The sequence below is a fragment of the Xenopus laevis genome, chromosome 2L, assembly GCF_017654675.1.
Source record: "Xenopus laevis strain J_2021 chromosome 2L, Xenopus_laevis_v10.1, whole genome shotgun sequence".
Lineage (NCBI taxonomy): Eukaryota > Metazoa > Chordata > Amphibia > Anura > Pipidae > Xenopus > Xenopus laevis.
The window spans coordinates 154,854,013-154,975,908 of record NC_054373.1 but is presented as its reverse complement, the minus strand read 5'-3'; the positions used below and the strand labels follow the sequence as shown (position 1 = coordinate 154,975,908).

The 121,896-nt window shown below is 41.0% G+C and overlaps 4 protein-coding genes across 9 annotated transcripts; 1 reads left to right on the top strand and 3 right to left on the bottom strand.

Annotated features, from left to right (window-relative positions):
• Nucleotides 1-260: 260 nt before the first annotated feature.
• map3k12.L (mitogen-activated protein kinase kinase kinase 12 L homeolog) lies at nt 261-61,100 on the bottom strand. 4 transcript variants are annotated; one of them, NM_001172187.2, is given in 15 exon segments: nt 261-401; nt 1,779-1,900; nt 2,218-2,491; nt 5,134-5,204; nt 6,225-6,657; nt 7,885-8,010; nt 8,447-8,563; nt 9,421-9,530; nt 10,769-10,877; nt 13,244-13,402; nt 23,383-23,541; nt 26,129-26,320; nt 27,322-27,505; nt 27,870-28,352; nt 60,663-60,911. In NM_001172187.2, coding segments are annotated over 13 exon segments (2,427 nt in total). In that variant the 5' UTR covers nt 28,288-28,352; nt 60,663-60,911; the 3' UTR covers nt 261-401; nt 1,779-1,825.
• A 6,401-nt stretch (nt 61,101-67,501) lies between these two features.
• On the bottom strand, nt 67,502-80,730 carry XB5957062.L (provisional ortholog of pleckstrin homology domain containing A3 L homeolog). Its single transcript, XM_018247564.2, has 8 exons — nt 80,593-80,730; nt 78,654-78,770; nt 76,426-76,581; nt 74,092-74,228; nt 71,795-71,956; nt 71,419-71,462; nt 69,007-69,130; nt 67,502-68,574 (listed from the first exon to the last, which is right to left on the bottom strand). The coding sequence occupies exons 1-7, from the start codon at nt 80,630-80,632 to the stop codon at nt 69,007-69,009; spliced, it is 780 nt and encodes a 259-aa protein (XP_018103053.1). The 5' UTR covers nt 80,633-80,730; the 3' UTR covers nt 67,502-68,574.
• A 114-nt stretch (nt 80,731-80,844) lies between these two features.
• Nucleotides 80,845-90,929, top strand: tarbp2.L (TARBP2 subunit of RISC loading complex L homeolog). Of its 3 annotated transcripts, none has more exons than XR_005965218.1 (9): nt 80,845-81,169; nt 81,776-81,975; nt 84,509-84,611; nt 85,547-85,618; nt 86,281-86,353; nt 86,934-87,067; nt 87,708-87,835; nt 88,296-88,479; nt 88,819-88,961. XR_005965218.1 is itself a non-coding variant. In XM_018245034.2 (9 exons), exons 1-9 carry the CDS (start codon nt 81,120-81,122, stop codon nt 88,974-88,976), a joined length of 1,086 nt encoding a protein of 361 aa, XP_018100523.1. In that variant the 5' UTR covers nt 80,851-81,119; the 3' UTR covers nt 88,977-89,598.
• Nucleotides 90,930-95,083: 4,154 nt separating this feature from the next.
• On the bottom strand, nt 95,084-101,511 carry LOC108708644 (pro-FMRFamide-related neuropeptide FF). The gene is made up of 4 exons (XM_018247563.2): nt 101,472-101,511; nt 99,416-99,543; nt 97,562-97,683; nt 95,084-95,552 (listed from the first exon to the last, which is right to left on the bottom strand). Exons 1-4 carry the CDS (start codon nt 101,509-101,511, stop codon nt 95,429-95,431), a joined length of 414 nt encoding a protein of 137 aa, XP_018103052.2. The 3' UTR covers nt 95,084-95,428.
• Between the last annotated feature and the right edge of the window lie 20,385 nt (nt 101,512-121,896).

Here is a 121,896-nt window from a genome sequence, read left to right as displayed (position 1 = left end):
ATTGAAAACGCATCGCCGTGTGTGCATTAACGCAGGCAACTTTTCATTGGTTCCTATGGGGAAAAACGCTGAGGCAGTTCAGGGAGATAGTTGCTCAAAAGACGAGGCGATTAGTAGCCAGGCGACAAAATCTCCCTGAATCTCCTCGTGTGTCCTTACCCTAAGTGCTCTACCCAAGAATTGCCTGCAGCATGCCCTCAGCAGCACAGCATATTTAGATTGTCAGCTCATCTCACAAAAAAACAGCTAAGACATATAGTGCCATTCAAAAACAAGACATTTGTGGCAGAGTTTCCTTTATTTTGGTCCTTGGGCTCTGTAGCCGACTTGGGCAACTGGAGGTGTTCAGATATTGTTCAACTACAAGACTAAGGTCATCGACGCCGACTTTATAGCAAAATATAACAAAGGAACATGGCCGTCCACACTAATACCCATTCAAGTTTAACATTGGATCGTACTGTATAAGTGTATGGATCTATACAGAACCTGCTTTGGAATATTCAATAGAAATATGAGCTATTTTCGAATATATATATATATATCTTTCCATGCCATCCCTCTTCTGCTTAACCCCTGGCCATCACAAATGACTACAGCACGTTGCCATACAGTGCTACAGATAGAGTCAAAGGGGTGTATTTATCAAAGTTAGAGGTCACCACAGCCCTCTAGAGTGAAATTCCGCCACTCTCCATTCATTTCTATGGGATTTATCAATGGGTGAAAGTGAAAGTTAATGCTTTAATAAATACACCTTTCAAAATCCCATAGAAATGAATGGAGAGTAGTGGAATATCACTCTAGCAGATTGTGGCGATCTTTAACTTCACTCTTTGATAAATATGACCCCAAGAGTTCAGAACCAGATGAGAATTTCATTCACTCACTGCTATTGAATGTGCCCTACAGATCCATTACTCTAAGGAATATAAAGGCAGAGCCACAGGGCATAGCACCATGAAGAACTTCTCGTCAAGACTGCAAAAGGCCATCTTGCAGAGCGCTGCTTTTCCAACCCTGTGAAGTACTGCTCCATGAAGTGCACAACCCGGACGCATCGCCTCGGACTCCATTGACCGATAGTCAGCCGGAGAAGCTGCGATTCATCGTTTTGCAGAAGTTGCTTTGTAATGTGTTGCAGGACTCCGGCAGACAAGGAGACTGCAGAACATTAACAGTTTCATGACGCAACTAAAGCAACTGTCAGCCCGGGTACTCTGGAAATGACTGTCATCTTTCATTTCTAGTAGACAATGCTGCACATTGCTTGTCATGCACTGGATGCCCACCAGGCATTTAAAAGGGGGGTACTCTGTCCATGCATAGTGAGATCATAAATACCATGCAATGAGGTTCTACATAGAAAGGGGAGAACATTTCACTTTGTGCTCATGAACTCCTTGGCTGCCAGTGTACAGAAGGTTTCAGTGGCAGCCATGGGGCTACTTTTATGTGTTAAATCCTTCGTCTTTGGGGTGCAGGCTTATTTTTTGCTATGCTTCCAGTGCTTCCAGATTTCATCCCCAGCTAGATGTGATGGGAGGGCATGTGTAGGTTGCATGGGTGGTGATGGGTGAGGAAGAATATAGAGCAGAGATCCACAACTTGAGGCTTACTGGCTGTTACTGAACTACAATACCCAGCACTCTACCACATTTAAGAGTCGTAGTTCTGCAGCAGCTGGAAAGCTGCGCGTTGCAGATCCCTGACATAGGGAAATAGGTGTGGCTCAGTCTATTCACATATTATGTATTATATTTATAGATAATATTTATATAAATATTTCCTCTATATACAGTGGGGAGGTATATCTGCAGTGGCATCATGAGGTCGTTGCAGAGAGCGAGTGGTCAAGTTCAGCGCTGTCACAGTCAGAGTCATCGTACAGGCCGACATTCTGTGGGAAAGAAGAGATAGACCAACGTTATTTATTGGGCAGCTGCCCTATCTGTGCTATAAAGCTGGTGGCTTTAGCCTAAAGGGTGTTCCATGATGAAATTGAAAATTTTAGGAGTTAAACTTGGTTTTCTTTCTGGATTCCCTCTGTTTGTCATACAAATGAGGAGAGGGTCCCAGAATGCTGTCCATGTGGATTATACATGGCTCTTGTACCAGACTAGGAAAGAGCTGCCATACTGGACAATGATTCTCTAAAGGAACCAATGATAACTGCACTTGTGTTGTACAGTGATCACAACAACCCAGGTATCTTACCTCTCCTGCAGTCTGCTCATTGCTCAGCTGTGTTTTCACTTTCTGGATAACTGCCTCTTTCTCTGAGAGTCCATCAGACTGGGTGAGAAGATCCAGTGGGGGTTCTGAGCTTTGGGACACCAGATCCTCAGATCGCTCATCCGGACGTTCATCTGTGTTAGTGCTCAGCACATCAGGGGTGACACTGTGAGAGAGGTCGGTAGTGTTCCCTTCCTCCCCGTCCGACAGATTCTCCGAACTGGGTGACTGATTCTGGGACATCCCTGTCGGCCACCTACAAGTCACACAAGCGCTGAGTGAGCAGGCGGCTAGCATGAGACGGCTCATCTGAAACTTTTCATTGCAAAAGGAATAAGAGCCTGTTTATTCCTATTTGGATGTTGCTTTTTAAATTGTATGCACAAGTGTCTGTACTAAGACAAATGCACAAACAAATGTAATTTATTAAATAGGAAATATGATTGACGAGGGATTGGTGATAACGATTATAACCAGCAGGGGGCAGCGTAACACCTCTTAAATCAAAAGCCAGCTAATTAGAACTGAATGGACTGCCCACATTTGTATTAAATTAATTATATATGAAATAGTGAATCTCAAGATACATTATGATGTTGATACGTTGATATGGTTTGCAGAAACTTTAAAGGAGAAGCAAACCCTAAAGTAAAAAAAAAACCACTACCCCCTACCCTACATAGACCCCCCACCCCCTCCAGCCTAGTTGCTACCCCGGGCAAATGCCCCTAAGTCTTTACTTACCCCCAGTGCAGATTCTGTCCAGCAGAGTTCACGGGCGCCATCTTCAGCCACTTTGGTAATCTTAGGGTCTTCTCCCAGGGCTTCAAAAGTTTCTTAAGTTTTGGCGAATGCGCAGTTGTTGCGAAACAGAAAATTGCTCCAACTGCGCATGTGCCGATACCGCACTTACTTCCTGAAGATTACCGAAGAGAAGAAGAAGGCTGCCGTGAACTCCGCCGGACAGAATCTGCACAGAGGGGTAAGTAAAGGGGCATATACCAGGGGTAGCAGCTAGGCTGGGGGGGGGAGGGGGGATCTATGTAGGGTAGATGGGTAGGGTTGTTTTTAACTTTAGTGTTTGCTGTTCCTTAACTGCTGATTTATCCCTTCAGTAAGTAACAGCACATCCACTTGTGTGATTGGCTACAGATGGAGGAGCAAAGTTTTAGACTATGGAGGGAGGAAAATGGCTCCAGCAAGGGCCACAGTTTGGACTGTTTTTTGGGGGCCACTTGATAAGGTCTTGCTGGGTGACAGGCCCCAGGGGCTCTGGAGCTGGGTGGGCATTATACCTTTCCTTGTTCCACATCATTTCATGACATAGTCAGGCCATCAAGCATTTCATGACAGACGCAGTGATAGCCCTTTTCCCTGCGGCGTAACTAGAGTGCGATGTTCCCCCCCTGCAATGAAATCTTCAGAGGGGCCAAGCGCACTCCAATCCCCATCCTCCCACCCACTTCCTGCCTCCGCCCACTTCCTGCCCAGATGCCGCTCACTCCCCACCCAGACTCTGCCCACTCCCTGCCTGGACACCGCCCACTATGCGCCCCACGCTGATGCGCTCTGCTTCCCCACCGCAGGTAATAGAGTGGCCGGGGAAGGGGGGGGGTTCTTGTTGGCTATAGAGGAAGCAGGTTATATAGTTATGCCACCCCCTTACCCCTACACAGACTTTAACAACAGTTATCCCCAGGCCTCTTGTCTCCAGGAGGCTGCAGGTGTAATTTGTATCATGTGGAGACTGATATCAGGGTTTGGTCCTGTCAGAAAGTGACAAACATTCCAGAGGAGGGGTGTGAGGTCCAGTTGGGCCCTATAGGTTTAATTAGCCTGTGGTCAGCCCAGGCTCCTCCTTCTAGGGTATAATTAATCCATATTGGAAGCAAAACCATTCTGTTGGGCTTATTTAATGTTTAAACTATTTTATAGTAGACTTAAGGTATGACGATCTGAATTATGAAAAACCTCAGGGTATCAGGCCGGCCTGCACATCACTATCCTGCACCTAAAAAGGCTCTGAGACATCAGTGCAATGTACAGGTATGGGACCTGTTATTCAGAATGCTTGGGACCTGAGGTTTGCCAAAATTCAGATCTTCATACCTTAAGTCTACAAGAAAATCATGTAAACATCACATATCCCAGCAGGATTGTTTTGTTTCCAATAAGGATTAATTATATCTTAGTTTGGATCAAGTACAAATTACTGTTTTATTATTACAGAGAAAAAGGAAATTATTTTTAAAAATCTGGATTATTTGAATAAAATGGAGTCTATGGGAATTGGCCTTCACATAATTCAGACTTGGGGCAGCTGGGAAATTGACAATATGTCTAGCCTCATGTCAGATTTAAAAATTGAATATAAAAAATCTGTTTGCTCTTTTGAGAAATGGATTTCAGTGCAGAATTCTGCTAGAGCAGCACTATTAACTGATTCATTTTGAAAAAAACATTTTTTTCCCATGACAGTATCCCTTTAAGTTTGTTTTGGCCCAGGCCTGCCATTACTTAGCTGGTCACTGACACATTTGGCGCATCCCTGTGTCTGGTCAAATGCCCCTTGTGCTGCTCTTTTGCTTCCACACTTCTTCCTGTTACAGTTAGAGCTGCAGTATTTCTGGTCAGGTGATCTCTGAGGCAACACACAGACCATTTCGAAATGGTGGTTTAATGGAAAAGTTGTAAAAGGACAATATTTACTTAAATATATATTCCAGTGTGGTAAGATTCTTTAATATGTCACTTAATATGATGTAAAGAATCTGTTGCTTAAGTATTCATTTTGGATGTAGTTTTCCTTTAAACTCCATTGTTCCTTCTGTTCTGTTTCTGTATGCTTCCCATAGCCTCTGCTCATGTGCAACAGTAGTGTAGTATAGGTTCACTCACCTCTGTCTTCTCTCCACCTCCAACTCACTGTCAACTTCTCCCTCTTCCTCCTCCGAGGACAGCCCTCGTTTCTAAAAGACAGATGTAGAACATGTAACCTATCCGCTTGGCTGTTGTTCTACTGCCAGTTTTTCCCTATGCTTAAAGGATGTCTTTGGAAATTCTCCTTCATCCAGGCCATTATATACAGTATCTAGTAGAGTTAAGTCTAAAACTACTGGACTTTCTGAATTTTCTTGAAAATGTTTCACTACTCATCTGAGAGGCTTCTTAAGTTCAAAAGGACAACAAAATATCAAAATAGGGCTGCTGTACGTCCATATACAATGTACAGTCACAAATATCTCAGTGAGAATATATTATCACTTTACAAACTGTCAGTATTTCCCAACTTCAGTTTGATTTAACGGATGATAGATATTGTTCGTAAGAAATTAGAACAGAATTTAGTGACCTTAGTCTGTCCAATGAAGCCTTAATTCCATAAAAATAGCTGTGGGTAAGAACTTGGTCAAACGCAGCACATTGCTGCAAAAGTTGTGCTGTTATTGATCCACTACATGTTTCCAGCAAGGAGCTCTTTTTCAAGTGTTAAAACTGTTGAAAAAGAGCTCCTTGCTCAAAACATGTAGTGGATCAATAACAGCACAACTTTTGCAGCAATGTGCTGCGTTTGACCAAGTTCTTACCCACAGATATTTTTATGGACGATCGATATTATACTGCAAATCTTTGAGAACAAAATAAAAATTGCCATTTTGGAAAAGTGCTTCAAGATGCAACATCCACACACGTAGTATTGACACAACCTCAACTCAAATCTGCCCATTGGACATCCAGTCAGATGTTTCTCATGGGGCCTCCATTTATCAGCCAACAAAAGCTCAAGAATGAGATACCCCTGCTAGAAGAATGGGGAAGCGATGGAGTGCAGTCGAGTAAGTGGTGGCGCTAGAGGTGATCTGACTGGCGACACTAAATAGTGTCAGGTGACACACAGGTGATTTCTCTCCCAAGTCACCCATGGGCCCATAACTAGACTTATGATGGTTGACTAACACAAACAAGCACCAACGGACTGCAGCAAATACCTGACTCCTTGTGACAGCTGCTCTGTACAGCCTGGCTGATGGGGTGAGGTGCTGCCCTCCTCTGGCTGCTCTGCTCCCTGCTGCCCGTCCTGAGGGGGAGTCAGGGCTTGGGGGTCCAGGCAAAGACCGGACAGGGGAACACTCTGCACTCTGACTTCCCCTACGGGCCTCGGCCTCCAGAGGGGTACATAAGAGATCAGGGCTTGAGGAAGACAGAGGATGCGGCTCACGAGCGGGAGGCTGGCTTTGAGGGGTGGGCTCAGGAGTAACTGCAGCTTTGAAGTTGAGCGCGTCCTTTGCTTTGCGGTACCGTGGTTTTCCCCGACGGCCCCTTCCAGGGGATGGAGGGAGTTTCTGGCAACCAGTGGGGGTAGATGGTGACAAGACAGAGTCTACCTTTGGCAGCAGAACTTCATATTTCAAAATGTCTGGCCTGTAATAGAGATTAGAAATATGGAGATGAATTTAGGAAACCTTTCATAATTTAGAGGGGCTGTTTTCCTTAAAATTAGATTTCTTTCATTACATTTTTCTTAGGATGTAGACATTAAGGGGGTTATTTACTAAAATCCAAATTTATGTAATATTTTATTAAAAAAAAACCCACAACCAAAATCGCATGCACGATTTTATCTTATATATTAATTAAAGAAAAACCTCAATTTAATAGGATCGTGGAAAAAACTCGCTCTAATTTTCGGGACTGTTTCCCAGATTGCTAAAATTTTTCACGAAAAATGTTTCAGTTTTTTTCACGAAAACCCCAAAAAAGACGGATTTTCGGGCTAAACCCAGCACAGAAACTTCAAAATGATATAGGTGCCTCTTCCATTGACTTATACAGGACCTCGACAGGTCTGAGATGGAAGATTTTCGGATTCTGGCTTTTTTTTTTTAATAAATCTCAAAAAAATTCAACTTTGTTTTCTATAAAAAATTTCTAGTGAATTTTTCGAGATTGCACAACTCGGCCATTAATAAATAACACCCTGACTTTAGGATGCAATTAGCCTTATTTTAATGTTTTGGAGGAAATGTGTTTCCCTTTCAATTCTACCTTTTTACACAGACCCCAGATTCTTTATAAACCAATATTTTTAATGATATAATTTTTAATCACTTGTCTGTCTACTCTGTTTCATTTTCTAGTCTGATTGAAGGACGGGTTTCCCCCTCTGAAACGTTGATACTGTTGGTAGCAAAATAAAAGGGGTAAGCTTCCCGACTGCAAGCAATTGTGTGCATGCGGATCGGTTGAAAATCGCTTGCTGTTGATAAGTGACCCAGCCGGGTCAACGGAGGGCCAGCACCACCAGTGCAGTGGAAGTGTATTATAGATGTGCGGTTGATCTATCATTAATCATTTTCCAGTCTGCCATTCAAACCACTGCATAGTTTCTAAGGTACTTAGGACCCTAGCAACCAGATAACTGGACTTCAATGCTGTCACAGTAGTGTTTTATGGTTTCTGCTGCTGCTTTTTGTGATTCTACAACATGGGAACTTGTAAGGAAGAGGAAATATAAAACATCAGTGACTTTGAAAAAATGTCACTCTTTCCAGTTATAAAGGTTATTATTTTCCAATAATGCCCTCAAGTAAAGCTAAATGAGAGAAGCAGAGGAGTGTTATAATGATAGAGAAAGAACAATGGCACCACCTTTTCCCATGTGGGGATAATTTCTGAGGTACATTCCTCTTCTTGATAAGTTTTTCCATTGTACTAGAGGGACGAGGTTGCTGGCGCAGTATTGTGGGATATTTCTTTTCCACTGTTTGCTCTCTCCTGAAAGAAAAAGGGAGAATGCAATTTATTCTGCCTTTGCCGGATCCAACAGGAATTTAGTTTTGGCCAACAAAAGGACTCGGCTAATGAACACAGACCTTGCACCTAGGACAGCTGGAGGGCCGAAAGCTGGATAGCCCTGATTTATGTCTTTATTTTATGCTTTATCTTTCCTGCATTGCTGCTGCCTCATTTGCAGTTTCTCTCAAATAGATAACTTTAACTTTAGTAGATACCCCCCCCCCCCCAAAAAAAAGCTGATATGAGTGACTGGTCTGCACAGGACTCTCTCTCTCTATGTTAGCAAATCCAGATCTGCATTTCTCCACTTGTTGCCAAACTACAACTCCCATCAAACTCAGGTATCTTTCATTGCAAGCAATGAAACATTCTCATACATCTTACAGAGCCTAAATATTACACCCCATATACCCACCTGAGCAGCTCCTTCTCCTTTAGCTCCAGCTGCAGCATGAGTGAATTTAGCTCCACGTACAGCGTGTTTGCTCTCTGCAACTTGCGCTCATAGTGCTCTCGAATATCCAGGGCATGCCTGAAAGAATGCAGCACATAAGTTACACACCATCCAGGGTCAGACTAAGCCTGTGGGACACTAGGAAAAAACCTGATGGGCCAGAGCCCTTGTGGGCCCCACCAGCCCAGACCCGCTCCCCGTGGGCCCATTAGATGTTTGCCTAGGCGGGGGGTTGTGGAGGGGGGCCCGGGGGTGTAGGCCTCAATGCTGCAACCCCAGTGGGCCCAGTCTGAAGCTGACACCATCCAATACATAAATATTCTATGACAGGGTCAGGCAATATGAATGAATAGGAATTTGTTAGCGAAAATATAAATACCAGGCCCTCCAGCTAGTATGTCCTACTAGGGGTACAGTTGGAGGGCCTCAGGAGTTACTTGCATCCAGTGTCGGGCTTGTACACCAGGGGCCCACCCAAAAACCTTTGACCAGGGGCCCACCAATTAATCTTAGACCAGGGGCCCACTCTCAATACTATTTTTCTTCCTCTCCTCACTCAACCTTTATTCTCCTTGTCTCTTTTCTTTACATACTATACTCTATTTTTTCATCTATTTAGTCTCTTTCTTCTCACAGAAATAGGGAATGGCCATGAAATAGGTCAAATGTTTAGCAGCATGAGGGCCCACTGACACCTGGGCCCACCGGGACTTTTACTGGTATCCCTGTGGGCCAGTCCGACACTGCTTGCATCAAGAGTCTTAGAAGAGCCTGGGACAAAGGACAGCACTCAAACTGTTACAGGACTTCAGAGAGAGGGGTTAGTTCTGAACAGATGGATTGCCCATAATCTCAAAAGATCCAGTGCTGGAACCCAAGAAAGTGAAAGGCCTGTACTCTCAGAACTAAGCATGTACAGTCTGTTAGGGCTTCACCTTAGCTCCTCACGGCGCCGTGTTATCAGCTCCTCTTCCAAGCGCTGCAAACACGTTCCTTCTGACTTGATCTTCTCAAAATGTAACCGAACCTCATCTCTCCACTCCACCTAGGGCAAAGCACACACAGACATGGTGGGGCATCAACTAGCGGCAGCACAAACTAAGATTTCTTTGTAATAAGATATTCTCTTTAATTTATATGGTACCAATGTATCATGCATCGCTGTACAGGTATGGGATCTGTTATCTAGAAACCCATTATCCAGAAAGCTCAGAATTACAGAAAGGACGTCTCCACAGATTCCATTTTATCCAAATAATCCAATAATCCAAACAATTTGAAAAAATATAATACAACAGTAGCTTGTACTTGATCCCAACTAATTAATCCTTATTGGAAGCAAAACCAGCCAATTGGGTTTATTTAACGTTTACAGGATTTGCCAGTAGACTTAGGGGCACATTTACTAAGGGTCGAATATCGAGGGTTAATTAACCCTCGATATTCGACCAGGAACTAAAATCGTTCGACTTCGAATATCGAAGTCGAACGATTTAGCGCTAATACTTCGATCGAACGATCGAACGATTATTCGTTCGATCGAACGATTAAATCCTTCGAATCGAACGATTCGAAGGATTTTAATTCATCGATCGAACGAATATCCTTCGATCAAAAGAACATAGGCAAGCCTATGGGGACCTTCCCCATAGGCTAACATTGAGTTCGGTAGCTTTTAGCTGCCGAACTAGGGGGTCGAAGTTTTTCTTAAAGAGACAGTACTTCGATTATCGAACGATCGAATAGTCGAACGATTTTTAGTTCGAATCGTTCGATTCGAAGTCGAAGTCGTAGTCGAAGGTCGAACTAGCCCATTCGATGGTCGAAGTAGCCAAAAAAACACTTTGAAATTCGAATTTTTTTTTATTCGAATCCTTCACTCGAGCTTTGTAAATGTGCCCCTTAATGTAAGAAGATCCAAATTACGGAAAGATCCGTTATCTGAAAACCTCAGGTCTCAAGCATTCTGTATAACAGGTCTCATACCTGTACTGCACTTTCACACCAATCTTTGATAAGTATTTTGTGAACATGTATTATGCTCCCCACCATACTAACTAACCCCATTCTAACTGCCTATACTGATTACTGTCATTTATAATAACACATAGCAACACATGTTATATTTAACCAAAGTACTGAGATAAAACCAGAAAACAAAGAGGCAATAGCATCCATTTAATGGGGTATCCAGCCCCCAGCAACTAAAATTCCTGTTACATATAGCTAGCCCATGTTGGCTATGAATTATGGGAGATGCAGTGCACAGAAGCTCACTCTCACCTGGGATTTGAAGTAGGTCTCCTGGGGGGTGGACAGGACATCGGCCGAAGCAATATCTAAGTGCAGCAGAATTTGCCGAAAAGAGGGGCGATTTCTAGGCTTGCTGTCCCTACATTGATTTGGAACAAATGTAGAAATTAAATTAAAGGAATCACATCCCCCGCTCAAGTTCTAGAGACTTAGAGGCATATTTATAAAGCTGTGAAAAATATTTAACACCAGAATAAGTTGTAAAATACATGGCATATTTATTAAGCCCAACTAGATCAGGGCATGCTCAGGACATTCTGGGGGTTATTAAAAGTAAACAAAGCATTTATTTTTCTATATAGGGACCAGAGGGTCAATCCCTAAACTGCCCTCCTAAGCATGTGCCTTTAGGACTCTATAAAGAAAAACGGGCCCTGAGAAAGGGGTGTTCACATGTAAGGAATGTGAGATACAGTGTTCACATGTGAGAAAGCAGAGGTGCCATAGTTTGCAAATATAACAAAGAGGTGAGTAAGGTTAGCATTTATATATACACAATAGAACTCATTTAATGCAAGTGCAATGTACAAAGTGAAAAAAACCCCAATGCAAATGTAGGGATGTGAAAATTTAGACACCCTCACATATTATTGACAGGCACATCCCTAGAAATATGGACGCCTAAATGGGTCCTAATGGGGACCTTGTGCTTATGTAACCCCTGTAGTTCTCACAGTGTACACCAGATGGCACTGTGTCAGAGTATAAAGGTCTTGGGAACCATGCGGTCTGGGTTCATTACTTTAGCCCAACCAAGCAGGCTGGAAGGGAATGGGTAGTGAATCCTAGGAGCAGTGGCCTTAGTAAATAGATAGCATACTCTTTTATAGATCACTCTAGGGGGCAAATTCACTAAGATGCGAAGCGCCGAACGCTAGCGTTAATTCACTAGCGTTTGGCATTTTCGCTACTGCGCAAATTCACTAACGAACGCTGGCGTAGTTTCACTAGTGTTACTTCGCAACCTTACGCCAGGCGAAGTTTCGCTAGCGACGAAACGACACAAATTCACTAACTTGCGCAGTGTACTGAACGCTACCTTTTACGCTAGACTTCCTTCGCCACCTCAGACCTGGCGAAGCGCAATAGAGTAGATAGGGATTGTTTAAAAAAAAGTCAATTTTTTTTCTAAGCGCAATAGAGTAGATAGGGATTGTTTAAAAAAAAGTCAATTTTTTTTCTAAGTCCCAAAAAAACGCTGGCGTGTTTTCTACATGATGGCTGATAGGCTGAAAAAGATCGAAAATTTTTTGGGGCTCCCCTTCCTCCCCCCTACATTTCCTGACTCATGGCAACTTACCTAGACAGTGGGCACATGTGTAGGGCAAAATAAAATTTTAATTTGCAGATTTGAAGGTTTTCTAGGCATTTGTAGTGCAGATACATGTTCCTCCATTGAAATTTGAATTTCGCGCCGTATGCAAATGAGCCTTCGCTAGCGTAACTTCGCTTTATATAGCGAATCAACGCTAGCGCAACTTCGCAACCTTACGCTACCCCTGTGCGCAACTTCGGATTTTAGTGAATTTGCGGAGCCCTGGCGAAACTACGCCTGGCGAAGTGCGGCGAAGTGAATTTGCCCCTAGGAGTGAAAGAGAGGTTATTTAGTTGAGCAGCTCAAGGCTCAGACGAGGATATTAGAGCGATTAAGACCCCAGGGTATTACGGACCCAGAGTAGGGACAAAGTGTTGAAACTAGGGATGATAGGAATTCCCCTATCTGCCACTTAAAGAGATCCTGAAAACTGGGCAATACCTCCTCACAAGCTGCATAACCCTCTGCCGATGTGTCCCTGGCCTGCAGGGATTTAGCCTACACTGGTACTGTGAGTATATGCTACCTTTATGCTATCTGTGTTCTAAGCTCCATTGTGGATCTGTGCAATGTTTAATAAATACTGTTCTTGGTTAAGCATAAAAGAACCTCTGGAGCCCAATTCTTGTGCATTGGCACACAGTTACAGCTACACTACACCCTGCCTCCACCCCGCTGCAAGGGCTTACCCCTGAGTAAAGTGGGTCTCATTTGTGGTTTCAAACCATATGAAAGTAGATAGAATTGACCACAGTGGTGTCTATTTACTATAGCGCTACACAAATCTCCATTTATTTTACTACCATAATTGCAGACAAAAGCAGAGTTGTATGTACTACAGCTAATTTGCATCCACACCGGTATATCATGTACCGGTTTCAACAAGTATCTACGGAAGTGTAAACTGTGTCATTTCCAATAGCAGACACAATGTTTGTGTGCGAATCCTTATGTATCAGTCAGATGTTTGTGTGGGTGATACATGCCTGCAAGAAGACATGTTAGTTCCAGGGCTCCCATGCATATATATATATATATATATATATATATATATATATATATATATATATATATATATGCATTTTGTTGGACACAGTTTTAGCCTTGAAACACTAGGGTCCTGTACTTACCAGCACTGCCTTAGCAGCAGTTTAAATCCGTCTGGACAACTGGATGGTACTGGGAGGTGCAGGCTGTTGCTGCCCACCCCCCAAATTATGGCGGAGGAATCCACATCCTTATAAGGGATCTCTCCTGTCAACAGCTCCCATAGAACCACACCAAAGGACCTGAAAGACACAGAACATAGAGATGTAACTAAATGAAGAGGATACAATTATTCTTGGACACAAAGCAAGAGGTGGGACCAATATAATTATGCATGGCCCCTCTGATCAGGATCACAGAGCTGTGTGTCAATAGTATGAATGAGGGGGGGGGGGGTTAGTAGGACAGGTCCCATTGGGCAAAGATGTAATGCAGCAGCTGCCTCAAACCTTAAAAACCAAATGTTGTCAGTGTGTGTCTCTGGAAGGGAGGAATAATAAACAGTGGGAATGTAGAGGATTCATTTAAGGGAAGAGATGAGGGAAATGGAAAACCTGAGTTGTTTAAGAAAATGGAAATAATGGAAATAAACATGGGAGGAGCAACATCACCGGGGGGGGGGGGGGGACTGGAAACATCGAATTGATGAAATTCCAAACAAAAACATGTCACAGTGCACAGCCATCACAGCAGCAGGGGCCTTTTATATTTGCAGAAAGACCCATTTAAAGGTGGCCGTAAAAATCTGCCCTTCTGAGTCTGCCAATTGGGCATCTACAGTAGCTATTGAGCAGGTAACAAAACGCTATTAGGTGAGAACTGCTTTACAGCGTTCATGCAATCCTCTCGGACAGGTCTCCCTTGTCCTGTTTTATCATCCATTAGTGGAGATCAAATCATCCCAGTTTGGCCTCACTTGTTTGGTGACCTGATCTTAAAGTGTATGCCCAATTTAAACAAAAAATATATTAGGCAATTTAGAGATGTTCAGACTGTGACCCTCCAACAACTGCAACCTGTTGGTGGGATGATAAGTTATAGTTGAACTATAGCTGCAGTTTCTCTGATACCGAGGGCTGTGAACAAATGCTCTCCAAGCCTCACAAGGCACCTCATATGTCCAACCCTGATCATGGCCCAGCCTGACACTTCATTCTATGGCAATGCTCCTGTCGAGAGACACGTGAGTACATGTGGGAATCAGCAGCCTCATTAGCCAGTCACACGTCATTGCAATAACAGCCAGTCTCCTGGTATGGAGAGAAACCAGAGAAGTGCTTACGTAAATATAGGGAAAAGGGAGGGTGATACACTGTGTGATATTAGCCATCCTGCCATTGTTTGCAGCCATCCCTTCCCTGGTACAATGCTGCTTTACTCACAGTCAGGGGCTGAGGAATTCTTAAGCTGCACCATTATTGGTTTCTTATTATCATCATCTCTGTCTTTGTGTCATTATTGAAGCAAACAATATTTCTAAAAATAAACCTTAACCCCTTCCTACCACCCCATACTGTACGTATGAATGCCCCGAGCTGGCTAGTGTTTATTTTCTTTAGTATACACACAGGTACTGAATAATAGCACGTCAGAGATGTGTAAATAGGACAAACTGGTATTCAGTAGGGACCAGAGAGAATGAAGGGAAAGTGATTCAAGATAGATGAAGAAAAACAGTCATGGGGACATACTAATGTGGCTGCTAGAATTGGTCTTTTCATTTAATATGATATAGAATGGCTAATTCTAAGCAACTTTTGAGTTGGTCTTCATTATTTAATTTTTACAGTTTTTTAATTATTTGTCTTTTTATGACTCTTTCCAGTTTTCAAATGGGGGTTACTGTTCACCTAAAAAACAAATTCTCTGTAAGGCTACAAATGTATTGGTATTGCCACTTTTTATTACTCATCTTTCTATTCAGGCCTCTCCTATTCATATTTCAGTCTCTCATTCAAATGAATGCATGGTTGCTATGGTAATTTATACCTTAGCAACCAGTCTGCTGAAACTGCAAGCTGGTGCGCTGCTGAATTAAAAGCTAAATAACTCAAAAAAACACAATTAATAAAAAATGAATACCACTCTCTACATCATATTAAAAGTTGACTCAAAGGTGAACAATCTCTTTAGCATTTATTTTTAACAGAGGAGAATGAGCATTAAAAGACTAGTTTACATTAATATTAACATTTTGTATGAAGTAGATAATGGTACTGTCACCCTCTACAATTGGTCTTTATGATTTATATCAATTGTTTTTTTTTTTGGAATTTCACATTAATTTTTTGTTATTTGATATTTTTCATCACTTATATTTCTGTTCAAGCCCACTCCTAAGCAAACTTCAGTCCTCAGCCACTACCTGGTTTCTAGGGTAAGTGGGGCCATAGCAACTGGATACTTGTTTAAATTCCAAACTGGAGAGGGAAGGAACAAAACATAAATAATTCAGAAAAGACAGGGATTATAGTTCAGGAACAACAATCCCGTTCTAGTAAATAATTCCAATGTATAAGTCTTTAGCTGTTTCCCCTCTCCTAAGATATTGAGATTTAAGATATTTTAAATAACGCGTGAGGCCTTTTCCTTTGTATCTCTCATACTATGCCATGCTTCTCTAAGATTTTTCACTGGCCATATTCAGTTTATATGCATACTGATCTATTACATAGGCTCTCTACTGCTCTGGGGGCTAATATTTCCCCATATAGGTCTTACACATTCCATCATCTGTTCACACTCACATTTCAATTGCATCTCATCCTGACACCTGTCTCAGTCAACAAGGCAATGCATGTGCTATTCAGTTACACACTGGGGCTCACTGACTAAAAATGGGTGAATTTGCCCCTTGCCATTAAAGGGTTCGTTCGCCTTTAAATTATAGTTTAGCGTGAAGTAGAGAGCAATTTTCTGAGACAATCTGCAATTGGTTTTCATTATTTATTGTTTGTGGTTTTTGAGTTATTTAGATTTTTATTCAGCAGCTCTCCAGAAGAAAAAGGAAAATAATTTAAAAACTATAAGGGCCCTTTACTCACGAGCGTTTGAAGCTGCGCTCCACTGTGTTCCGGTTTTATGCGTTCAGCTGCAGGGGAGCACAGGAGTAAACGCGCTGAATTCTTTTCCATGCGGCTTTACTCACACAGACGCGTGTAAGCGCCTAATGCAAGTTGGGACGCAGCATGTTGCATTTTTCCTGTGTTCGGCGCTTACATGGGTCTGTGCGAGTACAGCCACATTGAAAAGAATTCAGCGGTGCTACTCCTGCGCTCCCTGCGGCTGAACGCATAAAACCGAAACGCAGGGGAGCGCAGCTTCAAACGCCCGTGAGTAAGGGCCCTAAAAAATAAAGGCCAATTGAAAAGTTGCTCATAATTAACCATTCTATAAAAAACTAAAAGTTAAAGTATAACCTTTAACCCATAGAAACCAGTTTCGTTCAGCCAGACACAGGAAGAATCCTGAAAAGCTCGAATAGATTTGTTGCCGTGGGTTACTGCTCTCGTGCAAATTTACCAACTGTTAGTCCCATTGTATAGTTACAGGAGTTGAGGGATGCTAGCTCCATGATGTATCACAAGAACAATGACTTTATAAACTGAAATGAGTATTTAGAGCAGTGGCGTAACTATAGAGGAAACAGACCCTGTGGCTGCAGGAGTATAGGGCCCCCCAGGCCCTAATTCATATACAATATGAATAAATATTGGTAAGACGGGTCAACCTCGACATTTTGGGGCCTGAAAACTTTTTTGCTGTGAGGCCCAGTAATATCTAGTTACGCCACTGATTTAGAGTATTTAACCCTTTAAACCTGGGCAAGCCATGTGGCAAGTCATAGGAATATGATGGTGATGAGAAAAGAATGAATATGATGCTATGTGTGCAAAAACACCAGGGGCTTGTTTCGAATTAACACCCCACTGTGTGTCATCATGTCCTGGTGAAATTACGGTAAAATACATGTTCTCTGCCGAAATCCCAAATCAAAGCCATTAAGCATTAATTTCAGTGGGTTTATTTACAGCTCCTAATAAAAATGACTCATCTCTTTCATGATTAGACAGAGCCAGCAAAAACGTTAGTGGGTGCTTGTGAGCATGTGTGTGTCATCAGTGTGCAATATAATGTGATGGTGCCCTCTGAAGGGAGAGGTCACACTCTGACAGATGGGCAGTAATCCCCCACCATCATATGTCTTGTCTCCATAGAAACACTGCCCCCCCCCGTACCAGGGATAATGCCCCCACTTCACAGATTAAAGTGAGTCAGTGATTGAAGTGATCACACAAAAGGGATAATAAGAATAGTTTGGGAAGAAAGAAAACAAATAACAAGGAAAGAGGTGGCAGATTGAGGAAAGACCAAAGCTTGTTTCCTCTCTTATCTTTTAACAGCAATAACAGAACTGACCAATGGCCTCTATCCTGCAGAATCATTTAACAACCCCTTTCATTCCCCTTCCATTCTAAGCCTCCAGCATTCCATTCTTGTGTCATTTATCCTTCACAACAGATACTCTTGGTTCCCTTGGTATTTGTTTTCATATTTTACCTATAATTTGTCAAACGAATCATTTGCTTTCTTGTGCTGGGGACAATGATATAAACTTTGTTTTGCTTGCCTCTTTAACCTAGCAACGGTTTAATCAGGTTCAATAAATCAATCACTAAACTTAAACTAAAGAGCTAGTGGCCCCTGACGGTAGGACGGGCCCCTGGTCTTGACACTTAGTACTCCGCCTTGTGATAATGTTCATGAGCAGAACTAATATTATTTTGCATTTTATATTACAATGACCAATTGTAAGTCAGTAAACAATGTAGAATTTGTATGGCATTTCCCAGTAAACGAGGGCACTTATTATCACAGGTATGAGACCCGTTATTCAGAATGCGCAGGACCTGAGGTTTTCTACATAAGGGATCTTTCCATAATCTCTATACCTTGAGTCTACTAAAAAAAATATTCATATGTTAATTAAACCCAATAGAATTGTTTAGATTAATTCTATCCTAGTTAATTCCCAATTGATTAATGGTATCCTAGTTGGGATTAAGTACAAGGTACTGTTTTGTTATTACAGAGAAAAAAATATTGAAAATTTTGATTATCTGATTAAAACGTAGTCTATGGCAGGTGGCCTTCCCATAATTCTGAGCTTTCTGGATAATGGGTTTCAGATTATGGATTCTATACCTGTTTTTTGATTGCCACTATATGGAACTTTTTCACTTTTCATATATGATTAACATGGTCAGGAACCTAACTGCTCCTCAGGCCCGGATTTGTGGAAAGGTCACCTAGGCCCGGGCCTAGGGCGGCAGGATTTTAGGGGGGGCGGCATGCTGCCCAACCACACTCACATTGGTTCAAAAACACTGGGGATGTGCTGGAGATACAATCATTTTTTAAATTTCCCGTGCCCCAATCCCCATTGCTCTGGTCCCCCTGGAGGGGACAGGGGGTGACGAACGTTAGTGGGCCTAGGGACGCTCACTATGTAAATCCGGCCCTGCCCACACACTCAGCTGTGATTAGGGCAATCCAAACACTGGGTACTATACTGTTTAGCAGTGGGATAATAGTCTCTGGGAAGGGAGTGTGACTGTGGGATAGCAGGTATAGTAGGGAGAGATGGTGTCTATAGTAACAGTGGGATAATAGTCTCTGGGAAGTGACTGTGGCTGTGGTATAGCAGGTATAGTAGGGAGAGATGGTGCCTATAGTAACAGTGGGATAATAGTCTCTGGGAAGGGAGTGTGACTGTGGGATAGCAGGTATAGTAGGGAGAGATGGTGCCTATAGTAACAGTGGGATAATAGTCTCTGGGAAGGGAGTGTGACTGTGGGATAGCAGGTATAGTAGGGAGAGATGGTGTCTATAGTAACAGTGGATAATAGTCTCTGGGAAGGGAGTGTGACTGTGGGATAGCAGGTATAGTAGGGAGAGATGATGTCTATAGTAACAGTGGATAATAGTCTGTGGGAAGGGAGTGTGACTGTGGGATAGCAGGTATAGTAGGGAGAGATGGTGCCTATAGTTACAGTGGGATAATAGTTTCTGTGGAAAGGTCATCTAGGCTCGGGCCTAGGGCGGCATGCTGGAGATACAATCATTTTATTAAATTTCCCATGCACCAATCCCCATTGCTCCTGGGGCCTAGGGGCGGCCACTATGTAAATCCAGCCCTGCTGCTCCTGTAAACTCTTGTTCCTTGTTAAGCTGGCCATAGACGCAAAGATCTGATCGTACGAATCGAGGATTCGTACGATATTCGGACCGTGTGTGGAGAGTCCCGAACATCGGTCGTTTGGTCGATCGGACAGGTTAGAAAATTTCTGTCGGCTGCCGATAATATCTCTCCGTGTATTGCCGATCGTACGATTTTCAGTGATCTGAATGGTTAGTGGCGGGTCGGGAGATGGGAAAGTCCGATCGTACGATGATTCGTACGATCGGATCTTTGCATCTATGGCCAGCTTTACAAACGAAGAATAACCTGGAGGTGGGGGAACGGGCTTCAACAAACAACCTTGAAGCTCAACCACTTGCAAAAGCTCTTCTGTGTCTGCCCTTATGCTTAATTCAATAATGATGTTATAGGAAACAAACACAATGTCAGAAGTCTAAGAATGAAACAGGAGATCTTTTATCTGGAAACCCTTTCTAAACCCATTTATATAAAGGAATGCTGTTTCCCAAATAACTCTATTTAATGGGCAATATAATCCATGTTTGAAGACAATTACTATTGTACTGTAAAATATATAATTCCTGCACCATTACTACAGGTATGGGACCTATTATCCAGAATGCTCGGGACCTGGGGTTTTCCGGATAACGGATCTTTCCATAATTTGTCTACTACAAATTCATCTAAACATTAAATAAACCCAATAGGCTGGTTTTGCTTCCAATAAGGATTAATTATATCTTAGTTGGGATCAAGTACAAGCTACTGTTTTATTATTACAGAGAAAAAGGAAATCATTTTAAAAAATTTGTATTATTTGGATAAAATGGGGTCTATGGTAGACAGCCATTCCGTAATTCGGAGCTTTCTGGATATCGAGTTTCCGGATAAGGGATCCTATACCTGTATTGATATTGTATCTTTTAATGTATTAATACTGCAGCATGATTATTACTAATGTATTAATACTGCAGCATGATTATTACTAATGTGTTCTAAAATTGTCACAAAATAGGGTCAATAAGATCAGTCACAGAAGCCTGGGTTCATTTAACAAGTTAGCAAGTGCTGAAAGGTATGAAATTAGGTTAGCACCTGTTTCCATACACAAAATGCTATGGCAGTAACACAAATTTAATTGAGTTGCATTTACAATTTAAAAGTCATTTAGGATATAAGGCAGCCAATGAAAATGAAAGTTAAGTGTGATGAATTCCTAGGGCAAGCCTGTCCAACTAGAGGCTCATAGGAAAGATGTGACTCTGTTTGATTTCTTAGTATAATATGCTCTGTGCAACTGACACCGGGTGCAAAGTACAATAGTTGTACCTGGGGCAATGCATACACAAACAAAATGTATTGATCACATCCCACAATCATTTGCCACATCAATATACAGAGCATATAGAGCTACAAACAGAATACGAATATGTGCATTACACCAGAATACAATGTAGATATGAAAATGCTACAGTCATCCAAAATATATCAAACCTCCATCAACATCAGCTAAAAAGTAAAAACTGACATTATTACCAGCTAAACATAATCCCATTAAATACCTGTTAGTCTGTGCATTGTATTCATTTTTCAGGGGAAATCCAGGCTATAATGCAATATTATGCAACTATTTAAGATATTTTCAATAATTCACTTCATCCCTTTACCCTTCACCCTGGCATTCTGCTTCTGCGCACTTATTGGAAAAAATGACTCATTTAATGAGGTGGAAATAGCAGGTCGTGGGCTCTCTGGACCCTCTGACTAGACAATCTGCCAGATGCCAGCACGTCATTTCCCCCAAGAAGCAGTTTCCTAAGAGCTCCATCGATGGAGGAACCAGCAGCTTAATGTTCAGCAGAATGTCCAACACATGAGATTTACAGGATAGGATGTCACTTATACAGAATGCAAGGCAATCCCTCCATGCCACATCACTATGATTATTTGATGGGTCCATAAAGGAATTGCTAAACTATTCAATATAAGGTTTAATTTAATCAGAGAGAACACTCTCACTGTTGTTAGTCTGGATTCCTGTCAGTCAACTGACCCTTAAGCAAAGTACTCTACATGGGAAGGGAGTCGTAGTGCAACAACACCTAGGTTACAAGTGAAGAGGAAATAATATTCTTTACTTCCAAGACACCGTTACCTGGCTTCACTGGTAATCAGTGTGTGAACTTTTTATTTCCTAGATAGTGTGACTGAATCCCCTCTTTGAACAAATATTTTATTGGGGTCCCCTTACATCATACAAAAAATACAGATATATAAGAATATTGTTGTATACATCATAAATCTACAGTTCCAAGAGTATCTAGGCCACCAATTATGGGTTCACCCTAAAAGTCACTCTAACTGGCTTTCAGGTTGGCCTCACACAAATAACTGGAACAGCCAATAAGCATTCACCACTGATTACACATTATCTTTCAGGAAGGAATCTGATGATCTGGGCTTTCCTAGGGGATCAAGTCTGTTGTTGTCATGCACATACTAGATACAAAAAACACTGTCAGTACTGAGAGCCAGATTCCTGGCTGAAGATTTAGCAGGGAAGCAACTTATTGTGGTTATTTAAGGGGAATGCTTTATGGTTCCCCTAAACTTTGCTTCTCACCATAAGGTGCTAAACACTTATAAAAGACAGAATAACATTCAAACGTTTGATCATTTAATAGGGTCAATCTGCCTGCGATGTTGTTGGTCTGTATGTTAGACATGGAAGAGGAATCTGGTGCCAGTGAGTATCCATTGATACTATGCAGATATCCAATTAGGGGGACGATGTGTTCATTTGCCCAGCTTGCTTCATTAAAAGTTATATATATGTCTAGACACAATGCTGTTTGTTATCTGCAATCCGTGGACCATGAAATCCTTGGAGAGCTGATGCATAATAAATGAAACACAATTAAAGCATGGTTTATTTACTAACAGTTACATTGGGAAAACTGTATACAGGCATTGGGGAAAATGTTGCCATAAATAAGTGCCATATCTAAGACCTAAAATTGCCAGATTATGTGAAAAACTAGGGACATGTCTAGAAAGTCCAGCTTTAAAGGAACGGTAACACCAAAAAATTTAAGTGTTTTAAAGTAATGAAAATATCATGTAGTGTTGCCCTGCACTGGTAAAACTGATCTGTTTGCTTCAGAAACACTACTATAGTTCATATAAACAAGCTGCTGTGGAGCAATGGCGGAAATTGAAAAACGGCTATATGACACAGGTTAAATAATGGATAACAGATATCACCATTAGACAGACAGAGCTTATTTGCTAACTGCTGCGTAACCCGAGCCTTTTCTCCTTTGAATGGCTGCCCCCATTGCTACACAGCAGCTTATTTATATAAACAATAGTAGTGTTTCTTAAGCAAACACAGCAGTTTTACCAGTGCAGGGCAACACTGCATTATATTTTCATTACTTTAAAACACTTTTATTTTTTGACATTACTGTTCCTTTAAGGGCTGTGCTGATCTGCCTGAAAGGCACTACATCTACTGACATGGCATCAGGTAATGGTACAGAGATGGGACCAGCCATTTCCACTTGAAGAGACTCATCAGGTCCAGATATTAGCTGGATGGGACAATACAAGGATGCTTGTGAATTTTTGGGGATATAGAAACTAGGGATGCACCGAATCAAATTAGGGGTGGGAAGGGGAAAACATTTTTTACTTCCTTGTTTTCTGACAAAAAGTCATGCAATTTCCCTCCCGCCCCTAATTTGCATATGCAAATTAGGATTCGGTTCGGCTGGGCAGAAGGATTCGGCCGAATCCTGCTGAAAAAGGCCGAATCCCGAACCGAATCCTGGATTCGGTGCATCCCTAATAGAAACTGGTCTAGGATTCATGTGTCTCATGGGAATCTTGTCGAACATCCCCATAATGTTCCCATGTTTCAGCAGCACTGACAATGTTCTGATGCCTGGAAACCTCTGTCAGGACAAATGTGGTCAAACTCCCTGTCTAGGTTAAGCCTTACATTCACTGGGCACTCACCAAATATCCACCTTCTCGGAAACAGGCTCATTTCGTATCACTTCTGGTGCCATCCAAGCAACTGTACCCGCAAAGGACATCTTGGTGCTCTTGTCATTCAATTCCTTGGAGGTACCGAAGTCAGAAATTTTCACCAAGTCATCATAGGTGATGAGCATGCTGTAGGTGACAAAGGATTGAATGTGATTTAGACACACTCCTTATAGTACATGGGCCATAATCTGTGTATCTCTGGCGTTACCAGCCTTATCTGCAGATAAAATGGGGATTAGCAGCTGTTGAAGATACAGGCAGATAGCTGAACTAATTGACAGAGATAAATAAATGACACAGTTGTACACAGGCTGGCAGCAACAATTGCATTAACTTAATAGTTATACATACTGATCGCAAGCAGAGATAGCACAGGATTTCTTAAATGCCCATAATTAACTGGAATTGCCAAAGTAACATGCTGAATTTGCAATCTTGAGTATTGTGCAGTCACCTTGCTTCTGAGGGGAATAAGGGGGGTTCCTAATTGGTGCCTTAAATGTGAGCAGAAAACCATCATACAGCTCAGTTCTCTGTTTCAATCGGTTGTGTCCTGACATTGCACTCCCAAGCATATCAATAGATGGTCACTTGATTCTAACCAGACCCATAAAGTAAGGGGCTTCGATTAGGAGTGTCATACCATAAGATGCCTAGGACTGCTGTGTGTAGGAGATTGTGCAGCAGGCATATTTAATATAGTAAGGAAGATTTGGTATTTCAGTTGCTCCCACAAAAATAGTCATATATGAAATTGTAGTTAGTAATTAAAGTAGATATACTGAGGTTTGTGAGCTCCTCGATGTAAATCAAACAGTAGTTATACAAATAAAACTCTAGTTTATTAGTTAGGACATAGCAAACAGCCTAAAGTGTTTCGTGCCTAACGGGGCACTTACTCTATGAGTAAGTGGCCAATTAGGCACATACCCCCATATGTAATATAAGGCCCTAAGTTTGCCCAGGAGCAGTAACCCATAGCAACTAATAAGATGTTAGCATTTGAAAAGGTGACCAAGAAATACTACCTGCTGATTGGTTGCTATGTGTTACACAGGGGTCTGTTTACTAAGGCGCGGTAAAAATATGCGCACAAAATATAGACAAATTTGTCGCCAAATATGTTTCCGCCAGTTGACTAACCTGCGGTAAATGTAAATTTGCAAATTTTCTTGCACAAAAATATGTTTTCGCCAGTTATCGCATTCGATGAAAATAACAATACGTACACATTAGCGCCTGGTTTATTAAACAGCGAAATGTGCAAAAGACAAAATTTACGCAAGAATATTCGCAAAATTTTACCGCCACCTATGTAGTGGTGTAAATGTATTTTTTCGCCAGAAAATTTTCAAGGGGCAGGAAATATCCCTTTTTTTTTACCCATCATACTTTGCTGACAGGAGAGAGATCTGTAGCTATTGCTGACATGATGCTTGGGCTTCTGCTTCTATCTGTTGCAACAGCAGCATGTTCAGCTCAGAGGTGTATTATTGGCAGCGGGCATCACAGTCTAAGGATTCGTCAGCTTTTTTGGTTTCATTGTGATTGGCTACATTAAACTGTGCATTTCTATGAAGCAAAGAGATTGACTGGTATGATTTCTTGTTCATATGATTCTATTGGCAGAAGGGTTTATATGATACATACATGTTTGGTGTTACACTGGTAATGTTGTTGGATGGTATAATCATCAGTCAATAAAGTTTATGAGTTTTGAAGATGCATTTCTGGTCATAAATGTCAAAGTAAAAATTGCCATAATAACCGCCTAAAATAAGACTATTTTATAGCATAAATATTCGGAAAAACTTAATTTGTCGTCAGAAAATCCGCTAAAATTACCGCTAACGTAAGATGGTTCGTTAACGTTTGTTACCGCAAGTGATCGCAATGACTTCTGAGCTCATCGCTGTTTAGTAAATTTAGTCGCTGCAATTATTCTTGCGGAAAAATATTCTCAGCGATAACATGCGGAAACTTAAAGTCAGATTAGTAAACAGACCCCTTAGTGCCTTTTATTACATAATGCCATAACTGTTCAATTTACTTTGAGGAGCTCACACAACTTTTTGATTTTTTTATGCTGCAGGGGTATAAAGCTAATGTTTTAGTTATCCTAATATTTAGTGCTAATGCGTAAGGTGAAGTACAGGTATGGGACCTGTTATCCAGAATGCTCAGGACCTGGGGTTTTCTGGATAACAGATCTAATCTATTAGAAAATAATTTAAACATTAAATAAATCCTATAAGACTGTTTTGCCTCCCATAAGGATTAATTATATCTTAGTTTGGATCCATTACAAGGTATTGTTTTATTATTACAAAGAAAAAGGCAATCATGTTTAATAATTACGATTATTTTGATAAACTGTAGTCTATGGGAGACGGACTTTCTGTAATTCAGAGCTTTCTGGATAACAGGTTTCTGGATAACGGATTCCATGCCTGTATAAATATGGTAGACAGACCCTTGGCCCTTGAGGCCGAAGACTGGCCATGTTTGGTGAGAGCTGAAGTGCTGAAGATTGTTTAGCTTCCTAAAGTGGAAAAGTAGTCACTTGCTGCACTCACCACATCAACCTGTAAAATACTTGGAATTTTGGGTGCAATAAACCACCACAGTCTGCCAAAACCATATGCCCACAAAACATTAGGGGGGGCCATTCCAATTGACACCCTTAAAGCTGAGGCATAAAATAGACACTTACTTAGGTGATTTGAGGTCACGGTGGATTATTTTATGGAGATGTAAGTAGTTCATTCCACCAGCGATGCTCATGGACCAGTCTACTAATATGGAGGGGGTAACCTTTCTCCCAGCACGCAAGACTTCATACAGTTGCCCCTGGGCACAGAATTCCATAAGGATGCAGTAACAGGGAGCTTGTGTGCACACACCCCTGCAAGAAAAGCCACAAACGCATTAGTAAGAACATAACTTGGAAGGAAGTTTGGAGATAATTTTATCTTTATAATACACAAGAGCCATGAATATCCTGTAAATTCTTATAAACGGTGCTTATGATGTCATTGGTTATAATCAGAGCTTAGTGATGTCATTTCTGCCACACGACTCACTGAAACTTGTGTATTATAATAAATAATGTACCTCCATTGCAAAATATGTGGATTTTCGGCCTCATGTTTTCTTTTTTTTTTTATAATCTCTTTTATTTTTCAAAAATAGATACATTGACAGAGGATTCGGCCTCATGTTTTCTATGGTCATGGAACTCCTCGGTAACTTATAATATCCTTATACTTTACAATAGGTACTTTATTCACTATATTATCTATCTATCTATCTATCTATCTATCTATCTATCTATCTATCTATCAATCATCTATATTGCAGTTCACCCCCCTTCAGCAAGCCATTTATATACAGATTTTGCTTTGTGCATGGGGGCATTAATGTGCTGAAACAGGAATGGGCTTTCCCCATATTGTTGCCACAAAGCAGGATTGTCAAGATTATTGCTGCACAGTACAGTTCTCTGTAGTGTTAAAGTTTGCTTTTACTAGGAGCAGGGGCTCTAGCCCAAACCTTGTAATAGATTATTATTTTGCCTTCAGGTGTGTCGCGTTCTCCTGGCATCTGCCAAACCCAGACTTGTCCACTAAGACTCCCTGTGTTGGGCAATATATATACACAAAGGTGCGGGAATCGGATAAGCTTTATACAGCAAAACATAAAATATATTGCACTTTTAAAACATTCCATCTCTGCATATGGCCTCTGCAGGAAATAGTATATGGCCATTTTATTACATCTAAGTATTATTAAGATGGTTGACCAGAATGGCAGCTCTTGCTTAAATATATTTTTTACAGTACAGGGAATATCTGTTCACAGTACTTTATTATATTATAAAAGCACAGAGACCTCATCTGTACTCACTTGAAGGTGATGATGTTAGGATGTTTTAGCTTGCGGAGATGTTTGATGTCTGTTTCTTTAATATCTCGCACTTTCTTTACAGCCACTTCTTCACCATGGAATTTCCCAAGGAAGACGGCTCCTTGGGCTCCACTGCCCACCCACTGCAGGTCTTGGATTTCTTCAAATGGAACCTCCCATGGATCTTGGAAAGGGAAAATAAAGTGAATGCCAAGTATTTCTGAATGCATAACGGTAGCCAACTTTGGGTGCACTAAGCGTGGTGGGAAATCAGAATATTATAGTAATATTATATATATTATATAAGTAACTGCTCCTCAAAAGCTGCTACTGGAATTTCAGCTAATGACTTCAGCTTGGGATTTAGGGAAGGGTCTTGGTCTTAATGGCTAATAATGTTTTTAATTTGCCTTTTATTTTCTGATTCTAAAGTCTTTCTGGTTCAGGGCTCCATCAGTTGGCTTCCCAAAAACTTCACCCTATTTTCTCTTTTTCTTCCCTACCCCTCTGTATATTCAGCATCTCCTGTTTTTGCCCCCTGCACTCACCTTCTCCCTGCTTGTGTTCTGTTGAATAGGTTTTTCCAATCATTGCCCAGACGGGTCTCAGACATCCAAAAAGCCCTCCGAGAAAGCCAACCCCTGCTTGACACTGCATACGGCCTTCGCCCAATGCCCGACATGGTCTGTCTTCTAAAGGACAATCTGCTGCACCCCCTCCACCCCTGTCTTCAGCCTTTTGTGGGTCCGAGGACACACTGTGCGTGAGGGGGGTTGTACAGTCATCATTGTGAGGAGAGCCCCCCTCAGATCGCACCATACCACGAAGGACACATTGTGTGGGTGTCAGTTCTTGCTCAGGGGTACAGCCAGGAGGGGTATCAATATCCAGGCGGCGAATGGGTCCATCTGATAGCAAACCAGCAAAGGAAGGTGAGGGAGTGCGTGTTTCATGTAGACAAGCCATTGCATATGGTGCAGCAAATAAACTGCCAAAATCACACAGTGGTGTCTAGTTTCCCAATGTCAGTTCTGCAATGAAAATGCAATTGACAGTTATGTAATGTCGTAGTGCCACGTGCAAGGATTTTAAAGTTGTATACATCACTACAAAACCTACCAAGAGTATTACCAGGTACTCATCAAGAAATAAAGTAAGCTTAACAAATACATGTATATTGCTTTAAAAAAAGAATATATAAGTGGTGTGTTTTAAAACACATGTGTATATATACATATATATCCTCCATATTTTAGCCCTGTTTACTTCAACGTCAAAAGAAACACCCTTTGCACACATTCTTTATATGACCCTGGGACTCCTTTGTGACCTCTAATATCTTCATGAGACATATTGTAACCTATAGACACATGGACAGCTAGATAGCACATATACACAGATAGATGCACAACCCTGTCTAGTTACTGCAGCCCCTGCACTGAGATATCAGATTTTGTCAGTGATCTGACACAGACCTGATTTTTCCTTACATATCAGGTCAATGCCAGAAAGCTGAGCAAGCAAGTAGGCAGCCAGCGGTTATACAAAGGGAGCTAGACTGGGGGAAAGCTAGCTCAGAATACACAGGGTGGATTTTGAGGGGATATAACTATAGGTGTCTAACACTACTGATGACTGTGAAAGCCCATCTTGTGTTGACTGGAAAATATATTAAGTGGGCATTCCAGCTAGCTTTCATTGGGTAAAGAACTGTTTTGCTGAATAGGAAACATAAGTGTTAGAGAAATATGGTGTATATATTTCCCCACTGCTAGCATTCTGCTTTAGCTCAGCACCTCATTATAAGTGCAGGACTACGGATCATACAGGAAATAATCTGCATTTATACAACACTCTATCCCTCCTGCATAAACAGTAACATGCAACTGGGCTTATTTTGTAAATCAAGGCAAATATCTAAAGAACGGTATGACATACGGTGTAAATAGGAAGAAAGGTATTCAACATTCTGTGTAACATCCTCATTGACTGATCTTAGTGTAACTAGGGCCATAGGCAGCGCACACAGGAAATTCACGGCATCAGAATGAGGGGGTAAGAACTATTTGCTCAAACAGCAACTATCAAGGCAGACGAGCGCAGCTATAGGATGAGAAGAGCGCAGTTATAGGATTAGAGCGCAGCTATAAGATGAGAAAAGTGCAGCTATAGGATGTTAAGAGTGCATCTATAGGATAAGAGCGCTGCTATAAGATGAGAAGAGCGCAGCTATAGGATAAGAGCGCTGCTATAAGATAAGAAGAGCGCAGCTATAGGATAAGAGCACAGTTATAAGATGAGAGTGATATAACTAGTCATCCCTACAAAAACATCCCAATTCCCTAGCAGTCAATCCAGAGTACATTTATCTACTATATGGATTAAAAACACATTAGAGCACTGTCAGCACCCACACAAGCCCTAGTATTGGAATCCACTCTGTGTGGCATAAACACAACTTGCAGGACCCAGACAGCCCAGACTATACTGAGCCACACATGGAGAAGAACCCAAGGATTGTAACAACCTTACAGCTCAGACTATACGGATCCAATATTTGGAATATGAACCCAGGGTTCCCAGCAGCAGTAGTCAGACATCGGTGTATGGAGCAAAAACACAGCTTCCGACACTGTCACCCACACAGCACAGTATTCTATCAACACACAATATGGAAACTAAACACACACAACAAACAGAGCCTCGAGTATTTTACTACATGAAGAATAAACACCGGTTCCAGCAACAGAAACACATCGCTGAGCCTGAGCATGTTCCTGTAAGGAGCTCAAACATAATACAGTTCCCATGTTGCCCGTGCTGGGATCCATTATATGGAGCATAAACACAGTGCTGGGCAGAAGCCACACATTAACCCAACATTGCCTTTACCCACAATCTGAACCTGCCAATCAGCACTAACAGCGATTATACTGATCTATTATACTGACCTATTATACTATACTGACCTATTATACTGAGTTATTATACTTAAGTATGATACTGAGCTATTATACTATACTGAGCAGAGATGTGCACAGCGCTAAGCATACTATCACACCTGTACACCATTACACATATTACACATATTACACATCCCATTAGCCACAAGCTCTACACACAGTCCCACACACGTGCTCTTGCACAAGAGCTCACCTGAGTGCTGCCATACATAATTACATCTCCATTAATGAGCCGATGTACACGGACAGTCATCTCTCCACCAGTCACACAGCGCCGCGCTATATAATAACAACAACACGGCACAATGTGCGATCAGTCGCTCCCTGCAGCCGATTCATGTGCATTACTGGCAGGAGTCAGGACTCCATCCATCTCTCCATATACAGACGGACTAATATTCCCCACACACAGCGCCAGCTGCCCATACACTCAGTCAGCGCCCGATTCCCAGACAGAGCCGAGTCCCTACCTGTCCAGCAGCCCATGGATTTGTCGCACACAGGGAACCTCCCCGCCGGCTGCTCAGCTGATCTTCACCCCCCCCCCCATACGCTGACCGGCGGCTGCGCCCCCTCCTCCCTCCCACGCTGTCCCCTAATCTCCGCTTTCCAACTGTTCCGCCGCCTGATCCCTCTGCAGCTCTAGCCGCGCTCTATACTATGTACTTAGTGCCCCGTGTACTAGAGAGAGTAGCCCCTGCTACTAGTGTATCCACTCACTGTGCTCTCTCCTCTATACAGTCTTTCTATATACCGCCCCTCCTACAGTATCTGCTGCCCCTCTACCTCACATGTACCTGCTTGTCCTGCCACAATATTTGTATTGGCCTCTCTCTGTTCTTAAACCCAAAACCTTTACCCCTCTCTGTGCTCTCTGATATCTGTGCATTATTATTAGTCCCTTCCTACAACTTGTCCTGACTTTCTCCGACCTATTGCCCCAGCCCTCGATCTCCTCCACTATCCCATTTCTTAATTGTTCTCTAGTATATATATTATCCCCTCTATTCAACCTGCCCTATATGTCTCTCTGCTCTCACACATACACCAGTCTAAGCAGTCTACCACTTATATCCCTCTTTGCTCTTTAAGATTGGTGCCTCCTGTGCTGTCCTGCCAGTATGTCTCTCTGCTTTCTAGTATGTCTGCCCTTGTGCACTGCCTTACCTATATCTGTGCTCTGTATTTCCCCTATGGCCTCTAACCTCTTCTAAACAACAATCTGTCCCTGTGCTGTGTATGTTCTATATCTGTGTTCTGAATGCTGTGTCTCTCTTGTAGTCTATTCCATGTGACTCTTCAGTTCTCTCTATTGTGCTCAGTTACAGATCTCTCTCTTTTCTCTGTATCCCACATGTCTCTCTGTAGTGATCTATTTACTCTCTGTGCCTGTTTATATTTATGTGATGTGTATCCTATGTGTCTCTATACACATCATTTATGCCTTTGGCTCTGTAACCTGGAACATATATATATATATATATATATATATATTTGTGTTTGTATCCCCATGTTTTCTAATATCTGTGCCTCTCCTCCCTGTCCTGTATGGCTTATAACCTGTGTATATGGTTCCTCTCCCTAATACATCTCCTGCCCAAACATCTCCCTTCCTACTCACTCAGGACATCTCTCTTTTTGTTACTCGCATCAGTCTCTGCCCCCCTCCGCCTCAGTTATCCCAAGCAACCTATCAGCAACGGGGCTCTCGGCTCCTGCCTTATATCAGGTTGGTCTCTTGCAGCTGAAGGTGAAGGGGAACCGTGAATTGTAGCTAAACCTCAGTGACATCATTATACAATACAGTGTTGTTAAGAGGGTAGGGCTAGGGGTCTATAAAGCAAGCGAGATGGGGGAAGGAGAAATGGATGATGGATGTGCAGGGGTAGAAGTGGGAGGGGGCAGAGGGTGGGGACACAGAAGGAAAGGTGGGAGGCAGTAAGACTGGGTGTGGGTGGGGTATGGGAGGGGAAGGAGACTAGATAGATGCAGAGCAGACTGAAATAGGAATTTGTAAAGAGTGGCTGTTAGAAAGCAAAAATACATAGGAAGGTCTTCAGTGCTTCATATGAGCTACCATGAGGGGCAAATCTATTAGTATGGTTGGTATCTATTATGAAAAAAGAAAAATGTACACACATTTGGGTGGGCTCTATTCTGAGCCTACGAGGCAAGATCAGATTGAGTGTTGGCTCTGGGCCAGAACTAGAGGTAGGCAGAAGAGACGTGTCTAGGGTGCAGTGATGATGGGGGCTAGGAAACTCTTCGTATACCTCTGCTGTCCGTCAAGTCTGGACCTGTGCAGCCAACAGACAAGCCAGCAGGTGGGATTGGTGGTAGTAGATGGGGGGGGCAGTGGTTGCTGTCTTGGTAACAAGCTGAGAACGCACTAAGTGGGTAGGTTGAATGCTGAAGCTTTTGCCTTTGGGCACCCAAATGTTTTGGCCCAGCTCTACTCTTGGCTCAATTAGGAAATTCATTAACTGGTAAAATGGGCTAGTCCCATTGTTGTCCAGAAGGCCAATGACAGGACATACAGTGGAGCCTATGGAGACCAATACCTGGGATGGAGACCAATACCTGGGATGGAGACCAATTTCTGGGATGGAGACCATATAGAAACTGATAGATTTACAGCTGCATATTGGTCAGGCAGGGCAGTTGGAGAGCCCCATACATGAACCAACTTTTGCAGGAGGGACCTAGTTGCAGCTTTTATCGTCTCATGTATGGCCAATGTGACTTTAAATACGGAATACTATCCTGCTTATTTTCTACAGTTGCATGGGTCAAGGTGGCCATAGACGTAACAATTACGATCTTTCTTGGAAAAGATCTTTCCAAGAAAGATCGTTCGTTTCAATACACACGTGTAGAGCTGAATCATCAGATATACAAGTAGATATACAGGTAGAAACAAAAATTCTACCTGTATCTGACAATTCAGCACTGACAATGGCCAATGTTTGGGTGTCTTCAGCCCAGCCCGATGGACGAGCCGACCAATATCAGTCGGCTCTTTTCCCACCATACACGCACCAAATATCGTACGTTTCGTACAATATTATCTGTGCGTCTATGGCAGGGGTGTCCAAACTGCGGCCCGAGGGCCAAATGCGGCCCAGGATGCATATGAATGCGGCCCAGTTTGGTTCCCGAGGAAACGTCATGTCGCAAAGGATATAGGAGGAGGGGGGACTCTGCCCATTGTCCAGTTAGTAATAATAATAAGTCTATTTAATATCCAGGTGTCCCATATTACAGTGTATAGCTCCATCTGGTTATCCAACTGGCATTGTATTTCTTTTCTGTGTATTTCCTTTACTTTTACAAATCAAACGTGTTTGTGTATATCATGTGTGGCCCCAGACAAATTTTTCTTTTTCCAATGTGGCCCTGCGAGCCAAAAGTTTGGACACCCCTGGTCTATGGCCACTTTAAGAGTTTCCTTTGTTACCGTGCAAAGCAAAACTGCCCAACCTAATGCTTTATGACTGGGGTGGTAGATTAAAGAGACACAAAGAGTCAGATTCCTCCCATCAACTGACAACTGCATGGGTGGACCATTGGCCTATAAAAGCCCAAATCCTGGGAGTCAGTCAAGCAAACATTCCAGGAAGGCAAGAACCCATGATATCTAAAGAAACAAAGCATTCATTGGTAGAGTCTAGCTGGGGTCTACCCTAACATCTAACTGAATTTACAATTTGGTCAGTTTGATAGATAAAGGCTCACATTGTGAGGCCACAAGGTGAAGAGCATCTGAGAGGTGACAATGCTTGGCCAATAGTGCACTTTATATTTAGATTGTGGCTTTCTTGCCTGAAAATTAACTTGGTAAAGAATAGAGGGGAAATAATTTGGTTAATGGAAACCTGGTAAAGAATGGTAACTGACTGATATTGCCATGCAGCACATTTGCATGTAAGGAATTAACTGGCTGCTTTTGCCCTGAAGCACTTTTGTATGTAAGGAATAGTAACTGACTGATATAGCCATGCAGCACCATTGCATGTAAGGAATAGTAACTGACTGATATTGCCATGCAGCACCATTGCATGAAAGGAATAGTAACAGGCTGATATTGCCATGCAGCACTATTGCATGTAAAAATGGTAACTGATATTGCTATACAGCGCCAATGCATGTAAGGAATTAACAAACGGCTATGGCCCTGAAGCACCATTGCATGTAAGGAATAGTAACAGACTGATATTGCAATGCAACACCATTGCATGTAAGGAATGGTAACTGGCTGATATTGCCATTCAGTGCCATTGCATGTAAGGAATTTTAACAGGGCTGATATTGTTGTTCAGCGCCATCGCATGTAAGGAATGGTAACTGACCGCTATTGCCCTGAAGAACCATTGCATGTTAGGGATGATAACTGGCTGATATTGCCATACAAAACCATTGCATGCAAAGAATGCTAACTGACCACTGCTATGCAACACTTTTGCATTAATAAATTAAGATCTTGACAAAGGGCCAAGTGGGGCATAAAGACTGTAGAAAGGTGACAGCTATTTTAATAAACACAACTTAATTCAACTGTTTTCTTTCAGCCAATAGAAGAGAGACGCAGCAGTTGAGCTCAGGGAGGGCAAGGACATTTTCAGTAGGGGATATGAAAAGCTCAGCAAAAAGAGGTCTGACTTACAGGGACACTAGTGCTTTGCCACAAAATAATAGCACCATGGCAGTACTAGGCAATGAATTTGGGCAGCATTTCAGGGGCTTTATGGAGTTAAACAAGAGAACAGCTGAGACTGTGCTTAAATGCTCATATTTACACCCAGTTATTACCTGGGATTGTTAATACCTGCTCTGACAAAGCACAGGGTTGCTCTATCTGTGATGGTTAGATACATAATGCAGAATATGCAAGTGCCCAGCTTTCCAAGGCAGGTGTATCTGTAACAAGCAGTGGATGATTTGTGACTGTAGCCCCCCTGAGACACGTTGTCTCCTGTTTGTTTCCTGTAGGTCACATGATTACCTGACATCAAGTGCAGGGGAGTATTATGGGATAGTGCACGCTGCGGCGTTGCCAGGGAGACGCTTCCTACCAGCAGTGCATGAAGTCAGAGCTAAAGATAGCACTGACAGCAGAGAGACATTGTAATACAGTGCGTGTCAGTGTGATGGTGTGTGTTTGTGTTACTATAAGGGTCACCGTAATCCTGTGTGTCTGTGTTTGTGGGCAGCTCCTCTGCACAATAATATAGTGCAATTGATCAGTTTGGGGCAACAGAAGTGATCTGATTGACTAGGTATCTGATTTTATTGTCTGGGAATAGGTTAGCATATTTGTGTATTTACATCAGTGCAGTAGAAATGCATATACTGATATGTACATTTGTTAGGGGTTGCCCATCCCATGCCCATCATGCCCCTCCTCCTTTCAGCCTCCTCCCCATCTGCCTCCCCCTGCCCCTCGATGGAAGAGCCAGTCCACTCCAGCCAGTTCCCCAGGGGTTCTGCTTAGCAGTTTTGTTAGTCATAGAATGTAAACAGAACGTAAGATCTACCCAGTCAATGGAAAGGTCAGTGCTCACTAACCCAATGTCAAGTCCTGGCTGCCGCCATCCGTAGCTTGTGCAAGGGAAGGGAGATCACAGGACTTGCTCACATGGGCAACATCATTTATTGAGAATCAATGCATTTTAATCACTGACAGCAACAGTCTTCACTGGGTCGCTGACTCGCTCTGATTTATTAAGGTGCAGACTAGAATAAGTTCTGTGAATACAATTTCTCTTCTGTGCAATAATATATAATCTATATATAGAGGACATATAGAGAACATCCCTTCTATTGTTATATATTTGAATTTCAGAATTAAAGGGAAAATATCCCTCCATTTGTTTGTGAGCTCATTCAGTTGGGCTTGTTTAGAAAAAGGTGCATAAAGATTATCTGAACTTTCATAAATAAATATTAATGTATTTTTAGATCACTAAGCACGAATTATAAAGAGTTATGTTTAAGGATATTTATGGCTCTTGGGTCTCATGCTTCTACTGGGTTTTTACACCACTGGGTAATAACTGGCCAATCATAATGCTCCTTGGTCTCTTTCTCACTGGACCCAAATTCATTTGTAGAAGGAACATGAGCCAGAAATTTGTTTAGTCCCAGTCAGTAATTACTGTTTTCTACTGAAATTGCGTATTTATTAAAAGGGATCACTGAGACCCATCCCAAACAAACCCATTCGTGGGTTGCAAGCCATAGGTTAATCCATCAAGTTCAATCTTTTATGTCTAAAGGAAACCTGTTTTTAGGTGGCCATACAGTACATGGGCAGATCTTGCACCGATATGCCTAGCTTGAGTGGGCAATATCAGGCTGATCTAATAGTGGGCCCTAGGGCCCAATGATCGGATAACAAGGCCAGGAATGCAGGCAGTGAGTTTGAGAACCGCATCAAGAAACCGATACAGTCCTCAATCAAATGGGAATTTTAATTGTGCCCGATCAACAACTGGCAAATTTTCAGCCAGATATCGATCAGGAAAGCCCATAGATCAGGCCAATAAGTTGCCAACTTTATCTGTTGGTAGCTTTTATTGGCCTGTGTATGGCCACCCTTACTGGTATTTAATTCAGACAAAGTCCATCTGAAGCCTCTTCAATTTGCCTCAGAGGGTGGAAAATACTTTCTGACTTCATCACCTTTCTAATAAGAGATATTTTCAATAGCCCAGTATTTCCTCACTTGCTAAAAAGCCATCCAACCCCTTCTTGAAGCTATCTAATGTATCAGCCAGTACAACTGATTCAGGGAGATATTTCCATAACTTGACAGCTCTCACTGTAATAAACCCTTTCTTAATACTTAGATGGAATCTCCTTTCTTTTAAATGGAATGGATTCCCTTGTATTAGCTCGAAGGACCTACTGGTAAATAAAGCATTAGAGAGTTTAAATGGTCTCCTTGGATATTTATACATACAGTATTTATCATAACCACCCCAGGCACATCTTCTCCAGTATACACAATCCCAACTTGGCCATTCTTTCTTTACAGCTGAGACTTTCCATACCATTTAGCAGTTTAATTGCCCTTCTTTGGACTCTTATTCAATCATATCCCATTTCAGCACTGGAGTCAAAAGCTGTACAGCATATTCTAGATGGGGCCTTACCAGCTCTCTATACAGTGGAAGAATAAACCCCCCTCTCCAGTGAATCTATACGACTTTTAGTCCAGCTCAAGACCTTGTTTGCCCTTGCAGCTGCTGACTGGCATTGCTTGATACAGGCAAATGTATTTTCTACAAGGACCCCAAGTTATTTTCTCCATTATGGATTTGTCTAGTGCAGTCCCATTAAGAGTATAAGTGACTGCATATTTAAATAGAAATAAATATTATATATGTTTACATCCCAAGTGCATGACCTTACAGTTATCAACACTGAATCATCTGCCACTCATCTGCCAGTTTGTCAAGATCATGTTGCAAGGAGACCACATCCTGGATGGAATTAATTGGGCTGGATAGTTTTGTGTCATCCAAAGTCATTAATGAACAATTTAAATAAAAGTGGACCCAATACAGAGCCCTGAGGGACCCCACTAAGAACCTTAAACCAAATAGAGAATGTACCATTAACAACCACCCTCTGTACCTGATCCTGTAGCCAATTTCTTATCCATGTATAAAACAAACTTTTAAGACCAACAGACCTTCGCTTAGAAAGCAAGCGCTTATGTGGCTCTGTACTGAACACTTTGGCAAAATCCAAACCGGTTGCATTTACAGCAACCCCATTACCCCACTGTCCAACTTCTAACTAACCACTTCATAAAAATCAATCTAATTTGTTAGACATTACCTATCCTCCTTAAAGCCATGCTTTATTGCTCATAATGCCATTCTTCTGAACACAATCTTACATGTGAATAAGAATAAGAAACTCTCCATTAATATTAAATAGTCATAGCCACTGTCTCTACTTTTACACCCACACTTGCACCCCTTTAAAGGGCCAGTTACCTGGCCGGACAGAATCACAGGCAAACCCAGCTAAAGATAACGATTGAAAAGTTCCGTTAGACTCCAAGGTACATAGATCCAAGGGAATCCTCCCATTAACATGTGTCTTAAAGAGAAGTGACTTCCAGTGTTCCCTTGGCATGTTGCACCTTGGTTTATATTGTCATTCTGCTTCTTAAGAAAAAGCTGTAACTGGGGTGAACAAGTAAACAAGAAATATGAGGTGAGAAGTAGTTGTCCACGAGAGAGCTTTCCTATGAGTTAACTGGCTGCAGGATATTCTTATGACAATGGCTCTGAACTCGTGGCCTTGGACCTTTCTAGCAGGGCACATATTTAGAAAAACCTGGCAAGGGCAGGGAAAGATCAGTAAGCAAATAACTGATTGTCATGTTTTGCCTGTGCTGTTTTTTAATCCATCTACCATTACCATTATACCACTGCTACTATAGGCACCGTCTCTCCCTACTATACCTGCTATCCCACAGTCCCTTCCCAGAGACTATTATCCCACTGTTACTATAGACACCATCCCTCCCTACTATACCTGCTATCCCACAGTCACACTCCCTTCCCAGGGACTATTATCCCATTGTTACTATAGGCACCATCTCTCCCTACTCCTGCTATCCCACAGTCACACTCCCTTCCCAGAGACTATTATCCCATTGTTACTATAGGCACCATCTCTCCCTACTCCTGCTATCCCACAGTCACACTCCCTTCCCAGAGACTATTATCCCATTGTTACTATAGGCACCATCTCTCCCTACTATACCTGCTATCCCACAGTTCCTTCCCAGAGACTATTATCCCACTGTTACTATAGACACCATCTCTCCCTACTATACCTGCTATCCCACAGTCACACTCCCTTCCCAGAGACTATTATCCCACTGTTACTATAGGCACCATCTCTCCCCCTACTATACCTGCTATCCCAAAGTCACACTCCCTTCCCAGAGACTATTATCCCACTGTTACTATAGGCACCATCTCTCCCTACTATACCTTCTATCCCACAGTCACAGTCCCTTTCCTGTAGTGTTGCCACCTTTTCACCTGGTGGAATCCGAGCAGGAGTGGGGCAGCATCAATCATAGGAAATCCTGCCCGCTTTTCCTATTTTTGAAAACCAGGCAGGCAGTTTTGACCTGGGCAGCCCTTCAAAAACCCAAGGCAAAACCAGGCAGATGACAACCCTACTTCCCAGAGACTATTATCCCACTGCTACTATAGGCGCCATCTCTCCCTACTATACCTGCTATCCCACAGCGACAATCCCTTCCCAGAGACTATAATCCCACTGTTACTATAGGCACAATCTCTCCCTACTATACCTGGTATCCCACAGCCACACTCCCTTCCCAGAGACTATAATCCACTGTTACTATATGCATCATCTCTCCCTACTATACCTGCTATCCCACAGTCCCTTCCCAGAGACTATTATCCCAATGCTACTATAGGCACCATCTCTCCCTACAATATTTGCTATCCCACAGCCACAGTTCCTTCCCAGAGCCTATTATCCCCACTGCTACTATAGGCACCATCTCTCCCTACTATACCTGCTATCCCACAGTCACACTCCCTTCCCAGAGACTATTATCCCACTGTTACTATAGACACCATCTCTCCCTACTATACCTGCTATCCACAGTCACAGTCCCTTCCCAGAGACTATTATCCCACTGTTACTATAGGCACCATCTCTCTCTCTACTATACCTGCTATCCCACAGTCACACTCCCTTCCCAGAGACTATTATCCAACTGTTACTATAGACACCATCTCTCCCTACTATACCTGCTATCCACAGTCACAGTCCCTTCCCAGAGACTATTATCCCACTGTTACTATAGGCACCATCTCTCTCTCTACTATACCTGCTATCCCACAGTCACACTCCCTTCCCAGAGACTATTATCCCACTGTTACTATAGGCACCATCTCTCTCTACTATACCTGCTATCCCACAGCCACAGTTACTATTGCTGGAGTGTTGTAAGCTATTCAAAATTGTCCAATACTGAATATATTATTGTGGATTTGGAAGACCTAGATGACCCTGATCATTTTATAGTACAACTTTTGATTGTAACAAAAAGTCCTGCCATAGATTACTCCACCATGCTGGTGTGAAAATTATCTGATGAGTTTATACATTTCTTCTGCCTTGAGCTGCAGATGAAATTTACTTTCTGCACATTGTCCTGGTTGGAGGGGTTAATCCTGGGAGATGTGTGCTGCTTTGCCCTCCCTCTTTCTCTCTGTCTGCAAACGAAAAGCCTGCAAATCTTCCCCCATACATGCAGACCAGCCAATCCACAGCAAGCACTGGTCGACTCCATCCAATCAATGGGCAACTGAGTGGTAAACAGCTGGTTCTGCCACATCACGATTGGTGGGCACATGGGTTACTTAGTGCTGATTGGTGGAATAGAAGCTTGGCACAGGTGTTGCTGGGAGATGTTGAGAGGCAGAGCAATGTCTGATCATTCCAACAAGGGAGAGAGATAGAAGAAAAAACAAGTTTATAGAATTTGCCTTAACTGAATGCCCAGCCTTGAATACTTCATGTGATAGCCAGGAACAGCATGCGGCTGGCGTATCTCCAATCCTCCTGATCACACTTCTCTGCTGAGCATTCCTGGATACAAAACATTCTGAACAACCTTTCCCACACTCACAAATTTGTTTTCTGCACTTGAAATGCTGTTTTCTGCCTGCCCATAGTTACTGTACATTGACTGGATTATTAGAATAATCACTTACATTAAACTGTCTATATAAAGACAAGTAGCCCTTTCAACCCCTACAAATGCCTCTCCCTGATACGGTTACCCCATCCTGCTTGCCTTGCAAGTCTCAAAACTCCTTATCCCCATCGAAAACCTCACCTTGAACTACTTCTTCTTCATTATAACCAATCATACTGCATAGCTGAAGTCTGCCCCACAACACAACACAGCCATCCAATACCATTTGCTTATGTGGTACTATCCAGACTCCTACAATCAGGACGCAAAGTTTAACTCTAGGGCCCGATTTAGAGCAGAGGGGTAATGCAGTCCTCAGCACTGCGGCAGAAGGATTCTTAGAAGTTATTACAAGAGATGTCCAATGTATTCCTCCAATTGTTGTTGAAATAAACCTCCTGGTATTCTCTGGGGTAAGGTGTAGAACAGATATAGGGAAAAGACTGGGATGGACATTTGGGATATTAGGCAGAAAAAGCTGCATGTATAGGGAAGGCAGATGGACCATAATGAAGGGAACGGGAGGTAGTAGACAAAAGTGCAGTTGAGAAGACAAAGGGATTACTGCAATAACGTTATCTATACATAAATGGGACGCAGCAGAAGAATATGTACAGGAAACTTAGAATGATCACTGCAACAAGGGAGCTATACAATAATGGGGTGCAGATGTATAACTTTACCAGGGAAGCTAGAGTGGTGATGGTGAAGTAGAAGAACATTCACAGGGAAAGCAAGGAGATCACTGTAATAACATGGGGGATATGTAATAATGGGGAACAGCATCAGACCAAGAACAGGGAAGGCAAAGGGACCACTTTAATAACAGGGAAGCTGTAAAGGAATGTGGTGAAGTACAAGAACATAGAAAAAGGAAGAAGATTCAATAACAAGGGGTGATACAGTAATGGTGTGCTGTAACAGAACATTGCACATGGAAGGCAGCGAGATCACTGTAATAATAGGTGGTGTATGGAGGAAAGGGGTGCAATAGCAGAATGTGCACAAGAAAGGCAGAGAGATCACTGCAATAACATGGGTGGCTATAAAGGAATGGGGTGCAAAACAGAGCAGAGATAGAGAAAGTAGGAAAGTCACTGCAATAATTTGGAGTAATGCAGGAACCCAGATAAGGACAAGTGTCCTATTGTGTCTAGTGTACCCTGCATGTCAATGGCAGATATAAAAAGTGCATGGAACTAGTGTTAGCTGATATCATCATGCACCAACCTGTGATAAAGTTTGATAATGAATATATGCCCCTGCCTTTGTATCAAGTGGTGATTTTAAGCTGCATTGCAATGATCTCTGCAGATATTAGATACAGAAAAAGGCTCAGGAACAACATTTCAGGGCTTGGCATCCTGCAGACAGAAGTTGCTATAATTTTTACTTGCTTTTCTTGTCATAGGGAAAATATACTGCTGATTACTTTGCCTTCCAACTTCTCTCAGCAACACCTGTGCCATGCTTTCATTCTCCAATCAGCACAGATATCCCCACTTGTGCCCACCAATCCGAGTGCGGCAGAACCAGCTGTTTACCAGGCAGTCGTCCTATGATTGGTAAGAGGGGCCAGCGATGGCAGTTGATTGGCTGTTCTGTGTGCATGGGGGGAAATTTGCAGAGCTTCTGTGCGCAGACAGGGTGTGAGTACTGCACAGTGCACCCAAACAGCATAAATAAAAGATGCTTGCCAGCCGTTTTCCTCCCTCTGTGCTGACCTCCCTCCAGCACACACCGGACACTCCCTGCCTCTCAACAACCCCCCCCCCCCCCCACAACATCAGTTTGGGGCACTCTCCAATGAAAGCAGAAGGAGCCAATCTTCCTTTACTTCTGCCCCTGGATTCGCTAATCATGAGGATGTGGCCAGGCAATGGTGGGGAGCTATTACAGAGATTTGCAGCCCTTATTGGAGGGTTAGTATGGGAGTTGGCTTTAAAGAGGGAGGGTTAGAAACACATCAAGTGGTGTGATGAGAGAAATGAAAAGCAAAGCCAAGTACATGGGAGAACACGTGCATCTCAATGCCACCTCACTGTGTCAGAAAATCTGAATCTCTACCTGTGTGCCAGTGGGAAAGGGATGCAAGCAAGGCTCTCTGGCAGCTGGTACAGTCCCCAACCTGGGCATCTCATATGGCTAACAGTGAATGATGGGAAGGCATACAGTCATCTAATACAATTGTCACAAAACTAAATCATTTAACATTTGAAAGTCACAGCCTCATAGCCACAATGTATAAAGTTATGTCATTTCAGGAGCTCTCATCACACTTTGACCCTAAATTTTAGAATCAGTCCCAAGTAAAGTATCATTCTATGGCTGTGCCCTTGAATATGGCACAGTAATAGTTAATATGTACTGAGCTCTCAGGAACACGTGAGTTGGATAATCCTTAGATATATTAATAATAATAATAATAATAATAGTTACAATAATTGTTTATAATGCTGACACTGCAGGTATGCAATACTGTAAATCTTTTATGTTGTGAAACACTGTAACAACTATAATCTCATCCATGTTTAATGTGTAATTTTTAATTATAACTGATGACATGACAAGTCCTATGTAGAAGAATTCTGTAGGCTACTCTGACTTCATTCTGGGCATCAGCGTTGTGTGCATTGACTTCATTAGCCCGACAGGTTTTTCAACATGACACTCCTATTATTTATGTGCCAATACACAAATACTAGCTGCTAGATAGGTGCTCCATAAGTTCATGTCTAGGACCAAACAATGCACTTTCTTATTCAGGGCATGTTCAGATATTGATTTGGAAGGGAGCAATGTCTATCACCCAGAGGCAGAAAGGGCAGCATGCCACAAACAAGCCCCACTGGAATGTAAGCAGACCAACAGAAACAGACTAATAGGCACTTGTAACCCTCATAGCCCCATAGCATATTAGATATTATGTGGAGCACAAGAAAAAGTATCATGTCTCCTTGACTACAGAAAAGTGTATACTTGTGTATACATAAACATGACAGATAGGGTACTTATGCAGCAGTTTCCATGACAACAGGTACAGTATGCCCAATAAACGACCCATTCGTTGTTGTTGTTGGACTAATGCTCCCAGTATTCGCTGGAGTCTGTCAAAGAAGGGAGGGTAAAATTGCAATAAATGAGACATAAACCCTATTTAGAATGGAAACACTGAATTAATTCGATATTGTATATATAAAGGGAAATTGTCATCACAGAAAGGTTGCGCTACAGAGGCTTGGAGTATCAGCCTTACCATGGGTGTTCTTTGGAATGAACAGAGCTGAACAATAGTTATGGCTTAATACTCACTGAAATGATGTCTAGAGGCTGGAGTGTCCCCAAATAGATCCTCATACGAAGCAAGCATTTTATAATATATACGATCTAATACTCAGTTCTTCAGGGAAGGAAACAAGCCCATCTGAACCCCACTAATGAAACATGTAGGGAAATCCTGAACCTGATTGCCCTTACTGTAAATAAGCCCTTCCTATGCTGATCACAAAACCACCAATCTTCCTGTACTAATGCATATCATTGTCTCACTCATGCCAGTAACTCTTCTAATTTCTAGCAAAGTGACCACTTCTTTAGGGTCGGAATGGCCCTGTGGAAAACCATTCCAATCAATGCTTGGTCTATCGGGTTGGTATCTATTATATTTAGCACTGTCCATATATCACTGTTGTGAGAGTGGGTCCTCAAAGGTGTTGGGACCTAGGAGGCCCAGGACAAAACTGGACTTCTATTGGACCATTAACTAAGTAAGATAGCGCTACAGCTGCTTGCAGAGGCAGAACCAACTACAGTCAGTGTGGTTTAATCACTTCACTTCATAAACATAGGGCACAGCATAGGAAAAGGGCACAATCAAGCAGATTAGTACAGGTTTGTAGATAGATACGTAGATTACTGATTATAGATACAGATAGATTTAAACCCCAAAAAGTCTGGGAGCCCTTATCTGAATAGTACCTACAGGTTAAAGCTAATATGATGCCTGTCCTTCCAGTTAGTGGCTTGGCTGATGCAGAGGAGTATGCCATGTGCATGTAATATTTCACTGGATCGTTCTTTTTACTTAAAGGAAAACTATACCCCCAAAATGAATACTTAAAGGGATACTGTCATGGGAAAAAATATTTTTTCAAAATGAATCAGTTAATAGTGCTGCTTCAGCAGAATTCTGCACTGAAATCCATTTCTCAAAAGAGCAAACAGATTTTTTTATATTCAATTTTGAAATCTGACATGGGGCTAGACATATTGTCAATTTCCCAGCTGCCCCAAGTCATGTGACTTGTGCTCTGATAAACTTCAATCACTCTTTACTGCTGTACTGCAAGTACAGTTTGATATCACCCCCTCCCTTTTTCCCCCAGCAGCCAAACAAAAGAACAATGGGAAGGTAACCAGATAACAGCTCCCTAACACAAGATAACAGCTGCCTGGTAGATCTAAGAACATAACTCAATAGTAAAAACCCATGTCCCACTGAGACTCCTTCAGTTACATTGAGAAGGAAAAACAGCAGCCTGCCAGAAAGCATTTCTCTCCTAAAGTGCAGGCACAAGTCACATGACATGGGGCAGCTGGGAAATTGACAAAATGTCTAGCCCCATGTCAGATTTCAAAATTGAATATAAAAAAATCAGTTTGCTCTTTTGAGAAATGGATTTCAGTGCAGAATTCTGCTGGAGTAGCACTATTAATTGATGTGTTTTGGAAAAAACATGTTTTCCGATGACAGGATCCCTTTAAGCAACAGATAGTTTATATCAAATTGAATGACATATTAAAGAATCTTACCAAACTGGAATATATATTTACATAAATATTGCCCTTTTACATCTCTTGCCTTGAACCACCATTTCGTGACTCTATCTGTGCTGCCTCAGAGATCACCTGACCAGAAATACTACAACTCTAACTGTAACAGGAAGAAGTGAGGAAGCAAAAGGCAGAACTCTGTCTGTTAATTGGCTCATGTGACCTTACATGTGATTTATATGTGTACACAGTGAATCTTACGATCTCAGGGGCCGGCCCTTATTTTTTAAAATGGCAATTTTCTATTTATGATTACCCAATGGCACATACTACTAAAAAAGTATATTATTATGATAATGGTTCATTTACATGAAGCAGGGTTTTACACATGAGCTGTTTTACTCAGTATCTTTTAATAGAGACCTACATTGTTTGGGGGGTATAGTTTTCCTTAAAGGTGAAATTTAACAAGACTTTTCAGACTTGTGTTATCAGGAACTGCAACCAAAGGAACAAAATTAGAGTGCAGTGGTGGTAGCCTAATATTATAGTCTGATAATATTATCATCAGTAATTTTCCTCCTGTCCCTTATTACTTATAGAGACCATGTATATATTTGTACTTGTTTATCATATCCCTGGTCCTTCTAAGACTCCCCTTACTGACATTGTTACCTTTGTATTAATACGCAATCAGGTACCGCACAAGTAACAAGACAAACGGGACTTAAAGGCACCAAATTAAGATCATACGGTCTACAGAATTCCTAGAGCCCAAAGGGTAGAATGGGCTGACTTTAAATAGGAGAAACACCAGGACACAGCTGCACAGAAGCTATTGTGTGGGTGTTTTATTCTCACTTAAACAGCAATGAATGAACGTCTGAATTAGCCTTAAACTGCGCCAGTCTCTGCTATGTAATTTATTTATTAGGAAATATGTCCTTAACATCAAAACATGCTATTTCTGTGAGCCAGGGAAAGAGAATGCAGGCTCGAGTGTTTGTTTTCAGGCCACAGATTGGCTGACAAGCACTAGAGCAGGTCCTTCAGCAATTTAACATTACTACTGGCTGCGGGGAGGGGGGACAATTTTGAGTATAATTTTGAGCATGCTACATTCTGGGCCTGAGGCATTGAAAGATACTTGCTTGTGGTCACAAAAATGATTTCCAGCTGTTGTTGAATTGCAGTTCACAAAATCCCCCAGCTGGAAACCGATGCTGGGAGTCGTAGGCAGTAGCAAATTCATACAGAATGTCTTAGGAGAAATAGCACACTGCTTATTGCATTAAATTGCACAGTAAATGAGATATACTTTTTATTTATATTAAGAATATTTGACCTTTGACCAAAAGCCATTAACACGAAATTATTCCTAAAGTCAGTGTAGCTTTTTGGCAACTATAAGAGTAGTCAGTGACTTCGATCTGTTACACGTCTGTCAAGAAACATCAGGTACAGCTCTTATAATAGCACCCAGTGGAAGGTAGATGGAAGGTTTGGAAGTTTTCAAGCCCAAGGAGCAAATCATGCCCTAATAAACAGCACCCCATCCAGCTCCAAATCAACTAGAAAAGCCTTGTCTTTTTACCTCCTCGGCAACTAACTGTGCTGTCCAACCTCATACCAACCCAACATTTGAAAAATGGAAAGAGGGACAAAAAGATCTGCCATGCGTAGTGTGGTGGAAAAAATGTGATTACGCCCATTTTGTGGCTACATGAATACCACGTCCATTTTTTAAAATTTGGCAGATTATAGACAGTTCGAATAAATTTCTGGGGAATTTAGGTACACATTTTATGTGTTATTACAGTTTTGCTAATGAAGGTGAAACTGCCCTACTACCAAGCTACTTTTGACTGAGTTTACAGTCCCGTGTTTGATTCTACCCAGGACACTATCTGCAAGAATTTGTATGTTCTCCCCATATATTCTTAGGTTTCCTTCAGACACTCTGGTTTCCTCCCAGATTCCCTAGCTCCTGATACAACTGACCCTACGGAGTGTGAATGTGATAGGGACTTTAAATTGTAAGCTCCACTGGTGCAGAGACTGATGTGACTCACGTATAATCGTAAATGTGTCAGTGTTATACATTATATGAAACCAAATAATAAATAATTACATATGGGAGCTAAAGTCTAATATTATTTGCTTCACTTATCACCAGTACTGTATTTTTCTTTTTTCCGTAACTCATTATTATTGTTTTTTTTTTTTTTTTTTAAACTGTGAAAATATAAACATGGAAAGCAGAGCAAAGAAAACAACTCAATAGCAGTCTTAATTATGTTATGGAGACTAATTTAGTAATTAAGGCCAAACACTAATTAGGCGTACATTAAAATGAAACAGAAATATCCAAAAAGGGACAGTAAAGCGCTATGTACACTAATAGCAGTATATAAGCACAAGCACACACACATTACAAAAACTAGGCAATAATGTCCTTTTTCAGTTCCTTCCTATTTTCTCTAAAATGTAGGTTTTACATATTTTTACATCTTTTCATTCCTCTCTTAGCCAGGGCAATGCATTTTTAATACATTTCACAGTAGTGTCAAATAAACGTAAGCAACTAAGTTATCGATTGTAGCAGCCATTCATCACTCAGAATCCATGTTGCACTACATAAATCCTGGCACTGCCCACATATTGCTTAGGCCAGTGGCACAGTAGGCATTAGAAACACAGATGGAGAATGGCCGTTCCACTGACTTCTACATCCATACGGAGTGGATTTCGGAGCAACAATGAATATTTTGTAACATGTGGTGAGCTCCACTGTGCCCTTCTAGCTCTGATATGTACAAGTGCACACATTGACCCTGTTATTATGGTCAGCCCAGGCACTGCAGCTTCCCCAAGCTTTCATTAATATCCACCTATGCAAATTGTAATTATTAACGCACCAGAAGTGATGCCACTTGAACACAAATTAAGGGGGTAAAATGCACACACATGATTAAGCAAAACTCATACTAACTAGCATTCATATTGGTGCACCACAGGGCAATTTGCCATGGATCCAGTTATACTGTAGCTGCATTGTGGGTAAAAATCCTTTGCTGCATTGTTTGCTTTTCCACACTGTATGGGGTAGCACTGGGCAATATGTCGGTGCGTTGTAAATAAATAGAAATAAAAATCATGATTTATTTGATGGTTTCTGTGAATCAAGTGATTTCCATCTGGCCCTTTCCTGTTAAAAAGCAGCAATCCAGTAACGTTAGATGCCGCAGCTTCCAGACATTGGTAATAAAAGGGCGCAGACGGCAGGATGAATGATTCTGTAACAGGAATCAATTCAATTTCAAAGCTCTTTTCATTTTTTACAAGACCATAAAAAGCAAGGGCCTTATGGGTCATTCTCACTATGGCATGGATAGGACACCTTGAACCAGAACCAGAACTGTGGCTCTGAACTCTTCTCAAACTAGTCTGGCAAGTGCTGCTGGGATTTGTAGTCCGGCTGTTGGCTGCATTAGGGATATGTAATATGTTTTTGTCACTGTATCATCCATTTTGAGGCACCTTTAACTGACTCTTCAGCTACTGCCAGTCACACAGCTATGGAAGTCACGTTCAGATAGCTGCAATTTACTGCCTGCGGTGTTCCAAATAATGGCCAGTTGCTAGGAAGCATTTCCCTGATTCCTTGAGCGATGCCACTTTAGCCCTGACCCAATGTGATTGTCAATCACTAAATGCAATTACAATATTGGATGCAGCAGAAGCACTGCCCCTCCTCACCAGAACTACCACTGTGGCTGCAAGCAAGAGAGCATAATATAGTCACCCTATGTGACCCTGCCCATAACATAATCCAAGGGCAACTAAAGCCCATGTACAGGATGGTAAAATTCAAAGAGCTCCTGGAAGCAAGACACAACATCAATTCTACGCAAAAGAAGACATACTCCCTGATGCCCAGTGGTGGATTAATGACATGTGAGGTCCTCTTTCTAGGCTACTCCCATGAAGTTTAGAAATATACAACATTTAATCAGGGTTATGGGTGCACCTCAAGACACAAGTGCACCCATCCTGACCGGACCCAAGCCCAGCAGCGCAGATAATAAATTTTTTTAAAAAAAAAAAAATAATAATATACAAATAGTAATTAAAAAACTAGATGGACCCTTATTAGTCTGGGCCCCTAGGTTATTGCCAAGGGTAGCCTATTCATTAATCCACCCAAGTAGTGATGTCTAAACTTATTCCTGGGCAATGTAGTCTGCCTGATCCTAGTGCTGGATAAAAAAGCAACTGTGCAATTCTATGTATTTTATATTAAAGGGGTGGTTCACCTTTAAGTTAACTATTAGTATGTTATAGAATGGTCAATTCTAAGCAATTTTTCAATTGGGCTTCATTATTTATCGTTTTTGAATGATTCACGTTCTTCTAAAAAGCATCCATCTCAAAAACAAATGCTCTGTAAAGCTACAAATGTATTGTTATTGCTACTTTTTATTACTCATTACTCCTACTCATATTCCAGTCTCTTATTCAAGCCAATGCATGGTTGCTAGGGTAATTTGGACCCTAGCAACCAAATTGCCGAATTGTAAACTGGAGAGCTGCTGAATAAGAAGCTAAATAACTTAAAAATCACAAATAATAAAAACCAATTGCAAATTGTGTCAGACTATCACTGTCTTCTACATCATACTAAAAGTGCTACGCAATATGTTGGCACTATATAAATACATGTTAATAACTCCAAGGTGAACAACCCCTTTAATTACAGTAACCATCACTGCAATAGAAGAGGCACCATCTATTTATGGCCACTAGGGTAGATGTTGCTATTGCTGTATTTTTGTCCTGGAGATTTTTCAGTCTACATTAGCATAGTCAAGCAATAACAACACAATGATAATACAGATATATAGGGAAATAATATTCTTTGTACAGACTAAACTTTCCTACAATACAGTCAATATGTAGGAAGATAAATAGTGTCTATATGGTCATAAGTTGCAGGTTATAGGTTGTACAGTCCAACCAGACATTAATCCATACTAATATAAAGTGGAACTGTTCCCATTTTCTCTAATGTAGCCATCTTGCTCTGCTGTACTTAGTGTCCCCCAGTCTTCCCACGGCCGTGGTTCCTAACTGGACTTGGACTGAAGACACATCTGGTTACAGTGATCTTTATATACTGTAACTGAGCAAAGATTTTTCACTATTACTGGAGGCAGACAAAAGGGCTAATATGATGCAGAACTCTGTATTTAATGCATCTCAGAAACAGCGTGAAAAGAAATCCTTTGGTCTCCTTGAAGCCAGCAAATCCTCTTTATCTCGCTCAGCCTCTGAAGGAAACCACGGGGTGCGCCATTTATACTGAAACATTGTTCCGAGTGAGAATAACTCTGTATCTAATGGACAACATTTAACAGATTAACTTTTTGGGAAGCAGGCCAGTAATAATGTGTTTAAGGTACAGTAAGGCACAACTCCCATGTTTCTCCTTCACTGTTATTGAATATGTTCTATAATGGCCTTGGTTTAATTACAGAAATTAATTAGTTGGAAATGAGACTCTGCGCTATAATCTCATTGACTCTGCTGCCCGTGGCAATAGCTACGATGCTCAGAGTCAGACTCATACCCACCAAGGCTACTAGAACATAAGTACTAATAGCCCTCGTTGTCTTCTCCTACCGCTCAATATCTCCAAGCAGTGAGTTGCAGATATTGTGAACTTCTCCAGGCTGCAACTGAAAAATGTCCTCCAGGTACTGAAACATTGTCCCAGCAATCAAAACAATACCTAAATGTGATTATTATAGTTATTTTATTGTTTTCCATTCTGTTCAGGCCCTTTCCTTTTCATCTTTCACTCTGACATCCAAACTGCTGCCTGATCGCTAGGGAAACTAAGCCCTAGTAACCAGATTGAGGCTGAGATTCCAAGGCTGAGAGCTGTAGAAGAAAAACATTTAAATATTTTCAAAACACCCCAAAATGTAAAAAATGAAGACCAACTGCACATTGATAGAATAATGACAAGATCATACAAAACTGTCATTTTGATTACCCCTTTATGTTATATTTTGCATTATCACATTCTCCTGGCAATGTATATAGGTATCGGACCTCTTATCCAGAATGCCCTGGACCTTGGGTTTCCAGATAACAGATCTTTTTGTAATTTGGATCTTCATACGTTAAGTCTACTAGAAAATCATGTCAACATTAAATAAACCCACTAGTCTGTTTTTTCTTCCAATAAGGATTAATTATATCTTAATTAAGATCAGGTGCCACCTACTGTTTTATTACAGAGAAAAAGGAAATCATTTTTATAATTTTATCAATTTTTGGATAAAATGAAGCCTATGGGAGTCTATGGCCTTTCCATTATTCGGAGATTTCTGGATAACGGGTTTCCGGATAACAGATCCCATACCTTTACTGCAAAGGGCTTACCAAAATGTTTCCATCAAAGTAATTTTCCCATGGCACTGCAACACTGCCCAGATTTACAAAAGCACTAAATATGGTCCATGACATACTTGGGACATTTTGGAAACCATGGCCGCCAATAGGGGGTTGCTACAGTCACTATTTATTGGGCTTGGGGGGTGTTTGGGCCTCTGTATACTTGATATGCGAGGGCCAGGCCTCAGTGCAATTCATGGGATATTAAGGAAGAGGGACTTGTGGGGAGTGGATGGGGGTTGGGTGGATCATGGGCATGTTTGGCATAATTGCAGCCGGACCATGGTAAATCAGGGGCATAACTATGACTTCAAAGTACTTTTTTCATTGGAGTGCCTTCTGGATAACTGATTTCCAGATAAGGGATCCCATACCTGTACCAGCTTCTGGCTCAGCAACCAGAGAGTCAGCAACCAGTGGGTCGCTGGCTATACAGGAATTGCACAGAAATTGCCTAAAGCGTTAGGCCCAATAACACATCATTTATATTGGGGTGTGCCAGAGCAGAAAATTATTAGAATTGCATTAATGTTGCTCCTACCAAGTAAAAGGAGTGAGATTAATGATTTCTGTTCTTATACACGGATGAAAAGAAATATATATTTATACAGTTCATGGTATAACTGCAAGCTTTGTAACCTTGACAACAGTTGTCTCCTCATTTCATTTATACAACACTAAAGATTTCTCTATTCATCACTGTCCTTCTTCACTTCTTTCTTTACCTTCAATATATGTGTGACCCCAGTAAATATGAGGTCACATCTACGTGAATAATTATATAGATGTGAATGTATACTGTATCTGTGCATCAGACCATCGCCAAGTTCTGTGTAGTATGGCAATCCATTCACACTCCAACCAATAGGGGTTACCCATAAGCCCACACTGTGAGTTTAGACACAGAGAGCTGCTGTTTTCTCAGTTGAGGAGAAGCAGCACACCTGTAACTGGCTCTGTGTCTCTATTCATTTTCTTTAACAGAATAACTGTTGCCACGGCCACACCGTGTGCCTGTAACATATGCAGTCTGCATAATCCATGATCCCAAATAATGTTCTACCTCAACTCTCTGTATATCTTTTCTTGGACCCCAGCTGAGCTGTTACTGACTCCCTCCATACACAACCTTTCAGTAACCTCAATTGTATCCAATGACTCATAAAACCTGACTATACAGAATGACGCATGTTGTGGGGCTACTCATACATACAGTCATGACCAATATCATTTTTAAAGCAATTCTGAATATCATTTTCTGGAGAACCAGGTTCTAAAGAGAACATAAAAACACATGCATTCATAATTTAGCCATTGTAGATTCTTTATTACATGAGTGACCATAATGGTACAGTGGTGATGCTTTTTTAACCGTCTGGTTATGGCTAGTGCTTGAGGTTGTTCATTGCTGACTAGACTGCAGGTCTAATGACTAAACAAAGAACACAGACAATGTAAGTGTTGAGTACATGGGAAGAACTCTAATACATGATAGATACTTGGTCAGTCTGCAGAGAGCTGGAAGAATAATTATTATAATGGCATGTGGGAATATGGTGCCAAACAAACTACGTATGTGACTTGTGACATCAATTGGTCCTGGCCCAATGACCTCAAATCTGCATCACCTTCATTCTCCCTACCCAGTGGGATGCAGAGTGATTGATTCACTGTATTCCCTCATCAGCCTTGTCTTCCTCTCAAATACTTGGTCCAAAGAATGAATGATTGCAATGCTGCTGAATGAGATGATGGAAAGATGGAAGCCAGACTGACTGACAGCAATGTCCTTGAGTTCTCTTCTCCCATAGCTAGTTCAGGTGTAGGTAAAGGGCCCTCTTTTTATCCTTACTGTGTTAGGTTCCTCCAACAGAGCATAGGAGCCGCCACTTCTCCTTATCTTCATAAATCCAAATCACCACTCTGGAGAACCAATATCATCAATCAAGTGTTCTTTTATTTGGTAGCACTACATGTTTCGGATCTATCTGATCCTTCCTCAGGTGCCAGTGTTCACCTGTGAACACTGGCACCTGAGGAAGGATCAGATAGATCAGAAACATGTAGTGCTACCAAATAAAAGAACACTTGATTGATGATATTGGTTCACTTCTCCCATATTGGCACCTGTGAGTAAGTGTCTAGAGTGGCGGCTGGTGGGGAGAAATGCCATATATACTAGAGATTGTGAATAGGATGCATATCTAAAAGATCATGCACATTTGCAAAACCTTTTTTATACCAAAAGGTTAAGAAAACGAAGAAAGAAGACTAACCCACTTGGAAAAGGAAATGCAAATCACTCATTTATTCCCCATCTGCTAACTATCCATCATAATAGGCATGTAAATGCAAAAAAATAAAATCCCATTTTTACTTTCTTTAATGAAAAAGAAACCTATCTCCAATATACTTTAATTAAAACATGTGTACTGTTTTTTTTATAAGAAACCTGACTGTATGCAGTGAAATTCTCCTTTCATTTACTGCTGTGGATAGGAATTGTCAGATGGTCCCTTACTGCTGAGCAGGGAAACAATCATACTTATGAACAGCAGGGAGAGTCCCCGCCTTACTTCCCAGCCATGCAGGACTCAAGCAGCTTTGTTTATGATGATCCCTAAGCAGCCCAGACCACACTGAGCATGTGCACAGTCTTAGTCTTACAAAGATGTTTAACAAAATTACAAGATAAATTATTTGTTTGATTAGGCCTGTGGTGCAGTAAGTTCATGTTTATATTTAGTATACAAAATATAGCATTTGTAGCCTTTTGTAGCTATTTTAGACTTTACATGCCCTTTAATCTGAGTCACATAATCACTTGCAGACAGAATTGTGCAGTCTTGTTAGGCTTTATCAGAGCCACCTTTAGGGGGAGTGTTGTCTGGGACCCCATAGACATCTTGTTTGAGGGGTTTAAAGTGGGTGGGTTGTGGGTGAGTTATGGGTAATAGGGGGTAATGGGGGGTGGCTGGGGGTGGACTGGTGTCATGACTGGGTGTGATATTTAGTTGGGCATATTGTTTGATTGGAGCCCCCTCCAACTTAATTGACAGGGCTCAGCACCCAGTGGGCAGACACTTGACTTATAACTGGGGTCCCCTAGATGAGGACACTTCTAACTAAAAAGTATGGAGCCTTCGGGCAGTGACACCGGTAGACTATATGGAAGAATGTTGAGAACCAGAGAAAAGAAAGGCCTTGTTGAGTTGAGCTACAAAGAAACCAATGGACCCTCAATGATAAACTAAACACAGTGAATACAGATTTTATAGGTCTAAGCCAACTATGGTTCTGTGAAGCATATGTAGGGACATTAATACATTGTATGAGATATTTTCTGTGATAGCTGCACATAAAAATACAAGGGAGATACTATATAAAATAAAATTCTGTGCCAGTCAGCCGTATAACAGCAGGTGCTGTCAGACACAAGCGACAATAGAAGGTCTTAAACGAAAAGCATATTTACAATATTTATAAAAAAATAAAAAATAGGAGGCCATGAAAAACATGTACCTGCTAGCTGGAAGACAATCACCAAACAAGGCATCCTGAGCAAATACATTGTGAATGGCTGCAGTTACTATATAAGATAATCCTGAATTGCAGCTGTATTAATTAAGTCTCCTGGTCCAATAAGCCACCATAACCAACCAGGTATTTGCTTTCAATATTCTACCTGCACTAAGAGAATAAAGCAAGCTGATGATTGGTTCTTATGGATTACTGGACTAAAACATTCTTATCCACCTACAAAATCCTGACTATGTGTTGCTTGCCTCACTTTCTGGGGAGTATATTGATGACCTGAAGCAAAGATCACAAACTTAAATCTGATGCTTGGCAGAGTTAGTAGTCCAACAAAAGTCTATGAGTCAATGTCTAGGACAACGCTGTCCAACTGGAGGCACTTTATGAATACATGTGGTATATTTGATTACTAGATTACTATATTATAATAAACCTATGATTAAGTGTTTATGACACGAAATGCGTCAGGCTGTGGACACAATGAACTTTCTTCACTTTGAACTATTGCCTAGTGGAAGTTTGCCTTCATTGAGTGCCTGCTCCATATTGGTTTTTCGGTATATTTGGTTACTGATACACTGTATGGAAAAGCTTAAAAAAGCTGCTCTGGGCAATGTATAGCTGTGAGATATGTGCTCACTAGTCTTAGACAGTAAGCATTACTCCATACTTGAATTCCCCAATCTACAACAGCCAAGCCACAGCTAATACCACCTGCAGAAAGAGGACTAGGGGACATGTAGTTCAGCAGTTTATGAATGTTTGGAGGTTAGAGGCCTGATTCTGTTGTAATAAGAAGGACACCCCTTCAATGTCAATTTTTTTCTTGTATGTAAACAATGCTGTTCTGCAGGCCTGCTGCATTATAAAAGACAATATTATGATAAAGAGAATACATGAGAATCTAGCTGCTGTAACATCATCCTCTCTCTGGGAGGGTCTCCTCTCTAGGCTGTTTTAAGCCCTTCTAGGCTTTCATATTATGTGTCACTTAATGTTTTCTCACTAATAATCAATGAACATCGATCCAAGTCCCTACCTGCTCAGCATTTCTGCCCTCATACCAATAAATAGACATAAATTCCCAGCTCCACAGAGAGCAAAATGAAAGAGCACTCAGTGGAGCTAGACTGAAGCATATATACATTGCTGGTCAGTGATCAACAATCTTCCCCAGGGTAATATGTAGTGCGGGCATGCTTTGTGCATTGAGTCTTATATATGGTACTGTACATGTGCACACTGCTTGCAGAAGACACATCTATAGTGAGTGTGTATGGATCTGGTGCAACCTGTGCAATACCATAGTGATAAAAGCATCGCTTTCAATTTAAAGGGCACCTATCATCTTAAAATTGTTTCCCCCACCAGAGGCGCAGGCTAATAGAGTCAGTACTCTAGTTGAAATTGTGCCTAGTAGTGTGCACTATGCCATCTGCTCCTGGAGGTTTAGGTGACAATATGCACACAATAAAGAATGTGCCAGCTCGCTCATTATGCACATATGTGTGACGCAGGATTGGTCAACTCCCCCTAGCTTAAGTCACAGACATGCATATAATGAGCGATTAGACGTGCTCGTTATGCGCAGCCGTGTGACTAACATGGCTGCTTGCTCTGGGAGCTCTGTCTTAGCACAGGTAGCACTCGCCAGTAGAACTTTTACTCAAAATAGTATTGTTTCCCCAAACTGGAATGTGGTTTGATTAGTCCGCACCTCTGGTGGGAGAAACAACTTTAATATCACAGGGGAATTCTACAATATTGCATGCAGGCCCGGATTTGTGGAAAGGCCACCTAGGCCCGGGCCTAGGGCGGCAGGATTTTAGGCTGGCGGCATGCTGCCCAACCACACCCACATTGGTTCAAAAACACTGGGGATGCGCTGGAGATACAATCCATTTTTAAAATTTCCCATGCGCCAATCACCATTGCTCCAGTCCAGATGATGAAAATTTGCACAAATAAAGGGGAGGGGACAGGGGCAACGAACGGCAGTGGGCCTAGGGGCGCCCACTATGTAAATCCGGCCCTAATTGCATGGTGCAAGTTCAGGTCTTTGCTTTAATTTTCCAACTTGTAATAAGCTGTAGTAAGACTAATTGCTGATTTGTTGCTACTGGTAAATGCAATGGAGCAATTAAGTGCTTGTAAGTAAATCAGCCCCTAAGGGTAAGGGTCATCCCGCGACAAATCTCCTTTTCTTCTTCGGGGTGACACTCTCCCCAAACTGCCATCCCCACCTTACCATCGGCTATAACAAAGAATTGCCAGCGACATGGCACTTGCGGCGCTTCGTTTTCCGAATTCGCCTGAAGTTTCCTCGTGAGGCAACTTTAGGCTACTTCAGAAAACGAAGCGTTGCGAGTCCCATCCCGCTGGCGATTTTTCATTATAGCCATTGGGAAGGTAGGGGAAGGCAGTTCGGGGAGATTGTCACCCCGAAGAAGAGGAGATTTGTCGCCGGGGCGACTAATCTCCCCACATCTGCCCATGTGCCCTTACCCTAAGAGTATTAGTCAAAGACTACCAGGGTATTTAGAGCCTTGTAGTTTGGCAACACCTGAAAGACTTATGTTGGTAACAGTGGTTTGTTATGTACAATTACTGCACTATCCAGAATGCTCAGGACCTAGGGTTTTCTGGATAACAGATCTTTGACGTAACTTGGATCTCCATACCATAGGTCTACTAAAAAATAGACATTTAAAAATAAACATTAAATAAACCCAATAGGCTTGTTTTTCATCCAATAAGGATTAATTATATCTTAGTTGGGATCAAGTACAAGGTACGGTTTTATTATTAGAGGGAAAAAGGAAATCATTTTAAAAAATTTTAATTATCTGATTATAATGGAGTCTATTTAGTAATTTGAAGCTTTCTAAATAATGGCTTTCCAGATAACAGATCCTATACCTGAATCCTCTCTCAAACACTCAAGGTCAAAGCTGCTAACCCATCGCTCCATGGGAACCTTCTCCTACACAAACTCAAGATAGCAGGATATCTCTTAAAGGCACGCTTACACAAAAAGCAATGGAAGACACATTCCTTTGACTGATTCATATTCAGTCTGCTCACTGTAATACACAGGGCCAGTTTGAGGGAGGGTAGACCAGAGAGGGCATTTACTCTGGGTATATTTATAATTGCGCAAATTACAGATTATATTGTTTATCAATGGTCAGTTCTTTTTCAGTAAATTGCAACTCCCAGGATCCCACTGAGAACCCGAGGCAAAAAGTTGGAGGACTGCAGTTGAGATATCCCTAAATAATATGATTATAACAATACAAACAAAAATATATCTATATGTACAGGAGCATATACTCATACAAATACCCATTGGTGTATACAGAGACATACTAGACATGTGTTAACACACACAAAAGTACATTTAGAAGCAAACAAGTAAAAATAGTTACCAGGGTATTTCTGTACGATATACCCCCCCCCCCCACACACACGCACATTTAGTCCAGACAGTGGATATAAGTAGAGACACATAAAAACCCAAGAAAAATCACAGTATAAACCTCTTCATTTACCACACCCCCCTACTCATTGGATACGTTTCTACTGCCCCTACATGGCCAGTAAGGGGATTGCGCCGGCAGCAGCAGCCAAAGCAAATGATACCCAAGGCAAGCAGATTTATAATAAAGCATCAATTCGACACTTAAAAGACTCATTTCCATGGGCCTTTAAAATATTTTATATCGGTTTCCTTTCATTTGGATCAAATAAACAGAAAGCTCTGCACATGTCCTAGGGCATATTCCCGTGTTCTGTGAAACCTTTCCGCTTCCTGCTGTTTGTTTACGTACACACCTTCTGTGTGCAACCATTTTCCCTTATGCCTCTCCATCGCTATTTATAATCTGCCTACATCTATCTCTCACCTGCCTACACAGGTACCAGTGCTATTGGGCTGGACACAGCATCCCTTCCATTATGGTGCGTGTCTAGTCCATCTACCACTGGCTGCTTGGTCAGTGCAACTGCTCCTCTCTGCAGCAATAATTGATGGGTGACTGGGGGGAGGGGTAGTGTCTTAATAAAACAGAACTTAGGCCATTCCCTGATTTGTTCTGTTTTTCTGCATTTTTGTGTGATTTATAATCTAGGCTGTGCGAGTGTCCAGTCTGGATAGGTACAACACACACACATTTATATTTATACACTAGTCATGGCTGGTGCAGGCCTGCAGCATATAGTGAGGGCTGCACAATGCAGCTTCATCCCACACCAGCAGCACATAACTATTTTATATATATCATCTATCTATCTATCTATCTATCTATCTATCTATCTATTATTTATCTATCTATCTATCTATCTATCTATCTATCTATCTATCTATCTATCTATCTATCTATTGATCATCATCATTATCTATCTATCTATCTATTATCTATCTATCTATCGATCATTATCTATCTATCTATCTATTATCTATCATCTATCTAGCTATCTATCTATTATCTATCTATCTATCTATCTATCTATCTATCTATCTATCTATCGATCATTATCTATCTATCTATTATCTATCTATCTATCTATCTATCTATCGATCATCTATCTATCTATCTATCTATCTATCTATCTACTATCTATCTATCATCTATATATCTCTAAATATGTATATACAGTAGAGAGAAGGACAGCACATAGCCATATTATATGTATATCTATAAATATCTATCAATCTATTCACAGTAGAGAGAAGGACAGCACAGACCATTGCATATCTGCTTCAGGAGATGGAAGGAGAACATACTGAAAGCTATAGAGAGCCATAGACTCAGTCTCTGCAGCCTCCTCTCTCTCACCTCTATGCCAGCGGTCCAGAGACGTCTCGGGATGTCTCGCCGGTTCCTGTCCGTGTGTCTCGCTGCCTCAGTCACACAATAGTGTAGGAGATGTCTGTCCCTAGGGCCTTCTGTCACAGCTCCATCTGGCTAATTGTAGTCTCAGGGAGAGGGATGGAGAGACAGGTTTGAGGGGGATGGGGAGGATGAGCCTGCAGACCCCCAGTTCTCCCCTGTGATAGGACTGACACGGATAGAACACGGCGCTGATGCTTTAGAGGTGGGGGTTTCGCGTGTTAAAGGGGGAGGGAGGAGGGACAGAGAGGTAGACACGCCCACTCATATACGCATCCCAGCGGAGGTCAGACACGCCCAAGCAGCAGCAGCCGTGTGTTCATGGAGCGATTAACCCTGTTCAGGACCAAGGACAGCGGCTGTAGATCAAGGTGATGCTGCGGTGCAGATAGCGCCTCTTTCTCTCTCTCTCTCTGCGTCACTATGAGATGCCTGACTGCCTGTGTCACTGAAGGAAAGGGCTTCTGATAGGATATGAATCCATCCCTTATATCCGAGTAATTGTTGAGTAATGTAAGCCGTCAGATACATATAGATATAGGCTGCGACTTTGGGCGAGTGCAAGGGGCTCTATGTCCAAACTTTATGGGCCCAACCCCAGCACATAGAGCAGACAAGAAGGTTGAAGAAAGACAATGATTCTGTCATGAGATCCAATCTAGTGACCCATTGCTTACTGCAATATTGTCTGATATTAACCCCTTACCCCCTTTCCAAAAATATCTGCCTCTGCTGCCCACGACTAGTTCTGACATGTAACTCTGATGTAGATCCAGACTAACAATCTGTGGGTCACGTCAGAGCTACATGTCAGGGCCATAGAAAGTCACTATTTAGTGGCCAGGTGGGGGCTGTTTGAGCCTGTAGGCGCTTGGAATGCCAGGGCCTATTTTGAATCCCAGTCCAGACCTGCTCTGATGTAACAGGGTCTTTTTTTTCGAGATACAGATTTTGGAGACAGACACAGTTACTTTTGGCTCTTTAGGCAGCCTGTGGCCCGTATACAGGACCGCCATCAGAAATCACAGGGCCCCATACGACAAAATTTCCTGGGCCCCCTGGGCTGCGCCCACTACAAGCCCCACCTACAGGTCCACCCTCCCCACCCCACAGGTCCGCCCCCCACCACACAGTAAAAAAACAAAAAAAATATTGGTGGCTAGGGTTCCCACATGTTAATAAAAAATAAAAGATATTGGTGGTCAGGGCCCCCATAAAAAAACATTTGTGGCCAGGCCCCCCCATCAAAAAATATTGGTGGCTAGGACCCCACATGAGAAAATTGGTGGCCAGGACCCTTTAAACGTCCATGCCTTCCCGAACTCAGCAGCTCTCAGAAAGATGGGGGGCCTGGCTAATCAAGTGTGGCATGGTCGGGCCCCCCTTACCCTCGGGCCCCCTACAACTCTCCCCCCTGTCCCCCCCCTGATGGCTGCCCTGCCGTATATGATACAAGTGACATGGATTTCCACTAAAAAATGCCATCAGCCAAGGAAAAGGCCATCAGTCATATAGTCTGTGACTGACAGGACTACAACTTTTGATGAACCCCACAAAGAACAGATCTACCCATCTGTGAAAAGTCCAAATGAACTTGTAAGCGTGTACTTGGACCAGCAATGTGGAATACATCCATAGGCCAGCATTTAAATACCAAGTATACAGTATGCAATCCTGCATAATTGCTCTGGTTTTAAAACTGCAACTTTGGTCCTACTAGAAGTAACAGATTGCACACATGGTACTCAAATGTGAGTTCAGCAAAAGCCAGTGGATGGGAGTGTCACTGTGTCATTCTGAGTAATTACATCCAATTCAGCTACAGTTGGTCCAAGCGTATTTTCACTGGTGTGTGTGTTAAGGCTTCATGATCAATTAATATAGGCGTTATGATCAATTAATATTATTTTTGTTGGACTTACTAGAATGAGATCAAGGTTTGAGGATTCTATATCATCACTTGTATCCATTTACTTGATGCATTGTGGCCTAACAATATCCACATTGCCTGACTACACATTCACCTGCCGACCACTATACAAGAGTCCTAACATATTATCATGAAGGTTTGATCCTCTTCAGGTCTGGACTGGGATTTAAAATCGGCCGTGGCATTATAAGTACACAGAGGCCCAAACAGCCCAATAAATAGTGTCTATGTAGAGATGTGGTTAAGACTCTGGGTAAAAGTGCCAGCATACTGTGGGGTATACTTACTACCTGAGGTGCTAAACTGCACCAGGTCAATCACCTCTAACTTTTACCTTAATATTGGGCCCAACTGTGTTTTCTTCCAGGCTTAAGACGACTTATATGTATAAGGCCCTTCTAACTCAATTTGGGATGAGTAACTGGCAGCCAGCCAGCTAGTAATGGTAAAAAAGTTGGTAGCACCTAGATTTGCATAGTTGTAGTTCAGCACAATTTGGTAGGCCACAGACTCATCTGTCCCTTTTATTAATAAGTGTTACCAGTGGGCAAAACCCGATTATGGTAGAAATCATGAGTCTGCAGCTGGAAACCTCAAAATGGGCTCTCATTTAGATACAATTAAGGCTAGGCAATGGCAGACAGTGTCTTGTAGCCTACATCATCGGCCTTCTGCACATCTCTGACAGATAAAAGGATTATGTAAGGAAAGAAAGAGCGTGTGCGGCTACAGCTGAGTGAGTTTTGAGGACAAGCTGCATCAAGGGCATTCCCATCTTGTACATTAGAGGCGCTGGTTCTTTAGCAAGGGACTTAGTTAATGTGTTGATACCCCATAAGTCTTTGCAATTTGTAATCTGATCAGTACAGTAAGTCCTGCTAATGGGCTAAGTGGCTGGGAACCAGATGTGCCCAGCAAAGAATACAGACACAAAGAAACTCCACATCAAGGGTCCTGGACCCATGTCAATCAAATATGAGCTCATATTCTATAAGATCAGCCCAGACATATTCCTGTTTCTTAATGTTTGTGCAATACAAAAATAGCATCATAACTGATGTACACAAAGAGTACTTTGGCAAAAGGTTTAAGACATACATTAGAACACAAAAATTTAAATATGCTAAAATATCTGAATTTTATTTATTTATGATGCAGAGACAAATACCAAGTGATTCACTGCGAAACCAGCTCCCCCTACCCAGCAGCATCCCTTTCCTAAAACATAGTTTTGAGATAATAATTAGCAGCAAAACACTCAGGGCATAGATATTTCACACACTTCCATTGCAGCCTGTCAGACAGTCTTCACTTTGAGTTGTCTAAATATGGGGCCAATAAATAACTCAGAGGCTGCTTTTGCTGATATTCTGAAACTCAAAACAGCTTTGAAATTGCCAAGAGGATTGATGCACAGTAAGGCTAACATCCCTCTTCCCGCAAGAGTCCAAACTGCCCAGTGGATGGATGTACAGTAATTGAAAATGTTCTCCTCCCAGGGGAACCCCATCAGTTTCCAATAGCTCATGGGAGTGATGAGCAGCCATTGGACCTTCCTTCCAGGTGAGTCCGCTGATTTCCAAACTGCCCACTGCTTTGATGCAAAGTAATTGTACCTTTCTTCTTTTGCCCAGGTCAGCACTTGGATATGGAGTCTTGCATATCAAGTAGCCAAGAAGTGGGACTTACTGTAAAAAAACCATAAGGTTGGCTGAGGTGGGAGCAAAGTCTTCATTGATATGAGATGCAGCCTAGATTGGCATGGAAGGGCAGCACACACATTTCCTTATTATTAGGACTGGTGGGTCTTTGGTAAGTCTTTAGCTAAAGTGCTTCATTATATACCTCTGTATGGTTTATTGAGATTTAACATTTTCAATTATATCAACTGTTCTGAAATGTCAGAGGGGTGTAAATAATCTCCCCCTTTGTTGACAGTATTTTTCAGCAGAGTAAGAGCTTTTGTATTAGGCACTCATGTCTGCTTGTTAGTTTATATGCCATAAGAAAATTATTTTTTATTGATCTACATTGTCTAAAATAGAAGGCTGCTATATGTGTATTAGCTTTTTGTTCCTATATATTTTCTTCATGTCACTGTCAATTGCTCAGCAAGGATACAGCAGAGAGTTGGATACTGGAAGATATGGAGGGTTACAGGGTCGGACTGGGAAAGTGAGACAGCGAGAAAAAAACAGATTGGCCCCGGTCCAGACCTGCCTGAAGACTTGTGTGGTGCCTGGGCCTGATTGGGACCACCAGAAGAAGGTGCACATGGGGGATGGCAATTGAGGGGGGTGGGGGCCCCAGACCCCCAGTCCAACACTGCTTGTACCCTCTAGCACTGCATTCATTTTTAATCTGGTGGGAGGTGCACTAAGAGAAATGATTTCTCCTGGTGTAAGTCACCAGGTGGCAGACCAGCTCAGTATCTCAACACCCCTATTTCCACACTTTATACAAGTTTTGCCCACCAATAACTTCTTCCCATATTCCAAAGACCAATGAATCCATTCCTTTTGCCTGTTACCAGGTGATCTTTCTGCTGATCTTTCTCTGCAAGGCTTATCAAGGTTGGTCACATGACCTTCTTGATAAACCCCATTAAATATGAGTCATTAAGGTCATTTATAAACTTTGCGCAGTGCAGAATGATTTGCACAGTGAACATATTTGCCATTTCTTGTTTATATTTATAAAGCTGCACAAGATTGGTATATTTAATGTGCAGGGATAATGGTGGATTTTTATTCACGCTGCAAATGGTTCACCTTCAACTTAACTTTTCATATGTTATAGAATGGTTAATTCTAAGCAACTTTTCAGTTGGCCTTCATTTATCTTTTATATAGTTTTTGAATTATTTGCCTTCTTCTTCTTCTGACTCTTTCCAGCTTTCAAATGGTCACTGACCCCATCTAAAAAAACAATTCTCTGTAAGGCTACAAATGTATTGTTATTGCTACTTTTTATTACTAGTCTTTCTATTCAGGCCTCTCCTATTCATATTCCAGTCTCTTATTCAAATCCATGCCTGGTTGCTAAGGTAAATTGGATCCTAGCAACCAGATTTCTAAAATTGCAATGGTGGAATAAAAAGCTAAATATCTCAAAAACCACACATAAAAAATGAAAGCCAATTGCAAATTGTCTCAGAATTTCACTCTTTACATCATAATAAAAGTTAAATTAAAGGTGAACAACTCCTTTAAGAGCTTGTTAAATATGGCATACTCGCAAATTTGCAAAATTTTTGCGCACACTCTGCATTCGTTAAACAGATTTAACAAATTGAACATTAAGGGGCAGATTTATCAAGGATCGAATTGAAATTCGAATTTTCAAATTTCGAGTTTATTTTAGTGTCCTTTGACTAGGGAATAGTCCAAATATGATTTGAGTTAAAAAAAAAAAATTTGAATTTAGAAAATTATCATGTATGTCCCTTTAAGAATTCAAATTCGACTATTCGCCTTGTAAAACCTGCCAAATTGGTGTTTTAGCGTTTGGGGTCTTCCTACAATTAATTTGGGGTCATTTGGTGGACTTTTAAAAAAAAATTATTTTTTTTTTGTGAAAAAACTCAAATTGAATTCGATTGAATTTGATGCGAGTCTGCAGATCTATCCTATATACCCGAATTGAAAAAAATTAAATTTTTAAATAAAGTTTATGAGAGTTTATGGGGGTTTTTAGAAACTCCCATAAACTCGAAATTCGACCCTTGATAAATCTGCCCCTTATATTCACAAATAACTGTTAATGCACAGTGGTAACAGTCGCATCTCATTTGCGAATTGTATTTTCACAACGAGTATGTCACTGTGATTCGCAAAAAAAAGGGGAGACAGGCAAAGCAGTTCAAAATGTAGGCATTTGGGGGGGGGGAGAAACATCCACAAACAATATGCAAATAAATCTACACGCGCACAAACTTTATAAATGACCCTCATGTACCCTTCCCATGAACTTGAGGGGCAAAAGGCCCCCTCATCCTATTTTAACAAATGCAAACAAACCATAAAAAAAACATTATAGGGATCATTACCAAATGCAAGACGTGCATTTGGCTCATAATCCTCAGCAACCGCTCCTCCTCTGCCATGCCCTCTACCAATCCCTACACTGGCTTACACTACCTTTCAGAATAAAATTCAAATTAATGACCCGGACATTCAAAGCACTTCATAACTCTGCCCCACACTACATCTCTGATCTCATCACTATATACTCACCCAACCGCCTACTACTCTCCTCTACTGACCTGCTACTCAACTCTTCTCTCATTACCTCCTCACATGCTCACATTCAAGACTTTGCAAGGGCTGCACCCCTCCTCTGGAATTCTCTCCCACGGTCTGTCCGACTTTCTCCCAACCTTTCTGCTTTCAAAAGTTCTCTTACAACGCACGTCTTTAGAGAAGCTTACCCTCACTCTGCTTAACTTCCAAATGCAATAGCACATACAATACCACATCTCTCACCCACTTAATTCTAAACTTGCCCACTCCCACACCTTGTGTATTACTCCCGTCCCTTTAGATTGTAAGCTTCTTTGCACAGGGCCTTCCTCACCTTTTGTACCGGTATTGATTGTGATGTATATAACTCATAATGTTCTATGTACAGTATGTAATTATTGTGATTTAATTGTATACACACATTTACTTTACAGCGCAGCGAAATATGCTGGCGCTATATAAATACATGTTAATAATAATAAAGGGAATGGTTCATGTTTCAGCTTGCCAGGAGATTATTCCCACTCACTCAGCACAACTTGACAGCAAACTTTAGATTAACAGTGGTAAAGCATTAATATCATTAAAGTGTATAAATAAAGCAGATCACGACATGCCTCAAATCAGATCATTGTTGATAGCAAAACATTAAACAGAGCAAGTGCATTCCTGTATGGTAATTATGCTCAGCACCCACTGGGGACAAAAGCCTTTCCCCTCAGAGAGGATAGCATAGTAAGGCCACGCTTAAAGCTATTTTCACATTCACACTGTCAATTATTCATCATTATGATTCCTTAATATAGCATCATGTAGCATGAGAAGTGCAAGTGTCCTACTGTGAATCAGCATCTGACAGCCAGAGAGCGGTATGAAGAGTAATGAGGCTTCCTAGGGAATCCAATAAAAGAAGCCATGAAACAAAAATTTTGGTTCAAGAATGAGCTTCCAATGCCCTGCTTGATAAGAGTCCAATATATATTTATTCCTGGGAATCCCTATTGCTAGGTTTATGAAAGGCCCCACCTACAGTACCGGTCGTCTTTTTTTTTTTTATGTAAAATATACATAAGTGAGAAAAAAAATGGAGGGCTTGCTTTACAAAGCCAAACGTATATATACAATATTTATAATTACACTACAGCGTACAACAATATTTAAGACTTTAATTACAGTCTTACAGAGAAACATAATGTGTAATATTCCTGGACAGGTTACAATTATATTTATAATAATATTGTGGTTTCTTTGGGCAGTTTTGGCTGAAGTTCATAACTGATTATGAACAGGGTACATGATACATCGGCCTCATGATTTCTAATGGCAGTCCATATAAGGTGTATTATCTGGAAAGCCTTATAGTTATATAATAAGGAATTCAAAGTGTAGCTTATCTAGAGGGGTTTTCGATGAATATTGTCCTTGAAGGCAAGACATCTAGTAGTGTAGTGTGATGAAATGTGCAATGAACAGTGCTTGTGCTGAACATATTTTTTGCCTATTGTTTAAATTAAGAAAAATCTATGAATGCTGTTATTTCATGCATGAAATGGGGCAAACAAGGAAACTGAAATGGCTTTTACTTTCCAACGTCCTGGTTCTTGCAGGCAACGTATAAAAAAAATGTTCGGTACAAAAAAACAGATACTGCAGGATGAAGTTTAGTTGGGATCCTTCAAAGGGTTTTCTGCAAAGGAATGTACAGACAGGCATCAGTTACAGGGAATTTCAGGATACATGAGAATGCAAATTACTGTCTAGAATGATCGCAGAAAAGCTAAAATCAACATTTCAGAACTAGAACAAAATGTCCTCTTTTCTCATACACACCATTTCATCATTACAGATTCTTGAAGCCAAACATGTAATAGGGCCACAACTCATTTATAAAGATGTGCTATAGTAAATACAATCAGAATAGGTGGTGTAACTAGATGTTACTGGGCCCCATTGCAAATTAAATTGTGGGACACAAATACATTGGTAAGTTGACCTATCCTACCAAGATATATTGAAATTGAGCACTAATTAAGAACTCACCGGACCCTCTACACTATTGGGCCTCCCTGCAACTGCAGGGTCTGCTTCCTTTATAGTTATGCCTTTGATTAGCACTTACCTATCCAGCAGTGTTTCTGTTTAGCAAAACTACTTCTTTGCTTCTCTTACGAGACCATCTCGCCATGTCCTCCAGTTTCCATAATACAGTAACATCATCAATCTGTCTGGGAGCCTCATAGACACTTAAAAGGATAAAAGACCTAGTTATAGCAGTTCCATTACTTACTGCAGTAATACAGTAACAGGTCCAAAAGTAGTCCCAGATCTATCAACCAGCAACAACCAGATGATTTACCTTACAGCACCCCAGAATTTGTGCAGTGCACGTGACTTCACTTATGCATAAACGGCACTTCCGGATTTGCAAAAAATGGGCCCTGTACCCCTCCAACTCTGTATTTAAGCAGTACGTTTCCTGCATCAGTTGGGGGGGATATTTTAACGTGAAAAAAGTTTCAATTATATAGGCACCCAAGGGCCACCCCCAAAAGCTGCTGCCCTAGACACAGGCCAATGGGGCCTATATGGCATAGCTTCAGTGGTTGTAGCACCCCATACCCCCCCTTTAAACTAGTGGTGATCCTATGCTTTTAAAATTGGGCGTTTGTTTTGGGAATATCTCTCCTTTAAAAGCCTGATTGCTGGCTGGGGAGGATTTAGCCCTTAGTGAAAAAACAGCGTTCAACGGACATTGATTACAGGTAATGCTAAAATGCACATAAAATATAAAACAAGTTAGGGACCGCCATTCGGGGTTTACCTTGACGTGGTATGGTGGCTTATCAATTTTATGATCATAACTTTGTAACAAAATAACCCCTGTTTTGGGTACATATGCAATAGCATTTATTATACTTATATATACTTTAAAGCCTTTAGAGTGCTCCCACAACCCCCCTGTTTTGATATTATATATATATATATATATATATATATATATATATATATATATATATATATATATATATATATATATATATATATATATATATATATATATATATATATATAATATATTATAATACAAACACCTGCACTCTGTCCTCTTTTTTCTCCAGTCCGGGTGCTCGGTCAAAGTCTTTATATATGCATAGAATGGACCAGCACACCGTTTTCTTCAATCAAACGTGTTTATTCAATACACACTGTGCATCCAACGTTATATATATATATATAACAAATATATAAACAAATTCCATAATGGTGTATTTACTCTTTAGGATTAAACTTGAACTATAGGAAAGCAGACCTTCTCATATATGTGTGACACAGTTAGGACCCATGGACAGGCCTGGACTGGGAGTCAAAAATAGGCCCTGTCATTCCAAGTACACAGAGGCTCAAACTGCCTCCTACCAGCCCACTATATGGTAACTTTTATGGAGCCGTACAGCAGCCCCTCTGGCATTTGCCAGAACCCACAGATTGCCAGTCCGGGCCTGCCCATGAGCAACCCAAACAAATGTGAGGGTAGAAAATACAAAAGGGGACCCAAGCCTATAAAGTCTGTAAGCTTCTATTTTAGCGAAGCCTTGGTATTTAAATAGGTATCCCTTTAAGAATCTTAAAGGAACAGTAACACTAAAAAAAACGTAAGTGTTTGAAAGTAATTAATATTTAATATACTAATACTATATAATAAATATACTATACAATATAATAAAGCTGCGTGTTTGCTTGATAAAGGCTACTATGGTTTATGTATATATGCTGCTGTGTAGCCATGGGGGCAGCCATTCAAGCTGAAAAAAATGATAAAAGGCAGGTTACATAGCAGATAACAGATAAGCCCTGTAGAATAAAATGGTGTTTTATCTATGTAACCTGTGCCTTTTTCCCCTTTTTCCAGCTTGAATGGCTGCCGCCATGGATACACAGCAACTTTGTTTATATAAACTATAGTAGTCTTTCTGTAGCAAACACACAACTTTTACCAGTGCAGAGCATCTCTGCATTAGAATTAATGAGATACTTTTCAGTTACTGTTCCTTTAATGTTTAAGCTCTGTAAGGCTTCTTAATGCTTAAACTTGAATGTAAATGTATGTTTGCCTTTATTTATATTCTATTATTGTATTGTTTTAATGTACAGCACTGGGTATACAGGTAGTACTATATAAACATATACAAACATGCACATGCAGCAGGGGATGTTGTGGATGAAATCCATTTTGTATGTCCATTGGGTTTTTTTTGCTAGATGTTTAGGTGTCAAATTAGTATTGAGTCTATGAATCTGATGATTATCACTATATAGACATAGAGAGGGTTCCTTTAAGCATGCCATTAAATGATAACAAAACAAATGAGAGCTTTCTGTGTCTCAACAAAGTTAAACCCACCTCGTCTTCCAGTACAGCCATGGATGGCTATTTAGAAACATGGAGGCAGATTGCCCCCAGTGCAGTGACCCATAGCAATGAAATGAATGGCTTGTCACTCCATTCTAGCAATGTTTCATTAGTTCTTACCTCTGTGGGGTTCTCATAGGAGAAGTGGTCACTGAATTTTTCACCTGTAGCATGGGGGAGAAGGAGATATAGATGTAAAATTATCGTCATAAAATCTAGATAGCAAAGACACAAGCTTGGGTAAATCACTGCATGTGGTACATAACTCTTACTGGCTAAGCAATGCATACACTTATGTATTAACCCACAACATCTGCTAAGTTACTAACTCTCCCAGTATTCCCTTTTCTAGTCATGGGTATGCAGGGAATTCTAATAACAACACTATGGAAGTGACATCTATTGCAATGACATGTTGCAGAATAATTTATTTTGGCAAGTTCTTAATGAACCTACAAAACAGCCACATGATAGCATTAGTAGGCCCAGAAATTACCTTCTGTGCCTGCGGAAGCTCGATGGCAGCAGGCGTTTCTGGAGGAGGCATCTCCTGTGCGATTCCATCTTGCTTGGTACTGATGTGCCTCATGCAGTCCTCTAACGAGGAAGAAATGTGAGAGCAGGCCCCATACAAGGCACAGCAGGCCGCTCGTGCTTTCTACAAGGCAATAATAGAAATAGTAATAGAACTCTCACTGACACAGCTTTGCTTCTCTCACCAACATGCCCATTAAAGAACTATAGACCATTATATGAGTAATTTATGCTTAGTTCAACATCATCCTTCTATCTGTCTATCTATAATGAGTTCTTGCTTATTGTAATATCTCTTCTCAGCTGGAAACAGAATTTTCCCCACCTAAATATAACACTTGCAAGCACTTTCCTAAACCACGGTACAATCAGGGCTGCTCCTGCCATGAGGGAAGGTGAGAACCTTGCCTTGGGCGGCATGGAGTGGCCAATTACTAGGGGGCAGCAAAAAGCCGCCTCTGGTAACTTTAAGAGCTGATTTTCAGCTTTTTAACATGGAATATTCGGCTCTGCTAGTGCAGCGGCCCCACTGAACCAGCTCCGATGCTAAAAGTTAAAGGCCTGGAACTGGAGGGGCATCCGGTTGCGGCCTCAGGCAGCAGCAGCCCTTGACATGCCTCTGGGTACAATCACTAATAAAGTGAAGTGATACAGACCCCCCCCATGCAGACGTACCACATCCAGACACACTGTTTTGCCCAAAAATATGGCACACACTGTTCCCTTAAAAAAGTCAAATTATTCCCAGTCGCAGAAGATTAGAACAGAGCTCCACAACATCAGATGATTGTTTCCGCACTGGATGAATGCAACTTCGGACAGTGCCATTTGACCTAGCAGTGAGTTTGAGAGGTTATTATTCGTTGTTCGATTATGCCCAGTCGCACAGAGAATAAGGGCTTCTGGGCAGGTCTGGGCCCACCGGGGCTGCCTTATCAGGGGCCTTCATGCACCCACTCTGGGCCCCAAACTACACCCTTGTCCTGACCATTGGTTACCTGCAATTTTCTTCTATTGGTCGAGACAGCTAGAATTCACCAGGCAGGTCAGGCAGGTGGGAGTGGATCAGGGCCAGCGAGGCTACCAGGTTTTTTCCCTGTGTCCCGCAAAATGCATACTGTTTAATTGTTGCTGTTTATTATAGTTGTCCAAATGCTTTCCTACTATAGGGGGAATATGTGGTGTTTATACAAATGGCCTGTAGATGTCACTGTGTTCAGACATACTTCCTGTCAGCTTAAAAGTGAAAGTAATGTTGTGTAATGGCTGCATGAGAGCCTGCTAATAAAGCACTGTTATACTCTTCTCATCCTCGGCTACCCAAAACATAACACCACTGGCCCAGTCCGACTCTGCTTCTGGGTCTTGGACATGGACACACATGCAGATTTTCTCCACATTATGTGTCGCTCGGTCCGCGCTGAGGTTTTTTTAAACCACCACGTAAATACGCTTATTGGTTTCAAGCTTAGGCAACGTCACATTAAACTCCCCATGTGTGTCCATGCCCTTAGTGTTGGGGCTGCATTTCAGAGCTGCTCTATATATGAAGCTTGTTCAGTGCAACTGGATCTCAAAATCTCAGCATCAAAGGTATGAAAATAATAATATCATATATATCTACACAAAAACACACTCATTTCAAGCTTAGTCATAAGATTTATCTTATTTCTTTCCCTTGCGCGTGAAATTTAATCTCTCAGAGAGATGGTGCTGTTACTAATCCAGGTAAACCTGCTTGGTCAGATGCTGAGAAAAAAAAAAATCTCTCTGTACAGTGTACACAAAAGGTGACTGATATAAGAAAACATGGTCTTTTAAAACAAACTGAAGCAATAGCAGAAATAGGCACAGAGCAAGGAATGTTTAGAATTTTACAGTAAGAGTTCAGCATTCATTTCACTTGGGGAATCATTTCCAGCTAAATCTACAATGGGCCAACTCATACCGGTCCCTCTGTACAGGACCACATTTGTGAGAAGGCCCAGGCCTAGGTCAGCTGGGCCAGTGTGACTCTGTTATGAATTAAGGTTCTGTAACCTCCACATACCAACACTCTATTATGATTCCCTGTATTCTCAACTAAGAGCTGAAACTCTGGAGCCCATGACAAATTTCCCCACAGGAAGTGTTTCAGTGCCCCAATTATTTCATTCAAAGAAAACCAGAATTTATATATTTTTTTAAATAACGAAAATAAAATATACAAAAAATGTAAATATACAAAAAAAAATGAAGTCCCAAAAAATCTTTCACCACCTCTATATCAGGAGAAGCTCCAGGTCCATCTGGATCCACTGCCCCTTGCATTTCTTTTATTTGCTGCATCAGATAACTGCAATATACCCGCAGCTCCGACAGTTTCCTCCCGAGGGTTTCACTGGCAGAAGTCTCCTCTGGGAAAGGAAAGTTATATAATTCATGAAACAACGATGCAGGGGATACAGGTATATATGGCCCTGGCCTAGCCACTCGCCAGTAGTAAATCCAAGAAAAAAAATTGCCAATACCGGTGCTTGCTTTCAAAGGGGTGCTCCCACATTTATTCAAGGTGCTTCCAGACACTTTACAATTTGATCAATTGTAAAGTGTCTGGAAGCACCTTGAATAAATGTGGGAGCACCCCTTTGAAAGCAAGCACAGGTATTGGCAATTTTTTTTTTTTCTTGAAAGGAAAGTTATAGTCAGTGCATGAATTCAAATTAAGATATATTGTAAGCGAGTCCTCACTTCACAATATGCAGATGATTGACTTAAAATAGGTGCTAAATGGCACAAGTGCACTTACCTATAACCAATTAAATATTAACAGGTAGCAAGCTGATCTAAATTAATTGCGGATTACTAGCAACTGCACTTGCGCCCCCCCCCCCAGCCTAGCATGTCCCTCAGGAGCAAGGGTGCCCTGTGTTTATTGATGCTGAGGACAGGCACAGGGCTCCCTTAGGTCCCTATCCGCAAAGTCACCACAAGTCATTACTACAGACAATAGGGATTGCTCATACAAACAAGGGAAAGTTGTGCTCACCACTAATTTTTAAAACCATTAGGCGGGGGTGCAATGAGGCTGTGACCACAAAATACATATAGACAAATACAAGAGTCCTCTTCACTCAACCCATTATCAATATATCTAAGACAGAGACATTTTGTGCATACTGCTACTGAAAAATGCCTTACCCTTTAAACAAAACAGGGATTGTTTGTCCATATATTGCAATATATTTAAGCTGGCCAACTACGTCAAAGTCATCCCATATCTGGCCAGTCCTACGCTCAATTTTCATCTGATTCATTAAGAATTCTATTGCTTGAGCATAGGACTGGCCAGATATGGGATGACTTTGACATAGTTGGCCAGCTTAAATATATTGCAATATATGGACAAACAATCCCTGTTTTGTTTAAAGGGTAAGGCATTTTTCAGTAGCAGTATGCACAAGATGTCTCGGTCTTAAATATATTGATAATGGGTTGAATGCAGAGGACCTCTTGTATTTGTCAATAGGGATTGCTCACATGCAGCCTATTACACTGAAACTAACAGATGACTTGCATGAGACCTCCACCCGGATTTCATATGGTCGGCTACTAAAAAATATATGGCCAGATGAAAAAAAGCAAAATGAATACAAATCTAGAACCTTATTATGCACTCTTACAGGACACTAACTGGCAATCAAAACAATATATTAACTGTTTATTAAACTGTGTAAAAATCCTATTCGCCACATAGAATCAGATTTAAGTGTATGACAAGCCACAATAGTCACACACAGCTATAATGTCATTTTAAAAGACAGAATAACCAGCCGCAGACACACAGCAGAGCTGCAGCCAATTCCTCTGTGCTCAGTGCCGTGTGTTTAATGTAATAAAGTGATGCATTCTTATGCAGGCTTGATGCGTATGTAGAAGCAGCTTGCTGGGCTTTATTACTGTAAGTAGTCTGAGCTGTGCAATAAGAAGAGTGGTAACTAAGGAAACCTAACCCTGAGTACCATAGAAGAATTTCTAACAAATAATGAGCTTCTGCTGACTTGCATGCAAGCTTGTGGTGCTTCTGTTGCAGTTACAGGGCTTCATTTTTTATATTTAAGGATTTTATTGTCTTTTTGTGCAGATGCGCATACAACCGTTGTTACATTGCCTTGTTCTGGTTTTATCTCCTGTCAAAGCCCTTGGGCCAATCTGAAGACATAGTAAAGCCTTTTCTAAAAGATCAGTATGCTATGCCCAAACTATATTCCTCCTCTTTTCACTCACATTCTTTATTCACATAACAGACACTCATCTATCCTTCCTCCCAAACATGAATGGGGAATCACTATGGCATAGGCATACAAGGACACATGATCAGGTGAGCAGGAATGAGCTTGTTCATATATTACTACATGAATTTGATCCTGAATTTCAACTGGGTAGTAAAGCAATGTGGTATCTCCCAGAGATAAAAAACAATATGTAGATAAATGTAAAAAAAAAAAAAAACTATTGCCACAGATATTAATGAACATTTACTGAAAAAAATGAAAGTGATCCCAACAAAAGAGAAAACATTTTTCTACTTAGTACCCAAGTGCAGGTCCTTACCTTTTGGTCTTTGTGTTGCACTGTCCCCAAGGCAGGCTTTAGCAGATCCTAGGGCTACCAGCCACTTCTGGCGTTCTGCTGCATTCTCTGTGCGCAAATAGAAGTACTGCTCATTTGGGATAATGAGGTCCATTCGGCTATCATCAGAGGGATTCACTAAGCTCAAAGGAAAAACAGCCAATGGTGAAGGAAAAGTTATTTTGTGGCAGAGTTTATTTGTGTATTCTAGACATATGTCCCCTTTCTATATAGGCTCTGGGTAGTGATTTGTCCAGTTTTTGATTCGTCACAAAATTCACAAATTTCCAGCGAAATTTGTGAAACGGGCAAAAAATTTGTGAAAAGTCTATGGGCGTCCATTAATTAACGCCATCGTCTAAATTGTTGCCGGCCTCAAAAATACTTTATCTGCGGCAATTTCACAAATTTATTCGCCGGTGGCGAAACGCTGCAAATTCACCACAAATTTGCACCTGGCGAATAAAGTCGCCCATCACTAGCTCTGAGCAAACTTTCCCATGTTCCATTAAAATTGTTGGGGGTGCCCAATAAGGGCTGTAATTTGTTATTTGTTAGCCCCCTATGTGGACTGGTAGACTACAGGTGTCACATGGTCTTTATGCCCCCAAAACTGCATTGAGGACACTTGGAGCAACATCAATGGGCTTGGTGAGCAAAATGTTGCTCATGAGCCACTGATTGGGGATCACTGCCTTAGGGTAATGGCGCATGAGGAGATCTGTAGCATTTTGTGGACCCCAGCACTTTATTGCTCCAAGAGAGGGGGACACATTCCTAAAAGCACTCAGAAGTCTGCAGCCCTATAAGTGACGCGCCTACAACAATACAGAAAAAGGTGGCATTTTCCCATTTACTTTACATGAGGGGAGATTTGTAGTATGTAAAACTTCAAAACTATAAAGGCCCTAAAGAATGAAAAAAAATTCATGAACACTGCTATTGGATGCAACATAAATCCAATTTAAAGGATTACAACCTCTACAGGCCAAATTTTTAGTATTTAAAGGCAAGGCAGGGAGGTTACAGTGTCATTTCTTAATAGCTGCTTCCAACTACACGCCTTGCTGGGCAACTCAGATTGCTGTGGTTTCCTCTTGAGGCAACCTCAAGTGATTTTGGGAGAAGGAAGCAACACATGGGTTTTACCACCAGCGATTTACATAATTGCCTATTGGTAAAGCTTTTACAAGAGATAAGTTGCCCGCAGAAGCAGAGATTTATAGATGGCGATTAATCTCCTGGTGTGCCATTGTCCTAAAAGATATGATACAATCCCTGCACTGTATAATGACGCCCCTGCCAGAGGCAATTCACAAGCAAACTCAGCCTGCAGTTGCCACACAGGAAAATCTGGAACTGAAGAAACCAGTTTGGGTCTAATTTACAAACAGATTTTTGCATTGCAAGAAAGAATGGCGTTCACTTTTGCACTAAAGAGCTGCCAGAGTCTACAAACTCAGTGGTACCAAGGCATTTGAAAATCTACCCTAGAAAGACCTCAAGCACCAGCAGGTAGCCACATTATGAGGAATAAAAGAAAATGAAGCAATTATAAGCAACTATCCAATATACATTTATATTAAAAACATCTATGTTTTTAAAGTTATTTATAAAATCAATTTGCAATTGAAAGCAGCATTTGCTTAACTCTTGGTTGTTACTTTATAAACAATGTTGCAAAAAACTTAGTTCCCCAGCAAAGACAGGTCTGTTAATCAGCTGCCTTGTTTTACGTTGTATCCAGAGCCGGGCCAAGCCGGGCCGGCGCCCTAGGCAGCCTGCCCGGCTGCTGCGCCGGCTGGTTGAGCAATTCTGCGCATGCGCGAAAAGACGTTTCTGCGCATGCGCGAATTGACGCATGCATATTTGCACAGATGGGACAGTGGGCGGTCGGCAGAGAAGGGACCGGACTAGGGGTAGGAGTAAGTATGCGCCTACTCTGCCTACCCCTAGTTCCGGCCCTGGTTGTATCAGTCTGAGCCACCAGGGCAGAGAAAACTGACAAACACTGCTTTCAATAGCAATTTCTATACAAATAACTTAAATATTATAGAAAATTAGTGATGCATGAATAATGCAAAGTTGCATAGAATTATGTTTTCTTGTATTGGGCAAAAATAATTATTTGAGCTCCCTTTAAGGGGAGGTTGGGTGAACTTTAGGAATGTAGAAGGGAGATGTGTGTGATGGTGGGGAAAGTGTCATACCTCTGATCTCACACACGGCCATCTTGATGCTGCTTTTGCTCACTTTCCCCACATCCTCTGGCGAATCATAGTATGAGAGGATACCACTGTCCAGCACAAAGTACCGTGGCTTCCAGCCTGTATGTGGGGAGAATATCAGGTAAAAATATACTCATCACCAAAACAGAACTGTCACCTTTGTTTATTCAGTGCTTTAAATAGTTTGTTATAGAACAGCTAATTCTAAGCAACTTCAGGTTTTTTTTTTTAATATAGTTTTTGAATTATTTGCATTTTTATTCTGACTCTTTCCAGATTTCAAATGGGGCCCACTGACCCCATCTTAAGAACAAATGCTCTGTACGGCTACAAATTAATTGTTATTGCTACTTTGCGTTGCTCGTGATTCTATTCTGGACTCTCCGATTCATAAACACTGTAGCAGACAGCACCAACAGGAATATCTGTTTAAAAAGCCTTTATTTTGCTTTACAACGTTTCAAGCCAAACAATGGCCCTTTCCGATTCATATTCCAGTTTCTTATTCTAATCAAGGTATGGTTGCTAGAGAAATTGGGACGCTAGCAACCATATTGTTGAAATTGCAACCTGGAGAGCTGCTGAATAAAAAGAGAAATAACTCAAAACCCACAAATAATTAAACAAATGAAAACCAATTGCAAATTGTCTCAGAATATCACTCTCTACAGCATACTAAAAGTTAACTCAAAGGTGAACAGCCACTTTAAAGTCATTAGTGGGATAACAACACAGCATAAAACACAATAGCAAATATATTGGCAAAAGCCTCTACCACTTCTGTATTGGAACTGTGGAGCATATCTTAGATTCAGATTCCTAGAAGCCAATATTTTCAGTGGTAAAATGGCAGTATAGGAGTCTCAGGATACCACAAGTAATAAATACATTAGCTGGGCATGCTGGGAATTGTACTCCAGTGGCTCCAATATGATGGACTCTCAGCAAACTCTATTACACAAGTATATTTAAACACACAAATCAGCATTTTGAGCAGGGCGCTTCCCGATAAGGTGCTTGTTTAGTTTAAGGGAGGGACTAAATACAGCACATATGGTATGTAATCCCACAGGTGTGTCAGGGTAAAAAAGTGAAGGATTAAGGAGTAATTCAATACTGCTTTAGATGTTCGAATGTCTGAACAGCAAACATTTTGCAAATGAAAACACTCTACGTCTAATACCCATTACTGCAACGTTGGGGGGGTGAAGGAAAGAGAAGCTGTCCCCTTCATGGTCCAAGGAATTTTCCAACATACATGAATTAAACACTTGCACTTGTTAATGCTATTTGTTCAAAACATTGCCCAGGAAACTGCTGAAAATGTTTTCACACCAGGAGCAGTGTTCTAATAATGGGCGTCTGATTGCACTTATTTATCGAAGCTCAAGAAAAACATTTAGGGTCAGATTTACTAAAGGGTAAATTGTCGCCAGCGACCGCTTCGAACACATCGCACCACTTCGCCAGGTGCAAATTCGCTACCTCGCTGTCCCTACGGGTGGCAACGCTAGCGAATTGTCGCCAGAAATTTGCATTGTGATCAATTTTTCCGGCAGAGTGAAAAACATTTGAACCACTTTTTGCTTTGGTCTGAATTAATCTAAAGCAGATTTGCAAAATTTTGGCCCCTAGGATTGAAAGGATTTCCCTTGTGGAGAATATATATTTTTTTTTGGTAAAAAGACAAAGTCACACATTTTTTATATGAAAAAAACTACTGGGGGAGGAGGGGGGAAAGCATTTCAATCCTGGAGCAAAAAAAAAAAAAAAAAAAAGTCAACTTTTTTTTATTTTTTAGAATCTTAGTAAATATTTAGCAACTTCACAAACAATCTACAAGATATGTACAAAATACTCATAAGTAATTTTAAATGAGCTGAAGTGGCCCCCATAGCACTCTCCATATGTACAGTGTTACCTGACAGGTAGTTTGTCCATTTCAGCAGCGATCCCTCCATCTGCAGCAATTGCCTCACACGATCACACAGACCTTTCCAGACATACAATAGCCAAGCTACCCCATGCAGCCAATAAGAACAAAGGGTAGAATTTCTGCTACTCACCTGTAAGTTTTTTCGCAACCAATCAAAACCTGCTGGAACGAGACCGCTGGTAAATAAGCAGCCTATCAGCGGTGAGAGGGGCGGGGTCACCTTCGTGACTTTACAATTACAAGAAGACGCCCCTTTATGCCGCCCTCTAGGATGCAACCAATGATATTAAGACTTCGGACGAACACCCTATTTGATTGGCTGGGAAATTGATGTTTCACCTTTTGAAGAAAAGGCATCTGGGAAGTGTAGTTTAAATGGTCATAGTGGGGTTAGAAGATGGTAGAGCTGAAACTACAGGTCCCGACAAACAGCCTCTATTGACTGGGTGAGTTGTGCGGGAGCATGCTTCCAGCCCCGGCCATTGCTGCTGGATAGCGGAGAACTGGAGGGAATGAGCGAGAACGGGGACTGTGAACACCAGACGTCCTCAGGATTCCCCAGGTAAGTGTGTGTACGGGCTCCTCCTGCGGTTTCTCTGAGAAATACAGCCGGGGAAAGGGTCCTTTTTTAGGGCAGGGAAGCAGCTCTTGCTTCCGGTTTGCTGAGTGACAGGCTCACACTGTTAAAGAGACATTACACCGAGCTCTGTTCTGTATGTAGTTGTGCTCTGTCGCTGCAGGGCATTTATAAACAACTAGGATGGGGTTTAAAAATCATTGTTTATCCCTTATTGTTCTCTTGTTCCAACTCTTGAAACAATGCAGCAAAGCTTTCAGTTCTCAGGCAGGTTTGACTTCTGCTACATTGTTTCAGGATTGGAAAGAACATAAACAGAGGGATCTACAGCTTTTAATAGCAATGCCATTTGCAAATAACTTTAAACCTTCAGATATTTGTAATGAATAGATGTTGGAACATTTCTTAGAATAATATTTCCTTTCATTATGCAAATCCCCCCCCCCAAATTGTCTCTTCAGGCAGTACATAGTTAAAAGGCTTTTTCCTTTATCCGCAGAGACTAAATGCTGTAGTAATTCATAAACACACTGGTTTTATTGAGTTTATTAGAGCTGAATCAATGGCACCTGTTTTCTATTCTCTGTGCAGTATTGAGCAGATGCTGGCATCGAGTCCTGGGAAGACCCCAATCAGCTTACTTCAGGAGTATGGGACTCGGGTAGGAAAGACTCCTGTATATGACCTGCTTAAAGCTGAAGGACAGGCCCATCAACCCAACTTTACTTTTCGCGTATCTGTTGGAGACATCAACTGCACCGGTCAGTGCTCTGCGCCGCCCAGTACTAGAGGTGAAATGCCCAGTGTCACTGACATATTTGCTTGTTCTGTAGTCCTCATTCTGTATTCAGAGGACCTAGCTCCAGATTTGTGGTCTCCCACGATTGCAGTGGGCACCTCCTTAGCACTGTGATAGTTTGTTTTCATCTCAGCCACATCTGTCTTGCTACTGCCATTGTATTGAATGCAAGACCTGCTCACATGTCTTGTCATAAACATGAGACCTGTTTCCTTTGACTATCAGAAATATAGTCGTTTGAACTGAGCCCTAATAATATCTAGCTTCTCTCTCTGAGCTTGGGTTGCTGCATGTCTAGTTACATAGTTACATAGTTAAATTGGGTTGAAAAAAGACAAAGTCCATCAAGTTCAACCCCTCCAAATGAAAACCCAGCATCGATACACACACCCCTCCCTACTTTTAATTAAATTCTATAAACCCATACCTATACTAACTATAGAGCTTAGTATCACAATAGCCTTTGATATTATGTCTGTCCAAAAAATCATCCAAGCCACTCTTAAAGTCATTAACTGAATCAGCCATCACAACATCACCCGGCAGTGCATTCCACAACCTCACTGTCCTGACTGTGAAGAACCCCCTACGTTGCTTCAAATGAAAGTTCTTTTCTTCTAGTCTAAAGGGGAGGCCTCTGGTACGTGATCCACATTATGGGTAAAAAGGTCCCCTGCCGTTTGTCTATAATGTCCTCTAATGTACTTGTAAAGTGAAATCATGTCCCCTCGCAAGTGCCTTTTTTCCAGAGAAAACAACCCCAACCTTGACAGTCTACCCTTATAATTTGTCTTCCGTCCCTCTAACCAGTTTAGTTGCACTTAGTCTCTGCACTCTCTCCAGCTCATTTATATCCCTCTTAAGGACTGGAGTCCAAAACTGCACTGCATACTCCAGATGAGGCCTTACCAGGGACCTATAAAGAGGCATAATTATGTTTTCATCCCTTGAGTTAATGCCCTTTTTTATGCAAGACAGAACTTTATTTGCTTTAGTAGCCACAGAATGACACTGCCCAGAATTAGACAACTTGTTGTCTACAAAGACCCCTAGGTCCTTTGGTCTAGGTGGACATAAGGCTCCCTCGTAAGTTATTTATGGCAATCCTGATTAAATATTCACACTTTGGATACCTTTGGAAAATTCCAGGTTTACTATTTACAACACTAATTGCCATGAAAAATAAATCAACCAGGCATGGTCATGCTTAGGTGTAGTTGGTAAAACTGAGCATGCAAGTTTTCTAAGTGTGGGTTTCAGTTCCAATTTCAGTTTCTTTTTAAAAGTTTTATTGTCTTTTACATAAACAAGCAAGATGTAACATTGGTCCATTGAAGGACTATACGACAAACTTATGCAGCTTAAAGTTAGGTGTCCTAGAAGAATGATAATTAGTCATTCGATGATGGAGAATATACCTAAGCTGTTATTAGAGCTAAGTAAGAAAACTAAAGTAAAGCAAAACATATTAACCTTATAATGCTCAGCTAATCTTAAAGGTTGAACCGCTTGAAACCATTATTGATGACTGGGTATTTTATTTGAGGTAAGATCAATTGATTTAATTCTCGATCTAATACATGACGGTTGAATCTGATGACAGCTGCTGCATTACTCTAGTAGAGAAGTGTTACAGAGCAACCCTTTTGAAATAAAAAATAACAAAAGTAGTATAAAGGTGATACCTTTATTGGCTAACTAATATAATCATGGCAAGCTTTCAGAAATGATTTCCTATTGGTGTCCAGTTTTTTATTGGTTATAGTGAATTGGTGGTGTGTATTTCTCTTTCCCAGACTTTGCCCAGTCTCTCCTATATAGCCCCCCTGTTATGCATTTAGTGCATTGTATTAAGTACACCACATTGGAAGAAGAACAGTTGTAGTGACCATGGATGCTGTATTCCTCTGATGTGTCCGGAATTGGTATTTTGTCTGAAGTCAGGATGTGTGGGCAGGTTTTACATTGTTTTTGCCACAGGGGTATGTTCCATTTTTGGTGGGGTGCAATAAGGCACTTCTTATTAGTGTTTTTAGGTTGGAAGGCTGTCTGAATGCTAGGAGTGGCGGGTCTGTGAATATGCTTTTAAACCAGTATGGGTACATGCTTTGCACCCCAATATGCCAGTAGGATAATCAGAGTTGGATTTCTATAAAAACTGAGGGTCCCCATTTTTTTGCTTTCTCTTTTTAATGAAATCCTTGTTCTACTCTGCATAAAACTACTGACTCCAAGCCAATGCTAATAAACGAGTGCTACTTATTAAGCAGGGTAGTACTAGTTGTACTGCTTAGGTGGAATCCAGTCATTTCAGTGAGATGTGTTGCAGTCCTTACAACCCTCTGCAGTAACTTGACAGAATACTGTGTGAGAAATTAAATGCTGAAACACTTATGCAGTTTGTATTACAACTTTAGGTGTTCTCTTGTTACGTTCTAGTGACCCTTTACTCCTGTTCTGCATGGTCCGTTGGAGACAAGAATAGTATGACCTCCTCAGATTTGTTTCTTGTGTCTCCCTCACAGGTCAAGGACCAAGCAAAAAGGCTGCAAAGCACAACGCAGCCGAGGTGGCGCTCTCACTTCTGAAAGAAGGGGAAATGTTTGGAGTGATGTGTGAGGAAAACAGGTGAGAACTTAGAGTGACCCTGCCAGTTAGCATTATTATTATTATTATTATTATTTATTATTATTATTATTAACATGTATTTATATAGCGCCAACATATTGCGTAGCGCTGTAAAGTAAATGTGATTATACAACTAAATCACATGAATTATATGCATAGAACATATGGAGTTATATACATCACAATCAATACTGGTAGCATCATAGAAAAATGTGAAAGTTGCTTGTATAAGGATGTTACTTGCCTTCAGGAAAGAGAATTTTGGGAATATCGTTTCTAGATGTGAAATAAACTTCTTGATTATTCAACAAGCAATGAATTGGTTTGAGCACTCATCTATTTGTATGCTGATTTTGCAGATCTAATGACCAATAATATACTTGACAAACCCAAACCCAAATACAGTAACATATACGCAACTTTCAGTGCTATTAATGCTCAGAGGAATTGCGTACTCTAAAAGGCAGCATAAGGGTCTGGCCACATGGGCAGATTCGGGAAAATTAGTCGCCACGCGACAAATCTCCTCTTCGCGGTGACTAATCTCCCCAATCTGCCTTCTGCCGACTAAAATGTAAATCGCCTGGGGGCAGTCGCACGGAGCGCTTCGTTATCCGAAGTCACCCGTAATTGCCTTATGAGGAAACTTCGGGCGACTTCGTATAACGAAGCGTTCCGTATGCCTGCCCCCAGGCGATTTACATTTTAGCCGGCGGAAGGCAGATCCGGGAGATTATTCGCTGTGAAGAAGAGATTTGTCGCCTGGCGACAAATCACCCCTAATCTGCCTGTGTGGCCAGACCCTAAACCAGGAGACATTTAAAGTTTTTCAGAACTGCAATGTTTGTTAACTTGGAAGTAGGTGTAGACTCTGATATGAGTTTGAGGCCATTGAGAATAAGTGACCAATAAATGATGAATTGTTTCCTTCTCAGTGTGGTGTTGTCTGTAGAACAACCTGCAGAGCTGAAGGAAGTTGCAGATGTGTCTCCCCCTCCGACCACCAGGTATTTCTATAATTTTTATATTTCTATTTCTATAAAAAGCAGCAACTCAGACATGATTGCTTCCTTTCCTGCAGTGTTTATGTTCCTTGTAAGATGATTGGGTACTTGACCTTTGTGCATGCATACATATGTACAAGTAAAATGAGCATGTAGCCATTGTTAACGGGCTGCTAAAACATACTCATTTTACATTATTAGGCCATAATGCTGCTCTGCCATTAACCACACTTCGCAGCCCAGTTTGCTGTTAGCAATGAGAAGCTGTATCTATCCACATTTACCATTCATGTTCCACCAAATTGTCCTGTGTGCTTCCAGGTATGCAGGGCACCATCCTAGTGGGGTACAGGTGAACATGCACAATAACAGGAGAGGATTAATGCCATTTCCTGGCCCCATAGTAATTTTATTCTGTGTGGATCCCATCATTTCTGTTAAATTAAGGTGTTATCTGGAAGCCAGATGTATTGTTCAGTTGTAGGAGATTAGCCAGACATTCCAACAATGCCTTTTAATGGCTAATACTGCACACTAACTTATATATGCTGCTGCCAATAAATCTTGTACAGGGAGAAAAGCTAAAGTAAAATAAGATGGCATTGTTGAATATAACGTAGAGTCCCTCAATGTTTACCAGATATCTAAAATCTATTTTTGAGCAGGAATCACACCATAGAAATGAAACCCCCACTATCGGCACAACAGTCTGAATGTAACCCTGTGGGGGCATTGCAGGTGAGTACTGTCCTTCTTATTCCCTTTTTGTCACTTATCTTCTTATTGTTCCTGCCTTCAGTTACCTCGCTTGGGAGCTGGTTATAGGGATAGTGGCATCCCTATTTAAATGTTGATTACCACCAAACACTTGTAGCACACCATCACTCGGAGCACCCAGACTCGATGGACTAACTATATGGTGGTTGACTGTATTTTTTTTACATTATTCTTTCAGTAGTTCCTTTTTTTTATTTTTTATTTTTATATGCAATGCCTTGCTAAAGCTGGTCTCCATGACACCAACGATGCAGTGCAGATTGAGTAGCTTGCAGTCATGGAACATTGCAGAATTTGATGAACTGGCAATTATTGGCCATTTTGTATTTGCTGTGATGAAAAATAAATAGAGCTAAAGTGGCTTTCTTGCTATCATTCTAAATGATTAACGATAGACAAGACTATTAAAAGCAAACCTGTACTCAATTGGCAATGGATTTTCTGGAGAATTAGTTCCTTAACCACTATTCCTTTCTCTACACCCCTCTCTTCCTTGGCACCATCTTGTTTTTCCCTTGACTGTATTTTATCTTTCCACTAGGAGCTAGTTGTGCAAAAGGGCTGGAGACTTCCAGAATACACTGTAACCCAAGAGTCTGGTCCAGCACACCGGAAGGAATTTACTATGACGTGTCGAGTGGAAAGGTTCTTGGAGATTGGTTGGTGTTATTTGTGGTATGGGGGAGCACATTCAGGCAGTAATTATATGCCTTCATAATACTCACTCAAGTACCAGGCAGAAAAGTGACGGCATTTATAGGTTTCAGATATGTGACTGGCGCATCCAGTGTCCATTATAAAGTAAACCTCTCACAGTGGCTCCCTGACAAATCTACAACATACTGTTGCAGGCAGATGAAAAAAACTTTCATTTCATTGCACTAGCCAAATTATTATTCATGCTTTAAATTGTGAAGGAAAAACTGAGCTTATAAAATTGGTCAGAGCATCCCACACAGGCCTCAGTGCCTTGTTTTGTGCTTGTGAAATTTACTGAACTATTCGGTCAAACTGCCTATGGAAAATAAAACGTGCTTGCATTTTATATTTAGCAGCCACAGAATCTAACTGCTCCAGTAAACTAGTTATTTGCTCATTATTTTATGATGCAGCTCTTCTCCAAGCTCTGTTACTTCTGTGTGTTTGTTTAATAGTTAGGATTCTTTTGTTTCAGTATTTAAATATCTGCCACCCCAACATAGACACTGACAAGCCTACCTTTAGCAGACCTACTGTATGTTACATTATATGGCAGAATTAACTGACCGACCTTTGCACGAGGTATAACTGGTAAAAATCTTACTAATTTGTACAGGCAGTGGTACATCCAAGAAGTTGGCAAAGCGGAATGCAGCTGCAAAGATGCTTCTTCAGATTCACCAGGTACCTGCAGAGCATCGCGAGTCTGGGGAGACAGAACCCGAGGAGGATCAGTTCTCTGTGGTAATTATTGGGAACTTGCTTTTGTCTGTTTTCTCCTAATGATAAGCCTGATAACAAGGCTGCAATAAGTTGAGGATTAAATTCATCCCACTCAGTTCTTTAGTTTTTCTATTCTTCCCCCAAAATTCCCATAAGTATACAGGCATCGACTGTTCACTAAACTGTGTTGAAGGCCCAAAACTGCCCTCCATGAACAGGACCTTGGCTTTGCTAGATATTGATTGGGCCAAAGACTGCATTTAGTAGTTAATATGGTTGAGGGCTCTGAAGTGGTCATGGAGCGATCCAGAGCCACATGTTTTTAGCCACTAAGCAAAATAGGTATTTTAACACAAGTCCTATTTCTATGAATCTTGTTGTTTATGTTGAAGTTCCCTTGGGAACAAGCCTATTTTTCATTTCATGGTTTTTGTCTAATTTGCCTTGGTCTGGTTGTGCTCCTGTGTTCTGTATGTGGCAGGGGAAGCTGGATGGAAGTCGGAGCCGCGGCACAGCTTGCACTTGGGACTCCCTGCGAAACTCCTCTGGAGAGAAGATACTGCATCTAAGGAGTAACCCCCTGACCATCCTGAGCTCTGGTTTCTGTAGCCTCCTGCAGGATCTATCCGAGGAGCAGAGCTTTCAGATTAGCTACCTTGACATTGGTGAGCATTTGTGGGTTGTATAAGCCCATTCCCACAGCTTCTTATAGACAGGTGGCAGGTGCTGCTAGAAGCAGTGGAAAGCTCAAGGTTGGACAGCCATGGGCAAAAGGAGCTTCTTTTATTTGGAGGCCTGTTTGATCACTTTGTGAGAGCTGCCCTTTGCTTGCCAGTGCTAGAAACTGCAAATGTTAGTTTTCTTCTTGACAACATTGTGCCATGAGCAATTCAAGATCCTCATTTATTCTAGCCAGTGCTCATTATTTTGTAGGTTTGGTGCAGTTGGTTGTATTCGTTATAGGTGGTGCTTAATATCTGTCTGTACTTTCCCTGTCTCTGCAGATGAGCGCAGTTTGAGTGGACTCTGTCAGTGTCTGGTTGAACTATCTACACAGCCTACTACTGTTTGTCATGGCTCAGCCACAACCCGAGATGCAGCTCGTGCAAATGCTGCCCACAATGCTTTGCAGTACCTAAAAATCATGGCAGGGGGCAAGTGAGTTTGGTGGGGGGGTGCAAAAGTGCCACTGCCCCCCCTCAGTTGTTTTATTGTCAACACCTCACACAACCAATTTACCTTATTTCAGTCATGGAAGGACTTGACTGCATAAGCCGATAGCCTGTCTTGTAATTGAGCTTGAATGATCTGTTGATAAGACAAAAGAAGCCCAAATCTCTATTCTGCAAGGCCAGCGCAACAGGACTGCCTGGTGCCGTATATATCATGGGTGCATGCCCTGGCACAACAATACAATCTGAGATTTCCAAAGGGAAATGAAATGCTGACTGCAGATGAAATTGGTCAGAGTATAAGTGTAGTGAATACAGCATTTCTTAATATGCTGGAAAACATTTATCAACAACAAACAGGGACACTTGCCTCCTGTTTCAGGCACCAGCCGCCATATGCTGAAACCTAAATTTCTGGCACTTAAACAATGGGGCAATGCCATGTCGACTCAAGTAAGTCTAAATAACTAGACGTTGAGCTGCCAGGGTTTAAAGGAGAAGGAAAGGCTAAAATTAAGTAAGCTTTATCTGAAAGGTCTATATAAATACACCAGTAAACCCTCAAAGTAATGCAGCTCTGAGTCCTCTGTCAAAAGAAACACCTAATTTCTTTCCTTCTATTGTGTACACATGGGCTTCTGTATCAGACTTCCTGTTTTCAGCATAAACCTCCAGGGCAGGGCTTGAGCATGCTCAGTTTGCTACTCTCCCCTTCCCTCCTCCCCACCCTGCTGTAATCTGAGCTCAGAGCTGTAAGTGAGCAGGGAGAGACTCAGGCAGGAAGTGATGTCACACCAAGCTTATATGGCAGCTTCCATCCTAAACAAACAGAGACAGTGTCTAGAGCTGTATACTCAGGTATGGTAAAGCATTCTGCAGAATAAATATAACGTTCTAGCTTGCAGTATTGTGGCTAATCTGTTGGCAATAAACTGTCTTGGAGCTTTCCTTCTCCTTTAGGGGTTTTTTTTGATGAAGGGATAAACCATTATAGAATTTAGATTCCTCTGGAAAAGGGGGTTGTTTTATTTCTGTGCTGGTTATTTAGGAAGGGCAACTGCAATGTTTTGTATGACCCTCCATGGGCACCTCTTTAATTCTCCTGGAAGTGTCTCTGTTGCTCTAATTATTCCAATAACAGTTTAAACTCATGTGAAATGTCATAACCATGCAATCTGCTGGCAGATTTACGCCAAATTACACTTAAAGTGACAAAATCAAATTTCTGTTTATTTATTTGATCAATTTGATTTGTGGAACTTGTATGCATAATTGTATATCTTTTGGTTTCCATTTTGTCCTGTAAATGGAATAGAATTGGCTATAAACTATGGTTTTTCTAGCCACATCAGAGGGCAAAATCTATAATCCTGTTTGAGTCCTCACAATTGCTGGCCATGCTCTCTCCTCTCTGCAGCAGGAGCCAATGGGAAGTTTGTTCACATGGTGGTTAGCTGTGAGGTCACTTTTAGGCATCCACAATAACCTTTTTAGATATTTAGCTCCTTAATATAAAGGCAAACTACAACTCAAAGGGCTGCAAGCAGCTTTCCTATTGAACACAGCCCCATGCGCTTAGGAAGATGATCAACACTTTATACTTTCTATTACACCTTCCCCATGCACCTCTCTTCCTGTCTCCAGCTCCCCCAGAATCTCACCTCCCAAAATTTGGACTGGCTGTATTCACTGCACTTTCTTTTGTCCCATTACTTGAATCCTCTGTTATTTTCATTATTTCAGTTGCTTTAGCATTGGGCACAGACCGATTCGTTGTGGTCGAGATCTTCTGCCTTGCAACAGAACATCAAGTGTTTTTGGGACCTTTAGAATGTGAGCTCCTCTGGGGCAGGGACTGATGGGAATAAGAAGCATCTGAACTTTCTCTGATGCCCCATAATATGTTGGTGCTACATAAATAAACGACAATAAATTGAGTAAAATCAGTTGTTATTTTCATTGTTTACATCAGGGATCTCTGTAACCCTTTAGACACCCCTTTGTTGGTGTTACACTCCACGTGTGGTGCTTACCTGATGGCACGGGACAAACCTGAGCCACTCCGCGGTATTGGGAGAGACTGGGTACCTGGTACTTACTAGCGCAGTGCCTCCACTAGGAATACTGTAATAAAACACACAGTATTGGTTAAACTAAATAATGGTTTATATAAAATAAATGGCCAACTAGTACATGCAGCACTCCTAACTGGTGGCAATAGGGCCTCATTAACTAACTTGCTAGCGCCAAACTGTCTGCTTAACTAATAAAAGAAAAGTCCTTTAATACACAGTCTCTTTATTCTTCAGCGCCTCTTTAGGGTACTGTCCCTTTAACCAGGATACTCACAATTCCTCTTTGTAATACTTTAGAGCTCTCTCCAGGTAAATGCAGCACATTCAGGCATAAGGTGCGATTACCAGCCCCTTTGGATGCTCAGATAGGAATCTCCTGCTGTTTGTTCCTCCAGTCTGGATTCTTTTCACACTATCTGTCTTTCCAGGCACAGTATGTGGCTTCCCCGTGCCAGCCTGATCCAAATGAATACTTTTGGTGCAGCCTCTCTGGGCCCACCAGCAGCTCTCTGGCTTCCTTCTCTGTCCACCATGCGGCTCTCTATGCCAGGCTTTCTTCTTTTGCCAGTCTCTGTGACTTCCTTTTCCTGCCAGCCACTCACTAGCTGCTGTGTCACTTCCTACTGCACTGAATAGCTGGTTGCTAGGTAACAGCTTAAAGCACACAGACGTGGGCTTCTGCCCTTACAAGGATAAGTGCAATGATTTTGCATGGTTTCCCTACATCTCTTACCTGACATCCTCTGGAAGTTGCTGAACTGGTACTTTGTAGTTCGACAGCTAGAGGGCAGCAGGTTGGACGTTGTCCTTTTAAAAAAAGACCCTCTGAAGTCTCAGATTGGGGCACCATCTGTCCTGCATTTGGTTTGGCAGAAAAGAATTTGTTCACGTGAGCAAATCAGCTTCTTTCTGGGTGGCAAGTGTTTGTGATAGCAAGTTCCATGTAGTTGTGCCCCACGCTAGACATGCTTCACTGCTCATTCCTTGGCCATTAATGTGTTTGTGTGCAATCAGCACCCCCACATTTGTGCTAATATGAGAAAGCGACTAATGCTGCATGAAGTGTTCTGCCCATCTGTTAATCACAGCTCCGGGCGTTGTGTTTAAACAAACGTAACAATGAACAATTATTGTGATTAAGTGAAAAGAAAGTCCTTTCAGGTTAGGCAGGTCACAGTTTCTCTTATGTAATATTTTGTGTCTACGTAATACAGGGCAATACGGTGATGGAAACCCAAAAAACTTGTTAAATGGCATTTATTGCATGGTATCTATCTTGCTGATAAAGGGCGAATAATAACATTTAAAACTTGCATTTAGAGTAATCATGGAGCACATGGATTGGCAGTTGCATTGTGTGTGTGGCCCTCTGGGTGGCAGACATAATATAACACAGCTGCATCTGTATTAGCAGCGGGGATACCAGTATTGTCCAATATACAGCCCCCCGGCAGCCGAGGATGGAACTGGGAACTAATAATTACAACCTAATGTAAATCGGTTTTATTTGTACTGGAGAACATAAATAAAACCATCTATGTTGGTGATTCTGGAAAAGGCACGAGTGGTGTTTTGAACATTGTGCTTCATTGAGCTACAGCAGTCATAAGGCCCTAATTGCTTCATGCTACCTCCTATAGAAGAGAGCAGGATTGGCTTTTCCTATAGAGACACTGGTTGTGATCGATGGGCCCTGTGGAAACTCAAGTTGTATTATTTCTGAGTGGCTCTGTCTGTAATAGCCAGTGCCTGCTGACAGACTTACCATACTTCCCTATGGGAAGCAATGACTGGCAATTTTGTTTTGATTGCAGTGGTTAAAATGCTGCATGGGTGCCATAACCATATTATAAGTAATATTAAAGGCTTAGTTGATAAGGGAAAGTAAGCCCTACATGGTTCCCCACTGTTTCTTCTCCGAGTTTCCCAATGATCCCTGTCACTGCACACCCAGCACTGGGGTCAGGCCTTTTATTCATACAAAAAAATCCCAAAGAAACATTAAAATTGCACTTTAGGAGGGAAATATTGCACCCTCGTAGTACTTAACCTCGCTGTTTGTTAGCGAGCCCTATGAGCATTAACGGATAAAAGGGATAGATCCAGAAGAAGAAGAATCGTTGCTGAAAGATGGAAACTAAAGGTGCAAATCATTTCAGTTGCTGTGCCCCTGCTAGCTGAAACAAAGTGAAGCCACTGGCTGGGGAAAGGAAGGGACGTTTAGGTCGCAGGGGGTGGATAGCTTATATTTAGCTCTGATTTCAGAGTAACGTTTGATTCAATTCCCTGCAAGTCCTGGGTAGAACAGCAGCTTTAAATATTTAAAGACTTTCAGTGTGACACATACATTTGACTCCACTACTCTGCAAACATCATCAAACCTCAATTTCTCAATAACCACTCATAAAGCTGTTGTGTATGGCAACAATTGAGTTTGGCTCGGTTCTTGTTCACTGCTGGTTTCTTGTCAGGAGGTTCATACATCCCAGATTTTAATAAACTTGTTAGGGCAACCTCTGCCCAGGTATGTCTATTTGTACATGGGGAGAGCGTCATTAACCAGTTTTTTCTCCACAGTGGTAATTAGGGAGGCTGCCATAGCTTCCACTTAAGAGTGGTCAGAAATGCTCATTCAAGTCCAAAAAAAGGGGAGCATCAACCTCACCTTAAATACTTCCTTCCGTGTTACACCTTAATAGTCCATCTAGGATGCAATATTGAATATGCTGATTTGCTGGAATTATTTTAAGATGGACTATTAAAGGTGAATTTTTTAACTAAAGCTTCTCCTGTTGATCCGTGGTTCTTATATCTAGTCAGAAATGCTGACGTTTATGTTGACGTGAGATTAACCGATCAACGTGATGACATTGGGAAAGGCAAGAAGAGTTTGCAAGAAGGCAGCAATATTGTCTCAATAGCAGGCAATCACAGTGCAGGACCAGAAGGAATGTAGGAAAGGGGCCGGGGCCAATCGAAATCTGAAGCACAAATCAGCAGGCTCGCTCCCATATTATGTAGACGTACTGTACAGCCTATGTATAATTTTCTATTGAATAAGCATGGCCGTACTACTTATCACCATGGACATAAAGGTGTCAGTCATCAATATCTAACGTGGCAATGTCCTGTGTCCGTTTACTATGGCTGATTGCTTAGGGGTTTCCCCTTTGAGAGTTAAGTAGATTATAGACATTAGGAGTTTTCTCCTTTTAAATTAACTTTTAGAATGATGTAGACATTTATATTCTTAGACAATTTGCATATTTTTATTTTTTGGGGGGTTTTGAATTATTTCAGGTTTTTCTTTAGTGGGGAATTTCAGCAGCTGTCTGGTTGCTAGGGTGTAATTTACCAGGCAATGGTTTTAATGAGAGTCTAGCAGCATCAGACTCAGGCATTGGGGGCCCACCGAAGCTGCAGTCACCAAGGCCCATCTTCCCAAAGTTCAATCCCCCCTCACGGCCCTATGTTCTGATGTGTCATGTTGAGCATCACTGATCTTCTTTCTGCATAACAGGGGCGGCCAATCAAGGGAGTGGGCCTGTGCCGTTTTTTTGCAGTACCCTGCCAGCCCAGTCCACCCCTGGGGGTTGGAATATGAATATCATGGGCCTCAATAGAAAAATAAGCGATAAAAAGTAACAATAACAAAACCTTTACAATACTGTGGGTTGCTTTTGCCTTAGGGTTCTGTTTCTCTAACACAGCCGTTGAGGTTGTAGAACAACAAGTATATAATTTGTAACTTTAATTTCACTGTAAAAACAGTTTCTGATCATTGAGGGCAGCCCTTGTCACCTGAAAGGACCAACTGATGAGGAAAGTATTAGAGAGTTTATTGATGACCCCCTTTTATATCCATACAGTTACTATATCGCACCATAAGCACTTCTTCAGCATAAACAATCCTTGGCCATACTGGCTGGAATTTCCCCATCTTCTCTCATATTATACGGTATGGGAAAACCTCTAGACGAGTCCGTTATTTAGTGTTTGAGAGGATCACAACAGAAGACATATTTGGTCAACACATGATTTTATTGACGAGCATGAGAAAGGATTTGCACGTGTAGGCTGATAATGCTAAACAGCACCCATGGAAACCCAAGTGCTGTGTACATGATAGGAGAGCAATACAAATGCCTGTATGCTTCAGTTTTCATGACAAAAGGGAGTGGGCACTTTCTATCTAAAGGAGCAAGATAAATTTGGTATGTTTACAAACGAATTGACTGTTAGACAGTGGCAGCATTTATTTGGGACATGGTTCTGCAAATGCTCATGTCACCTGTCCTGCTTCAAAAGCTCCTCATCCATTGTAACCTGTCCTAGCCATGAAGGGAATAGTCAGCATGAGTGTCTTGTCATTTCTTCTTCCCAAAGCGCTGGGGGACAGCCATGCTCCAGAACTGAGGTGCTATAGAATCCCAGCCTCGCGATTGGATCCTGCTGTCCCCTAACATTGAACTGCGCTCATCTCTGCCAAATCTGAAGAAGAAAAGAGATTAAGGGATTGGAAGCAAGTACACCAGGTTTGAACATGGGCTGTGATTTATTGCATAATGGAGAAATTCAAAAAAGTATTTCCCCCCCCCACTTCCCACATACGCATAGGAGATTCAAAACTTGGACTGGTGGAAACTGCTCCGAAATCCCTGTTTAGAGGTGGAAGGAAAAATGGTCGCTTGTAACTATCTACTAAGATCTGTACAGCCACTGGCAAAGTTTACTCTAGCCCTTTAACCAATTAAATGTCAAAATGTGATTATAAAAGACTCTCACATAACCCTGTTCTCTTCCCCCCAGCAAGTCCTTTGCCATCTCTGCTGATTCCACAAATGCTTGAACTTAAACTTAGCCCTAGTACCGCATGTGATTGATACGACCCTGTGAGATTCCCTACTTCCATTATGGGGAAAATTTAATACAATTATTTTTTTGATGAAAAACATATTGCCTCTATAAGTGATAAACATGCTCATTTATTTATGGAATATATGTGCTAGTGACTTGCATCTGACCCCAAACTCTTAAACCAGGTTTGCTGGAAGCTCATGCCTTATGTCGGGGGCCCCTAGTGATACGTTAAAGGAACAGTAACACCAAAAAATTTAAGTGGTTTAAAATAATTTAAATTGTACTGTTGCCCTGTACTGATAAACCTGGGGTGTTTGATTCAGAAAGACTATACTATACTTTATATAAATAAGCTTGTGCCATGGGGGCAAACATCCAAAAAGTAAAGGTTACATAGCAGATAAACTTTGTAGAATATAATGGTGTTCTGCAGAGCTTATCTGTTATCCACTATTCAGCCTGTGCCATTTAGCCCTATTTCACCTTTGTTGTTACATGGCAGCTTGTTTATATAAACAATATATAATTCAGTGTATTAAGTGTTTATTAAGCAGTCACACTGGCTTTATCAATGCAAAGCAACAGTATATTATATTTTAATTACTTACATTTTTTGTGTTACTGTTCCTTTAACCTAGCAGTGGTTACTTTTCCTTGGAGATCCTGTCAAAGTACCTGCCAAACACAAACCTAAATCCCGATACCCCCCCACACTATGGGGCAACTCCTATCTACCCCAATCTATAATGACTACCCTGAATGATTAATAAGCATCAGGATGCTCCATTTAGTATATATAAAAGGAAGGGTGACATCCCAACCTTCATAATGAGGAGTGGGAAGGAGGCCAGTAATCTATATTTTTTTTTTTGATCATTACAAAAGGTGACCGTACTCAATTCAATGTAATTCACCCATTAGCCCTCATTAAATTAGTTAAAAATGGAAAACATTCCCCTGATCAATGTTGGAGAGGTGGAGGATGGGGGGGGGGGCTCCACTTGTTCCACCTATTAGTGACTATTTACATCCAGAGTCCTGACCCTTATGGGGAGATAACCTTCATTGTTATAAAGGATCCTAAGGTTGAATTACTGGGGCTAATCAATCACATAGTCCACAAAAACCACACTAGGGTATTGATCCTTGCTTTTCTTACTTCTGCAAATAAAAAGGTTGCTCTTACATTATATGGGGTGGACCATTCCAATGGTCAGTATGTGGATAAAATCCTGCCAATTGAGTGAACTTTTGTAGCTTGGAGGCAGCACCATATTGCACCTCCCCACCCATTCTCTGCCCTGGCAATTGCTTGAAAGTGTTTCCAGACGATTTTCACTTGCAAATAGAGACTGCCACATCTCCAAGCTTTCTCTTGCTTTGGGATGGCTCAGTCCTTGAGCTACTAAAAATTGAGTGACAGCTCCACAAATGCCCCGTATGCTATTGCCTAAAGGTTATGGCAGAATGCTGTGACTACAATTTCTTGAATAAAAGCATCACCTTTACTTACATGTGCTGGGACACTCGTTTGGAGGTCTTGGCTGGCCCATATGCTACAGCACCTAACTGATCTATAGTAGCTTACTGGCAAATCCATCATCCTTTTAGGCAACCTGTTTTATCAATCTGCCTCTCACCTCTGGGGCTGGAAGAGAAAGGAGCTCCTGGCAGGTCTGTTGTGAAGAATTGTCCTCAGCAAAGCATTTAGTGCCATTTTCTCATCAGTTGTTGGTTGTGACATGAAACTTGACTCATCTGTCTGTAATAACAATACATTGCATGGGCAGATTATACTATACTATATTATATTATATAACAGTGCAGTGCAACTCTGGGGGATCTACTGTAAATATTTGTTTTAACCACACACTATCTATGTCTAATTAAATCAAATTTAAAGGGGTGGTTCACACAGTAAACTTTTAGTATGTCATAGAATGGCTTATTCTAAGCAACTTTTCAATTGGCCTTCATTTTTTTCTAGTTTTTGAATTATTTGCCTTCTTTTTCTGACTCTTTCCAGCTTTCGAAATGGGAGTCACCCACCCCATCTAAAAACAAATGTTCTGTAACGCTACACATTTATAATTGCCACTTTTTATTACTCCTCTTTCTATTCAGGCCTCTCTTATTCATAATCCAGTCTCTTATTCAAATCAATGCATGGTTGCTAGGGTAATTTGGACCATAGCAGCCAATATTGCAAACTGGAGAGCTTCTGAAAAAAAAGCCAAATAACTCAAAAAGCACAAATAATAAAAAATGGAAACCTATTGAAAATTGTCTTAGAATATCACTCTCTACATCATACTTAACATTAATTGAAAGGTAAACAACCCCTTTAATGATGTCTATAGCATGTGGGAACCTCCATGACACGTATTTTACAATCAGCACGATGAATTCCTTTTGTTGGTTGTTTTTGACTGCATCGTGCCATGTGTTGCCTGTAAAGATGTCAGCACCTTTGATTTTACAATCTATGTTTAAAGGATAAATGGCGTTGTCCCTCTAACTTCATTAATAAGACTGATTATCATTACGATTATTATTTAGTGCTGCACCTCTATACATGGTCACAGAATAGGCTGAAGAGGTGGAATCTTGTCATTACAGCAGGGAAGTTGGGATGGATATTGCTGCGGGATCCTTTTTCTTTTCGGATATACGCAGTGCATAATATGCCATTTAACACACTTTTATTGTGTAGGGCCATACATTTTGTAACCATTATACCCCCTTGTGCTAAGCAGGACCTATTCAATGCATGACTGATGCTTTACTCTGATACTTTGTGGAACACATCACCTACTAATGGACAGAGGGCTCTCTTTAGAAATACAATCAAATTTTTTCTTCTAGCCCAGGTTTTGGTCTATGAATTTAAGGGGAAATATTGTGAATCTTTAATTGATTGTATTTAGAAATTGTATTATTTCAGTACGACGAAGCTTATGTTCAATTTTCATTGTTATGATAGTACCCCTTTAATAATAAATAACATTTATGATGAGATTTAGCTCTATTTATACAGCGCCGGCATATATAACAATGATTTACTGCAAAGCTTACAGTCTAATTTCCATATCCCAGATACACAGACAGCAGGATCAGAGACCCCTCCTTGAGGAAACCCACATAAGCACAGGAAGAAAACAGAAACTCCATGCAGATATTGCCCCAATCAGAACTGGTGTGTATGTATGTGTGTTTGTGTGTGTATAAGCCTAGCTAACTATGTTATATTTTTATAAAATAAAGAATTCTTCTGCCAAAATCCTGATTCCACTGCTGCATGCTGTTACAGTATCATTATCTGACTATCATGGACTGACACCTCTTACAGTGAGATATTACATTTATATAAAATCAGTGTCAGCCTTATTCAGGCATCATATCTAAATGTATATTTCCCAATTCAAGACAAATTTACCATAAACCTTCCCCTCTGTACATGAGTTGGCAGTTGGATCCTACATCCCAAAACATACCTGTGAATCCAGGTAACTAGGTGGCACCTCCAGAAAGTTGTCTGACAGCTCTTCCCCTGCCTGATGAGAGTGGGCACCTCTGATACACGCAAGGAGAGCAAGAAGCATGAGACTGAGAGGCTGCATGGCTGAGAGAGTGAGGTGTGATAGGTTTCCAAGCACTGTATATATATATAATAGGAGAACTCTAGAAGGAGGGGCAGTAGGAGAGGCAAGGCAGAAAGGTGATTCATCTGTAGAGTGGAAATGCACATGTTGCTGTCAGAAACCAGTGGCTGGGATGTGACCCTGGAGAGGTGAAATACCCCCCTGGGTCTGAGCAAATCTCACCTTCCTCTTATTACTTTGATAAATCCAACTAAATTGAGCTTAAAATCCTTTGTGAACAGTTAATTGAAAGTGGTTTGTTCTGCTAATGTAATGGGGTCCCAAAGGGAAGGGTTTTGAATGATTTGTTAATTTCTTCCTTAGAGTAATGGTTACGAACAAATGATGCACATGACAGCAACGCATTCTGCTTCCACGTTCTTATGACAAAGTATTCCATAATATCACCAGGATGCCAGTGCAAGGAGAACCAGAAAAACGTTAGCTCTCCTGTTGCAAAGCAATAAGGCTGCAGTTACATGGCGCACACTGACAAATACCAATTTAGGAATGGATCACTTGTTTTAGAATGTGAGAGCAGCATAAATGGACTTTTTATTAAAGGGGGTGCATTGGAATGGTCTCATCCTTTATTGAAGGGGGTGCATTGGAATTGTCCCATCCTTTATTGAAGGGGGTGCATTGGAGTGGTCTCATCCTTTCTTTAAGGGGTGCATTAGAATGGTCCCATCCTTTATTGAAGGGGGTGCATTGGAATAGTCCCATCCTTTCTTGAAGGAGGTGCTTAGCATGAAAGAAACCCTTTAAAGTGAAAGCCTGGATAGACATTACAGAAGAACATAAATTAATTAAAATTAAAGCACAATCTGGTAGCAGGGCCACCATCAGAATTTGTGGGGCCCCATACAACAAAATGTTCTGGGCTCCCTACAAATAAAAAAAACAAAAACTGGTGGCGTGGCCTCCCTACAAGTTAAAAAAAACAAAACACTGGTGACCAGGGACCGGTACAAGTAAAAAAAACCTTTGTGGCCAGCCCCCCTCCCAAGTTAAAAAAACCCACTGGTAACCAGGCACCAGTACAAGTAAAAAAAAACTTTGTGGCCAGCCCCCCATCCCAAGTTAAAAAATAAAAATCAGTGGCCAGGGCCCACCAACTTAAAAAAAAAAAGAGTGCTCAAAGGTTTTAAAATAAAAAGTTAAAAAAATTGGTGTTTGGCATGGCTAGACTCCTACTTTGGCAGTTCAAGGGGAGCCAGCTAATCCAGGACGGCCAGGCTCCACTTAAAATATAGAAGGCATCAGGCCCAGGACAATTGTTCCCCCAGTGCCCCCCCTGATGGTGGCCCTGTCTGGTAGTCCCTTGAAAAAGATACTGGGGTTCAAGTTCTCTGTTTATTCAGGAAAATAGAACCCATTCCTTGCTAAACAAACAACCACGCCCAGATCTTCCCCAGTTACCTTCTCAAACTCCCTCTGTCTATCCACTGTATGGGGGACTGTGAGCTGGTCCCGCTGCAGCATTTTCAGTGCCATGGCCCAGTACCAATTGAAATCTATGCCAGCTCTGTACTTACTCCATTGTGTGTGTGAAATATCTGTTATACAATCAGCACTGAACTGCCTCGCACTTTAAGCCCTTTTCAGTCTGTCTGACCCAGACCAGATCAGTCAAGTGGTCTCCTCCATAGGAAACCACCCTGCACATTTCTCAAACTTACTTTAAATTTACAAGTACATAGAGGGCTTTAGGAAGGTCTAAAAAAGAGAGCACAGTCTAGGGGGTTTTGGGTTGGTAACAGGGGCGTAACTACAGAGGAAGCAGAGCATGTCGCTGCAGGGGGGCCCAGGAGGCATACCTGTCCACCCAACATTGTTTGCAGGGAATTTACTCTCTTTTTACCCATAACCCCCCCCCCCCAATGGTCCAGTATCCCTTTCTACTTACTTTCATCTGCCACCTCTTTTTCTTCCATTTCAAAGCCCATTTCTCTATCATGTCTATGCCTCTGATCAGCTCCTCCTCTCCCCAACTGTCCCAGCATACCCAGCAGCTGCCCTACACCACTAACTCCCTGCTTATTTGTTCTCCCAGCCTTTTCTCTGTGACCCCCCACAACAAACAATATAAGATTTTCTATTGTTGCTATATAAAACACATACAAACCTAAGGTTCTGTCTTCTATTAGCTGCTATATTAGAATCTACTTGGAGAATAACCCAATCACAAAACTAGAAGATATTATTTAAGGAGGTCCCTAATTGTGATTGAACTTTAACATTGTTTTTTTAGGGTTAGAGGAAGAGGGTAGCTACTTTTTTTTACTCATCTTTCTATTCAGGCCCTCTCCAGTTTCCAGTCTCTTATTCAAATCAATGCATGGTTACTAGAGTAATCTGAAATTGCAAACTGAATAACTGCTGAATAAAAAGCTAAATAACTCAAAAACGACAAATAAAAAAAAATGAAAACCAATTGCAAATTGTCTCAGAATAGCACTCTCTACATCATATTAAAAGTTAATCCAAAAGGTGACGAACCCTTTTAAAAATTATAAAACTTACTAAATGCCACCTTTAATTTAAGAAAAGTCAGACATTCTGGGAAAAGAAATGACACAATATTTCATGGTTTAAAAAAACTCTCAACATATTTAAATCAATGAGATACTATTATTTTTATCATGTACTTATAAAGCGCCAACATATTCCACAGTGCGCTACAATAAATGGGTGTACGCAGGGAACTCACACATATACAGGTTAAGCACCCAATAACTGATACAAAGAGCTTACAATCTAAGAGGGAAAGGGAAGGAGACACAAGGTGTGGGAATGGGCAAGACACTACATTTCTGTTGTTTGTAATTCTTACTTTCTTGACTATATGTAATGAAATCAAGCCTTCTGTAAACTTTTATCTGTTTCCAGGGACACTGATTACTTGCAATACTGAATCTATTGGCAGTTGTGGTTATTTTTCAAGAAAAACACATCAGCCAGATCACAGACTATGGCTAGCCCACTCAAATGTGCCTACATGAAATCATACTGTATATATGTGTGCTGCTTCTAATATGATAAGTAACTTCTAGCATATATCAAAATATATCCTTAGCTACTCTGAAATATTGTACATTGACTTGCATGACTGGGTGTCCTAGAGTGGTGCTTGGGGGCCTCATGCACAGTAAGGATAAAAGAACACTATTAGCTTAGAAACAAAAGTTACAGAGAAGCAAAGTAAAGGGCAATGTTCCTCCAGTAGGTTAGGGAATAGAACAAAATAGCCAAAATGTCCCACAGTATACACCCTTTGGTTTCCACCCACATTCCTACTATCTGATTGTGCTGCATGACATATTTTTCTGCCCTTTTCATGAGATTTCAAGCGTATAGGTCCTATTAGCCTAAATCTGTGTTGCAATGAATTGCACATAGCAGCTGAGATAGTTGTAGTAGTTGATTTGATTCAACATTTTACTCCTGTGTGGCTCCTCGATGATCCACAGGAAGGCCAACTAAAAAAAAGAAATTAAAAAAAAACACTCATTGGAGATCTGGAAGGAATTTCCTCCCTAGAATTGATCTTCTGTAATGTTTTAGGTGCTTGTTCCTTAGGACACACTTTCTTGGACCAAATGCGCTTGGGCAGCCTTTCCCGTCTGTCAGTTTCAATGCTAATATGCAACAAACCAACCAATAATGGCCAATCAAACATTGTCTGTTGCAGACAACCATGAATGAGAGGAGTGTTGTGATGAGGCTGCTTGCAGGACATCATGTTATTGGAATATTATGCAACTACTCCTTAATGCCAAGCCCAGCATGGATGCACCTCGAGATTTTTCATTTTACACACTGTCCCCAGTTCTTGAAAGCAAGTAACAATGATCTGTTACTCTTCAGTATCCAATCCCTTTTATTTTGAACAAGAGTGAATTACTACGGCATAACAAAGAACATACAGATGGCAAAGGAATATCAGGACTGTGCCTGGCAACACCTTGTTCGTTCCCTCCACGAGGCAATAACCTGTGATAGTCAGACTAAATCATGCACTTGGTAAATGTCATACCTGTTAATGCAAACCTAAGTTTATCATCCTTTGCTTTCAAAGAACTCATTTGGCTCAGCACTTTTCTATAGATTAAAAGAAAACAGTAAAGCCTTGCTCCAAGCAACATACTTCTTATATTATGGTGCACTTCATTAAATGTGGTTATGATAAACATGTCCCCAACAAACTATGGAGATTTGATTGGCTGCCCTTTGGCACGAGGTATGAAGCTGCTGAACAGTGGTTTACATTCTGGGAACCATGACATTAACATGGCAATGTAAATTGTATTTCAATATGTCTTTACAGAGCTTTTAAATCATGTGCATCACTTAACCTGGTCTCACCACAAAACAATCATTCCCCCCATGAATACATTAGGTACTGCCAATCAGGTCTGGACTGGAAGTCAAAATAGGCCCTGGCATTCCAAGTACTCAGAGGCCCAAATAGTCCTGCACCAGCTCACTAAATAGTGACTGCCTATGGAACCTTAGAGCAGCCCCTCTGGCATTTGCCAGAACCCACAGATTGCCAATCCAGGCCTGCTGCCAACCCACAAACTCTGAGTCTCATCCCTCTATGCCACAAAAATAGAACAAGTCTCTAGCTTCCAATACAAATTGCAAATCAGGTACAGATGATTGAAATTAGTAGGACTAGAAGAGTCACACACTTTTGGCACAATGGGGGGAGCACAGTTGGGGGGGGTGATAAGCAAAGTAGAGACCAGACAGTAGGGAGCCAAAGGGGCTCAGATCACTGGGTGAGAAGCTGGTATGAGTGAGCAGGGGAGGTGTGTGTTAATGTAAGCCAGGCCTGAAGAATTTGACTCTGAAAATAAGTTTCGGAAATGTTGAATTTCTGTTAGTTTTAGAAACTCCTGGAATTGAATGAAATACCCTTTTATCCAGTTTCAGGCAGCCCTGCTCGGGATGTAAGTGTAACCCTTTTGACACCCCTTTGTTGGTGTTACACTCCACGTGTGGCGCTTACCTGATGACACGGGACAAACCTGAGCCACTCCGCAGTGGTATTGGGAGAGACTGGGTACCTGGTACTTACTAGCGCAGTGCCTCCACCTAGTGGGATCCGGGAATGCATTTACGGATGGCCCCACTAGGAATACAGTAATAACACACACACAGTATTGGTTAAACTAAATAATGGTTTATATAAAATAAATGGCCAACTAGTGCATGCAGCACTCCTAACTGGTGGCAATAGGGCCTCACTAACTAACTTGCTAGCGCCAAACTGTCTGCCTATCTAATAAAAGCAAAGCACTTTAATACACAGTCTCTTTATTCTTCAGCGCCTCTTTTGGGTACTGTCCCTTTAACCAGGATACTCACAAATCCTCTTTGGAATACTTTAGAGCTCTCTCCAGGTAAATCCAGCACATTCAGGCATACAGTGCGATAACCAAATGAATACTTTTGGTGCAGCCGCTCACCTCTCTGGGCCCACCAGCAGCTCTCTGGCTTCCTTCTCTGTCCACCATGCGGCTCTCTATGCCAGGCTTTTCTTCTTTTGCCAGTCTCTGTGACTTCCTTTTCCTGCCATGTCACTTCCTGTTGTACTGAAATCACTGACTAGCTGGTTGCTAGGTAACAATTTACAGCACACAGACACAGGCTCTGTGCTTCTGCCATTACATGTATAAGGCAATGCTTTTTCACCGATCCCCTACATAAGCAGCTACACAGCAACACATAGCTTTTTGGGAGCAAACAACATTTCTTTATATATTTATATGTACCAAATTGGGAGAATGCTTGATTGTTTTTGCCCCATAGATATCTACAGAACACATAAACAAAATAAAATACTGAACAGATTTTATTCCTACAGGGAAATTCACAGGGGACCCCAAAAACATGTTGTGTTATTACAGGAGGGTAGAAGAAACAAAGATGTTTATAGCTTTTTGCAGTACAGGTATGAGATCTAATATAACCAGAAACCCATAATCCAGAAAACTAAAAAAATATAGAAATAGATTAATGGATTACCATTAAAGCAAACAACTTATATTTTTTCTTTTCTTTGTAATGAGTAGATAGGGCCTTGTATAGGACAGTATCTAAGCTGCATACCGTATGTACTCGAGTATAAGCCGATCCGAGTATAAGCCGAGGTACCTAATTTTACCTACGAAAACTGGGAAAACTTATTGACTCTAGTATAAGCCTAAACACAACTACAGCCCTGTCTCCCAGCAGCGCACATTCCGCCAAAGAGACCCCCCCAGCGATCAACCGGACTTCTTTGCAAAGTTGATGGTGACAGAGAATTGCCAAAAGGATTACTGTGTGCATTGTCCCACTACTATGTGCAGAGGGTGCTGTGTGATATTGCCATCACTGTTAATCTTTCGTATAACCAACAGAGGGTGCTGTGTGATATTGCAGTCACTGTTATTCTTTCATATAACCAACAGAGGGCGCTGTGTGATATTGCAGTCACTGTTATTCTTTCATATAACCAACAGAGGGCGCTGTGTGATATTGCAGTCACTGTTATTCTTTCATATAACCAACAGAGGGCATTGTGGGATATTGCAGTCTCTCCCCAAGTGAACTGTTGGTATAGGAATGATTAAAAGTGACTGCAATCTCAGCTACTGCCTGCTGACCCGAGTATAAGCTGAGGTAGATTTTTTCAGCACATTTTGGATGCTGAAAAACTCGGCTTATACTCGGTAAATGTTAAAATGTGTTTTAATATCCAGGTTGATCCAAATAATAGGAAGACTCCTTATCTGGAAACCTCTAAACCCAAAGCACCCCAGATAGTAGCCATCAGTGGCATAACTATAGTGCATCGGGCCCCCTTGCATCGCCCACGACTTGTGTCCCCCTTCCTCTTTGCAGGTAAGATAATGGCTTGGGAGAAGGTTTTTTTTTTTTTTAAATTAGCTATAGAGGAAGTAGACCCCACAGTTCAGGCCCCCTGTTCCCAGGCACCCCTGCGACTGCAGGGTCTGCTTCCTCTATAGTTGCACAACTGGTAGCCGTTCTCTGGAGAACACTAAGGAGATGTCACCGTTGGCTGTTATGGGGTACCCTGGCATCCCTGTGCAACTCTATGTGCTCCATACAGGAAAGGGTTTGTGTTGGGCACTGACACAACAATTAATGAGAAATAAGAGTAAACCCAAGCAGCTGAATCATTACCTATACATCTAAATTGGTTTTTGAGGTGCTGTGGACCACAAAGAGAAAGGTTTCAATACAAATATTTACCCCATTGGCACCACATGTGTATTGCCGCACCCCACCCTTATTGTTTACCCTCCTTCCTATTAGCTAGAGTACTTGCAATGCATTGCTCACCAGGCCAGAAACCCATTGAGCGCTGATCCATTTGTCCAAGTGGAGCGACGGCTGCTTGCTAGCGGTGCCAGAGGAAGTACGCTCCTCAAGCTTCTCACTGACGCTCATTTTGGAAACCACAATAATGTCTTCCTGTTTGGGGCAGATAAAGAGGCAATGTGTGGGAGAGTGAGTAAGTGAAGCATGGCACCAGCATGCTGATTAGCAGAGCAATGTTCCTAGTAGAGAACAGTAAATGAATTAATAGATTTGATACAATTCCCTGCTATCTACAGAAATGACCGTGCACGTATTCAGTCAATATATGAAATTGCCTTTGTAGCTTTGATTTTTTTTCCACTCACTACTGCCAATAGTTATCTGATCTATTGCCTTACTTAATTACCTCATTAACCAGCTTAAGAGCCTCGTTCTCCCATGGCACTTGTTTCCCAGGCTCCTTTGTGAGCCTACAGATCAGGACTGTAATTGGTATATGTTTCTTAACACCAACCAAACACCATAAATGGTTTTACCTATTCAGGTCAAATACTCAAAGGGAAGAATATATCAACCGAATCACAGTGTGCTGCCTCTTTTGGCCCCCATTGCTGAACTTGCCTGCCCACCCTCTGTACTGCAGGGTTCTCTGAATAAAGGGCATTTGCTGCAGGGCCTCAAATCACAGGTGCATTCATAAACCAAAAGGCATGCTGGGTAAACTGCACTTGGTGGCCCGATTTCTTCTGGTTGTGGTTTTTAGGGGAAAACTCAAATTTAGGAAAAAACTTGAATTTTTAGAGATTTATCATAGCCCAAAGCTGCTAAAAATCTGAATCCGAAAATATTCCATCTCAAACCTGTCAAGTTCATGTAGAAGTCAATGGCAGATGTCCCTGAAGATGTTTCTTGACATCCTGATCTGTGCTGGATAACCTGAAAAAGTCAGGGTTTTGTCCAATAAAACAAAAAAGTTGAGTTTTTGCAGCAACAATTTGATAAAATCTAGTTTTTGGAAAATCAATTGTGCAATTTCACATCCAATTGTTTAGACAAAAAGTACTGATAAATGAGTTCAGTTCATGGAAGGGAGTTTGGTCGACTTTGTTTTCTTAAAAAATTTTGTTAAACTCAAGTTTTAGTAAATTAGCACCCTCTTTTTCTATTCAACCAGAAGCCATGTCTCCCCATTTTTTTCAATGATGTAATTATTAGACCAGAGAAAGATTCCTAGCCAACATAGACATGCTATATCCCAGGTGTGCCCATATTTTACTAATGTGAGGTCTACTTTTAGTAATGTGGTCCCATTATGATCTACATCCATAATATCACTGTTAGCATTCTGTTCCATGGAAAATATTACTTAAATATTATATTAATTTATAAGAGAATTTATATAACTATAGGTAGCTATAACAGAATTGGAATGAAAATAATAAAACAGAAGGGTAATTTAGTCAAACTGTTTGTTGACAGTGTCTTGAGATCTACTGATCAACTAAAGGTCTACTGGTAGATCCCGATCTACTTTTTGGACACCCCTGCTATATCCCTTTAATATATAGTAATGTTGGAAAAACAGATACATATCCATCAGGTTCAATGTTTTGTCCAAATAAAACCTGCCTAACTCCCAGCTGGAGTGGAATCCCCAGCAGAGTACTACAGTACTCATATAGGCTATTTTGCTGGGGGGTGATTCTAATTCTGATTAAGGCATATCCCACAAAACTGTTTTCCAAGCAAGAAGATGACCCTCAGTCTGTCACCATGTTGCCTGGTGTGTGTGCCAGAAAGTGTGAAGATTTCCCTCGGGATCATTCCTGCCACCTCAGCACCAAAGGCAACTCATCATCATTAATCCATCGAAACTGATCAACAAAACCAAAATTGGGTTAAATACTTGTGATAAATGGAGATCAAATGTAAAGTGAAAGGGTTGTGATCCTTACTAATGAAAAGGAATAGGGAAAGACTGGAGGTTCATTTTCATATTGTACAAGTCTTGTAAGCCATCTAAATGTGGGCGCCAACGGCTATTTGCCAATTGCAGGAAAAAATCAAACCTGCCCGATCGATATCAGGCCGATTTTTCGCCAATATTGATCGGGGAGACCCGTCAGAAACACCCAAACATGGAAAGATAAACTGCCAAATTGATCTTAAAGACAGATATCAGCCGCCCTAATCTGCCTGTGTATGGCCACCAGTTTGCAGGAATTATACAGCGGGGAGGGATATACTCAACTGCAGAATATGTCACCTCCTTGGGACACATTTCATTGCATTTGGCAATGGACAAAGGTTTTTTCAGTGCATCTGATGCAGGTTTGAGTGCATCTAAGCACATCTTATATTCTGCCTCTGCATTTATTGCTGCCAAGTTTAAGTCAAATTTTTGCACTTGTTGCACATGTTATAATACAATAGTATGTGTAATATAATGGTTGTCTTTAAAAGAAATAATGCAAATGCAATATATACATTTTCATGTGCACAGAATGCATTTTAAAATAAAACAACACCAAAGTGAGGTCATTAAAATCAACGCGGCTTGTGTCTTGGCTGACTGAAATAAGAAAAGACTAAGAGAAGCATTTAATAGAGCACTGCTGTTTGCCTAAGAACCTGTAGAACTGGAGCACTCACTGCATCTTATGTCATACCTGGATAAGTAGAACAGGCATGGGATCCCCATCATCCAGAGAGTTCTGGATTATAGGAAGGTCATTTCTCATATTCTCAGTTTTAAGCAAATAATTTCAATTTTTAAAAATGACTTTCTCTGTAATAATAAAACAGTACCAGGTACTTCATGGCATGAATCCGTATTGGAAGCAAAACAACCCAATTGCGTTTATTTAATTTTTTAAGGATTTTTAGCAGACTTGATTTTAAGCAGTCTTTCTGTAATATGGAGATCCAAATGACAGAAATAGCCCTTATCTGTAAAAGCATTCTGGATAATAGATTCCAAAAACTTACAGGCCGGTTAAATGGCTGCTGATAAAATTGAAGGGCAAGTCAACACCATAATAAAAATCTGCCTAATTAAAAAAAAAACATAATTCTAAACAACATTGCATTATACATTTATTACAATTTTTCTATGGCTTTTAAGTTATTTATATTTGTATTGCTATTGAAAGCAGTGTTTGTCTGTCCCATTCTATTCTCTGCCCTGATGGCTCAGACTGTTGATACAATGTAAGACAAGTCAGCTGATTAACAGAAACGTCTTTAACTAAGACTTTTTCAACATTGTTGAACCAGCAATTGAGCAAATAACTTTATAAATAACTTTAAAAGCACTGAAATGTTTTAATAAATATATTTTGGAAAGCAGCTTAGAATTATATATTATTTTACTAGGCAAATTTTTACTTTTGGGGTTGACTTGCCAACCATAGCGCCAGTGTGTGTGAATGTGATAGGGACCTTAGATTGTTAGCTCAACTGTATGTGTAGCTGGGTTTGAGCAGATTTACAATGAGGTGCTCCCAGAAGGCTATAGACAGGCTTACGGATGCTCTTAGTGTCTGATAGGCAAGTGTTGTCAGCAGCTGTGAGTGATCTCAGGAGAATGCAGTGCAGAGGAAAGGAGTCCTGCCAGTTTAAATGGCTTACCAGTGCTCTTACTATGGCATCAAACACTCCACCTACACAGGGATGGTTCCCTGGGGAATTTATGTTGCTGAAAATGTTGAGCAGAGATTGTACTTCCAGCACACATGGCCAATATCATACGAAGAGCGTGTTCTGCAGTGCACATACTTCCCACGAGGTCCATAAACACAGAATATGATACTACATCAGAATGATTTGGTATCATTGCAGCAGAGGAACCAGGAGCAAATGTGGAAATTACCGTCGGGACAGGGGGGGTTTGAGCAGGAAGATCCCAAGAGACAGACAAATTTATTGAGCTACTCAGAGATATAAAAGCAGGACAAACACAAGGGCTCCCGTTTTCCATAAAGAGTCCTTTTGCTGGAAGCCCCTCTGGAATCTGATTCGGATAGTTCAGTTCTCTCCTGTTTTGCATTTCTCTGGCCCATTCATATCTCTGATTCAGAGAGGAACACGCAGTTATTAAAGCAATTTGTCCTGTCCCTGCACTTTTGAGTTCATTTATGGCAATAAAGCTTCGCTCCTTCAGGGAAGTAATTTTATCTGCATCTCATATTTAATCAGCCTTCTCTCACTTTGAGTAACAACCCTCCTTTCCTCTCATGCTCTCAGTCTTTCTTTGTTCTTCCAATGCTGGGGAAGAAATGCCTTTCCCTTACAACCTAGAATAAACATTGTGAAGGCTTGCCAGGGTTTGATTTACCTTCTATCACCCCCTATTATAAGTTCCCTTGAGACATTGAGAAACTCTCCATATAGAGCTAAACAGGATCTGCCTAAACTCACTGAGGTACTGGTATCAACCTTTACAGCTTGGACTAATGTAGGAAAACCAAAAGCAGCAACTTAATCCCAGAGATCCCCACACCTACTCGACTCTCCAACACTTAAAGGTCAGGGGACACAAGCAGATTCGGGGAGACTATTCACCGCACTACGTCCCCTGCCTTCCCGCCAGCTAAAATGTAGATCACCAGTGGGAAGGCATGGTTTCTTTGTGAGGAAACTTCGGGACGACTTCGGAAAACGAATCGCTCAGAGTGCTATTCCGACGCCGATCTACATTTTAGCCGGCGGGAAGGCAGGGCAGACAGTGTGGGGAGATTAGTTGCCCAGAATAAAAGGATATTTGTCTCTGTGCAACTAATCCCCCCGAATCTGCCTGTGTTCCCTGACCCTTAGAGGGTTGGAGGATGCATAATATTGGCTTCTTAAGGGAGTAAAGTAACTCAAATGATTTATTCCAAGACAGAGATTGTATTCAATTTGATAGACTGAAGGAGAAACTAGGGGATCCAACTCTACAACTGTTTAGATATATGCAATTAAGGCATGTCTTTCAAGCTTAATTTGAGTCCCTCACGAGTAAACTTCGGACGACTTCGGAAGATGAAGCATTGCGAGTGACTAATCTCCCCGAATCTGCCCGTGTGCTCTTACACTAAGCCAGCAATTCAAAAATAAGCCCCTGCTTTGAGGCCCTGGAAGCAACATTCAAGGGGTTGGTGAGCAACATGTTGCTTGTGAGCTACTGGTTGGGGACCACTGCTCTAGCCTAACTGCCTTATATAGGTTCCTAGGCCTAGGACCCCCTCTGCTGTCGAAATACTGTATCTCAGGCCATTTGTGTGTCTAACCTTAGGAGGTTGCTGCCATCTAGTGACTTCAACTTCAAACTACACTTAACTGTTAACACAAATATACTGTGCCTGCTCACCGGTTGGCTCTTAATACTCTCCTGACTGAAGTAGTGAAACACCAACCAGAATTCTTCATGGGGGTTGTTCACCTTTAAATTAACTTTTAGTATGATGTAGAGAGTGATATTCTGAGACAATTTGCAGTTGTTTTTAATTTTTTGTGGTTTTTGAGCTATTTTGCTTTTTATTCAGCAGCTCTCCAGTTTTCAGTTTCTGGTTGCTAGGGTTCAAATTACCATAGCATCCGTGCATTGATTTGAATGAGAGACTGAAATATGATTAGGAGAGGCCTGAATAGAAAGATAAGTAATAAAAAGTAGCAATAACAATAAATATGTAGCCTTACAGAGCATTTGTTTTTTCATGGGGTGATTTAAAAACAGGAAAGAGTCAGAAGCAGAAGGCAAAGCCAAAAACTTAGTTAGACAAGAGGCAATTGGCAGAATACTCACTGCTTCACCAAAAAGACCCCAGCAGATGCCCATAGTCTGCACTGAACCTGTGGCCATAAATCTGTGGCCATGAAGACACAATTATAAGACAGAGGAGACTTTTCGAGCTGTGGAGAGACTGTTAAGGAGATCGGCAAGAAATAAGTAACTAAAGGACTAACTTTCCTAACTTTTTAACACTTCTTGTGCTGGCAGTCAGTGAGCTAAAATATCAGCATTATATCATAGTTAAAGGAAAACTATACTCCCAAAATGAACACTTAAGCAACAGATAGTTCATATCATATTAAGTGGCATATTAAAGAATCTTACCAAACTGGAATATATATTTAAGTAAATATTGCCCTTTTACATCTCTTGCCTTGAGCCACCATTTCGTGATGGTCTGTGTGCTGTCTCAGTGATCACCTGACCAGAAATACTTCAACTCTAACTGTAACAGGAAGAAGTGAGGAAGCAAAAGACACAACTCTGTCTGTTAATTGGCTCATGTGACCTAACATGTATGGTTTATGTGGTGTGTTTGTGAGTACAGTGAATCCTACGATCCCAGGGGGCGGCCTTTATTTTTTTAAAATGGCAATTTTCTATTTATGATTACCCAATGGCACATACTACTAGAAAAGTATATTATTATGAAAATGGTTTATTTACATGAAGCAGGATTTTACATATGAGCTGTTTTATGCAATATCTTTTAATAGAGACCTACATTGTTTGGGGGGTATAGTTTTCCTTTAAAGGGGTGTAATTTATTACAGAATGATGCATCACTTACAACTATTCAATTAGGTTTCTGCCTCTTTCAAATAGGAGTCACCACCAACCCCAGCAGCTGAAAAAACTATAACTCTGTGAGGTTGCAATCTTATTGTTAGTACTTATACTTCTATTAGGCCCTCTGATTCATCTACCAATGCTTGGTTGCTAGGGTAATTTGAACCAAAATGAAGATCAATTGCAAATTATCTCAGAATAGTGCTGTCTGCCAGTGGCGTAACTAGACCCCTAAGGACCCCGGGACAGAAATTTACAACTGGGTCCCCCTAAAGGGGTTGGTCATCTTTGAGTTAACTTCTAGTATGCTATAGAGAGGGATATTCTGAGACAATTTGAATTGGTTTTCATTTTTTATTATTTGTGATTTTTGAGTTATTTAACTTTTTATTCAGCTGCTCTTCAGTTTGGAATTTCAGCAGTCTGGTTGCTAGGGTCCAAATTACCCTAGCAACCATGCATTGATTTGAATAAGACTGGAATATGAATAGTAGAGCCATTAGACAAATGAGTTATTAAAAAGTAGCAATAGCTTTACAGAACATTTGTTTTTTAGATGGGGTTATTGACCCCCATTTGAAAGCTGGAAAGATATAGAAGAGCAAGGAAAGAAATTCAAAAACAATAACAAAAGAAATAATGAAAACCAATTGAAAAGTTGCTTTATATAACATACTAAAAGTTACATGTACAAAGGACATGTAAAATTGAGGTTTCACTGTATTATAGTGATATAAGGGATAATGTACCCCCTACTGTAAATGATAAGGATATTAGAAGTCACTGAGGGGTTATTCTGTGACCATATAAAGGCAGGGCTGGATTTACATAGTGAGCGCCCGTAGGCCCACTACTGTTCATCGCCCTTGTCCCCTCCAGGGGGACAGGAGCAATGGGGATTTGCACACGGGAAATTTAAAAAATTATTGCATCCCCAGTGTTTTTGAACCAATGTGAGTGTGGTTGGGCAGCATGCCGCCCCCTAAAATCCTGCCACCCTAGGCCCGGGCCTAGATGGCCTTTCCACAAATCCGGGCCTGTGTGTGGGTGGCTGTGGGTGAGTGAAAAGTCTCTGTATTAAGTGGAGAATAAAAAGGAGGATTGCCGGCGAGTGCATAATAACTTTGTGTCACAGGCGATTGCAGTTTATATTTAAGCTTTAGAAGGACACATCCCACAAGGACCATTGGTTGTTGCAATTATCTCAGCAGTATGAAATGTCATGTAGGGGGATTTATTCTGTTTACAAAGAAAAGGGGTGCACAGAGTTTGCCACAGCTTATGATTGTTGATGTAGGAGATAATGATATCATGCCCAAGTGGAAGGATGCGTGGTAAATGCTTTCTCAATACCTAACAGAACACCCCTTCTCAGGGCCGGACTGGGAGTAAAAATCAGCCCTGTCAAAAAAATCAAAGCAGCCCACATTTTTATATATATATATATATATATATATATATATATATATATATATATATATATATATATATATATATATATATATATATATATATATATATATATATATATATAAAAAATATGCATGTGTATAAGTAAAAAACCAGGACGCATTTATGTGTGGGCTGCTTTGATTTTTTCATCTATCTATATGTACTCCTGACGAAGAGCCCTGTGCGGGCTCGAAACGTTGAGCTGAATAAAGAACCTTTTTGTATTTACTAAACAAATCCTATTATATATATATATATAAAATTATGATAAGGACCAGAACTCGGTTTTCAAAAATCACGATAAAACCGATAATTTTCATAATTATCTACATATTATTTGACCAAGCACCTGGAAAATGGAAATATTGTTTGAAATTTGTTTGATTCACAAAGAATTGGAGTGCGGGTCTTTTCAACTAAATTGTATATATTTAGTTTGACCCTGCACCTGTACACATCAATGAAAGACTGGTTTTCAAGTGCAGCTGCTTAATAATGAATAGACAGATAGACAGACAATAAAAAGATAGATAGATAGATAGATAGATAGATAGATAGATAGATAGATAGATAGATAGATAGATATAGACAGACAGACGGACAGACAATTATGAAAAGGACCAGCACTCCATTTTCAAAAATCACAATAATTTATTGTAGTGTAAATATACATACTTGGTAAAAGTGAGAGAGTAAATTAACAGTGGCAGATAGTTATAGTTTGAGGCGAAAAAAGCTTTAGTCTTTTGCACTATTCTCCAGGCACGCAGTTTGGCTGGGGGGGGGGGGGAGTTTGAGAGCAGAGGGGGAATCTGGAAAACAGCCAGCCACAAACTTACCCAGTTTTTTCAGAGCCCAGATCAGTATGAGGCTGTCTGCAGCTGTTTGGTTGTTCTGGCGCTCGTTTGCTCTTCCCTGACAGAGGAACATCACAGGCAGGAGGCGGGCCTCACATTGGAGAGGATCCCGGCAAACTTCTGTCACAGTGTGCATGAAGAAATATGCTGCTCCTGGGTCCTAATGGTGAGCGATCTGCCGGCCCTGTGCTCCCCCCCACACCCTCACTCAGTCTGAGCAGCAGCCAGCAGGGCAGTCCTAAACCTTACAAAACAGGCGCAATGTTTAATTAGTGCTGCATCTATTCAGGGAGCGGGCAGCCCACTTAAACAGAGGCTAGAGCAGCCCTTCGGGCAAATGGCCGATCTGATACATTACCAGTCCGGGCCTGTCCCTTCTCTTTCCTAACTACAAATTGCTGAGGTAAAAGGTTGTCTTTTCTCTATTCCTCCATTCACTTCTATGTCGGCTTTTCTTCCTGTTCTTCGTGCTTTCCTCTGTTCAAAATCACCTCACAGAGTATCTCTTCTCCACCCACCCTTTACAGACATCTTTCCCTTTTTGATGTTACTAGGGGGGGGGGACTTTATTAACCCTTTAACCGCCAAGCACGGACGGCGTACGTGCTGGCGGTTCAGGGCTCAGGCTGCCAAGAACGTACGTTGCACATTCTCCTGCAGCTGAGCCCTTCTCTCTGCATCAGCGGCTTTTCCTGCCTCTGCAGAGAGTCAGGAGGGTTCACAGCCCCCTGGGCAACGTGGCTGGGGGGCTTTCAAGTCGGATCTGCGACGCGATTGTCGCAGATCCGACTTCAAAGTAGCAAATGCACAATGTGATTTCGCGGGAATGTGTACTTTCCGAAAATATATGGTTTTCTGGGGTGAATGTACTTTTTTCTACCTTTGCCCCCCCCAAAACGATGTAAATGTGTTTATTTTGCAGTACCTGAAATGACAGACCATATGGGGGTCTTCCTTTTGGGGCCCCTATATGCCACATGCTTGGGTACACCTATACCTAGGCTTTCATATTTGGGGTGATTTATCTTGATACCTAAAAGTATGTGGGTAATACGATGCTGCAGGTTGGAAATTTTGAGGTGATTTTTGAAATGTCACCAAAATCACCAAATTTAGAAATGGTTTGTGGCTTGGTACTTTGGAGTACAAAGACATGCCTACCCAATTTAGATTCGTGGGAATGTGTACTTTCCGAAAGTGTATGGTTTTCTGGGGTGAACTTACTTTTTTCTACTTTTGCCCCCCCAAAACGATGTAAATGTGTTGATTTTGCAGTACTTGAAATGACAGACCATATGGGGGTCTTCCTTTTGGGGCCCCTATATGCCACGTGCTTGGGTACACCCAGGGCCGCCATCAGAAATCGCAGGGCCCCATTACAAGTCCTATCATGCCTAAACATTTTTTCATTTAGATACAGATTAATAAAAAGTGAAAAATGTAAACAGGCCAATAATTTGAAAATACATATATTCAAGATAGTCCAACATCCTTTACCCCCCTTCAATTGTTTTGGACAGTTTTAGACGTATATAAAAGAATTAAAGAGAAAAAAATTTGACTCCAAATAGCCTACGTGATTTAGTACAGATCTAAAAGCTTAAATTAAAAAGGCTCGTACGTTAAAGTCTACATTTAAACCGTTAGGAGATAATGTCTTCATTTTATATATCCACCAACTTTCTCTTTGGAGAGTGCTATATGTCAAATCGCCCCTCTCCAATGTGGTTGGACTTTTTCTATACCAAACCAATTTAGTGGTTTTTTTTTGTGTTTTTCGCCAAAATGTTTCGATTCTAAATGGTTGCTATAGCCCTTCTTTATATTATTTGTGTGTTCTCTTATTCGATCTTTTATTTTTCGATTAGTCTTTCCTACATACTGGAGGCCACATGGGCATTCCAATATATATATTACGTCTGTTGTGTCACATTTAATTGTATATTGAATAACAAATTCCTCTCCCGTTATCTAGACTATTGCAGTTTTTTCTGACTCTTTTAAATTGTCCCTTTGGCATGTTATTTATCCATTGGGGATTACGGTTACTAGAGGCCAGTATATAATTGTTGACATCCACCGCGTTTCCTTCTTCTATATATATTTGTAAATCTAAAAATGTATTTGTTCAGAGCTATAGTTTAAGGTAAATTCCAAGTTTATATCATTCTTATTCAATCTCCCTACAAACTCTTTAAGTTCAACTTCCCCTTTGTGCCAAATTATCATGATGTCATCGATAAAGCGTTTCCATAGGGACACGTCCACATCAAGCCCCACAAAATCAAGTGCCATTTCCTCCCAGTGGCCCATGAATAAATTTGCGTAGCTAGGAGCGAAACGTGTCCCCATGGCAGTACCGCATGTTTGTAGGTAAAACTGGTCATCGTACCAAAAATAATTATGGTTTAGTATAAAGTCAATACTCTCCATAATGAATGCTTTTAAGGTTTCACTCAAATTTCCGTCCCTTGACCATATATATTTAATGGCCATCATTCCTTGTTCATGGCTGATACTTGTGTACAAAGATTAAACGTCTAAAGTAGCATGCCTGTTTCCCATGTTATATTTTGTAAAATATTTAAGACCTGGGTTGAGTCCTTAAGGTATGAAGGTAATTTATTCACATAGGGCTGCAGTTTTGTGTCTACAAAATGGGATAGATTACTAGTTAAATAATTGATGCCTGAAATTATAGGGCATCCGGGGGGATTTTTCGGGTCTTTGTGAATTTTTGGTAGGATGTAAAATAGGGGAAGTTTAGGGTATTTGGTTATCAGATATTGTTTTTCAGTCGCATTTATGACCTGATTTATTTCTGCCTCACTAATTAATTTATCTTTAAATATTTGCGTTGGGTTGATAGTTAGTTTTCTATAGGTTTTACTATCGCCCAAGAGTTTATTACATTCTATTTTATACTTATCCAAATCCATGATAACTATGCCCCCTCCCTTATCCGCGGGTTTTATTATTATTTCTTCATTTTTGGATAACTCTTTTAGGGCTAACGTTTCCCCTATAGATAGGTTACTTTTACCATTTTTTGACTTTTCTAATTTTTCTAGGTCTTGTAATATTATTTTTTTTATGTATCAATAGCTTTACATTTTGTGAGGGTATAAAAGTCAACTTTCTTTTTAGTTTTTTAGTCTCTTCATCTGTGCCCTTTTTAGATTCATAGTTCCTAATCTCCATTGAGTTAGTCAAGAAGTACTTCTTTAAAGCCAGTTTCCTTATGAATTTTTGGGCATCGATGAACAGATTAAAAACATTTGGTTTATTTGTAGGGGCAAATGTAAGTCCCTTCTTTAAGACTTTTTGTTGGTTTTCTGTTAACCTATACAAACTTAAATTAAAAATTCCTCCTTCATTTCCCTGGGTTGTCTCCACTGTTTTTGACCATTCTGGGGACTTCTCTGTTCTAATCTCTCCCCATATTTGTACCTTTGTTTGTAATGCTTCCAACCCACCTCTCTTTCCCAGTATGTTCTTTCTCTCCTTTCTAAAAAAAGATGGATTTTGGGAGTTTTTCATTCCTTTGTTCTGTATAATATCTCTTTTTTCATTTTCTGGATAATCGATTGTTCGATTAGTTACTTTCCCCATTTTTTGTGTACAGTAAACTTTTGAAGGGTAATTTGTATTTTTTCAGTACTTGTCAGTACTGTTCGTATTTTTCCCAAACATTTTCTTGGAATTCCTCTAAAATCCTATTCCACCCTTTCATAAAAATCTCATCATCCATAGCAAAAGATGTATTCTTAGACCCGTGGGATTCTACCACATTCTAGATATTTCTGTAAAGTTAATTTATCCCACCATATTCTAAGTTCCCTTTTCATCTCGTGTTCTAATTTTTGAAACATATCATACAATTCAAAATCGCTGAGATTGATTCCCCTGCATTCACCGTGTCATTTACTCCAAATATATCATCTAATTTATAATTCTTATGTGCTCTAAAGTTAATCATCTTGTTATCTTATAATTGGTTCAATAGACCCTTTCAGAGATTATACACAAAATACAATAAAGGTTAGAGGTCCAAACCAAAAAGTACTCTCCAATCCGATCCCAACAAGGGGCTCTCTCCAACCCTCATGTCAAAGTGAGTTCAAGAGTTTCCAAACGGAATGTTTGCAGATCGTACCTCAATAAAAATGAGGAGGGAGAGATCAAGAGAAAACACAAATAGTATAGCGTTCTTTGGTATAATTACACCCAACGTGAAGTCATTCATACACTACCAGGGTGTTATTTACAAAACCCAGAGTGTTTTAGTGCTAGAGGCAATTTAATGCTCAGATATACTCAAACAGGCGAAGAAAATTTAAGAAGCCACCGTCACCGAGGCGTGATCAGAGGGGTCGTTGACAAAAAGACAGGGGGAAGTACAGTGTCTGTGAGCCAGCAGCAGCTGCTTTAAGTGGGCCGTTCATTTTTGAGAAGCAACACTTCATTCTGAAAGTAGAAAACAAGAGAGTGTCTAAAGGAACTGCTGACTTGGACTTTAAGAACAATATCCCTACATATGCTAAAAAGTGACCTACATTAAGTTGGACATTTTGCTCTGTAAGCTCTTCAGCTTTGATTTCAAGAGAACGTACCCAGGCCTTATGCATCTGGCGATACCGGTTAGCAGCTGCTCGGTTCTTTTCCCAGTATCGACCTTCTGTGGTCCTCTGGATGACTGGGTAGTGCCTGGGAGAACTGAAAGAAAAAATAAAGCATGTCACCAGAAACTTTCACTTTTACCGAAGAGTTTATTTATTTGTTGCTGTATTTATTGTTTTGATTCCTAGGAATCTGTGAAAATGGATTTAAATTATCGAAATCCTGTAAGGTTCTGGCACTATGATGCATTCTCATGCCCGTCTCATGTCATGCCAGTCTTAAGCCAAGGGGCACCCTAGAATATGTATGGATTTTTAACATCCATATTGCTTGGTAACCTTTGCATATAAACACGAATAGGTATTTAGTTAGTAATTATTACTAGATATTTTCAGTGTCAGATATATGAAGAGCGTAACACTATCTTAATTCAAGAACACGACTCTTACGAGAAAATAAATGCAATATGTGTATAGTATACCAAGATTTTTCATAACTTTTTTTATAATAACTGTAGATTATCTACCTTGCAGCCTTCATTTAGAGAAGATGGGGCCTGTTGGGTAATTGAGGCTTTAAGGGGCAGATTTACTAAGGGTCGAAGTGAATTTTCGAATTCAAAAAGTTCGAATTTCAAAGTAATTTTTTGGGTACTTTGACCATCAAATAAGCTGACTTTGACTTGAAGTAAAAAAATTTGAATTCGAAAATCAAAGTACTGTCTCTTTAAAAAAGTTCGACTTCGACACTTCGCCACCTTAAATCTGCCAAATTGCAATGTTAGCCTATGGGGACCTTCTAGAACCTATAGCCAACATTTGGCTAAGTTTTTAGAAGTCAAAGTAAAATCGTTCAATTGATCGATGAAATCGTTCGAACAGTTCGATCCGAAGGATTTCATCGGACGATCAAACTATTTGACTTTGACCGAAAACGGGCAAATTCTATTAATAAAAACTTTGACTTTGACATTCGAAGTAATCCAATTCGATGGTCTTTCTACTTCGAAATTCGACCCTTGATAAATCTGCCCCCTAGTGTCTGTAAAAGGCAAATTAGATAAATTTAACATGACTAAGAGAATCTCACTGGTAAGGTGAAAGGTAAGCCAGAAGATCAAAAAAACATTACGTTGGCTAGATGATTTTTCAGCAAAAAGACCACTGTTTCCCCCTGATGATTTATAGGTCATAGAAGAAAAATACCCACCAAAGCCAGAAGATCAAAAAAACATTAAAGGATGGGCAAATGTTTTGATGCATTTATATATGAATGTAATATTTTCATCTTCTTGCTAAATTATATATATATATATATATATATATATATATATATATATATATATATATATATATATATATATATATATATCTATCTATCTATATCTATATCTATATCTATATCTATATAGCCGGATAAGTAAGGCTTGTATTCAGGATTTTTTTTTTTCACTTCAAATTTAATTAACTCTCATTGAAAGCAATTTGAAGGTGTCCCTCAATGTT

Coding starts and splice junctions, on each gene's coding strand:
- map3k12.L (XM_018244718.2), bottom strand. CDS start 28,287: ATGGCTTGTCTACATGAAACACGCACTCCCTCACCTTCCTTTGCTGGT. Junction 8,564..9,420: donor CGGCGCCGTGAGGAGCTAAG/GTGAAGCCCTAA, acceptor GCATTCTTTCAG/GCATGCCCTGGATATTCGAG. Junction 1,901..2,217: donor ATGAGCAGACTGCAGGAGAG/GTAAGATACCTG, acceptor TCTTTCCCACAG/AATGTCGGCCTGTACGATGA.
- XB5957062.L (XM_018247564.2), bottom strand. CDS start 80,632: ATGGAGGGATCGCTGCTGAAATGGACAAACTACCTGTCAG. Junction 78,771..80,592: donor ATGGACAAACTACCTGTCAG/GTAACACTGTAC, acceptor CCCCACATACAG/GCTGGAAGCCACGGTACTTT. Junction 76,582..78,653: donor GGCCGTGTGTGAGATCAGAG/GTATGACACTTT, acceptor CTTTGAGCTTAG/TGAATCCCTCTGATGATAGC.
- tarbp2.L (XM_018245034.2), top strand. CDS start 81,120: ATGAGCGAGAACGGGGACTGTGAACACCAGACGTCCTCAGGATTCCCC. Junction 84,612..85,546: donor GTGATGTGTGAGGAAAACAG/GTGAGAACTTAG, acceptor TTTCCTTCTCAG/TGTGGTGTTGTCTGTAGAAC. Junction 86,354..86,933: donor ACCCTGTGGGGGCATTGCAG/GTGAGTACTGTC, acceptor TCTTTCCACTAG/GAGCTAGTTGTGCAAAAGGG.
- LOC108708644 (XM_018247563.2), bottom strand. CDS start 101,511: ATGGGCTTTGAAATGGAAGAAAAAGAGGTGGCAGATGAAA. Junction 97,684..99,415: donor CTAGTTACCTGGATTCACAG/GTATGTTTTGGG, acceptor TTGTTATTACAG/ACAGATGAGTCAAGTTTCAT. Junction 95,553..97,561: donor TTTCTCTTCCAGCCCCAGAG/GTGAGAGGCAGA, acceptor TTTCTTCTTCAG/ATTTGGCAGAGATGAGCGCA.